Source organism: Parasteatoda tepidariorum, chromosome 4 (assembly GCF_982258835.1).
Source record: "Parasteatoda tepidariorum strain Cologne lab strain chromosome 4, Ptep-v5.0, whole genome shotgun sequence".
Taxonomy (NCBI): domain Eukaryota; kingdom Metazoa; phylum Arthropoda; class Arachnida; order Araneae; family Theridiidae; genus Parasteatoda; species Parasteatoda tepidariorum.
The window spans coordinates 100,568,888-100,699,469 of NC_141758.1; the positions used below are offsets into that span (position 1 = coordinate 100,568,888).

At 31.2% G+C, this 130,582-nt stretch overlaps 1 protein-coding gene across 1 annotated transcript; it reads right to left on the minus strand.

Moving 5' to 3' along the window:
• Positions 1-670: 670 nt before the first annotated feature.
• On the minus strand, positions 671-102,980 carry LOC122271003 (uncharacterized). Its single transcript, XM_071181665.2, has 16 exons — positions 102,733-102,980; positions 41,821-42,061; positions 38,278-38,536; positions 34,694-34,933; positions 33,314-33,388; positions 32,498-32,696; positions 27,310-27,443; positions 24,459-24,622; positions 21,405-21,526; positions 15,649-15,989; positions 13,440-13,723; positions 6,207-12,289; positions 4,882-5,000; positions 3,783-3,817; positions 3,596-3,698; positions 671-1,413 (listed from the first exon to the last, which is right to left on the minus strand). The coding sequence occupies exons 2-16, from the start codon at positions 41,926-41,928 to the stop codon at positions 782-784; spliced, it is 8,898 nt and encodes a 2,965-aa protein (XP_071037766.2). The 5' UTR covers positions 41,929-42,061; positions 102,733-102,980; the 3' UTR covers positions 671-781.
• Positions 102,981-130,582: the final 27,602 nt, after the last annotated feature.

Here is a 130,582-nt window from a genome sequence, read left to right on the forward strand (position 1 = left end):
TTTTTTCTCAAAAAATATAATTTGCCGATTTCCGTTCTCAAATTTGAATTTTTTCTTTTCTCTTTCAGAAAATTTAACTACTATTTGTTCTCCCAAATTTTAGTTTTCTCTCATTTACAGCAAACGTAACTTGCTACTTTATGTTCTCAAATTTTAATTTTTTTCTCTCAGCAAATGTAAAATTTTTTTTGTTCTCAGATTTTTAATCCTTCTTTCACTTACAACGAATTTTAACTTTCTACTGTTTGTTCTCTTAAATTTTTGTTTTAATTCATTTACAGCAAAAGTAACTTGCCACTTTTTTGTTTTCAAAATTAATTTTTTCTCACAGCAAATGTAACATTCCTTTTTGTTGTTTTTAAATTTTAATCTTTTCTCATTGGCAGCAAATTTAACCTACTGTTTGTTCTCTTAAATTTTCGTTTTCATTCATTTACAGCAAATGTAACTTGCCACTTCCTGTTTTCAAATTTTAATTTTTTCTCACATCAAATGTAACATTCCACATTTTAATCTTTTCTCTCTTATAGCAAATTTAACCTTCCACTGTTTCTCTTAAATTTTCATTTTCACTCATTTACTGTGGATGTAACCTGCCACCTTTCGTTCTCAAAGTTTTCATTTTTTTATCACTTATAACAAATTCCATTTTTTTGTTTTCTCCATTGCATTTTGATCTATTTGTGGTTTTTGACCAAACATTTAATCTTTACACGACTTTGAAGTCTTCCCCGCTATGTCGAGTCCTTAAAATCCATGATAGATTGCACAATAGCCACCTTCAACTTTTTGACTTGGCATCTTTATTTTCTTTCTCACTTTTTGATTTCCCTATCGTGAATGTCACCTGCCACTTCTTGTCATCTCTCAGATTTTCAGTAGGCAACTGGAAAGTGTTTCGTTCCCTCTCGTGATCCACGTGAAACGTCACAGCTTGGCGAGATCTTGGCTGCTTTCCACTTCTAAGTCTCTTCAGGGTCTGGGTTCTCAACGCGCGATATCCAGTCCTGTTATTGGAAGATTTCACCTTCGTAGTGCCACTGAAACTGCTGATGCGACCTCCTATCGACTGGAACCTGGCGTCAAATTCCTCCACTTCCTCTTCTGTGAGGAAGTGGACATTGGCCACGCAGTCCACGGCCGATTTCGTCCTGCGTCCATCCCAGTATTTGTACGGCTGGATGTTGCATCGACACTTCATGGGTCGTTGGAGAAGGGGTAGTCTCAGGGAAGTGTTGTCCGCTAAATTCAGGGGAGTACTCATTCGAGGTGATCCCCTGGATTTCGGAAGGGGACTTGTTCTGGTGGGTGTTAGAATACTGGGGAATTTGTTGTCTATGGAATCTTTTGTGAAATTGTCGTCTTCTGGTTCGTATAGACGAATAGATGGTAATCTAAGTTTTTCTGCACTAACTGAAAAAGAGATGAAATTGTTAATATGGTAAATTCGGTTACTGCGCAAAATTATCAACTAATTATCGCTAAAGTGCAATAATCAGTTATTCTGCCGATTAACTAGCAATGTGAAGATTAAATACTAAGATGGTCTATTAAAATGCCGAAAATCTTTTTTTTTTTTCGCAAATTATGTAGGTAATCCAGGGTGCGTAGCGTTTTTAAAAAGTGCTTAAAGGTGCTTATTTTCGTTATTTAAAAAGCCCGTAAAGATGCTTTTTTCATTGGGTGTTTTTAAAAAGTGCTCAATTTTCCCTTTTCCAAAATGAGATTGTTTTCTTTACCCTGTCAATTTTCGCCACGTATTATGCAAAAGCGTGATTTTCTCAATGTTCTATTCAACGTTTTACAATTCATTCAACCACAATCTATTTCGGTGTTGTCTCATTCGGTCCATAGCGTATGAAAGCGCCGATCATTTTACATGTAAGATGAAATACTTGCGAGTCCACTTTTGTTTCCACTGAGCTGAGTTCGGTGAGATTATTGCACTCTCATGCGCAACTCTGCTACATTTTGCAAGATATTCTCAATTTCAGGCTTCATTTCCCACCCTCTGATATCGAATCGAAAAATCTCTTGATCATTTTATAATGACTAATGTAATCAACAAAAGAGTTCTTTGTCAGAAACTAGTAATTTTATCATGTAAAGTCTTAGAAAATTGCATTTTGTTAATGTACGTAGTGCTTAAAAAGTACTTAAAAGGTGCTTATTTTTTGTTGAAAGATTTGGCTACGCACCCTGTAATCTACATAATACCTATTTGACATTCGTTTATCTGTACATTACCCACAAGACTCTCATTAAAGAGAAAATAAGATATTTTCTGGAACAAAACGTTCTTGCGCGCATAAATTAACAAAGTGTTATTTATTTCTAATATCTAAAGAACCAAGTTAATAACAGTAAACACATTAGGTAATAGAATCAATTAATTAAAAAAATTATAAAGAAATCAGACGGTTCAAAATATTACTGCAACTATGGAAGTAAACATCTTCATTTTTCGCTCCAGAAAATTTTTTTTTACCTAACTTTGTTTTACTAAACAGTTGGGAGAAAAAGTTTTGAGACGATGTTTTCTTGTAAGACAATTACAGTAAAATACATAAATAATAAATATAAGTTAAGTAAAAAGAAGTAGACTATAAAAAATTATATTTCAACTAATTCGATGTGTGATACGGTTTTGTATTTAATTAACTTATCGTTAATTAACATCCTAACTTATGTAGAGGAACTTAGCTCAACTTTAATACGCCATTTTGCTGACGTCATATGTCATAAGTGTGGTCATATGTCTTCTTGAAGTGCAAGTACCCGATTGATTATTGTATCATGCAATAATCTCGTTTGCTATAAATTCTTGTAATTTAATGAAATATGTAATCAATACTTTTCAAAACAAAAGAAATGAATTATTAATTTACATTTAATTATGAAAAGAAGCTGATAATAAAACAAATCTTACAGCTTGAACGTTAAAACGCTATCTTGTTTACTAACAGCCAACTGATGCTGAGATTATAGATCAGGTGGTTGTGTATCAGCAGCCTTCTTCGTCTCGAGTTGAGAGTATTCCATTAGCGATGGGAGACTAATACCGAGAATTTCTTTTCAAGTTGAAAAATTAACGTTACGATATGTAAATAAGAAAATAATAATAACGTGATGTTGAACATTTATGTAAATAAGGGTGGCGAAAGTTTGGAAAAATTTAGACAGTGTTGAATCGTAAAAGTTATGAACTTTAATTTCACTTCAATTTTATGATTTTACTTGGTCATTTGCCACACAAATATTTAATTTGCAAATATTACATAATATTTTGATTGATAGTAATTTGTTAAAAAAAATTTTTTTTCCATCGAATTTTTTTCTGGAATGAGGCTACTCTGTAAATGTATTAGCAGTAAAAGAAGGACTATCTACTTATAGCATTTGATTTCCGATTAAATTGTAATTACTGAGTAAAAGGTATTTATAATTTTATTTACTATAGATTTTAGATAATTTTTAAATGACAGAAAATATGCCAATTGTGACATGATAGGTTCTTCATGTGGTATTGTGAATAATGAAGCACAGATATCGGAGATGGAAGAGAAAACAATAACGTGTCGGGTGTGATACTTACTGGGTGAAATTTCAGTGTCACTGTGCCGCAAGTCACTTGGAGATGATCCAGATTCTTTGATGATGGACATTTGGCGATCAGATCTTGGCGTGATATTGTGGTCCTAAGGAATATGAATTATTACTCAAATGCATAATAATTAATACAGTAATTTTGAAAAAAGAAATATATATCTGGTTAAACTTACTGTTTGATTTATAGAGGGTGTACTTAATGATTTATCTGAAAAAGAAAGAATATATACGTTAATGTGTGCAAGGATCTGTAACAAATTGTAAAGACCGTCAAATATTTCGAGAACTATGCATCAAATCAAAACTCTGAAAGCACAAGTGTGAGATATTTTTCTTTTTTCAGTAGTGTTTTGTTAGATTTTGATAAATTTTTTCCTCATCTGAATATTAATTCGAGACTTCTATGACTGCGGTTCCCAGTTTTTTTTTCCGCTATCGAACCCTAAATGATGGAAATTTTGGCGGAACCCCGGCGATATAAAAAAATAAAAAATTTTATTAGCCATTTTCAATATAATAACCAAAAATAAAATTAAAATATTATTTTTAAAAATATTTAATGTGAAAAAGTGTTATAATTATTATGAAAATATTTAACGTGAAAAAGACTACTAATTACGATGAAAATATTTAATATGGAAGAGACTAGTAATTTTTTTTAAAATATTTAATATGAAAAAGACCACTGATTACGTTGAAAATATTTAATATGGAAAAGACTAGTAATTATTTTGAAACTATTTAATCTGAAAAAAAATTACTAAGTATGTTGAAAATATGTAATATGAAAAAGACTACTGATTACGTTAAAAATATTAAAAGACTAGTCATTATTTTGAAAATATTTAATATGAAAAAGAAAAAAAAACAATTATGCTGAAAATATTTAACAGGAAAAAGACTACTGATTACGTTTAAAATAGCAATCTTTGAACAGCCGACTCAATTTTGAGTTTACGACTACCAATATTCAACTCCGTAGCTTTGCAATTTTGAATCATTCTAGAAAACAGGAGGACTCCTGAGAACGTAACTAGATCGTAAACTAGACCGAATCTAGACTTAATCGTAAACTAGACCGAAAACGTTGTGAACGGAGTATGTTTGATCCTAAGCCCTGTTCTCAAAAAAATTTCTATCTTCTTTGGATGAGGAAGCACTTTCAGTTCATTTACGCTGAATCAGGGGCTAATATTACACTTGCGAGATTGATGTAGAGTGATTCATCAATGGACAGTTTTAGTAGAGTTGCATAGACTGAGTGCTACTTACTTCTGCTGGTACCAAGGCGCGGGGAAGGCTTGTACTCGTGCAGATTTCCGTCCGAGTGTGCTCTAAAGATGGGAATACTGGACCTACGGACTCCTCCTCTCTTCCCGTCCGCAGTCTGCCTGAGGATAAAGATAACAACTCTCTATAGTCACTGGAACAACACTTTTTTTTCATTTAAAAATTACACAAATGTAAATCTTAAGCAAAGACTTTTCATCTTGAATTACTGGTATCAATAATAAATCAGCAAGAGTAAAGCGGAAGGAAATAAAAATATACATTTAATTTAGTTCTGATCAAGAAACAAGAAAATTTATTCTGACCTAGTCTTGAAATCAGTTACCATGATAATCAATAGATGGCGCTACTTATTTAAAAACATTCCACAATTTACAAAATAACTACTATTTACAGCAGCAATGGTGATATGAAATAAAAATGACAGACGTTAGTGAAAGAGCCGTTGTGGCTCACGGTATAGAGCGTTCACCTTCCAATGGGGGGTACCTAGTTCGAATCCCAGCGATGGCTGTTCGATACTAATTCAGCACCATGCTTGCACTGACAAAAGTGCTACCGTAAAATATCAGTGGTAGACGGATTATGGGCTGGAACCCCCGTTGCCGTTAGGCTAACCGTGGGAGGTTTTCCTTTCCATGTAACGTAAATGCGGGTTAGTTCCCTCAAAAAGTCCACCACGAAGGCAAATTTCTCCCAATATTTGATCCAGGAGTTCCCTTGTCTTCTGGATTGGGTACAAAATTACAAGGTTATGAAGTTGAACATTAGTGCTGCCGTGCAATTGAAAAAAAAAACGCAAGTGCTTGATTGATTCTGTGAAAAGTGACTTGACAACTTTTATCCTTCTATTGCTCATGCTATGAACGCTAAAATAGAATTTCAAAAATCTGATAAAACAAAACAAAAAATTATAACGTTGATTTTTCAATTACACGGCAAAGTACTCGTAAACCCGAAATTCGGTTGGCTGTTCAACTACGATTATAAGATGTAAGACGCTATAGAAAATATTTCAGTTGAAATGGTCGGAAAGACAGCAGATTTTTTTCCCCAGTAGTTTCCCATTTAGTAGCGCCATCTGATCGATTCAGTAACTAATTTTATAACGTGATAATTATAAATCATTTCTTAACAATAAACTATACATTCCTATCTTTTCCTGAATTGATTTTTAAACTGTCGGTCCTTTTTCGGAAATGTCAATAATTAATTAGTCATCTTCTTCACCATCTAAATGCATTTCTCGTATTATTATAATTAATTATTTAAAGTGTAACATAAAGATGAACAAAATAAAATCCCACCTTTTAAAGTTACTCCCCAACGTTGAAGATGCTTCTCCAGGAACTTGCAAAGCGCTTCGAACAATATTTTCCCTCCTGGGACTTTGGGGGATATTGGGGCACATGCTCAGAGAACCACTTCCATCGGATTTAACAGATAATTCACTGGTGGTTAATGAATCTCTTCTTGGCGTGCGATGGTAGTCTGAGAACACAGAAGAATTCGACTTACGCCTACTTGATTCTAAAATGGGCAGTTTGCTAGTCAACTTCTTCTGCTTGTGTATTGGTTGGTCATCCACGTTTTCATCGGTGTCTAAACTTGGCAGTGAAAGCTTTTGTTCCATCTTCGAGCCTTTCATTCCAGTGTTGATCATTGCTGTTGTGTGTCCGAAATCGATGGTTATGGAACGCCGATGGTTGTGGACTGATTCCGTGGTGCTCATGTAGCCGGAATCTTTTACGTAGGACTGATCGCTTTCTCCTGGGGCTGAACTAGCATCTGTAGTGCAATCTCTTTTGATCTTCTCCTTTTTGCGGTCTTTCATTCTTATCTTTATGCTGTAACCGGGATCTTCCTTACGTTCGATGACGAACTTCACATCGCCTTCATCTAGAGACGATGACTTCGCCGTTTCGGACAATCTGGGTGGTGGTTGTTTTTCATTATCTTTATCATCTTTATCTCTATCATCTTCATCAGCACCATCTTTTGTGACATCTCGAGATCTATCATTATTTACATTCCGTATGTTGCTAGCGATATTTAGTTCTTTATCGTGATTACTTTCTTCTTTATTGTCTCTTTTCCCGGTATTGGACTTTGATGGGCTTTTTGATTGGTGTTTAACAGATTTATCGCGGTGTATCGTTGTGTTTGGTATAGATGATTCGTTTTGCTGTGTCTGATTAGCTTGACTAGGTGTTGGTTCATTTCCTGTTTTATGAAGCTCGTCATTTCTAACTTGAGGTATTTGTTTACTTTTTTCAGGAATATTTTCTCTTCTTGGCGAGTTAATCGCAACCTTCGATCCTACAGGTTTGCTCTGAATAGATTTTATTGGTTTTTGCTTGCTAGGAGATTGATTTTGAGAGCCGGTACTTTTATCTAACTCTTTAGAATCTTTTCTTAAAATAACCCTTTTCCTTGTTTCAACTTTAGCTTTGTCTTTAGAGTTTTGAGGAATCTTTGTGTTCAGAACTTTGGATTTCACTTGAAGCGCCGGGCTGCGTTCCGAGATGGAACCAGTTTTTTCATCATTAGCTTTACCCACATTTGATTTCGTTTCTTTAGTTGCAACATCGGTTTTACCACTAGCTTGTATACGTCTGGGTAGTTTATTAGTTTGCGTTTTGTCCTTTTGTGCTTTATCTTTGGCTTTGTCCTTCTCGGGAGGCTTTTCCTGTTTAAATCGCTGGCTTGAAAAGTTAGGTTTTCGTTTAAGGGTATGTATGGGGCTGCTGCCTGAGCCGAAATGAACCCACAGAAATCCGGGTTTATCTAAGTTTGAGTACTCTCCATGTCGTTGGCAAGGGAGTCTGTTTGGGCTATCTTGATGAGAATTTAGAAAATAATTATTGCCATCAGCGCTGGGATTAATAATAGTACTGTTGAAAACTGTTAATTGTCCATTAGAGTTTAACCTTCTAAATGCAGAATTTGCTATGGCAACAGCTTTCTCTGACTCCAAAGACCTCTCTCGCTCTCTGGATTTAAATCTGGTGTCAGATTGCTGTTTGTGGGATTGTTCATAACGATCTGAAGTTAATCGAGTTGGTCTTGGTTGCATGTTATCTTTAGCTGCTATACCAGGTGTGGTATAGAACAAAGCTCCACGGTTTTGTTTTTTCTTGTCAGCCTCTTTCGTTTGTTTAGTCATGGTAATATTGGTATCAACAGGTTTAGTATTGTAGAAGACAGCACTTGGATTTTGTCTTTCAGGAGATTTCTTTGGTGAAGCTTGGGGCACTGGATCCTCATTACTTTTCGAAATATTATCTTTACTCAAAAAATCTTTGGTAGAAGTTCCTATATCTAACATTTTCTTACTGCTAGTTCCTATGCTTGATGTTTTGGGCACGTTTAAGGCAGTGGGTTCTCTTGAGGCTTCTGTCTGTATGGCTATACTTTGTTGAATGTTATATACGTTCTGTTCTTCTTCGTGTTGATCCTCCAATGAGACTGACCGCCCTGTCTGTACGGAAATTGATCTACTCACTTCAGTCTCTAAATTATTCTGATTTTGTTCATCTTCGTCGCTCGAGACATTTTCGTTCACATTTTCTGCAGATTGTCTGCTTTTATCAACGTCTTTCTCTAATTGGGTTTGACTATTTACTTTCTTAAATTCCTTTATTGACTCGGAAGCCTTCTCCGCCTTTTCCACAGGGGTTTTATGGTGTTCATCAGTTAACTGTTTCCCTCTTTTATTTTTTCCTGAGGAAATAAGCTCCTCATTCCGCTCTGTTGGTGTCAAACCTTGTTTTTTAATGGATGGAGACGTGGATTCAGTTGGCTTTGCTACATTTTTATCGGAATTATTCTGGTGATTTTTTTCCTCGTCCTCAATATGTTTGTTTTTATTGTTATTCTCTGCTTCAGAACCATCCAAAATACTACTCTGGGGTTTTAAAGTGTGTCTTTTTCTAGCATTTTCAGGATTAATTTTATCTTTATGATTAATTGCGCCTGGAGGTTTCGTTGCAACTTGGAGGTTAGTTGCATCTTGTTTATTGGTTGCATCTTGAAGATTAGTTGTATATTGATTATTCGTTGTATCTTGATGAATTGTTGCGTCCGGTTGAATAGTTGTTTCTTGATTATTAGTTGTTTTTGTGTCTAGAGATTTGATAGCATCAAGATTAACTTCTTCTTGAGGAACTAAATTCTGTTCTTTTTCTTCAGAACTGTCCTTTTTATCTGAAAGTTCTTCTGAAAGTAACAGGAGTTCTGGTATATCCGGCTTTGGTTGAATTTCGTCACTCTCGTCAGTAAAAAATTTTGTCTCTGCCTCAGATGATGAGTCAGGGTCAGAGAATTGCTCATTTTGCTTTTCCTCATCAGGAGGTTCAATTTCACTCTCAGATAAGTTGTTTAGATCTTTATCACCTGTTATAAGACCATCGTGTGTTTGAATTTCAGTAGAATGCTCTTCTAAATTAAATTCCTTGTCGTAATTAGATTTTGTGCCTTGATCATCCGATTGCATATTGGGATCAAAATCTTCTGAGAAGTCGTTCGTAGATTTTGGCTTATTTTTTTCTGATTCTGGGGATGTTCTTCGTTTTTCTTGAGATTTTTCTTCCGAATATTCTTTTTCCTCAGGTATATGTTCATTCTGTGTTAAATCCGCATTGTTTTTTTCGTTTTGTGGAGGTGGTTTTGTAACTGTTTCGTCTATTTTCTTTTTCAATTCGATTCGTGGAACAGCTTCTTTTTGGTTTTCCATTTCGTTTTTCAGTTTAACCGCTGCAGATTCAGTTGTCTGATTTAACTCTTCCTTATTATTTGATTTTCGTTCTTTGAGTTGCTGTTCGTTTGATTTATCACTTCTCCGTTCTTCAAGGAGCTTTTCTTTCGTTTGTTCCTCGATTTTCTGTTCTTTCAATCTACCTTTTTCTCGATCTTCGGGTAGCTTTTCTTTCTTTTTGTGTTTTGTTTGCTGTTCCCCCGATTTAACTTTATTTCGCTCTTCGAGTAGCTCTGCCTTCGTTTCTTTAATTCTCTTTTGTTCTTTCAGCTGCTGTTTCTTTTCTTCTGCATCTTTTTTGAGCTTTATATGCTCTTTTTGTGCAGTATCCATCGTATGTTCTTTTAACTGTTGTACCGCTTCAACTGGAATTATTTCCCTTTTCTTCATTTCGGATTTATCATTTGATTCTTGAACAGTTTGTTTTTCAGAATCGTCTGCAATAAAATTCGAACTTAATGTTTCATTACTTTTTATGTGATCTTTCAATTCAGCTGTTTTTTCTTGCCGACTTTCTTCAGATTCTAATTCTTCTGCGTCGGGCTTCTTATTCTGCACTACATGTTCATTACCTGCCTCGGTTGCAGCTTTTTTCTTGAATTCTTCTGTTTCCAATTGTGGATCGTGATCAGACACCTTTTCTTTATCTCTGTCGTAAGCTGTTCCAGAATGTTTTGATGTTTGCTCCGGAGCTTGACTTACCGGTGATATCTCCCGTTTATCTCTTTTGGTATTTTTAGATATTGGTCTTGTTGGTTCAAGAAATTTTGTATCTTTATTTATCTTATCCACTCCTTTCATATCATTTTCTTCGGCATCATCTTCAACTTCAGGTTGCCGTAAAGAAGCTTTTGTATTTGTACCAATTAATGTTTCGTTCGATTCGAGTTTTTCTTCCCCTTCAACTGGAACGATTATTATATCTGGAAGTACTTCATTAGCATCTACAGTTTTGTTTAAATCGACAGCATCTTTTTCTTGTTTCGATTTTACTTTACGAGCATTTTGCATTGGTTTTGTAACTTTTTGACTTTGCTTTACAGCAGGTTTCCTCGTAGAGCGTGATGTGCTTCTACTGGAAACTTGTGCTCCCCCTCTTCTTCTTGGACTTAAATTGCTTGAACGAGAAGTTCTCCGTTTCGAAGTCCCCGCTACTGTTTTAGACGCTTCAATTTCCTCTTTAGCTTCATCACTAACAGGAAGAACTAGCTTGCTTTTGTTATCTTTGATGTCTGAAGTCTGTTCCTGGACAGGAACTGATAGACTTCTTGTTTTTTCAGTGTTTTCTCCTTCCAAATCATCTATTCTTTGATTATCGTCCAATTCTTGATTATCAATAAGTCCTTGTTTACTCGAAACCTCAACATCGTCATCGTCCGCGATGAGTACTCTTTCTGATTTAAGCTCTTCATCGAATATCGTAATCCGTGGAATTTCTTCTGAGTTTCTCCTAGGCAAAACGGACATTTCGCTTTTCGATCTCTGTTCTTCGAGACTTGAATGCAAGTGGTCAGATCTATAAAATCGAGAGTCGTCGTCCGACAAGGGTCGTCTCTCTGATGAGTAATCCATGCTTTCACTACGTCTTCGTAATCGAGATCTTTTTCGATGGAAATGCCTTCTGTTCTTCCGATGTTGGGCAAAATGGTGAAAATCTCCTCGAACACTCAGATCTTTTTCTAGAGGTGGTCGACGGTGATGGTGATGATGATGGTGGTGGTGATGATGATGGTGACGTTTGGATTTATCATCTATCTCTTCAAATGTCTCCTCCCTTTCACTGCTGGCCACATTAGACGTCGTCTGCATTGGAACTTCTAAAAACTGGCTCGAGCTTTTGCGCCTCAGTAGATGTCTTCGTGGTGAATCATCATCTAAGACCATTTCATTGTCGCGTTCTTCATTCTCATTCATTCTGTCGACATGCATAGAATGTTTCCGTCTATGATGTGTTTCTCGCTGCTGGCATTTTTCATCCTGGCATTGAGAAGACCTCCTGTGCCTACACTTGGAATGTTTTTCATGTCTTGAAGACGTTCTAGAATGTCTCCTACCAGACCTATTCCTTTGATCGACGTCTTCACCTTCTTCTAGCAAATGATCTACGTCTATGCTGTTATCAGTGGACTGCCATTCTTCCTTTCCCAATTTTCTCCTGCTTTTATTTGCATGGTGTTGTTCTTCTGGAAAGTTCTTTTCGGGATATTTTTCTTTCATTCTTTGTTTCTTATGGAAAGCATCGTAGTCTTCACGCACAATATGCTTGTACTTATCTGATCGTTGGCGTTGAGGTTCATCTGCGTCAGCGTTACCTTTGTCCTCGTAATCACGCATCTCTGATGCCTTAGCCTGCTTCTGGAAGTAACGCTTTAAATAGGGGTTGGGCTCCCTCTGATTGGGACGGTGACCACTGCTGGTTTCACTCTCTTCGGGTTCTTTCCCCCAACTTCTGGCATCTGATCTTCGTTTTTTGAGTCTGGTGACTTTCACGCCAGTTACAATTCTAGTGACTTCTGTATCGCTGCCAACGCTGTCAGAGAAATAATTCTTCTCTCCATCATCACGGTCAACATCGACGTCACTTACGTAACTGGATTCGTGTTCATCAAAATCTTGAGTGGCAACGGTTTCAGTCTAAAAATAAATACAAATAAATAATTTTAAACATAGAATTATGTCATGGGACATCGGGTCACTGTTTTTCAGCTTGTTTATTTTTACCTTTTCCCTCGTTCTTCCTTTTCTCTTTTTTCCTCTGTGAGTTAACGGCTGGCGGTGTTTTTATTTCACAGTCACTTCTGAGGCATTAATCTCTATCAAGCTTGGTAACGGGTAGGTGTGGTCGGCATCTTTGAATTCCACATGCTTCCTTTCTTTTTTAGGGAAAGATCAATGTTTTGTTCAGTTTAGTTGTTTACTCACTGCTTTAAACAACTAAACTGCACCATACTTTGAGCTTTCCCTAAAAAAAGACACTACGCATGTGGAATTCAAAGGAGCTGACCCTTTGAATTCCACATGCTTAGGGAACCTGCCTAGCCGTCGCCAAACCTCTGGAAGGACTATGACAGAAAAACACCGCTAGCTCTCAGAGGAAAAAGAGAAGAAGGTAGAACGAAGGAAAAAGTAGAAATTAACATATTAAAAAAAGTGACCCGATGTCACAAATTACTTTATCCAAAACATAGAAACTTCATATAAAAAAAAAGAGTTAAAAACTTAAGTCTATACTTTGTTTTAAGATGTAAATCACTACATTCCAATGCTAAACTACATTCAAGAAGGATAAAAACTGATGTTAGTACTATATGTTATATAAATCCCTATAGTCAGGATAGCCTAGTTAGTAGAACGTTGGGATAGTGTTCGTGAGAACGTGAGTTCGAGTCCTACCAGCCGAAGAATCCCCATGTATTAAATGGTGATTGTTGTATGTTAAATCTGTTGGTGTCACAGGGTCCTCCAAGTTCCCCATAACAAATCAATACCCCGTGTCATTTCAATGAAATCAATACAGTAAAACGGGCAGTGACCTGTGTATGGCTGAAGTCGTATTCTTGGCCATAGATGGCGCCCCGGAAAAAACAAAAAGCGCACCCTCTGCCTTAAAAATTCGCTTGATTTCAAGCAGACTTGCTGATATTGACAAGTGGTATAACTAACAACAACAATACATCACCATATTCCAATGCTAAATTGCATTCAAGAAAGATAAAAAAAATCATGTCAATACAATACGTTAACATAAATGTCATTATATTCCAATGTAATTGTTTCTTTTTACCTCGTAGACTTTCTGAAGGGGTTTTTCGGACTTCAGATCCTCTCTTGTTTGTCTTGATGTCTTCTTCGTTTTTTTCTTCGTTCCATCATCATCAGCATTCAACGTCCTTGATCGGCCGCCTTCGTCTTCAGTTACGCTGACAACAATACCCCTTCCATCTCTCGTTTTCTTATTTAGGATAGACTCTCCTGCGATCTCCTTGCTGGAAGTTCTTCTCAGGTAGACATTGGTCAGAATTGGCCTGAGTTGCCGCACTTCAGACGATGGTCTCCTTTTACGTCGACCTTAAAGAAAATAGACCATATTTATGAGAAAGACATTCAGTCGTTTTACCTAAGTATTTATTTTTACTTCATTTTTGACAAGTAATCTAATAATATACAGAATACACTCTCTGGTCAAAAGTATCCAGGCATTCGGTTGTCATGGTAGTGGAAGCATAATGGTGTGGAGATGTTTTTTTTTAATAACCGTCGTCGAGCACCCGACCCAATATTTTGGGTTTACGACTACTGATGTTTAACTCCGTAGCCTTGTAATTTTGAACCCAAACCAGAAGACAAGGGAACTCCTGGATCAAGTATTGGAAGAAATTTGCCTTCGTGGAGGACTTTTTGGTGGAACTAACTCGAGTTTGCGTTACATGGAGAGGAAGACCACGAGAACCTCCCACGGTTAGCCTGACGGCAAGGGTACTCTAACCTATGATCCGTCTACCACTGAGGATATTTCACGTCAGCACTGTGGTCTGTGCAAGCTGGATGCGGAATTCGTATTGAGGATTGATTATTCGTATTGAGGACTGAATTCGCATTGACTGGGAGTCGAACCCGGTTCGCTTCAATGGAAGGCGAACGCTCTATCCCCTGAGCCATCGCGGTTCTGTGGAGATGTTTCTCGGGGCTTGGCCTGGGCCCGTCAGTTCCTGTGGTTTGAAACATAAGCTATGCCACTGAAGCGCCATAATACGCCACTGAAACCAGTTTGTACTTGTTTACGTGCGTGTTATTGGTTAATATTGTAATGCAATACGATAAAAATAAATACAAACAGAAAGTGTATAGAAAATATCCTGCATAAAAATCCCATTACATGCATGTTTAAATATAAAAGCGTTGCCTATAAACTCGTGGAAAACATGCAATTATTCAAACACTACAGTGCGTTTAATGTATTTGGTCTAATTATTATAATATACTAATATAATACTTGATATAATAAATATACTATATAACATACCGCCTAATTCATCCAATCGTCGAATTTATATTATATATCATCTGATTTAACCCATTGATACACGAACGTAAACAAGTGCAAACCGGTTTCAGTCGCGTAATAACAATAATGCTGTAGCTTGCGTCTAATAATTTGGCCAGAGACTGTATGTGGACAATGCTGCAATCCCAACTCTATTCACACATCGAGGCTTGCACAGACAGGGTTTGACGAAATGGGAGTTCAAATAGTGGACTGGTTTTCTCAGAGCCCCGATCTAAAGCCCACAGAACACCTTTGGGACGAATTCGAGAGCAGATTACGTAGCCAGCCGAATCACTGCAAGCAATCACTTCAGCTGTGATGGAAGTCAATTCCTATCACAAACTGGCGGAAAGTCTTCCCAGACGTGTGCAGGCTGTCATCGATGCAAAAAAAAAAAAAAAAAAGGACCAACATCATATTAATATGTGCCCCAGGACACTCTAAGTCCATAGCACTGGGTGTCCGGACACTTTTGGCCGAATAGGGTATTTCATAATCATCGTCCTCAAATTGAGGACAATATAATGTGCAATGTCATAACGTCCTCAAATTGAGGACGATATGATAATCGTATCGTCCTCACGATGAGGACGATGATTATAAAATTCACGTATTTTTTAAATTCTTATCTGCTTTGAAGTAGAGACTGTATGTGGACAATGTCCTTTACACATTGGACACATTATAATGTCTTCAAATTGAGGACAATATAATGTGCAATGTCATAACGTCCTCAAATTGAGGACGATATGATAATCGTATCATCCTCACGATGAGGACGATGATTATAAAATTCATGTATTTTTTAAATTCTTATCTGCTTTGAAGTAAAAAAGGTATGGAGATTTAGAGCTTGAAAGCATTTTTTTACTTCATTTTTCACAAGGACACTGAAAATATGTTTTAAGGGCGGTGATTGCGGAGATTTGTCGAGATAATCGTTTACCTTCTGATGACATTTCTGAGCCAGACATCTCCGAAGTCAATTCTTGCATGAGGGACTCCCAAAGTGACCACAGGTCATCACGCGTGAGGTGTATATGAACAGAAGCGTCTGTCACCTCGCCTGAAGTCACATTCGTGAGGAGGGATTCGTCCGGAACATCGGGTTGCGGTAGAGGTTGTGGCTGTCCGGCTCGAATGGTCCGGGTTTGTGTGTCTCGGGGTATGCTTGACCTGCCGTCTGGCTTGAGTAAAAAAGGATCGAAACTGGCGGCTGAGACGGGCTCCTCGTCTGACCTTTCCTTTTGGTTGAATGCAAAGTTTCCAAGAGAAAATAATAAATTCCTGAAATAATAAATGCATATTTTTTTAAGTTAAGATGAAAGTTAACAATTAATGAATTGTTTTAAGAATTACCATAAATAGTTAACAATTATTAAATAGCTTTACAAGTTAATATGAATAATTAACAATTAGTAAATAGCTTTTAAAAACTTATTGAGACAGTCTTGGCCTGTCATAGGCTGTAGTGCACAAGAAGAAGAAATAGATTTAAAATAAACAATTAATGAATAATTTCAAAAATTAATATAAATAGTTAACAGTTTATGATTGGCTTTAAAAGGTTACACAAATAGTTAATAATTAATGAATTGTTTTAAAAATTAACATAACTAACTAACAATGATTGAATAGTTTTAAAAGTTAAAATGAATAATTAACAATCGATAAATAGTTTTAAAATGAATTGTTTGTCAATAGTTTTAAAAGTCAACATAAATATCAAATACTTAATGAATAGTATTAAAATCTAATATGAATAGTTAACAATTAAGGGGTTGTTTTAAAAAGTAACATAAATAGTTAACAAAGAATAGTTTCATAAGTAACCATTAATAATTAATGAATAATTTCAAAAGTTAATTTGAATAGTCAAAAGTTTATGAATAGCTTTAAAAGTTAATATGGAATGGTTAAGAATTGATGAAATGTTTTAAAAATGAACACGAATAGCTAACAATCAATAAATAGCTTTAAAAGTTAATCGGAATAATGAAAAAAATAATAAATTGCTTAAAAATTAATAATTGATGAAGAGTTTTAAACGTTTACCCGAATCGTTAGCTATTAATGAATAGTTGTATAAGTTAATATGAATAATCAGCAATAATTAATGAGTAATTTCAAAATTGACAACTAATGATTAGTTTTAAAGTTAACATATGGGTTGTTAATAATCAATGAATGGCTTTGAGAGTTAACTTAAATAATTTACAATTAATGAATGGTTTTAGAAGATAACACGAATAATTAACAGCTTAAGTTTTAGGTGATTATATAAGTTCATGCCCCAACTAAATTGCGAAAAAAAAAGCTTTTATACATTCGGTGAAGTAGTAGTAGTTCATTTACGTAGCACAAGCGCTGCACAATGGGCTATTGGCGACGGTCTGGGAAATATCCCTGAGGATGATCCGAAGACATGCCATCACAATGTTGATCCTTTGCAGAGGGGATGGCATCCCCGCTCCGGTCGCCAGACGACCGGTACGCGAAGTCGAGCACTTTACGGTAGAACAGTTTAACGAAGACCAATACCGCACACCCTTGGTCCTTACGCAGACTGATTCAAGTGGTCACCCACCCGCACACTGACCGCAGCCAGTGATGCTTGACTTCAGTGATGGAACCGTAGGATGGGAACCGTGTCTTAACGATCAGTCCACTGCGGGACCTTTGACATTAAGAAATGTGTTCTAGTTGCCTTGGCAACTAAAGAATCAGCGAAACCATGTTTAGGAATTTAACTTATTAGGATTATTTAATGTCGTGAAGAGTGTTGTTTTTACTGCATGTTTGGAATGTTTTATTAAATTCATAATACAATTTCGGTGAAATACATTCGGTGAAATCGCTGAAGAAAGTGATCAGAAAATAACTATAGAAATCCACTGTGAGCAACTCACTTCACTTAAGCAAAACACGCATACTTGTTTGAAAAAAAGAGGCGTTTTTATCTTTATATGTCGCTCAACGAACACTGCAAAAACGTAAGAAGCTGCAATCCTCTGTATTTGCTTGTTCTTGTCGATTTTTGTCTGTTTTAGTGCTGTTCATGGCAAAATAATTTTTAAATAAAGAGGAAAGAATCATTCCATGAAAGAATTAAAAAACGTCTGGCGCTTTTCCCTTTTTTTGCAGGAAAAAAAAACTCAAAATTTTCACACAAAGATGAAATTCAAAAGTATGTCAAAATGTTTAAATCAGAAATAGTTAGAGCCGTGATGGCTCAGGGGATTGAGCGTTTTCCTTCCAATGAGGTGAATCTACTTCGAATCCGAGTAATAGGTCGGTACGAATTCTTCATCCGTCTTGCACCGACCGCAGTGCTGACGTAAAATATCCTCAGTGGTAGACGGATCCGTGAGGGTAACTGCGGGAGGTTTTCGTGGTTTTCCTCTCCATGTAACGCAAATGTGGATTAGTTCCATCAAAAAGTCCTCCACGAAGGCAAAATTTCTCCCAATACTTTATTCAGATGTCCCCTTGTCTTCTGAATTGGGTTTAAAATTACAAAGCTACGGGGTTGAACATTAGTAGTTGTAAACCCAAAATTGGGTCGGCTGTTCAACGACGGTTATAAAATAAAATGTAAGAAATGGTTATGAGGGGATAGTTGAACCCACTTCCTTCACACTATACAGTGTTTGGCGAAATGATAATGCCTCGTGGACACGGTGATTCCCTAATCGTTTTATTTTATGCATTACTAGTATGTCCCGCAGTGGATTGTTCGTTAGGACACGGTTCAGGACAGCAGATCACTGAAGTCAAGCATCAGTGGACGGGTGGGTGACCACTTAGATCAGTTTGCTAAGGGTCCGAGGGTGTGCGGAATCGGTCCTCGTTCGACTTTAACAACGTTCGACCTTAGCAACGTGACCAAACTGTGTTCACCTGGGCTGAACGGTCTTATTGTTTCACCAAGCGCTCTACAGCGTGAAGGTAGCGAATTCGAACCCACCAATACTCTGGATCTATCTGTGTGATCGGCTTCTCAAAATTGTGCTATCTGTTGCTTCACTTGACAAAGGATTACAAGTCCTAGTTTGTAATGAGCACACAAGCCTACATATGTATGTGTAGGTAGGTAGGAACTTTATTTACGTCGTACTAGAGCTGCACAATGGACTATTGGTGGCAGTCTGGGAGGCACAGTTTGCAATGGCATGTCTTCGGATCATCCTTGAGGCGAAGACATGACATCGCAATTTTGATGCTCTTCAATGGAAATGGCTCCCCTGCTTTGGTAGCTAGACAATCTACGCGTTATGGTAGAACAGTTTACCGAGAACCGATCTGGTTAACCCTCGGTCCCTACTCAGACTGATCAAAGTGGTCACTCACCCGCTTACTGACCGCAGCCAGTGATGCTTGACTTTGGTGTTCTACTAGGAACCGTGTATTTGCGATCTGTCCAGGTAGGTAGATACTTTATTTACGTTGCACTAGAGCTCCCCAATGGGCTATTGGCGGTCGGTCTGGGAAACATCTCTGAGGATGATCCGATGACATACCATCGTAATTTTGTTGTTGTTGTTGTTAATTTACGTCGCACTAGAGCTGCACAATGGGCTATTGGCGACGGTCTGGGAAACATCCCGGAGGATGATCCGAAGACATGCCATCACAATTTTGATCCTCTGCGGAGGGGATGGCACCCCCGCTTCGGTAGCCCGACGACCTGCGCGCGAAGTCGAGCACTTTACGGTAGCACAGTTTAACGAGGACCAATACCGCACACCCTCGGTCCCTACGCAGACTGATCCAAGTGGTCACCCACCCGCACACTGACCGCAGCCAGTGATGCTTGACTTCGGTGATCTGCTGGGAACCGTGTCTTAACGATCAGTCCACTGCGGGACATCGTAATTTTGATTCATATGTATGTGTAATAATATACAATTACCTAAACTGATACGGGCTGAAATAGTCATCCGGAAACGTTATTAATAATCTGTATGTATCGTCATCTGTATGTATGTCATCTGTATGTATTCAACAAATGTATCGTAATGTGTTGTTATTTAGGTAAAGGAAGAAAAAAAAACTGTGCTTTAGATGATTTGTGTTTGCTAAGAACTGTTAACTGAGTGTTTTCTTTTATAGTGTTATAATATCGGCATAGTAGAATGGTTTTTTAGTGGTGTGTAGAGGAAGTTATGAGATTATCTGATTCGACATTGAATTCAACTTTTGCTATATGATGAGCGTAAATTTATTATCAAATCAGGGGTAAGTATATTTAATTGTTGCTAATTTTTCTAAACTAAAAAAAGTCCAAACATTTATCATGACAACAGTTTTTGCGCTAGCAAATTATCTTATGAACTTTTATTCTGTTTTCATAGTCTTGTTATACGAAAATAAACAGTAAACCAGTAACTGCCTTTTCCCCAAAAAATATTGTGTAATTTATTTGAGTGTTTACTGTTCAATATTTTAACTAAATTTACTGTGGAATGCCACTGTAAATTTAGGTTTTTATTTACATAGCTTTTCAAATGTTAAACTGGAAATATATTTTGAACAGAATTTTGATTTTGTCTTTATGAATAGATAATTTACCTTTATGTTATATGTTTTTCTTTATAAAGTTTCTACTGCAATAAATTCTACTTTAAATCACTGTCCTTTTGAAGGCTTATTTAAAACGTAAAACAATACTTTACAGATAAGTAAATACTATTTATATTTTATTGTTGTTAATTTTTCTAAACTAAAAAAAAATCCTAAATTTTGTTGTGACAACATTTTTTGCTAAAAGCAAATTAGCTTATCTTATTAACTTTTATTTTATTTTCATAGTGTTATTATACGAAAAAATCCGTAAACCAGTTAAAAACCTGACTTTTTCCCAACAAATATTGTGTTATTTATTTTTTGAGTGGTTTACTGTTCATAGATATATTCCACAATAAATTTAGGTTTTTATTTACATAGCTTTTCAAATGTTAAACTGAAAAAATGAACAATGTGAGTTTTCGTATTATTTTAGATAGAATTTAAATTTTGTTTTTATTTATGAATAATTTACCTTTTTGTTATATCTTTATCTTTTTAAAGTTTCTACTGCAATAAATTATTCCTTTAGTCACTATTCTTTTGAAAGTTTCATTTAAAATGCAAAACAAAGCTTTATAGATAAATCAACGATTTCAAACATAACACATACTTTGTAGCTGACGATTATACGTAAACAAAATATAAAATTGGTATTATACATTAGTTGTAATATCTTCGTAAATCATTAGTTGTTTGTTTTTAAATTATAGCTTTTCGAAAATCTGTTCAACTTGATTTTTTCTATCACAAAAACGTTTTATAAATTAGTAAACGTAATTATGAATGTTATTATAAACAATGTAATTATATTAATGGAAAAAAAGTTATAATTACATTATTTTTTATTATTTTAATTTAATAATAGTATATTAAACAATATAAATAAGTTTAAATGAATTAACTAGATGCTAAACTTTAAACTTCAGATTACAAAAATTTTGATTTTATTCTACGTAAGCATTCATTTTTAATCTTTCAATTAAAATTTCATTTGATTGCTTTTTTTAAATTTATTGGAGATAAACGAGTTTCAAATAAAAAAAAAAATGTGTTTATATATTGATGCGTGAGGTATGAAATTGAAATTAAAATCGTATTAGAAATTGGAAACATTTCGAAAACAAGTAGATTTACCTATTTATTTCATTATTTTCGAGTACTTTTGTGGCAGGTACCGCTCCATGAAGTTGTAAGTACTTGGCACATCTCTGATTCCCTTGGTAGACTGAGACATCTAGAGGGCTCATCAGAAAACCCTATAAAAAGATAATTTTCATGATAGGCTTCAAGGAAAATATTTGGTTTTAAAATGAATAAATAAAATGTTAAAAAAAAAACCTTTACTGTATCAAAACATACAATTAAGTTTTTTTACCCTTCATGGTAGAGTTTTATAAATTAATTTTATTAACTGTCGAATATTTTTTTTAAAAATGTTGTCAAACCAATTGCGAAATCGCACTGATTTACTAAAAATTTCGTGATATCGAAAATTTGGGATATCAAAGCTCGAATATTTTTTGAACATCGAATATTTTTCAGTCTAACAACACGTATTTGTTTAAGAAAAAACACTTATTTCTAACAATGTCACATTGTGATTTACTTTTTCAATTAATTTTACGTTTTACTAAAGCTCCCCAGTTTCGCCATTTTCCTTTTCCAATACATCTTGGAACTTCTTTTAATATTTCTGATTCTTCCCAATCACCACATATTGAAACACTGTCCACAATAAATACCGTCTTGTAATAAATTAATCTTATGCATCAATTAATAGTGAATCCAATTAATTAAAAAAAAGCATCAAATTTTATGAGTGGTTATCTTTATCTATGTATCATTATCTTGCATGTCTATTTCTAAAGAAAGAACTTCTTTTCAAACATCTTTCTTATTAGATAATCTTTGTCTTGTTAAGGATTCAAGAAATCATAAAATTATTCAAGAAAACTGTTCAAGTATTTTATTCATATTCATGAATTGGAATTTAAATTCCTCATAAATTAACATTTTTCATTAATTATTTTTTGGCGACTAAAGCTATTTATTATTTTTTAATTATTCATGTTTCTTTTTAAAATATAGAGTTACGTAAAATAAAGGTTTTAATCCATTCGCAACATGGGGCTGGCTTTTAGCTTAGGGGACATTTAGGTTTTATCGAAGTTCATGAAATCGATATTCGGAATTATTGAATATGTATATGAATATTGAATATTAATATGTTCAACGAGAAAAATGGTATTTTTCAAACAATTTAACCATTTTCAGATTTCTGATCAAGGTTGACAGCGCAAATAGCTAATATCTGGCATTTTTTATTCATTTATTTATTTTTTGCACGTGTAATTGCTAGGAATTCATGTGATGTTTTTACTAGGGAGGTTAGGAAAAACTATAATTTAAAAATATTATTTCCGTTATTCACTCTAACAACAAGAATATTTGTATCTGAAACAGACATAAAATTAATTTCTAAGTGTAGAATTTAAACGAAGACCAGTGAGTAATTCGATGGATAATAAAATCAATTAATTAGCAATCAATTAATTAGTATACAATTAATCAATTAGTAATCAATTAATTAGTATACAATTAATCAATTAGAAATCAATTAATTGGTATACAATTAATCAATTAGTAATCAATTAATTAGTATGCAATTAATCAATTAGCAATCAATTAATTAGTATACAATTAATCAATTAGTAATCAATTAATTAGTATACAATTAATCAATTAGAAATCAATTAATTGGTATACAATTAATCAATTAGTAATCAATTAATTAGTATGCAATTAATCAATTAGAAATCAATTACTTAGTATACAATTAATCAATTAGTAATCAATTAATTAGTATACAATTTATCAATTAGTAACTCAATGAATTAGCGAATTAATAAAGGAATAAATCAATAATTTAGCGAATTTACGGACCAGTTAAACTGTCGACTAATTTCTAAGATTCTAGATTTAAAAATAAATGAGTTGATACATCATCGTATCAATAAGTCACAAAAAAATCAATGAATCCGCCAATTCATAAACCAGCTAATTAAAAAATCAATGAACCAACTAACTAAATAAGTTATTATTTAACGTATAAATGAATAGATAAATTGATAAGTAAGCAAATCAATGCATGAATGTGTTAAAGAATCTATTAATTGGCAAATTGATAATGGTAGAATCAATAAGAGAATTATTAGGCAGACTATTAAATAAAATAGCAAATGAAGCAACGAATGAATGAAACAGCAAATTAAGGAATGAGTAAATCAGTTAGTTGAAGAATTCCCGAATTCGTTGAATTGTTTCAGTAATTCATTCAAACACTGATTTATTACCGATTACTGATTTATTACTGAGCACTGATTCACTCATTTAGCTCATTTGTTTGCTGACCTGTTGATGTGCTCATTCGCTGATAGGCTCATTTATTTATACGCTGATTCATCGATTCGCTTATCCTTTGATTTGATAATTAATTGATTTATACAAAATTTTTAAATCAAATAAAAAAAAATTTGTGCAGCATTGCTCTATTTTTTCAAATAAAACAAGAAATTTCCATAATGTTGTACAACTATTTCAAATAAAACAAGAAATTGCGGTAATATTATACAACTATTTCAAAGGAAACAAGAAATTGCCATAAAATTATACAATTATTTTAAATAAAATAAGAAATTGTCATAGTATTATGAAATTTTCCTATTATACAACTTTTTGATATTAAACAAGAAATTCCCATAATATTATACAATTATTTCAAATAAACAAGACATTTTCATATTATGCAATTATTTTAAATTTAATTCGAAATTGTCCTAAAATTTGAAACTTTTTCAGGAAATTTTCCTATTATACAACTTTTTCAAATTAAATAAGAAATCGTCATAATGTAGTTCTCTTTTCAAAATAAAACAAGAAATTGTCAAAATATTACACAAGTATTTCAAATAAAACAGGACATTGTCATAATAACAAACAATTATTTAAAATAAAACAAGAAATCGTCATAATTTTTTTTCAACTTTTTCAAATAAAATGAATTGGGAAGAATTTTTTAAATAAAACAAATTGTCTTACAGGATTTTTTAAGTAATGTTCCAGTTAATTTAATATTTGTGAGCGAAATATTCTTCTTTAAAAAAATTGTGACTTGTTTTGATGTCTTACCTTTGCGTTGACCATCAATGGATTTATGTGTGCACCATAGTCAATTAGGACTTCACACATTTCTACGTTATTCTTTTGGGAAGCTAAGTGAAGGGGAGTCCGACCGTTGATGTTTGTTGCATTCACAGCTTTCGGACACTGTTGAAGGAGCCACTGGACGAGATCTGAAAAAGAAACTTTGAATTACTCTCATTTTTAATCAACTTAGATTCATAGTTCTGTACATATTAGCTATACTATACATATTAACCACTATTTTCTAACCATGGATATTAGAATATTCAATACTTCATACTCCACGTTTTCAACTTTATACTGAAACGAGCGTCGTGGAGTAGTAAAAAAAAAGATTTGCTGACCCATGAATAGATTGTAATATTTTACAAACCACAGAATGCGGGAAATAATGATAAGCTACATTTTCAAACTGCTCAGATAAGCGTATTTTAAGAGCTTCTTCGTGAAACACTCTATTTGCATAGATGTTTCTATGCATCTTATAGTTGTACAGGGAAAATTTCAGTTAGAAAATTTATAAAATACATATTTGGCAACAATACTTAGGAACAGTTGGAATTAAAAATGCCATCTGTGGAAAAAGTTTGGCTTATCACTATATTGCTATAAGCCCTTCAACTATATAGATATAAATGAGTATTATCCCATGCAATATTATTCCATATAGATGAGTATTATCTCATGCAACATTATTCCATATAAATTAGTATTATTCCTTACAGTTTCATTCGAACATATAGATAGGTATCATTCCGTACAATCTTTCGAATAGATGGATTTTATTCGATACAGATGAGTATTATTCTAGTCAATATTAATCAGATCAGTGTTATTTTATTTGGGGGTCTGACTATAAATTTAAATACAAGTCATTTAAATACAAGTTTTGGGAAAGATAATCTTGAGACTTTTTTTATTGTCAGTTTATAAAACTATTCGATTTCGTCGCCTTACGCACATACAGCCTGAAATAATTATATATTTGCCTTGTTAAAACTACCTCCTCTTTTTTTACATTTATAAGAATCAGTTCGGACTTGAGTCTTTGTCTTGTCGACGTTTAAGTTAAAAACATTTAAATTAGGGTTGCACAACCTTTTTAAACGACGGTTCACTTGCACAGGTTGAATAACAAATGATCGCATGCATATTTAGACATGTTGACGGCAAATATCATAATTTTTGTAACAACGTTAGTGTTCTAAGGACTAATTTTTTTTAATCAGTAGCATTTGCTGAAAATTAAATACTTCTAATTCTTAAAATTCATTCAAAAATGAAAAAACCGATACATTTTTTAATAAAAAAAATTTCCTATTTTATTCTCAAAAATTTATTGTATTTAAAAAAAAAAAAAAAACACAAATATTGGATAAGAGAAGTGGTTTTTTTTTGTTATATCACTTAGTACAAAAAATAATTTTAAAATAAATTACTGTAAGAAACATTTAAAAAAAACTAATTTTAAAAAGATGAAAGTATAAAAAAATTAATTAATAAATACATATTCGGATGATTAATATGAATTCAAATTAAATATTTTGATGAAAGAAAATTTATAGGGGTTAAACAGAAACCAAGGATTAAAACATAACCATTATAGTACCAAAAAAAAGTTTAATATTTCTTTTGTATTGTACTTCAGATATTATTTACATCTTTTGAATTATTAGATGTTTAATGAAATCAATAGAAAACATTTTCTTTTCTGTTTTTTTTCTTTAAAAATCACTTAAGCTACAAAAAATTTAAAGCAAAATTACAAACAGAGAGCAGGTTAAAAACACACGTTTTTCTCTTTCCGTATTCCTCTTGTTGAAATTATATTGTATTAAAATATCGGAATTCTATATACCCCGTGGAAATGCATAGCGCTAACTGTGAAAAATAATTTGGATTGATGACGGCACTTTGTTTATTAAAAAGTGATTATTTAAATGCGCGATTAAAAACTCTCATAATGGAATAACATCGTAATTAAAAAGAGGGATCATTATAATTTGCATAAAATATTTATTTGTTTACTTTAATAGAAACCATAGCGAATACATTCCGTTCCGCAATTCGAATTTTACGAGTCACAGAACTTTCTAGAAAAAACTTCAAAAAATTTAAATTGTATAAAGGATTAAGAAAATGTGGTTTTTAAAGCTGTGTTTTTGAACGGATGAAGAGAGAAAATTTTTCAATCGAGAGGAAGGAATCATTTTTCACAAGTTTAATGAGTTAAAAAATAAAATTTTGTGAAGAAAACGTAAAATTTATGAAAAAAGAGTAAAAATCAATTTTAAAACGTAGAAAACGGTAAAAATTGATATATTGAAAATAAATTTGACATAGGAACGGACTATTTTTTGCAATTAACTTGATGGAGTAGTTCCGTCTATCAAGAATTTTCATTTAAAATTGGGGTAAAATTGGGATTGTTCATTTTCATTTCTACAACAACGTTTTTTTTTCTTCCATGGCCCTTATTTTTTTAGCAGAGAAGAAAACATACATTACTATGTATATTTATCACAATATGCTACCTTAAAGCAACATTATCATAGGTATGGATCCTGATTGGCTATAGAAACGTGGCATTTGTTTTTGTTAACAATTATTCTTTCCATTTTATTTCGAGTAAGCGTAGCCCGTCAAATGTGAATTCGATATGCGACTTAGTAATTGATTATCGTGTCGCGTGTTAATCTCGTAACTAACAAATTCTCATAACTAAAAATTTAAATTAATAAAATATGTAATTAATAATTAGAAAAACAAATGAAATGAGCTCTTCATTTTTCTTCATTAATGAAAAGAAGCTTTGTTGTCTCATTAAATTTTTTACCTTTTCTTCCTGATTGGACAGCTTCATGAAGCGGTAGATTCCCCCTACTGTTTCTTATCCAGAGATCGGCCCCGTTACTGTCCAGAATCTTCATGATTTCCAACTGACCCTTGGCCGCGGCACAATGCGCTGGTCTGGAAAAAGATACTTATTTTAATACTACAGCATCAGCTAGGTAAAATACTGTCCGCTCACCTTAGAAAATAAAAAAGTTCCCAAGTAACAATTCTTGATGGCCCCCTCCAAAAATTTCGATGGTTTATGTTGGTTTCTGTGCGATTTATGATGGTCCAACACTTGATGGTCAACATCATCCAACATTTTCCATTGCGTAATCATGGTTTTTGATATGCCAACAAACTTTCATCATTCCATGATGGGAAATGCTACTTTAATACTATGATGGTTAACCATCAAGAGAAGTTTTACTCTCATGGACCAACAATCCATAGTGATCCGTGATGGTTCATGATGGTTCCGACCATACATTTCCACGATGGTTTAATAAGTACAGTGAAACCTGTTTTTGTGCGGTCCTTTTTTATGCGATTTATTTTTGTGCGATTGGTTTCGTGCGATTTTATTTTTGTGCGATTTTTTTTGTGCGATTTATTTTTATGCGGTATATGAATCTTAGCGGTGTAAGCACCAGTTTAATGTTTCCTATCAATGTGCATATACATGTTGTGGACGATCTCTGATTACGTGGTCTCCTTGACAACGATGTATCTGAACTGCGCGATGCTCTGTTTATTTACTATCATTAGTTCATTTATTATTGTCCACTCCATTTTCTCATCTGTTTAAAATTTATTCTGCGCTAAACAAGTTGAATTAAATCAGTAAAAAATCGTCTGCTCTGTTAAAATACTTAGTATTTTAAAATGAAACCGTTATTTTTATTTTGTAAATTCTCGTCTGCGCGTATCTCAAATACTATACGCTTCGTATTCAGAGTTTTATACACGATTCATGTGATTAAGGATTCATTTTATAGTGAGATTAAAGGTATATAAATTAATTACTTTTGTTTCTATTTATATGTAGTTTTTATGATTTTTATTTTATTTTATCTGATCACTGACTTTATGGTACCAAAAAACAAATCAATTGAAATCCTATCTTCAAGCGACGAAAGCGATTTTTAACCAATTCATTCCAAGAAAATGCGCGTTTTGGATTACGACGAGTAGCAGCAAACCATTTAATGTATAATTCGAAAACTTCTCCATGTATATGTATGTACAATGGAGAATTAAATATTTTTACAATTTCTTTAGGTCTTATTTAATTTAATTGAAAGCATTCTCATATCTATTTCATGAATCATTGATGTATTTTCTGAGTCCGACTTTTTTTATGCGGTCCCTATCCACCGCATAAAAAAAGTTTTAGGTTGTATATCGTACAAAGTTGTTATTATATGTAAGAATTTATAAAATTTTCGAATATTTTTTTTTGTACGATTTCTTTTATGCGGTCCCTATCCACCGCACAAAAACAGGTTTTACTGTATTCTTATTGGTTCTCAGGAATATACCACCAAAACAATTTGGGATTCATATTATGTTGGAATATCATAAATCAGTCCGAATTCCTACATCGAGGTAATGGTTACTTGCGTTAGTTACTATCAAAAAATATAATGATTCATGATGGTTACCATCAAGATTTTGTTGGTCCATCAATGTAAAACCATCAAAAAATTTACTTGTAAAAATTTGACTTGTGTAAAAATTGATTGCCACATTAAGATATGAGTGCATAAGTTTAGGGGTTATATAAAAAATAAAATAAGATGAAAGAAACTAATGAATCAAAAAAGTTCGTATCTCCAATTACAATTTTGTAATTTATTATAAAATATATTTTTTAAAAATTAGTTAGATTAGTTACATTTATTTTATTTATTATAAATTTTCTGCCGAATATAGGCAATTTTCCGCGTTTTTTCCTGACGAAGAATTTTATAAGGATAAAAAAAAAAAAAAAAAAAAAAAAAGGGCTTGGAAAATTATTTCATTGTAAAAATTTTATTATTGTTAAGAATCGAATCATTAAAGACGTTACCTTACATAGTTATTGCTTTATCTATGGTAACAACATGCTGAAATAACTTATAATTTTTGTTCTTTAGAAATGAGTTTCCAATTATTCTTAAGCTATTAACTGTTAGTTTTCTTTCTTTACAACAGTATTTTACATTTTCTTAATTCCATGATTAAATTTTAAAATCCTGACGAAGAATTTTATAAGGATATATAAAAAAAAGGGCTTGGAAAATTATTTCATTGTAAAAATTTTATTATTGTTAAGAATCGAATCATTAAAGACGTTACCTTACATAGTTATTGCTTTATCTATGGTAACAACATGCTGAAATAACTTATAATTTTTGTTCTTTAGAAATGAGTTTCCAATTATTCTTAAGCTATTAACTGTTAGTTTTCTTTCTTTACAATAGTATTTTACATTTTCTTAATTCCATGATTAAATTTTAAAATCCTGACGAAGAATTTTATAAGGATATATAAAAAAAAGGGCTTGGAAAATTATTTCATTGTAAAAATTTTATTATTGTTAAGAATCGAATCATTAAAGACGTTACCTTACATAGTTATTGCTTTATCTATGGTAACAACATGCTGAAATAACTTATAATTTTTGTTCTTTAGAAATGAGTTTCCAATTATTCTTAAGCTATTAACTGTTAGTTTTCTTTCTTTACAATAGTATTTTACATTTTCTTAATTCCATGATTAAATTTTAAAATCCTGACGAAGAATTTTATAAGGATATATAAAAAAAAGGGCTTGGAAAATTATTTCATTGTAAAAATTTTATTATTGTTAAGAATCGAATCATTAAAGACGTTACCTTACATAGTTATTGCTTTATCTATGGTAACAACATGCTGAAATAACTTATAATTTTTGTTCTTTAGAAATGAGTTTCCAATTATTCTTAAGCTATTAACTGTTAGTTTTCTTTCTTTACAATAGTATTTTACATTTTCTTAATTCCATGATTAAATTTTAAAATCCTGACGAAGAATTTTATAAGGATATATAAAAAAAAGGGCTTGGAAAATTATTTCATTGTAAAAATTTTATTATTGTTAAGAATCGAATCATTAAAGACGTTACCTTACATAGTTATTGCTTTATCTATGGTAACAACATGCTGAAATAACTTATAATTTTTGTTCTTTAGAAATGAGTTTCCAATTATTCTTAAGCTATTAACTGTTAGTTTTCTTTCTTTACAATAGTATTTTACATTTTCTTAATTCCATGATTAAATTTTTAACGAGATAAATTTAAGGCCATTTCAGTATATTAACTTTTATTTCTTCTACTGCTATTTGAGTAAAAAGAAACATACGTAAAATAATTATCATTTTGGATTTGTTTACATTTTAAGTGTTAGTAATAAATAAATAAAAATTTAATGAATTCTTGAATATATAATTATTAAGTAAATTTAAAATCATTATACAATCGGAAATTATTTTTTATTAAGAAGTCAGCTTATGAAGAGGTCTCAAATTAAATTTGTAGTGCTGCCATCTATTAACAGTTTGCTCATATAAACTTTTATTTATATAGAGAACAAAATTAGTTTCAAAATATTTCATAATAATGAGTTTTTATTTTATTTATCCATTTTTTTGCAGCAATAGAGACAAGCCCTAATGTAGCTCGAAATTTTATGATGTTTATAATCATATTTAATATAAATTTGAACAAATTGATAAATTAAATGGAACATAAAATCTGAATCTCATTGGATGTAATTGGCTTGACTAGTTTTATAAAAAAATGTTCCTTGTATATTTTTGCATGGAAAATATTTCAGTTATTAACTTTAATTAAATGAATGACTTTAAACTGTTATATTTATTAAGTAGCAATAAACTAAAATCTCAAGTTTTGATTGCAGGTTAACTTAAGATGTGAGTCTATAGAGCTTGTATTTGAATTATTTTTGGTACTTAACACACCAGGTGTTGGCGAGTATTTTACTGAGTAAGTTGTCGCCAGCACAAATATTGGTCCCGATAATCAATAATTGACAATTTTAATATCACGATGTATTGTCAAAATTATCAATATTCAGCAATATACCGTGATGTTTTTCCAATTAAACTAACTTTATTATTAGATTATTTTTATTAGTCAATGTTTTCGTTATCCAAATAAAATGTATCAATACTATAATATCATATTCAATAATTATGTATAATAGTCTCACTATTTCCTGATATTTTATCAATATTGACTGCAATGTTATCGTATTTGATAATTCTAGATATTAATACTGATCACAGTATTTTTGAAATCGATATGTATGTTTGTCATTAATAGTGGCGATGTTGCCTTATTATGTATGTTAATGGTTTCTTTGGTAAACTAGAATCTAGCATTGTTTCTACATGTTCCTGATTTGGCTTCATGATACCTATAACCGGTTAAAATATATTTATTTTACCATATTTTACCGTACTTTTTAAATACTGCGATTCAACTTTTGAAATGAAAATATTTTTTTTAAATTTGTTCATCACTAAATGGTGTATTTTACATTATTAGTAATTTGAAATTATTTCAAACAATCGAAATTTTACTTTAAAATTAGACTTACTTGTATTTCAAATTGAATAATATTATTATACTGTGCAACTTTTACAGTTTAACAAAATATGCATAATTTTTGCCATCTCTTGTAATGTGCCCGAAGATAATAAATAATGAAGAATATAATTTTCACCATTTTTTGTGCCAGGACTCTCTCCTCTTTTTTAGTGCCTAATGGCCAAGTAGTCTCGATTTATGAAATAAAATTTTGCAAATTAAATAACGGGAAGAAATTAAAAAAAAAATTTTAGGTTAAACTTATGAAGGAAAATAATAAAAAGAAAAATAGAACAAAATAAAGAAAAAGTTAATAAGAAACAGTTAGATGAAAATGATCAAAAAAAAGATTAAAGAAAGGAAAATTTACGAAGGAAAATTATTTAGAAAAAAAAAAAATTACGAAGAAAAATGATCAAAAGAAACGACATTAAAAAAAGGAAAATTTATGAAGGAAAATGATTAAAAAAAAAAATTACGAAGGAAAATGATCGAACGAAATACGAACAAAGTAAGAAAACCTTACGAAGGAAAAGAAAGGAAGGAAAACTTACGTTCTTCCTTTATTGTCCTGCAGATTTGGATCGGCTGAATACTTAAGGAGTACCTGCATACTGTCAGCGTGACCTTGAGCGGCTGCGTAAAACAACGGAGAACATCCGATTGTGTCACCAGCATTGACTCGAGCGCCACATAGTGTCACCAGTGTTTCAACGCAGGACGTGTGACCTCTGCTAGCAGCACAATGTAACGCTAGAAAAATAAGTTGCTTTTTAAATGAGTTGCTACGCCTTAAAAGAAATTTTTATAATGCTTCAAAACTTCTTGAGAAGGCCAAGGCCACCCTGGGCTGTGAAGCCATTGATGATGATTATTGAAATTAATTTCTAAAATGACAAAATTTTAACGGAAAATAAATATTTTAGCAAGCGAGAAGATAAGATTACAATTTACCAAGCAATTGCATATTAAAAATTTAGGTAATTGTATAAGTTATGTTGTTATGCACTATTTAAATCGAGTATTATGATTTATCAACGCTCAAAGCGTGATCAACTTTGAAAATTCCCCAAAATGATAATTGGAGCATTTTCAGAAATTTCATTAACTAAGACCTATATATTTAAATTTTATAAAAGAGTATTTAGTTTTATGATATTTTAAATAGGCATCGGTTTTTAAATATACGTTTTCGATTCCACAAAAATAAATTAATTCTTTCAAATATGAAACAAACAAAAGAGAAATTTTCTTTTCTTCACGTTGTTTTCCTTTTGTTGTGAGGAAAAAAAAAAACTGAATGAAGATTTGGAATAAATAATTCAAGAAAAAAATAATTATATATTGCGAAAATTTTTCTCTGTTCATACCAGTTAGTCCATCTTTATCAGTTGTTTCAATATTGGCACCAGCAGTAAATAATATGAGTACAGCTTCGTTGCTTCCTGCAAACAAAATTACAAATTTTTGAGAAGAACATTTCTAACTCGTTTTTATTCAAAAAGGTGTTCTATAACGGCCACTCTTAAAAATATATTTTTAAAGTCTACAGAGTGGAAAGGGTGGACGCATAACAAGGAACATTTATAAAATTTTATTAATACAGAAAAATCAAGGAAACATCAGGGGGCTTTACACTAAACACCTAAAAAATCGTAGCACCTAAACCTCGATAAAATCAGTCTGGAGAAGTCAGATAATTTTTTGCATGCGGTGGCCACTCTAGTCACATAGTTTGTCTACTGTAAGAACTCCCCCCGCCACGAAGTCTGAGGCCGTCTGCTACTATGGAATAAAGAATAGGATAGGGAGGATAACTTCTCTTCACTCTAGGGCTAAGAAAATTGGCCGAAGAAAAAGATTCTATTTCACTACCCCGATCCAAAATCTGTCCTAAACATTGACACCACATCCCTAATTGAAATAGTTATACCTCGATTCCATAGTCACCGCCATGGGTCCATACAAATGGCTAGAGGAGTTCTTACTTTAGACAAATTATAAACAAAAATACATGCTCATTGCGTGCATAAAAACTAGTATTTAAGTTAAACACAAAAACGGTGTCATAATATGACAAATCATTATTGAGGAAGGTGGATGCACAAGACATCAAACCTGCTTGATTGCTGGATGAAACTTAAAAGTGTTTCTGATAATCGTCTTTCAACTCCTTTCTGTTTCCTCCAGCAATCGAATAAGGTCTGATGTTTTTTACATTCAGCATCCACAATTATACAGACTTCATAAATATATATTAAGGATGATCATTACGGAACACCATGCATAATTAGTTTAAGTTTAGAAAAGTTTTTATTTGATAATTAGCTTTGATTTTTACAAAAACATCACTAATTCGCGTTTATGTTTCTCTTGAAAAATTTCACAAATTAGGTTTTAAAACCAAGTCAATTTGGTTTTGAAACAAAACGCTCAGTTTATTATGATTATGCTCTTAGTAAATAGAATAAGGATCCCAAGGCTATACGATTTACCCACTCTCTTCACTTTTGCTCTCTCCGTTACCACGGTTACGACACGTCTTGCTTTTCCCCCCACGGTAATGCGTTTCAGTCAGAAGTTGGAATATACTGCTGTAGGAAAGAAGAGAGGTTCGCCGAAACCATGGTAACGGAGAGAATAAAAATGTAGAGAGTGGGTTAATTGAGCAATCTCGAGACGTTTATTCTATATACAAAGAGTATACAGCAATTGAATTCAGTTTTTTTTTAACAAGTATGATTTTTCACCTGAGCTGGCAGTCCACAGTAATGGTTCTCTTCCATCCCTGTCCCTGCACTGTACCGATGCCCCCCTCTGTACCAGTTTCTTGAGCGTGTTGATGCCTGTCTCGGGATCTTTACCATTGAGACTGTGTGTTCCACACATTTGTGCAGCATAGTGGATAGGATAGGCACCCAGGATGTCCGGTAAAGAGGGATTCGCACCATTGTTCAGCAGCAACTCTAAGCTCTCAATATCTCCACACACTAAGAATTGAAAAAAAAAGTGGATTAATTACAATACTTAAAATGTTAAAACTTTGGACAAAAGAAATATCATTTTTTGCCAACTCTTAAGATGAGTTTTTCGAAGATACTAACTTTATTGAACCGGTTTTCAAAAACCGGTAAACTTTAATAAACCGGGTTTCTAGAAGATGTTAAGTTCTATCACAGGCCCAACTAAAAATAGATGTAGTTTTCCCGAGAAGCTTCTTAATTGATTTTGTTTTCGTTGAAATGCTTTACTGTGCTAGAAGATTATAAATTAGATGTTCTATTTCAAATAAAGGCAAAAATTGATGTAGTTTTTTTTCTTTTTTTTTTGAGAAGTTACTGAATTGATTTTTAAAAATATTTATTTTTTAAATGCTTTACTGTGATAGAGGAAATTCCAATGTTCAGTTCTCAGCAAAGCTGAAAAGAAATCTAGTTTTTTTTTCTGAAAAAACTACAAAATAGATTTAAATTTTTCTCGTTTCTTGTTTCAGTTTCCAACTTTTTTAGAATATTCTAATTTCTATCTCAGATAAAGCTAAAGGACAGGAGTTATTTTCCCCAGAAACTGCTAAATTGATTTAAATTTTCTCTTCATTTAAATATTTACTAATAATACTACTTCATTTAAATACTGTGGTAGAAGATTATAAGTGAGATGTTCTATCACAGGCAAAGGCAAAAACATATGTAGTTTTTGAGAAACTACTAAATCGATTTTCTAAAACGTTTTTTTTTTATATTTATTATTTTTTTTCTGTATTAAAAAAATTCTTTACCGTCCTAGAATATTTAAATTCAGATGTTCTATCACAGGCACAGGCAAAAACGGATGCAGTTTTTTTTTGAAAAACTACTGAATCGAGATAAATAAAAAAGTGTTTCTATCTGCTATAAGATTTTAACTCAGATGTTCTATCATAAGCAGAAGTAAAAAAAGAAAGCAGTTGTCTATGTGAAAGTGCTGAATTGATTTTAAAAATGTCATTATGTTTAAATCCGTTTGTTATGCTGTAAATTTGAAAGTTTTTCTATAAATTTCTTTTTTTAACTCTTAGTCATTTTATTTAATTTTGCTGAAAATTAACTATTTTAAACATTCTTAATTTTTAAATTTGAATTGTCTAATTTTTCCACTACAATTTCTTGTTAAAGTAAGCACTTTTTGCAATGCTGCTTTTAGACCAATTTAGAATGCTTTCCTCTAATTAAACTAATGAATATTTCTAAATTTTTGCAACTTTTATGGATGCAAGCTGTTTAGTAATGACTGCAACTTTTCAAATATTAAAAAGATTAGATCATTAATGCTTTTTATTTAATCTTTTTAGAATATACAAAGTTAATAAGTTAAATATACTTAGATATGTAATTAAAAATAAATTTTTAACTTTAATAATATAATTTAAGAATAAATTTTTAATTTTTGTAATTAAAAATTAATTAGCATTTTTTAATCATGAAATAACTGTTTTAATTTTAAAATTCGTTACTCAAAAATATTTGTTATATTATCGGAATTATATTTGTACTAAAATATAAATTCCAAAAAAAAAAGTAGTTTGAAAAAAAAAGATTTTTTTCATTCATATTCAAAAATTTATCGATAATTGATTTTGCAAATTAAAGAAATTTCTACGATGAGTAACTGTTTCTCTTCAATCTAAATACAGCTACAAATAAGTTAAATTATAGTTTGGTAGGGAACCGTTTTTGAAAGACTTTACCTATAACGCAGAAAATACTAGTGTTTTATGCAGTGTTTCATAACTATAAATTATTAAAATGCTAAATATTATATTTTCCACTTATTTTGACCTAAATTGTTACAAAATTAAAAAAAAATATGTTTAATACAAATTCTGAGACAAAGGGTTAATTATGCAGTCAAACTCCGCTATAGTGAACACGGTTTATAGTGAACTCCCGGATATAGTGAACGAAATGTTCGCTCCCTTGCCTTGCTACACACGTATAATGTTATTTTTTGTGGATATAGTGAACCAAAAAAAGATAAAAAAAATTGGATATAATGGACTTTTTTCTGTCTACGACTAATTTTCTTCATTTTTTCAACTCAACTGCAAAATAAATACATATATCGATTTTTAAAACCATGGAATGTAGCAACAAGCATTTTTCTTGTTTGCTTCATTACTGAATTGGTTCAGCATTCAAAGAAGCCACAATCTTCCAGTATCTGGACAAATGCTTCAAGTTAAAGCTGATGAATTTCCTAAGCGATTTGGTGAGCCTACTTTTATGTGCTCGACTGGCTGGCGAGATAAAAAGCGGATGAATTCTGGAAAAATTATTGGAGAGTCTGGAAGTGTTTCCTTATCTGATGCGGAGGATTTCTCATCTGCTAAAGATTACTAATATTTTTTTGAAGTTATACTTCTTATGCGACTTCCAACAAGGTTGCGTTAAACGTTTAACGCTACATTTTTATTGGCCGGGAAATCACGTGGTAGGATCCAGTCTTCCCTCATTCATTTCCATATTGTTTTGGTTCTCACTAGCATAAAAATAATAAAAGTATTGTTTTTCTATAAATATCTTTTTAGCTTGTTTTGATACACATATAATTTAATAGGATAGTATTTTTTTTTCAAATTTAGTGGATAACAATTGTGAAAAATGAATGAAAACAATCCCACGGACAATGCGACGGATTTAAGGTTATGTCAAGGTACGTCTCTTGTGAATATCAATTGATTGTTTCTCTTCTGAAATTACATTATGACGCATTCACATACTACATTATACAAATACATTTTCCATGTCGAGACGATGAGGCAACCACAAGCACTTCCACTGGCCCACGAGGGAAAAATGCACGATATTACAGTGATTACAGAACACGGAAGCGAGCGGAGCAGGAAAAAGAGTCGTTGAATAGAACTAGTGATCCTTCTACGACTGCTGATTCTTCTACAATTAACGCCGCAGGTTACGAAGTTTAACTTCTTCCGCGCAGAGGGACTCCACGCACTATTTTTTTCTCTCTTGTACGCAAGACGAAGAGTAATAAAAAATAAAAGATAACACATTTTTTGTTACTACGCATTATTTCTATTATTTTTGTATTTCATTTTATTGGTCATTTATTTAAATAATGTGTAATAAAAGGGGGGAGTTTGGAACCTTTAATTAAAATTGTTTGCGGAACGGATATAGTGAAGTCTCGGGTATAGCGAACCAAAATTTCGTTCCCTTGAAGGTTCACTATAGGACTGTAGTTTAAAAATGATAAACATTATTATTTTATAAAAAGAAACAGCCTTAAGCATAAATGTGAGTGTTGTGAGGAATAAGAAGGAAATTGTGCTGACCGGAAGCCCAGTGTACTGTGGAATGTCTTTCTTTGTCCACACGGTCCGGGTCCGCTCCGTACTTGAGGAAGAGTTTGGCCACGGATCTGTTTCCGGCAATGATGGAGAGATGGAGGGGCGTGAATCCGTCGTTGTCTTGGACGTGGAGGAGGTTAGGGTCAGCTGCCACCACCAGTTGTGCACACGGAAGACTGCCGGACTCGGCACAGTAGTGCAGAGCCGTCTTGCCATTGCGATCACGGCTCGCAACGGCAAGAGGCTGGAAAAGAATAAGACCTCGTAAATTCCAACCTCTTATGCATGAAGTGCTCTGTGTGAGGTATATAATGCATAGAACAGTATCAAGAGATTAATAAACTGAAGGTGGTAAGTAAAGAGATAAATAACAATAATAAAAAATAATGTGAGAAAAGTTTCGAATCGGCAAGTTGCAAATTAAGACATTTTAATTATGATAACATATGGGGTGGCATGTTCGGAAAAGTAAGCACCGCTCCGTTTTACTATCACCGAAAAGCAAGTGTTGCAGTTTCACGCATGCGCAACGTTTCTTGCTAATTTTGTTTCATTTTATAACCGTCGTTGAACAGCAAGCTCAATTTGAGGTTTACTGCCACTAATATTCAACTCCGTGACTTGGTAATTTTGAACCCAATCCAGAAGACAAGGGAACTCCTGGATCAAGTATTGGGAGAAATGTGCTTTCGTGGAGAACTTTTTGATGGAACTAACCCTCATTTGTGTAGCATGGAGAGGGAAACCACGAAAACCTCCCACGTTTAGCCTGACGGTAAGGGGATTCTAACCCGTCTACCACTGAGGATATTTTATGTCAGCACTGTGGTCGGTCCAAGCGGGGTGCGGAATTCGTATCAACCAGCCATTGCTGGGATTCGAACCCAGCTCACTTCACTAGAAGACGAACACTCTGTTCCCTGAGCCACCCATCCCTAGCTCAATGTACGTTGACGGTATTACAGTCGGTTTAGATAGCGTTTTAATGCGTTAGTGAGTGCTCAAAATATTTAAGACGATTGCCGATTCCGCCGACAGTGAAGTGCTTTCTTTAATAAGGTTTCGTGATAATGTGAAACAATGCGAAAACTGCAGTTTGCGATTTAAAACAAAATGCTTAAAAGCTCTTTCAAGGCATTGTGTTGTATGCCGTTTTATGCCACATGGTATCATTCAACAGTTGTGTAGAAAGTATTTCCACAACCACCATATAGCACCGACCTCGCGCACTATGACCCCCAGTTATATTATATAATAATTAGGATAATATATAGCTGAACAAAATAAATGAATGATGGAGGCATGTAACAAAACAAAAAAAAGACTACTAAAAAGATTGACTAAAATACCTCAGTCTGCGGCATTTTGGTATTTAAGAGATGATGCACAAATAATACATTCCACAGTGAAATATTACAATAAAAATACATGCACGTATAAATTTAAAAGAAAAAAAAACCGAAGCCGTGGTGGCTCATGGGATAAAGCGTTCGTCTTCTAATGATTTGAACCGAGTTCGAATCCCAGCCATGGCTGGTCGATACGAATTCGGCACTCGGCTAGCACCGACCATAGTGCTGATGTAAAATATCCTCAGTGGTCGACGGATCATGAGCTAGAGTCCCCTTGCCGTCAGGCTAACCGTCAAAGGTTTTCCTCTCCATGTAACGCTTAGCTTCATCCAAAAAAGTCCTCCACGAAGGCAAATTTCTCTCAATACTCCATCCAGGAGTTCTCGTCTTCTAGATTGCGTTCAAAATTACAAAGTCACGGAGTTGAACATTAGCAGTCGTAAACCCAAAATTGGGGCGGCTGTTCAACGACAATTTTTAAATTAAAAAAAAAAAAAAAAAAAAAAAAAAAAAAACGAGATGCACTATTATTTTATATTTTATTTTATAATCAGCGTTGAACAGCCGACCCGATTCTGTTGTCGTTGTTTAATACCCTTGATTTTTGAGCCTAATCCAGAAGACAAGGAGATGGCGAAAATACTAGTTTTATTAATGAATTAATCCACATTTGCGTTACATGGAGTTGAAAACCACAAATACTATTAAAGGAAAGTAAAACTTAATCTTTTTTTTTCTCTGCTACTTTTTTGTAAGCATTTTCATAACTGAAATTAAAGACTATGACAATTTGATTCTTAGCAATCTATGGATGACAAAAGATTTATTAAATTATTAAAATATTCAATACGTCAGATTTAACATAACTAAAATCATTTTACTTTAGCAGTAATTCAAGCAAAGATCTTTTTATCACTCAAATAAATTGAATTTGGCTTATTATGGTTATCGTATGGCTGAATGCAGATATTTAAGTTTAAAAAAAAACAGAATTTGTGTAGCAATAAAAAGAAATACAAAAAAACAAGACAAAACAACAACATTAATTTTCAACAGATGTAATATTTAATTGATTTCCGAACGTTTTAAGTTCCGATAGAACCCATAAGTTAAAACTAAAATGTTCTTTTAGGATAAATTGTATTATGATTGATTATTTTTCTTTATTTTCTTTATTTAGAAGTGAAATAAATGCGTTTAATTTTTAATATTTAAATTCACTACACATATTTTGTACTTTTATTTATATGCTTTCAATAAATATAATTTCTGAAAAAAAAATTTAATGCCTTTTTTGCATACCTTTTAAATACGTATTTAATTGCGGCTAAAGAAAAATTTAAAATTTTGAAAAATGGCTCGACTATCAAGAAGCTCGGCCACCCCTGGTATATGCGATGGTTGCTGGATTTGAGAAAAAAAGAGTAACAAAAATGGCGTATCATTTCAATGGCGTTTGGAAAGAGTCACTTTGTGTTGTTTTAAAAACTATCACACAAAGACTAATATTTAACTTTTTTAATTTGCCCAAGATAACTTGGGATAGTAAACTGATGGTAAACTAAATGTTTTTTACACATTAAAAAAATTACAATTTCAATTTAAAACTTCTGTATCATGTTTTGTTTTAGTTCCTTGTATTTATTAATGAAATAAAAATAATATGTTGATTCTTTGCATTTTTTCCTTAAAAAAAAATTGGTAAAGAAAGCGGTTAAAAATACATGCGTTGCTGGAAAAAGGTATTAGTTGGTAGCACATAAAACAGAGGGCGGAATAACGTATAAGGAATGTGAACAGGATGACGCCAGAGGGGATCATTTTTTTTTTCTTTCCAAAATCAATCATCATCTTGTTTACATAGATTTAGATGAAGCATTTTACCAGGTGTTCTCAAAAAAACCTCACGATTAGATAAATCTGTTAAAGAAAAACGGCAACAGTTGGAAATGAGAAAGCTATTTGTGTTTGGAAAAAGTAAATTTAATCTCATCAAGTTTTAAAATTTGTTACAAAGTTCGTTAGCAGATGGCGCCACTAACGGAGAAAAACAATGTTTTCAATGTAACCAGCATTTTTAATATTCCTTTGCATTTTCTTTGATTTTTTTTTTAATCGTTGATCTTATTCTGTCACTTTTTAACAACATTAAAAGTTGGGAGATGTCATAACTTACCTTTTTCTGGAGGATGATCTTGACTTCGAGTGTTCTACCTTGCTCGCAGGCCACCATGAGACTGGTCTTGCCGGTGGGGCGGTGCCGGTTTTCCTCCCCTCCAGTCATGAGTGGCGGCAAGCGTAGAACGGAGCCCCTGCCCTTCCTCCGATCCACCTCTTCCTTTTTAACTGTTTCCTTTTTTTTGGCACTTACATCTTCATTTCTACCTTCATCACTGGCACCCACTCACGGGTCACATCTGTTCAAAACAAAGCTACGAGTTACATATTTATACTAAAATTTTCATTAAACACTCATTCATAAATATAGAATACAGTAATGAGCGATATACATAAAGAATACACTGCTGAGTGAGTGACTGTCATTTCATCTAGAATAGTGTGCCGAGGAACACACATCAATTCATAAAGAATACTGTAATGAGCAACATATATCAGTTCATAAAAAAGTCTGTAATGAGCGAACCAAATCAGTTGATAAAGATTACAATACTGAGCCACACAAGTCAATAAAGAGTACGGTACCGAGTGACACATATCAATTCATAAAGAATTCAATAATGAGCGACCCACATCAGTTCATAAAGAATTGATGAAGATTACAGTACTGAGCAACACAAATCAATTCATAAAGAGTACGGTACCGAGTGGCACAGATCAATTTAAAAAGAATTCAGTAATAAGCGACCCACATCAGTTCATAAAGAATTGATAAAGATTACAGTACTGCGCTATACAAATCAATTCATGAATAATGCAGCACCGAGTGACACATATCAATTCATAAAGAATTCTATAATGAGCGACCCACATCAGTTCATAAAGAATTGATGAAGATTACAGTACTGAGCAACACAAATCAATTCATAAAGAGTACGGTACCGAGTGGCACAGATCAATTTAAAAAGAATTCAGTAATAAGCGACCCACATCAGTTCATAAAGAATTGATAAAGATTACAGTACTACGCTACACAAATCAATTCATGAATAATGCAGCACCGAGTGACACATATCAATTCATAAAGAATTCAATAATGAGCGACCCACATCAGTTCATAAAGAATTGATGAAGATTACAGTACTGAGCAACACAAATCAATTCATAAAGAGTACGGTACCGAGTGGCACAGATCAATTTAAAAAGAATTCAGTAATAAGCGACCCACATCAGTTCATAAAGAATTGATAAAGATTACAGTACTGCGCTATACAAATCAATTCATGAATAATGCAGCACCGAGTGACACATATCAATTCATAAAGAATTCTATAATGAGCGACCCACATCAGTTCATAAAGAATTGATGAAGATTACAGTACTGAGCAACACAAATCAATTCATAAAGAGTACGGTACCGAGTGGCACAGATCAATTTAAAAAGAATTCAGTAATAAGCGACCCACATCAGTTCATAAAGAATTGATAAAGATTACAGTACTACGCTACACAAATCAATTCATGAATAATGCAGCACCGAGTGACACATATCAATTCATAAAGAATTCAATAATGAGCGAACCACATCAGTTCATAAAGAATTAATGAAGATTACAGTACTGAGCAACACAAATCAATTCATAAAGAGTACGGTACCGAGTGGCACAGATCAATTTAAAAAGAATTCAGTAATAAGCGACCCACATCAGTTCATAAAGAATTGATAAAGATTACAGTACTGCGCTACACAAATCAATTCATGAATAATGCAGCACCGAGTGACACATATCAATTCATAAAGAATTCAGTAATGAACGACCCACATCAGTTCATAAAGAATTGATGAAGATTACAGTACTGAGCAACACAAATCAATTCACAAAGAGTACGGTACCGAGTGGCACAGATCAATTTAAAAAGAATTCAGTAATAAGCGACCCACATCAGTTCATAAAGAATTGATAAAGATTACAGTACTACGCTACACAAATCAATTCATGAATAATGCAGCACCGAGTGACACATATCAATTCATAAAGAATTCAGTAATGAACGACCCACATCAGTTCATAAGGAATTGATGAAGATTACAGTACTGAGCAACACAAATCAATTCACAAAGAGTACGGTACCGAGTGGCACAGATCAATTTAAAAAGAATTCAGTAATAAGCGACCCACATCAGTTCATAAAGAATTCAGTAATGAGCGAACCATATCAGTTCATATTGATGAAGATTACAGTACTGAGCTACACAAATCAATTCATGAAGAATACAGTACCGAGTGACACATATCAAATTCATAAAGAATTCAGTAATAAGCGACCCACATCTGTTCATAAAGAACTGATAAAGATTACAGTGCTGAGCTACACAAATCAATTCATGAAGAATTCAGTAATGAGAGATCTGCATAAATTCATAAAGAATACAGTAATGACAGGCATACAGTAATGACAGGCATACAGTAATGCCAGGCATACAGTAATGACAGATACAATAAATTAATAAAGAATGCAGTGCTAAGTGACACAGATAAATTCAAAAAGAATATGGTAATGAGTGACGCGTAATAATTCACAAAGAGTACTGTAATGAACGACATACATAAATTTATAAAAAACACTGAAATGAGCGGCGCATGTCACTTTATGTGTTATTTGATACAGCAAAAAAATGTTTGCATCTTCTAATCGTGGGGGTTCTGAATTCAAAGCTTCCTTTGGCTAAAATTAACTATTCATTCTATCTCATTTATTCTTACATCATTTAATTATTCAAAGAAATTTAAAAATGAAATGCCAGATTTAATTTCGTTCCAATAAAATAATTAATCAATGCATCTGTAGTAAAATATTTGCCAATTTAGTTATAAAGCAAATTACATTAATTATGTCGGCTTCGTACGAATAAAGTTATCCATTATGTTATGATTTATAAAAAAAATTAGTTTAAGAATATAAAAATGAGAAAAAATTAAAAAACAATCCAATAAAAACAAAGCTCTTTAGAACACAATTGAATGTTGATGCCACGTACATGTTGAAACTGAAGATTCATGGTAAACTTGTTCTTTCGCTTTAACTCTTGGAAACCAGAGTCAATTTTTACCAGAGCACCCGTCCAGGAGGTGCACTCAGCATTCGGTGTAACCGCAAGGATCAAACTAGTACTGCCCTAAGTGCCACAACATGCAGGCTTCTCCCCAACATATCCTTGACTGTCTTGGACTGGACAAGAGGGACATTCTAGAAAAACCACTTTTGGTGGCCGCCTTCCTCCGGGTCATGAATTTCATGGACATTGTTTAGCCCTGCTAATTTTGGGGATTAGGAAGAAGAAGTGTCAATTTTATTGGGCAATATATGGTGCAATTTATTGCTTTAAAAAATAATATTTTATGGTTCTTAAATGTTTATCTGTATTCATGAAGCCCTGCCTGTGTAAAAATATAAATAGATTTAATCTCTTCGGTCAGGGTTATAAGGTACTATGAAAAATTATAAGAAAGTAAGAAATTTGATTCAAGTCAAGTACTCATTTGTACAGATATATGGTAAATAAATATCTTAATATTTGAGCCTAGTGGATTTGTTACATGATCAAAATGCGAATATACTATAAAAAATCCCTACAATATACAATAAAAGTTTTATGTAAAGATTAAAAATGTTTTCGGTAATTAGAAAATAATAGTTAGGTTTTATTTAGTTAAAAAAATCTTAAATCATATTTTTAATTTACGAGTTTACTTTCTTCTAACTGTAAGCTTCATATGTTATGGAAATCTTATGGAAATTTCGTAGCAGTTTGAGTAATAGTACTTAACACGTTTATAGCACAATTATTTGTGCTAAACTAGGAAAACTCTGTATACCTATTTTCTATAAATGTTAAAGAATCGCAGTACTTTTAAATCAGGAAGAAAACATTGAAAATAACTTATTTTTTTAATAAAATAGATTTCTTATTTTGATATACAGTGAATTCGCGATAACTCGAATCTGATAGGACTGACGAAAAACTTCGACATATCGGAAGTTCGACTTACTGTTAGTTTCGGTTTTGGACTTTCAAAATATTGTCGGATTATTCAATTAATGCTTATTTATTAATTACAAATCTTCTAAATGCTTACAATATTTAAGATCATTTTTCTGACAAGCCATTTACGATAAGACTGTTTGAAGCACTTTATGATACCCTGGTCCATCGGCTGCAACTTTGCTGTTGTGTTTGGCGGGAGAAACTGCAAGTTTACTGCTTTCAAATTTGGTAGATCACTATGCGCTGTGCATTTATCCATAAAGAGTATCACTTTTCTTTTTTTAGCGAAGAATTTCCGATCCAATTTTCTTACATAGTCATCAAATAAAACTGATGTCATCCAAAACTTTTTGTTAGACTTGTAATCCAAAGGATACGTTTTTACATTCTTGAAACATCGGGGATTTCGGTATTTTCCGATAACAACTAAGGGCAATTTCTCTGTCCCAGACGCATTTCCTCCAACTAGGACAGTCAAACGTTCCTTGCTCATTTTACCCCCTGTGCAGTTTTCATCCTTAAACATCCTAGTCTTATTTGGAACACATTTAAAAAATAAACCCATTTCATCAATATTGAAAACATCATTTTTAATTGTATCCTTTAAGTAAATTTGGTAACGTTTCATCTAACCATTGTTCACATACTTCAAGAGGGACAGCTTTAGCTTCTCCATGCGAAAGACATGGTGTGTGCGTTGCAAAGGAAGGGGCAAGATATCAGCTCCTAGGTTGTTGTTTTTCTGCTTTAAAAGATCCAAATAAAATCGAGTTAAAGGGAGTAAAATTCGAGTACTCGAGAATAATTAACATGAAATTGAAGATAAAAGGGTCGGGACTTCATAAAAAAAATCGAGTTATAGTAATATTCGAGTTATCGTACTTCGAGTTATAGCGAATTGACTGTAATATGAACAGAGTTTCGAAGCTATAGAAAGGAAGCAAATTCGTCCCTCTTACTTCTGGGCTCCTGATGCTAGAAGAAAGAGAGGGTAATTAAGAATGTTTTGGCAGTGCCGACGGATTTTAGGAGAGTAAAAGTTTAAAGGGAATACAGGGGAGAAGCTGTGTGGCTCAGGGGATAGAGCACTCGCCTCCCAATGTGGTGACCCAGGTTTGAATCCCAGCTTTGGTTGGTCGATATGAATTCCGTTCCGGCTAGCAACCAACCATTGTGCTGACATAAAATACCAACAGTGGTAGAGGAATCCCCTTTCGGTCAGGCTAACCGCGTGTGACTTTCATGGTTTTCCTCTCCATGTAACGCAAATGCTCGCTAGTTCCATCAAAACGTTATCCCCGTAAGCAGGTTTTTCCCAAGGTTTGATCCAGAGTTATGTATATATAAGAACAAAATAAAATGATAATAATAAATAAATAAATAAGGATACAAATATACATTTGTAATATATTCTTACAAATGTAATTATAGCGGCCTTTTAGGGACTTTTACTGTCTTATTACGTAATTTTACGAGGATAAATTTATTCAAAAGCCCCTCCACAGAAATGAATCCCTCCACGAATCCTTCTGAAACAATTAATTGGCTTTCTCACAAGAAAAAAAATACTAATTCATAAAAAATAATCTTTTTTATTCAGAAATAGTAAAAAATTGAAACAAAGTTTTTTTTTTATAGAAAAATAGTTAATACTAGGAGGCTTCGCCCCCTGCTCGCTAACGCTCGCCAACCCCCGGAACTGCTTTCGCAGTTCATTTCGGATTGCTTCACAATCCAATGCTCGCCTTGCTCGCTCATTGGATATGCTCTGAACGTCTAGCTTTTGTATACCTTTTTGAATACTGAAGTTCCGAAAACTTTTCACTGTAGAAAATTCTAAACCTGTACATTTCAATATTAATTTGAAATTGCAAACAGTTCACATATTTTTCTTAATCGCACTATTCTAAATTTCAGTTGTTGAGAAAAGTAACTGTTGTAAGTTTTGTTTTAAAGTCTTTCCCACCAGAGGGCTAAAGCCATGTGTTGTAAAACAATATGAAATAGTAGTCTGCCACTGAACACCGGATGTAAAGCATCGGCTTCGATGAAGATAATTTTGGATTTTTAATTCTCTGAAGGGCGCCAACCTAATAATATGGAATTTGTAAAATAAATGTATATATTTTTGATTGTTAATGAAGCCCATCATTTTGTGTTTTCATCAGTGTTCAGAAGCAGAACAACTAAAAGTTTTTTATTTTATCACAGAAATATAAAATGTATAAAAAACAAAGAAAAGAGTAAGAAAATGAGTATTGTCATAGAAAAAGTTTAAATTATAATATAGTATTTGTCAGTTAAAATAAAACTTTTTGTTTAAGTCATTTCTAACAATTCAAATTTCTCCGAGGCAATTCTAAAGTATGAATTAAGGTAGTATTGTTAAGTTGAAGCGCAATATTTTTAGTTTTGATGTCAACAATGCAATTCAATTTTTCACAAAAACGATTGTTTCCATTGTTCAAAGTTTTCTGAGGCAACTCTTAACCTCTAAATATTATTTTTTTTCGTACACATTTCTAAATGTCAGTATTCAACCACAAAACAACTTAAAGTTCTCAAATTTAGCATGAAGTTGTAAAATGTAATGAAAGAGGGTCATAGCAATAATGAAAGTAGAAGTAAAGTTAGTACTGTAAAATTAAAACAATATTTTTAATCAATGAGCCAAGTTCTTTAAGAAGCAGATGTAGAAGTAGGTTGTTTATTTAAAACTTTTTATAGAATTTCTTCAAAAACGCAATTGTTAATTTGGGCATTTGGCGATACAACACTTATATAATTGAAGGATTTGTTATGTCAAGAGCTCAGGTATCATAATTTTGATCTAGTTGCGCTTCTATGTCATTTTGATTTATTAAGTTAACTTTCAAAAAATTCTATGACTGGCAACAGCATTTTTATTTTTTAAGTTGTTTATTTTTATTTCTGTTAGAATTCGTTATATTTTTAGGGAAATGTTTTTTAACCTAACAGAATTCTTTGCCGACTGATATATGAAGAAAATAAAGTAAATATTTAAGTGTTGTGAGAAGAATTTTATTCAGTTGTACAAAGTACTTCAGCCAAAATTTTGGAGCCACGTAAGAGAATTATATATATTAAATCAGAAACACATCATTAAAAGGCAGAATGCTTTGATGTTTTCAAAACGTAAACAAAGCAAAGCAAACGTTACCACCGGCGGAAAAGAAATACAGCCAAAATTTGGGAGCCACGTAAGAGAATTATATATAATAGATAATACAAATTCGTTAATTTTTTGTTGTACAAATTCATAAAAAAATGTATAAGCAAACTCCAAATAGGCAACATCTTCAACTAGTTTAGGCAGGGAAATGCTAGTGCAACTCCCGTTTGCTCCCTTCTCTTGTCTTCTGAGTTGGGTCTAAAATTACTGGGTAGCAGAGAAGAAAGCTTATTCTCTCATACCTACTATGTAGAGGTTTTCTCACCGACGCGGCGCATAAAAAAGAACATAAAATACTAATTTAAGATACGATTAATAGGAACGCCATGACTAATGAATGCGGAAAGGCTTCATTGGTATTCAATGGGTCATGGAATATTCTCACGAACATTCCATTCTGTTCTGCACCCTGAACAAGTCTACAAAAAAACTCTTCAAAATGCTAATGAGCAACAACAGTGCCCTTTCCGTTTCTTCTTACTTCCCAGTTACGTCAGAGAGGGCAACGGACAACTCGGGCATTTAATAACATCGTCTGCTGTTTTTATTCAACAACTAAGAAACCACTCGAAATCGTTTGTTTTTCTGAGGTACTTGATGTGCGTTTGCCATGACAACCTGTCGTTTTGTCAGATGATGTAAGATTCTGAAACATTTAGTATTGACTAAGACAGGTTCTTTTAGTCGTTTGGTCTGAAAGTATAAACAAACTAATGAAGATATTTTTTCAGAAATTTATTTTAGAATACTTGCGAAGTATTTGTTGAAACCTGTTCCCAATCCGCTAATCTTTTCACCTTACATTTACGTGTTTTATTTTTGGTAACACGTTATCCATTATAATTTTCCATTCTAATTGTGATTTATTTATGGATAATATATGCATAAATATTTGTTTATTTATTGATGATAAATTGTGAGAGTAACAAAATATTGGTTAAAAAAACGGACTATTATTAGTTCTGGAAATTTTCTGATCATGATTAAAGTTAATTAAAAAAAAGCAATTGCAATTTCGCAACAGTCGTTAGATTGTAAGAGTAACATTACAAAAATTAATGTTTGGTTGTTCCATATAGAATAGGCTTTGAATTTATGTTTATCTACTATACCTTCCGAAGAACATGTCAAATAATTTAGATGTTTATCTGCTTAAAGCTTCCTATGAATATATGAAATAGATACCCTTTATAAATTAAAATGGCGAATTCTAAATTTTCTTCGTCATATCAAGCATTATTTCGAAACTATAATCGAAGATTTATCGTTATTCCGAAGATATCATCGTCGAATCTAGCATTATTCCGAAACTGACATCACATATATTTCATTATTCTGGAATTCTCTTCATCCATATACAGCATTATTCCGAAACTGCCATAGCAGATTTATCGTTATTCTGAAACTGTCATCGTCATATATAGCATTGTTCCGAAACTGCCATAGCAGATTTATCGTTATTCTGAAATTGTCATCGTCATATATAGCATCATTCCGAAACAGCCATCGCAGATTTTTTGTCAGATTGAAATTGCCTTTGTCAAATCTAGTATTATTCGAAATTGTTCACGCGGATCTAACATTATTGTGAAATTGTCAGATGTTTAAGATTTTCGTAATATAATTAGTAATTTTAATGCTTAATTCTAATTAATGGTTAAATGTCATAAATTCTAATAGATAATTAGTATAAATCGAATCTAATTAACGTTTAGCAGCGATAAACTCAAATTAATGCTTAATTGCTAACGTTAATTGATTATTAATTATTATTTAATTTTACTATTAGTTAACTCTATTTTGAATCCATTTTATAATTCCACTGGGAATTAATTCTTATTAATAATTATTAGAATTGATTATTCATTAACTATAAGCGACTAATCTCTAAATATTTATTATTTTGTTATAACCATAATTCATGAGTATTACTCATTAACCCTAATTATGGATTACTATTTATTACTGATGATTATCTCTAACGGTTGCAACCTTTAACTATTTGTTGTTGTGTTGTCGTATGCCATTAAGGCAAGTGATGCGAATGTTCTTGTTTTCCAGTGGCGCCATCTATGGCCAAGAATTAAACTTCTGCCACACCCATACGTCACACCCGTTTATAGAATGGACCCCTTCAAATAGCCATTCATTCATTCATCCACAGATCGTAATTTTGACCTCAACCAGCGAAAAATCAATCTCTAATTCAGTACCCCCAAAGGCATAATTTGTTATGGGAAGGTGGAGGACTTTGTGACCCGACATATTTAACATGCACCAGTCACCATTTACTGTACTGGGAGTCTTCCGCCGTCTGGATTCGAACTCCCGTTTTCGCGAGCGTGAGTCCGGCGCCCTGCCAACCAGGCTATCCCGGCCAACATCTAATTAGCAATAAATAGTAATTAACTTTTATTTATTGATTATTAACTCTCATCAAGGAATAGTAAATATTTAAACTTATAAACAATTGAAAGAGACAACTGTTTAGTAGCGAATTATTGTGATTAGTTAATGCTGACCTAATCGAATTTATCATAATTTCAAAGAGTCTACTTTATTATCTCATCAATTTGATACAAAACTCTTTCTTAGAAAATAACAAAGCACGCCTTTTGGCTTGAAAGAGACATTGACCCATGAGATGACAATTCCGAAATGAATACAAATCCAAAAGAAACATTTGTAACCCTGGCTTGGCGGTTTGCCATCGACTGCAATTTGTGTTACCTTTATATGTGATCATTAATAGATTCCTTACATATGTTTTGATACATTATAAGATTTATGAGGGTCTATTAATATAATCTGAAAACACTAAAAATGAAACATTTTTTGAATGGACAGAGAAAACAAAAATGTATTTATTATTTATAGATATTAATAAATCTGAGTTGATTCATAAAATTATGAAAAATATTTTTTTATTTTGATTTTGCAATTAAGTATATTTGGAGTATTTTTTCAATATGCGATACACTACATGTAATTGCAGAAAAAATTAAGTAAAGTGTCTTTCATATTTGTTGAATTCGTTTTAAAAGTTGTATTTTAGTTTTTCTAATTAGTTTTTATTCCTAATCGCAAGCTTACGAGTTGAAAATTTAGTCATAAAATAATTGAATAAATAAACAAAATTTGTTTGGAATATGCTCTAAGTTATGTAAGCATTTTCTTCAAAATAAAAAAAAAACGACGTAGGTTCCGGAAAAATGCAAAATTGTTTTGAGAGAATAACATAGAAAAAAAAAACTAAACATGACATAAAACATTCTATAAATATGTTTTGTATCATAAAATTATAAACTTTTTTTTAAAAGCTTTAAAAACTTCCGGAAATATATATATATATATATATATGTTAAAAATATAGACGCCCGGTGGCTGAGCGGTAGCGCTTCGCGCTGTCGTGCCACAGGTCCCTGGTTCGATCCTCGGGCCGGGCAAGGTTCACTCAGCCTTTCATCCCTTCAGTGGGTCGATAAATGAGTACCAAGCATGCTTAGGAACTAAACACTGGGGGTTCCACGTTCGGCTGACCACCTGACCGGAACATCTGCTCCTGCACCCCAGAGCCCAAGGTCAAGAAAACAGAGATGGGCACAGTAGGCCTTGGCCCTCTATGGGCTGTCGCGCCACTGAGTTTAGTTTATGTTAAAAATATAGGGAAAACATTATAAAGATTAATAAAAAGAGAAGGAGAAAAATTATTAATATAGAATATTTTTAAAAACATTAAGGAAAATAAATAACAAAATAATTAAAATGTATAATCTCTTCGTCAGCTAACACGATTATATCCGCTAAAAGGAGTGCTTTCTAATACTGATTCAATATAACCAAAGCAAAATATATCAATACAATAGTGTGAGAAGTGTGATATATATATATATATATATATAATATTTGCGAAATAATTCACATTCAACATTGTATGGGGAAAAAAAAGTATTATCTTTTCGATATTGCTAACACTTGAAATTCTAGCAGTCAGCGATAAGTTAATCCGTGTAGGACAGGTTTTGTTCGCAGACTTGCAGATGAAACCACTAAAAACTTCGATGATTGTGAACATATTTAGAAACATCGTTCGCATTTATATTAATTTTACGTACGTTCAAACTGGAAGTTTAGCAAGATTTTCTTGTACTGTAAGTCCAAGTGTTTTATTCTGTGCAAAGTAAAAAAAAGGGAAAATTAAAATAACTTTTAGTTCTGTTTTCGTATTATCATTTACTTTCGTAACTTTGTATTATCCACTCCAATTTTAAGGTTAGGGTTAGTGTTGAATAAACTGTTTTTCTTGGGCAGACGATATTTTAAGTTACGAAATCAGACTCAAAAACGCTATAATTCCTCTTAATACTATACAATTTACTATATATTATACAATTTACAATATACTATTCAATTTACTTAATTATATAATTTACATTCGTAACTTTATTGTTCACTCCAATTTTAAAGTTAAGGTTAGTGTTGAATAAACTGTTTTTCTTGGGCAGACGATATTTTAAGTTTCGAAATCAGACTCAAAAGCGTTATAATTCCTCTTAATAAACATATCTTTTTTTCTACGGATTTAAATATCCAACCTTTAAAATACGATGCCGTAATCTGGAAAATATGGCTCTAATATTTAAGTAGGAGGGTGATCGACATAGTTAGGGCTCTTTAATGTTTTTGCTGAATCTCTAACTTTCAAGCGAAAAGAAAGCTTTTTACTCACAATTATATAAGTCATTTATAAAACATTTTAGTGCAATATTTTTTACTAAATTTTTATTTTATTTTATTTTCAAGAGCATTATTTGAATTACCTTTAGTTCAAATGTCATCTTATTAATTCAAATCGAAGTGTGAAACTCATTTCTAGCCAATTTTGTATATGCGATGTCACGTTATAACAGAACAATAGTCGTTGGTTTGTCGGTTAAGCCATGCTGCGTTGAGGGTTAAAGCCCACAAGTCTTATAAACATTTTAACAGGTGTCAGACTTTATGCGAATGATTTTTAGAGCTTTTTATTATTTTCAATAAATTACTTTTCAACCTTTCGAAGAGAAATTCTAAGTGCTTACTTGGCGAATATGAATGTCGTTGAAATTACAATTTTTTTTAAAATTCATATTTTATGTGAATTAGAAAATCTTTAGAATATTAATTGAAAATATTTAGAAGAATTTGTAACTGTAAAATATTTAGAATGCAACTAGTAACTATTTAGTATATAAAATATTTTTTTTTATATATAAATGGGAAATATTTATTATATTATTTGAAAATTTTTATAAGTGGAAAACATTTAATAGAGATTATAACAAGAAAATATTAAATGCGTAACTAAAAATATTTAGTATTTAATTTCGAAAATATTTAGTATATATCAAGAAAATAATAAGCATATAAATAGAAAATATTTAATCTGTAAATATAGATGGAGATTAGAGATATATAATTAAAAATATAGAGATTATAACTAGAAAGTATTTAATACATTGCTAGAAAATATTTATTATATCATTTCTAAAATATTTAGTATATATTTAGAAAATAATAAGCATATAAATAAAAAATATTTAATTTGTAAATATAGATAGAGATTAGAGATATATAGTTAAAAATATAGAGATTATACCTGAAAAGTATTTAATACATTGCTAGAAAATATTAAACCTATTATTTCTAAAATATTTAGTATATAAATAGAAAACATTTAATAAAAATTATAACAAGAAAATATTTAGTATATAAATAGAAAATATTTAGCATTCATCCAGAAAATATTTAGTATATAAATAAAAAAACATTTAATTGAAATTATAACCAGAAAATATAAAATTTATTGATAGAAAATATTTAATGTAATATTGCAAGAAAATATAAAATATATTACTATGAATTATTTAGTATATAACTAGAGAATATTTAGCAGTTATATATAACTGGAAAATATTCAGTAATCTAGAAAATATTTGATATATAAATAAAAAATATTTAGTACATAAATCGAAAATATTTTATAAAATTTTTTAAATAGGAAATATAGAGTAAACTAGAAAATATTTAGTGTATAAATCAAAAATATTTAGTGAAATTTATAGCTAGAAAATCTATAGTAAACTAGAAAATATTTAGTAGAAGTTATGACTAGAAAATATCTAATATAATATGTCTAAAAAATATTTAGTATATTAACTAGAAAATATTTAGTATGTATTTACTGTATTTCTTGTAAAAAAATTTTTTAAAAATAATTGTTTAAATATTTTTTTTAAACTTAAAATAAATATTTTTGTTAAAGGATTTTACCCTTGACGCTATTCTATCTCATTATTTTCATATGAAAAATTTTGTAAATAATATTCATATACTTCACCAATTTATTTAAAAAAAAATGATTATAAATGAGTAATTCAATGTACGATTAGCATTAACAAAGACTCGATTCGTTGGATTAATGTCTTAAATTAAAAACAGATCATGACCTCGATGTATTAAGCTCTTAACATGGGGATTCGATGGGATCTGCTGACATCAACGATCACATAGGAAATATATGGAGGAAATTCCACTAATCAACTATAAAAGGGTCTGACAACTATCCCGCTTGACCATCCGATACCCTGGTGACCTGATTTTTTTACTCCCACTCGCCGGATCACCGGGATTGCGTGACCACTTTCAAGACAGTCCCTGAATTTGAATTGCTCTCGTCAGACTCCCGGGGCGTGGTCGATCCCAAAACCACTTTCTGCTTTCTCATAAAATATAGAGTGGTCAAGATTTCCTAAGCTCTGTTTTGTGTCCGACTTTTCTTAAGAAAATCGATACTCGTGGCCCGTTTTAATTTTTTTTTCTTTCTTCTTCCTGATTTCTTAAGGAGAAGGCTGTACCGATCTCCTCCTTTTTTTCTGCCCTTTTGCATTTACGAGTCTTAAATAGAAAGGAATTAAAGTGAAATATTAATATCATTTAAATCCATTAACTTGCTGAAAGAGAGATTTGTTTGAAACAATTAATTATATTTGAGTTCCTTATGTGAAAAAGAAATTTAAAAAAATGAAGTAGCAAGGATTGGTAGCGTAATAAAAAGTAAAAGAATATATTGACAATAGAAGAATAAGTATTAGTATCATAAAAAAGTGCATAGGAATATATTGACAACTGTAAAATAAGTATTCGTATCATAATTAAGTGTAAAAGAATATATTGCCAATAGTAGAATAAGTATTAGTTTCATAATAAATTGTTAAGGAATATATTGACAATAGATGAATAATTATTAGTATCATATATTGTTAAGGAATATAGTGACTATAGTAGAATAAGTATTAGTATCATAAAAAAGTGCATAGGAATATATTGACAATAGTAAAATAAATATTAGTATTATAATAAAGTTTAAAGGAATATATTGACAATAGTAAACTAAATATTAGTATTATAATAAAGTGTAAAGGAATATATGGACAATAGTGAAATAAATATTAATATTATAATAAAGTTTAGAGGAATATATTGACAATAGAGTAATAAGTATTAGTATCATAATGAAGTGTAAAAAAATATATTGACAATAGTGGAATAAGAATTAGTTTCATAATAAATTGTTAAGGAATATATTGACAATAGAAGAATAATTATTAGTATCATAATAAAGTGTAAACGAATATAGTGACCATAGTAGAATAAGTATTAGTATCATAAAAAAGTGCATAGGAATATATTGACAATAATAAAATAAGTATTAGTATCATAATAAAGTGTAGAGAGATGTATTTACTATGGTAGAATAAGTATTAGTATTATAAAGTTGAAAGAGTAAGCCTAGAAAATAATAAATTTCATACGGTTTATTTATAGTATTAGTAAACTAAAAAATGAATATCTCCCAGAATGACTTTTGTTCTAATTTTTACTAAGTGCCAATTCTAATTGTTTAGTGGTTTGACCTTTAACTAACTACTGAGATAATTATTAATTGCCTAATGATTTCAAGGACGTACGCTCTCTGAATAAAAAAAAACCTTTTTTTTCCCAATAGATTGGAGTTCTTGATCCTTAACCCTTTGATATTGATGGCTCACAGGTGTCCCTTAATATATTTTTACTCTATTTTATATATTTACTATATTTTTTATACTATACATTTATATATTTTACGTTAACTATATTTTCTGACTCTCTAATTACCAGCAAAAAATGTATTTTGGTATTTTTAATTTTAAAAAGCAGTCTAATAATTATTAAAATAAATCTGTTTGATTATCGGAATTATATTTGTTTCAAAATATGAAATTTAAAAAATAAATAAAAAAAATAGTTCGACATTTTTTTCTTTCATTTATATTTAAAAATGTATCAATAATTGATTTTGTAAATAAAAGATAAATTTTTTGATGAATAACTGTTTCCTTTAGATCTAAATAATTGCAAATAATTTCAAATTTGAAAAATTATTGTTTTGAAGTATGCCGTATTTGGAAGATTTTACATTTAACGCAGAAAAAGACATCGGTGTTTCATGCTGTTTTTCATAACCGTAAATTATTAAAATGATAAATAAAATATTTTTCTTTTATTTTGGCTTACACTAATACAAAATAATGAAAAAGGCATGAAAAATATGTTTAATTAAAATTCTGGAAATATGGCCCAATTACTTTAGCCTAAAGAGAGAGAGTTCAAAAGTTACTCATTTTCAGGGCGTTTTGCCATGTTTCAGAAACTTTGTAAGCAAATCAAACAATTTTCAAACAAAATTATAAGACTTGTTTAGCTAAAGATACATCCATGTAAAAAAATTAGTAATCAATAATTATTTCATAACTAAGTTATTTAACCCCTTCCATCTCGCTCCCGTGAAAATGACGGGTGAGTTTTCGCTTGCTATTTCTCGCTCCCGTGATATTGACGGGCTGGAGTGTTCAGTAGTAATGCGCCAATAAGAATAAAACTAATTCATTTCTTTTGCCAGGAAAACATTTTATTTCTCATTTTACACACCATATAGCAGTACCAGGATAATTTTAAGGTAATTGTAAATAGTTAGTTTATTTTAAACTAGATACTAGCACTAATCAAATACGCAAAATAGACATTTGGCAAAATAAACACTTTTATGATCGTTTTCTTGAAAATTAACCGATCGTTAAGGACTTAATAATAGTATAAAGATGCTAAAACTTTCAGGTATCGAAATTTTTACATAATTTAAAACTGCATAATTATAAGTGACGAAATACAAAATTTGAAGCGAATCGGTTGAATTATTCTTAAGAAATGAAACTTTAAAAATACGACTTTTTTAAAATTAAAAAAAAAATCAGACACTATACGATAGATTTCGTGCAAACTTGCACAGTATTAAGATATTGCTTTGAAACTTTACCACAGAATATATAGTGCACAAGATGTTATTTAATGTCACCTTTAATAACGTTTTTTTTAAAAAATCTTCCTAAAGTTAAATTCAATTTCCTTCTATCTATGTGCCCTAACGAGTGATGCCTTAAATAGCGTTTTTTTTTGTACAAACCACAATGCTAGAAGAACTCGTAATTATTGAATCAAAGACGGAAGAATTGAGAAGGGATTGTCGTAAGGGAAATTTGTGAGGAAACTTCCTCTATAATCTCTAGTCACCAATATTTTATAATTTTGCGAATTAAAAAAAAAATATTTTAATATTAATTTTTCTGTTTGTAGGCCTTTATATGGAATTTTTAACCTCGTTGCTCGGCCTTTTTTAAATATCTGAACAATTTGAAACAAAAGAAGAAATTTGCATATGCCACTTTTTAGACAGTTTTATGGCGTGACAGTCTTATTATTTGAGCCTAGTGGATTGTGTTTCATGACCTAAATTTGAAGAAAATAATTATAAAAATATCCTACAATGTGTAAAATGCTAAAGACTAGAATGTGTCATTTTTTACATAATGATTAAAAATGAATTAAAATGAATGAAAGAGTGATAAAAATGAATGAAAGAGTGATAAAAATGAATGAATGATTAAATGAATAAAAAATTGTGGAAGTAGCTTCGCGAATGGATGATGCTGCCATCTATCCAGGAGGTTTTGAACAAGGACATACTTTCACCCTTTCGGTGCTCGCTTGTAAACGAAAGTCGCACCTTCCTGACTTAATACGCAAAGGTCAACGGCTGGCGGTCTTTGCTTGTCCAAGTGTTGCAAGAAACAACAACAACACGAATAAAAAATAGTTAAGCTTAATTAATTGAAACTTTATCAAATTTTTTTTTTAAATCTCTTTCATGAGTTCACTTTTTTTAAATTTACAAAAAAAAATTGAAATTTCGGCTATAATTTAAAGCTTGCGTTACAAAAAATAAAAGTATTCCTCAAAGACCGCTTTGTTTTTGCGTCAATATTTGTTTAATTTGAAATCAAAATCAAAAAAATAAATCCCCCGAGGCAAAACGAGCGTTGATGCGTCATAGGTACATAAAATGGAATAAACTTTACTTTCGAATAAAATTTCTCTTTCACAATTAAAAACAAAGGTGTCTGAGAAACACTCATGGGGTTGGGGAGCAAAGCGAGGAGGGTTTGGTGTCTCATAGTTGTTTAAATTGCCACAACTTAAAAACATTTTAAGCGTATAATGGAAATAATTTTGCGTTAGAAAGCTAAGGAAATAAATATCAAGGATTGATCATACTGTAGTGTATCAAGCTATATTAAGAAACAGTTCTTCGGTTTTATTAGAAAAACATTTATTTCACTCCACAACAAATAAAGTAACAAATATAAAGTACCCGTAACGGGATAGTTATATCTTATAAAACAAACTAGAAAAATAGCCCGTAACGGGATATATTAAAACTCAAATTCCACAACAACTCTCTGTTGTTCTAAAAAGGTCTTCTAATTTTATCGTCTGCTTTTATTTTATTGTTTATCTCTTTATCTGTTAAGTTTATTTTATTTATGCTTTTGCTAGCCCGTTATATTTTAATATTTTTTATTTTTATTCATGCTTTTGCTAGCCAATTATTTTTTTAATATTTCTAAACTTTATAATACTAAAATCTGGGAAATTTGGTTAAAAATCGCATTTTAAAGGTATACAGCCATCTAAAAAAGAATACCAATTAAAATAAGTAAATAAGTGCACCACCATGTAGTCAATCAGATGTTTTTGTGTATTCTACTGATATCTAGTGGAAATTCCCGAAACTTGTAATTATCTATTTGTTGAAAACAATACAAAGAAATGGATTGATTGTACCTTCATCTAAACAGATGCTTATTACTATATTTTTATAAGATCATAATACGTATTTGTCTAAGTATTTGTCTAAAATCGTTAAGCAATAAGAGATTAGACTACACAAACTCTTTATCGTTGATCATCAATATTGTTGCTTTCGGTTGAAAAGGAATATGGGTGACTCATTTATCACAAGATGAAGAAAAAAAATTGGAAACTAATAACTAATTATGTAGTTTTAAAAGGTTGACTGCATCTGGTGTGAATCACTAAATCAGTTACTTTGTCAGTTGCACCGTTCTTCTTACAGCCGATTTCTCACCACACGCCAAGAGAATTAAAAAAAAAACCCAAAAGATTCCACGGAATTTATATGCCCGCCACTAAACGCCGTATCTCATTTTGCAGGGGCGTTACACTGGTTTCATCTACCATAAACTGCCCGTAAGACTAATGGATTTCCCAAAGGCATGCTTGGGGCGGTCGGTATGACAACAAAGTCCGTTCCGCCAAGAATCAAAGCCCCGTGAAGGAAAAGTCATCATTGACCACAAGATTACGGTACACGTATGTTGCAAACTGACCACTGGGCATTCCGCAATTGACCTCTGTTTCCTAGGAAATTTGTTCGGAGCTTACCTCCCATTACAACTATTACATTAATTGCAGCGATTTTTGTATTCCAAGCGCGCCAAACGATCGCTTTAAATGAGCAAACGATTTTTTTGGAATGGTCAGTAAACGCGGAAATGTTTTATGAATAGTTTAAATTTGTTTATGCATTCGTGCCATCAAACAGGTTGATTGGAATTAGGCGCGAAAAAGGATTAAAAAGGATTAATTATTAACGAATCTTAATGCTGGCAATTATTTTTCAAATATTGAGATTTATGATGATGATGATGATTGAATATATACGAAAGGTGGCAACATGATTGCTTGAGACAATAAAAATGATATTCCATCGTCTGATATGGAGTAAAACGTTTCGTAACTGTTTGTTCTTAGTTTGGCAACAGTAAAGTAGGAATATTTCATGAACATAATTTACATAAAATATGCTTTGAATTGATTGTATTTTTTTAAACAGCATTTTAGCACTGGTGAATTAAGCTGGCTATAGTAGAAAACTGAAGAATATTAAATGATAGTATTTTGAGTTTTGTTCGCCTGTTTGTATCTAGAATATGTTTGGTTTTGTTTTCAACATTTATCGCTACGTTAAATGTAGACATTAAAGAAAAGTTAAAGCAATTTGATTTCAAGGTTCCTTTTAAATCAAAATCTTTGGCTGAAAAGATTTTGATTTTGATAAAATAGAATTAAAACCTTTTTTTTTCTAGCTATTGATTGCCCTTTGACATTTTGAAATGCGTTTTCAAAATTTACGGATTTTATTTTTGTTTGTTTATTTATTTTTTAAATGGAACTGAGATTTTTGAGTGAAAATTATTATAAGTAATTTTCCAGTTGACTTCACTATGTTCAATGTTTACATACAAAATAATATGAAGAAAAAAAATGTGACTTTGGCATTGATGAATTGAGAAAAAAATCTCGCAATTGACATTTTAATGAATTTGATGAAATATCCAATCGCAGAATGTATAGTCTAGAACATAAAGAAGCTCATTACAAAATATATTTTTCTTTAATTCTCCTTAGGCTCTTCCAGCCGGTATCCAGCCTATTTCTCCAAGACCCAGATCTTCGGCTTTCTCTAATCCTTTAAATTTTTCTCTTTTAAAATCCGCTTTCGTTTGTCACTGCCAAATTATTCTTGGTCTTTCCCTTTTTCTCTTACCATCAGGGGCCTAAGAAAGAGAAACACACAGTACTTTTCTTTTTAGTATTCTCAACATGTGCCCCGAGAATTTTCATATTCTTTTAAAGACTTCTTCTATTGTATTTGGGTTTGATGCTTTCTCTAATATTGCTCCGTTTCTAACTTTAACAGGAAAAATGATTTTGAAACTTTTTCTGAATCAGTTATTTCGAAAAAACCTCATGTTTTTAGATGTCTGACTTGCTAAGACACCATGTTTCATATTTTATTTCATAACCATCGTTGAACAGCCGATCCAATTTTACGGGTTTACGACTACTAATGTTCAACTCCGTAGCCTTTTGAATCCAATCCAGAAGACAAAGGAACTCCTGGATCGAGTATTGAGCCAAATTTGCCTTCATGGAGGACTTTTTGGTGGAGCTAACCCGCATTTGCGTTACATGGAGAGAAAGACCAAGAGAACCTCCCACAGTTAGCCTGACTGCAACGGGACATACTGATACCTGTCGATCTAAGGGCTTCAAGCCACCCCTGGGGATCGAACCAATGTTCTTCACAACAGTTTAGTGCTACTCAATGACCTAGAATTGATTTTAAATAGATATTACTTTGAATTTATTGAAATTGGTGGAAATTGATTAAATTTGGCTTAATTAGGTTTGATTTGATTGCATTTGATTTGATTTTACAACCACCGTTGAACAGTTGACCCTATTTTAGGTCTACGACTACGAATGTTCAACTTCGTAAGCCTTGTAATTTTGAACCCAATCCAGTAGACAAGGGAACTCCTGGTTCAAGTATTGGAGGAAATTTGCCTTCGTTGAGGACTTTTTGATGGAACTAAACCTCAATTGCGCTACATGGGGTGGAAAACCTCTAACGGTTAGCCTGACGGGAAGAGGAATCTAGCCCATGATCCGTCTACCACTGAGAATATTTCACGGCAGCTCTGTGGTCGGCGCAAGTCGGATGCGGAATTCGTATCGACTGGGATTCATCATTTGTTTTCATTTGTATATTTTAAAAATTTTCTTTTCAATATTTGAAACTTCATGGCTTTAATTTAGGTTTGTCTGAACTCTCTTTTTCTACACTTTAAATTTTGAATTAGTAATGAAGGAGAAACACAATTTGAGACGAAAATTTTCATCCACGTTATATAACGTTCTCTTAAGTCAAATTCAAAAGCCAATGACAGCAAAGAGCATGGGCGGCCTTAGCAATCAACAGTACGTGAAAGATCAATTCATTAAGATTAGCATCTTGCCTTTACACTTTCGTTACCTACATGGTGGGAAAAGTTAGTTCACATAAACAACATCCAACATTTGTTTCCCATCTCAGTCAACGAAGAATACATTTGAAAAATTAAGCGTTCGTATTGTTTCTCATTTGTATTCCGGATAGAAAAAAAGTTTAAACCAACAGTTCCATCATGATCCATCACATTCGCAAACACAAATCCATCTTCATGTGACAAATCTGCATTTGTTTCAACACATTTGGGTGTTCTTTGTGGTTATCTTTACTTTAGATAGAGGCTGAGAGACGACTTTTTGGAGAAATTTAGTCTTCCGGGTCACAGATTTGTGATTGTGATTGTTTTTATCAATCGAAACAAAGTAGAACAAAGTTAAAAACTATGAATTTGAATGTCAAACTTAAAATTACGCGTACAATTAAACTATTGCCCCCTAAAATTGAATTTAAGGGAAACTCCGAATTCCTATATTACTATACGAGATCGTCGTGAAAATTGTCTTCCTATTTCGTTTAATTTATACACTTGTTTGTCAATACGAAAACTTGAAACAATATTGTCTTTGTTTGACTTATTTAATTAAGAAATAAAACTTTAAAATGAGAAAAATTACTCAATTTTTCTCTCGCTCTATGGCGTCCTTTTAAAGTTGTTATTGCATAAATGACTCTGCGTTTAATATCTGTTTCTTCACCCTCATTGCTGTAAGGAACAGAACCGAGATAGGTGAATTCTACTGCATTTCCAGTTTCGTCTTTATCAATTTTTAGTTTCCTTTGAGGTCATGCATTCATTATCATAGTTAGGGTATTCTTTTTCATTTGTAAACAGCCCCACATTATTTGCGTATTTATTAAATAATTGTGTCGTATTATCAGAGTCAGAATGTCGGGATGATATTAGCACGATGTCGTCTGAAATATCCAGGTCTTCTTGGAACAAAGGATATTTCCTTGCCCATAGGAAATCCCTAAAAGTTTCCCAAAGGGAAGAATATTCCCTTTGGAACATTGATTCATTGAAAGTTCATTCTTATTATCAGAGTCAGAATATCGTGATGATATTAGCACGATGTCTTCTGAAATATCCAGGTTTTCTAGGAACAAAGGATATTTACTTGCCCATAGGAAATCCCTAAAAGTTTCCCAAAGGGAAGAATATTCCCTTTGGAACATTTATTCATTGAAAGTTTATTCTTATTATCAGAGTCAGAATATCGTGATATTAGCACGATGTCGTCTGAAATATCCAGGTCTTCTTGGAACAAAGGATATTTCCTTGCCCATAGGAAATCCCTAAAAGTTTCCCAAAGGGAAGAATATTCCCTTTGGAACATTTATTCATTGAAAGTTTATTCTTATTATCAGAGTCAGAACATCGTGATGATACTAGCACGATGTCGTCTGAAATATCCAGGTCTTCTTAGAACAAAGGATATTTCCCTGACCATGGGAAATTCCTAAAAGGCTCCTAAAAGGAAGAATAATCCCTTTGGAACGTTTATTCATTGAAAGTTTATTCATTGTTTTTTTTTTAAATTATAAAGCTTTAATATATGAAAATAAAACTTGGGTCAAAGTAACTTAATCTAATCGCTAATTTTATCAAAGAATAAAATTTTTCCACACATTATTAAATGCGAAAAATTTGCAATAATTGTTCGAAACAAAAAGCATGATTATTTAAGAAAAAGAAAATCTACACATTAGAACCTGCACAGTTTTATGTCAATTTTAAAAAAAGAAATACCTCCGAAATTTAGAAAAAGTGTATTCAACTAACCAGGGTTTACTATACTTAACCTACAAATTCATTTTATTATACCACGGGTAAAATGCATGTTTAATTTTTTTAATTAACCCAAGGAACAGCTTAAGAACAACTTAAAAATCAGATCAGGTTCACTCGCTTTGAACATTATCCGGATTAAATTTAATTTACCTACAAAATCCTTTTATTTCAAACCTAAATCTAATGATAATTAAACCCAATAATAATAATTATTTTTTATGTACTATTAAATTTTTAAAAAAATGCAGTAATTGTTATGACTGCTCTAGATTAAGAAAATTTAGGCATCGGGACTAGCATAGTTTTACACAATTTTTTTTTATATAAAAAATTACATCCCAATTCTAGAAAAAGTGGGTTCAACTAACCCAGATTTACTATAATTAACCAGCAGAATCATTTTATTATATGAACTGGGGTGAAATGCATGTTAAATCTTTGCATGAACCAAAAGAACGGCTTAAGAACAACTTAAAAATCAGACCAGGTTCATTCGTTTTAAACATAATCCGGATTCAGGTTAACTTATCCCCCAAATCATTTTACTCCTAACCTAAAACCAAATAATAATTTAAATCCAATAACAATATTTATATACTATTAAATACAAACATTTTGCGATATTTGTTTGTAAACTAAAAGCACGATTGCTACAAATTAAGAAAAATTAGACTTCATGTCGAGCATAGTTTCATATCAATTTTTTTAAAAAAAAGCACTTCCCAATTCTAGAAAAAGTGGGTTCAACTAACCCGAATTTACGATAATTAACCTACAAAATCATTTTACTATATACACTAAGGTAAAATGTATGTTTAATCTTTTAATTAACCCTAAGAACAGCTTAAGAACAACTCAGAAATCAGAGTAGGTTCATTTGTTTCTAAGATATCGTGCTAGGGATAAAAATCATTGTCTATTTGAAGACAGGGATGGACACTTATGTGGCGTGTGGCTATAAATATAAAAAGTTTATATATATATATATGTTTTTCATTACTGTAGGTCAAGGTTTAAAGATCAATAAAATGTTCTAGACAGCCAAAAAAGCACTGTTTCTAAAGAATAGCCTGCCACACCTTTTTTGGAAAAAAAATTATCTATGAGAATTTTCGTGTTCGGATTTCATTATCTTTGAGAAATCCTCAAAATTTATAATTAATAGTTTTCTTTTTCTTAACAGGGTATATCTTGACATTGTCATTTGTGTTTCTGCTTTTTTTCTTTCTCTTTTATATGTTAATGAATATGGTTAACTGGAATTTAATTCAAAACTGCTTGGTTCTAGTCATGTTAAGATTATAATAATTTATCTTAAAAAGTACTTTTCGTGCTTTGAGATGAATAGTTATCATCGTTTTCTGAGTAATTACCACTGCAAAAATAATTTAAATGTACGGCTTTTTTCTTAAAAATTTGGTAAGTCAGAAACTATTCAATCGATTACATTCAAGTTTTGTATTTCCCAATATAAAATTACAATCTTTAAAATGTTGTAAAATTTTTTATATCTTTTCAATTTAAAATGTTTTAAACTATTATTAATCCCTTAACTTAAAAGAACGAGATAACATCGTTTTCTTAGTAATTACAACTGCGAAAATAATTTAAATGTAATGCTTTTAATAAAATTTGGTAAGTTAGAAACTATTCAATCGATTAAGTAGCTCAAGTTTTGTATTCTGCAACATGAAACTACTATCTTTAATATTTAAAAAATTTTATATTTTTTCAATTCAAAATGTTTTCAACTATTATTAACTAATTAACTTAAAAGGTCGAGATATCGTTTTCTGAGTAATTACCTCCGCCAAAATAATTTAAATTTACGGCTTTTTTAAAAAAAAAATTTGGAAAGTCAGAAACTATTCAATCGATTACGTTCAAGTTTTGTGTTTCCCAACGTAAAATTACAATCTTTAAAATGTTGTAAAAATCTGTATAGCTTTTCAATTCTAAATGTTTTCAACTATTATTAATCCCTTAACTTAAAAGATCGAGATAACATCGTTTTCTTAGTAATTACAACTGTTAAAATAATTTAAATATAATGCTTTTTATAAAATTTGGTAAGTTAGAAGCTATTCAATCAATTAAGTTCAAGTCTTGTATTTTGCAACCTAAAACTACTACCTTTAATATTTAAAAAATTGTATATTTTTTCAACTCAAAATGTTTTCAACTATTATTAACTAATTAAATTAGAAGATCGAGATAGCATCGCTTTCTGAGTAATTACCTCCGCCAAAATAATTTAAATTTACGGCTTTTTTTTAAAAAAAAATTGGTAAGTCAGAAACTATTCAATCGATTACGTTCAAGTTTTGTATTTTGCAACATTGCAATGTAAAATTACTATCTTTCAAATATTGTAAAAATTTGTATATCTTTTCAATTTAAATTGTTTTCAACTATTATTATAATCCCTTAACTTAAAAGATCGAGATAACATCGTTTTCTAAAATAATTTAAATGTAATGCTTTTCATAAAATTTGAACTTTCATAAAGTTAGAAACTATTCAATCGATTACGTTCAAGTTTAAAATGTTGTAAAAATTTGTATATCTTTTCAGTTCAAAATGTTTTCAACTATCGAGATAACTTGTGTCGAAATAACTCAGCCCCAGATAATTGTTAAGTTAAAGGGGTTATACCGAATAATGAAAACAATAATTTATAAATAATTATTAAACCATTAAAAATGCTTTGTACATGGCATTATCGTTCGATAAAAAACATTTCATAATTGTGTGGTTTTCTTAAAGAGATCTAGAAATAAGGGAAATACGTAAAAAGTGAAATTAATTTTAAGGGGTCTATTCTTCTGGGGACTATATTTCTCAGATTGTGGCTATCGCCCATCAAGTTTTGCGAGTGAGGAATTCAAATATCTTGAAAAAAAATGTTTATATAGAAAAAGTACATTTTTGTGCTTGGTTTTGTAACTTATAATATTGTTTGAGCAAATTGATTTGCATATTTAAGGCGAGGGAGGCTCTCGAATATTAAGATTGAATCTTAGTCTATGCAAATCGGATCATTAGATCAAAAGTTTTTCAGGGTGTTCCCGTTCTTTTTTTATGCACTGTACGCCGCAATTAAAATCGGAAGATCTAGAGCAGGGGTTTCCTACTTACATGAGGCCGGGGGCCACAATTAAAAATACGCATCAAATGGCGGGCCGCAACTTCATCAAAATTTTATGTAGGACTCTTTTATGTTTGAAGGAACATTAAATATTACTGTCAGATTTTTACCAAGTTGTACAAAAAAAAAGTATTGAATTACAAATTAAAATAAGAAGTAGATTATTAAAAATATTTAATTGAATATTAAAAAATTCGGTTACAATAACTTTAATGTGCACCCATGTATTAAACAATTAATTTGCAACAGATATCTAATTGTCAGAATATGAAACTTTAAAAAGGTTGGTATTAAAACTTACATAGTAGCACACAAAATGTTCAATGAGAAAATTGAGGTTTGTCTGCTGCAACCGCCAGAGAAAAGATATTTACATTTTAAATTTAAAACTGACAAATGTGTGTGTAAATATTTTCGTCCAAAATGAGTGGTTTCAAAAAAGTTAAATCGGAGAATTTCTTCGAGAAAATTTCTGATACGCACATTCTAAATTATATTCACAAAATACAAAAAATGAAATAAAAAAGAGCAACATACACGATTATTTTTGTATTTAGGTTTCATTAAGGAAAAAAGTATTTTATACCCATTCAGATTTTTCAAGAAAATTGTCCGCAAAAAAATGGCGACTAATATATTTTAGTTCGCGGGCCATAACAAAAAGCTTCGCTGGCCGGATGTGGCCCCCGGGCCGCCAGTTGGAAACCACTGGTCTAGAGCAAGGGTTTCCAACTTACATGAGGCCGGGGGCCGCAAATTAAAAACATCAGTCAAGTGTCGAGCCGCAACTTTATCAAAATTTTACATAGGACTCTTTTTATGTTTAAAGAAACATTAAATATTACTGTCAGATTTTTATCAAGCTGTACAAAACAAAAGTATTGAATTTCAAACTAAAATAAGATGTAGGTTTTTAACTGAGAAATAAACTTTTTTGCCCCGTTGGTGTGTTAAATTTCACAGAAACGAAGAAATTAAGTTTTTTTTTAAACGAAGAAAAGTACTTTTAACCTATATAGATTTTTTACGAAAATTATCTGCAAAAATATGACTACTAATATATTTTAGTTCGCGGGATACAAAAAAAGGCTTCGAGGGCTGGCCGTCAGTTGGTAACCACTGGTCCAGAGATTTTCAAGGTCACTTAAAATAAACCAGATCACCTCTCCCAATCCATCGTATTGCTCTATCGACATTTTTCTTGTTGCTGTTGTCGTAAGTCATAATGGAAAGTGGTACGGTTGTTCTTTTTTTCCTGTGGCGCCATCTATGACCAAGAATTTGACTTCTGCCACGCCCATACATCACACCCGTTTATTGAGAGGAACCATTCATACATCCATCCACAGATCGTAATTTTGACCTGAACCAGAGAACGATCACTCTCCAATTCAGTATCCCAAGAGGTATAATTTGTTATGAGAAAGTGGAGGACTTTGTGACCCGACTGATTTAACGTGCACCAGTCACTATTTAAGACACGAGGAGTCTTCGGCCGGCAGGATTCGAACTCCTGTTTTCACGAAAGTGAGTCTAGAGTCTTGCCAATCAGGCTGTCCCGGCCAACAAAAACACTATGAAGATACATTTGGGTATTTATAATCATTCATTTTATTTTAATTTATATTAATTTATACCTTTTAATTTGTATATACTTTAATTCAAACATTTTTAATTAATAAGGAATTAATAATTGCGCTGGAAAAGGTGGAATTTAGAAAAGTTCTGAATTAGAACATTGTCACTTAACGCATTTAAATGAAATTCATCTAAATAACACGAGAAAATAACTTACTATCTTGCAATAAGTATACACTCTATAACAAAAAAATCGACGCACCAAGAAGGAGTTGTCCGATTGAAACGAAAATTGGTGGCTAGGGAGACAATGTACAGAATAGTAAATGATTAAAATTTCAAAACAAATGAATAATTTATTGCAGAGTTACAGTAGCAAGTTCAATAAGGTGTTGACCAGCCTGTAGCCTGGATCAGAGTTGGCCGTTGATTACAGTAATCGATTACAACTGTAATTGATTACAGATAATTACAGTTATGTAATCAATTACTTGTAATCACGATTACAAGTAATCAATTACTTGTAATCGTGATTACAACTTTCAAAAAATTTTGATTACAGCTGTAATCATGATTACAATTTTGATTACAGTAATCAATTACTTGTAATCACGATTACAAGTAATCAATTACTTGTAATCGTGATTACAACTTTCAAAAAATTTTGATTACAGCTGTAATCATGATTACAATTTTGATTACAGTAATCAATTACTTGTAATCATGATTACAAGTAATTGTGATTACAAGTAATCACAACAAAAACGATTACAAGTAATTATGATTACAAGTAATCAAAATATATGATTACATGTAATCATGATTACATGTAATTTGATTACATGTAATTGTGATTACTTGTAATCAAACTATACGATTACAAGTTATTACGATTGTATACTATAGTCAAATGTTTTATGTAAGTATTCATGTGTTTACATATTTTTATGTACATAGAATGTACGCACGCATGAACGTACAATTTGCGATTCCTATACGTACAGTGTATGCACAAACGTTGTTTGTACGTACAATATTCATAATTATATTTTAATATACTTAATGCAATGCGCATATGCTTAGTACATATAATTATGTATTTATGATACATATACGCATGTATGTTAGTTTGTACAAAAAGGCAATGTTTTGCATCTTTGTATACATAGACAATGTATGTATGAACGTATATGAAAATAATGTTTATGCGTTTGCATGCTTTTATGTACTTAAGTGCATATATTGTATAAATTTACGATAATAGCACGTATATATACAATGTACGCTTGTATATAAAATTGTACGTATTTGCGTACAATATGTAAAAATGTTATTTAAAGGTACAATATATGCACATAGTTGCGTAAATAAAATGCGTACATGTATACATGCATATTTATATGTACATCGATATATGTGCACGCAAAGTATGTACTTATGTACAACTTACGTATGTACTTGTATAACTACTTACTTTGTTAATACTTATGCGCATGTAATGCATGGATGTACAAAAAAATAGTTATATGCATAATGTATGCATGTGCATACAACATATACATGTACATAATTACAAGTAATGTACAAATACGTGCGTACATTTAAATATATGTAATTACAATATACACATACATTGTGCATACATTAAAAAAATTTATATGAGTAAAGTTATTAAACTTTGTTTTAAAATTATTCTAAGGTATATGAAACTCGAGCTCATATTTTTTAGAAAGCAAACGATAATTTTATTTGGAATTTCTAAATATTAATTCCACACATAAAATTTACCGTTTTTCTTACCATTTAAAAAATTTCTATGAATCATGCATTATGTTATAAAAAAAATAAATCTGTATTGTCAAACATTTCATGAAAATACTTGAAAATAATTTTTTATTCAGAGAATTTCAAAATGATATAGAACAATTAAAGCTGAAAACTAAATTTAAATATCGTTTGATTTTGTCATTTAACTTGCTTGAGTCATTAAAAGTTAACTTACATGCATTTTATTTATTGCATTGTACACATATTTAGACATAAATGTAATGTACATATGTATACGTGTAATGTATGTACGCATGTACAGTGTATGTACATACATTCATGTATTGTATGCGCATATATAGTACATATGGATATGCATACATGGAACATACGTGTATTGTACATGTGTGGATACATTCATTGTACATATATACATTGCACCATATGCATAGATAGGGATAGCATGCATGTACACATGTAAAATTTGTACGAAAGAATTATGCCCAATATATTTATGCACATACGTACTGTATATGTACACACATATGTACATTATATGAACATTATATGTTCATTTCATCATATGTACATTATATGAATATACATCTGTACGCTATATGTATATACATCTGTACGCTATATGTATATACATCTGTACAATATATGCATCTCAAATGTGTGTATGTACGTACGTTATGCATGTCGAATACATGTATGAATATATGTGAAATATAAATACGCCCAATGTACGTACAATAGTTCACAAATGTATTATGCATATTTGGATACTTACGTTGAGCATGAACATATTATGTACATGTACATAAATACACTGGACATGCATATCATGTACGTGTATACATACATATATTGTACATCCTACAGATATACCTATATTGTACATGCATACATATATTCTACTGTTCATAAATAAATTGCACATACATGCATGGGACATACATTGTACAGACAATGTATGTATGTTCGTACAAACACAAGTACTTGTATATACATGCGTACATGAACATAGATATACATTTTACATACACAAATAGTTGCATAAAATGCATATATTCATTGTGTATAAATGTACATGCCTACATTGTTTGCACATACATACGTAATTATTATCTATATACATACGTACATATATTTTATACCTACAATATAAGTGTATGTACATGTGTGTGATACTAAAATGTCTGAACATATGCACTAGATAAAATCATATGTACATACATTTCAGTTACATTCATTTGTACGTATACAAATACGTACAAAATGCAGTACATGTTAATACGTGCAAAATGTATCATTATAAAATACATTCTACTATCTACTGTAAAATATAATCATTTATAAGAATACAATAGTCTTGTAATCGTGTAATTAGATTACATGTAATCATAATTACATGTAATCAAATTACATGTAATCATATATTTTGATTACTTGTAATCATAATTACTTGTAATCGTTTTTGTTGTGATTACTTGTAATCGCAATTACTTGGAATCATGATTACAAGTAATTGATTACTGTAATCAAAATTGTAATCATGATTACAGCTGTAATCAAAATTTTTTGAAAATTGTAATCATGATTACAAGTAATTGATTACTGTAATCGACTATGTAATCATGATTACAGCTGTAATCAAACTTTGTAATCACGATTACAAGTAATTGATTACTGTAATCAATATTGTAATCATGATTACAGCTGTAATCAAAATTTTTGAAAATTGTAATCATGATTACAAGTAATTGATTACTGTAATCAAAAAATGTAATCGATTACATTTTTGGCCAACTCTGGCCTGGATACAAGCTGCCACACGGCGGGGCATAGACCGATAAAGCTCCCGGATGGTCTCTTGCGGTATTTCCTACCAAATTCGACCCAATTGTCGAACGAGGTCATCAACATTCCGTGCCAGATGCAATCGCCTTCCCATCACATCCCAGACATGCTCGATGGCAGAGAGATCTGGTGATCTGGCAGGGCAAGGAAGAGTTTGACAAGCTTGCAGACAGTTCATAGCAACACGTGCCGTATGTGGTCTGGCATATTGTCCTGCTGAAAAACTAGCCCAGGGAGCTTCAAAAGGAACGGTAGCAAAACAGGTATTAGGATGTCGTCGACGTACCGCTGTGCAGCAAGTGTACCTCTAATGACGACCGAAGGGGTCCGGCTGTCAAAGGAGATGGCACCCCAGACCATAATGCCTTGTTAAGTGCCGGTGTGGCGTGCAATAGTGAAGGCAGGATCCCTCTCTGCCCTGTGCGTCTTCAAACAGGTCTTCGATGATCGTCAGGACACAGTTGGAAGCGAGATTCGTCGCTAAAGACTATACGTCCCCAGTCGGCATCATTCCAGCCATATCTGTTCAAAACATTCATGCATACGAAATTTCAAAGATTGCTTCTTGGTGCGTCGATTTTTTTGTTATAGAGTGTATTCAAAATTCAGTTAAGGGTTATTATTATTTGTAAAGTGAATTTTTGTATTTTATTTTACAACTGTCACTGAAGAGCAGACCCAATTTTTCTTTTGAGAGGGGGGGGGGTTACGACTACTAATGTTCAATTCCGTAGTTTTTTTAATTTTGATCCCAATCCAGAAGACAAGGGAACTCTTGGAACAAGTATTAGGAGAAATTTGCCTTCGTGAAGGACTTTTTGATGGATCTAACCCGCATTTGCGTTACATGGAAAGTCCAACCCATGATCTGTTTACTACTGAGAATATTTTACGTCAGGACTGTGGTGGGTGCAAGTCGGATGTGGAATTCGTATCGACCAGCCATTGTTGGGATTCGAACCCGGTTCGCGTCATTGGAAAGCAAACGCTCTATCCCCTGAACCAAATATCTTATAAAAGAAAAAAAATTATCGTGATTCAAATAGTTGAGGTAACTATCCTTTCTTGAATGAAGGACAGCATGCCCAAGTATCTAGACATGTTAACGGCAATTAGTATAATTTCATAAATATCAGTGTTTCAGACATAATTCTTTACAACAGTCAATTCTTTACATCAATCAATTCTTTACATCAATCAATTCTTAATATCAGTTAATTCTTTATATCAGTTAATTAAATTCCTTTAAATAATTGTAATTCTTTTTTGAAGTTATACTTCTTATGCGACTTCCAACAAGGTTGCGTTAAACGTTTAACGCTACATTTTTATTGGTCGGGAAATCACGTGGTAGGATCCAGTTTAGGTTTGTTATTCTCTCCCTTAACACAAAAGTTTATTTTAAAATAAATTAACTCTAATGTTCTTGCATGAAAATAAAAAATAAGAAATAGATATATATTTCATAGAGAAACGTAAAAGCAAATTAAATATTTTAATTAAAAAAAATTGTCTAAGATCTAAAATGATTTAAAATAAAACAACGCATTATAGCTCTAAATAAGATTCAACATTCAGTTTGGATTTAGATAAGTGTATTTTTAGCTTCAGAACATTTATATTTAGCGAATTATAAGAGATTTTATGAATGTGTCAAATCTTTAAATCGTATTTTAAGCACTTCAAATTACAAAAAAAAATTAGAAAGAGTTAACAAAACAGTAAACATTTTAAGAAATCCACGTTTCGAATTTCGCGTGTTATAATAATATGGATTCAAACCTTAATAACGAGTTAAACTTACGTAAAGATACTTAGAGAAACGAGTAAAAGTCAAACTTTAATAATGAGTTACAAGTTAGATAAAGATACTTAGACAGACGAGTAAAAGTCAAATCTTAATAATGAGTTAAACTTAGATAAAGATACTTAGAGAGACTACTAAAAAACATCAAACCTTAATAACATGTTAAACTTAGATAAGCATACTTAGAGAGAGAAATAGTAACTAGAAAGTGAGTACTAAAAAAATAGTATGATAATATTGGCACAAATGAAGAAGATTAAAAAAGACTAGGAGGCTTCGCCCCCTGCTCGCTGGTGCTCGCCAACCCCCGGAACTGCTTTCGCAGTTCATTTCGGATGGCTTCGCAATCCGATGCTCACTTTACTCGCTCATTGGATACGTTCTTAACGTCTAGCTTTTGTATACTTTTTTGAACACTGAAGTTCCGAAAACTTTTCACTGTAGAAAATTCTAAACCTGTACATTTCAATATTAATTTGAAATTGCAAACAGTTCACATATTTTTCTTAATCACACTATTCTAAATTTCAGTTGTTGAGAAAAGTAACTGTTGTAAGTTTTGTTTTAAAGTCTTTCCCACAAAAGGGCTAAAGCCATGTGTTGTAAAACAATATGAAATAGTAGTCTGCCACTGAACGCCGGATGTAAAGCATCGGCTTTGCTAAAGATAATTTTGTATTTTTAATTCTCTGAATGGCGCCACCCTAATATGGAATTTGTAAAATAAATGTATATATTTTTGATTGTTGATGAAGCCCATCATTTTGCGTTTTCATCAGTGTTCAGAAGCAGAACAACTATAAGTTCTTTATTTTATCACAAAAATATAAAATGTATAAAAAACAAAGAGTAAGAAAATGAGTATAGTCATAGAAAAAGTTAAAATTATAATATAGTATTTATCAGTTAAAATAAAACTTTTTGTTTAAGTCATTGTTAACAATTCAAATTTCTCCGAAGCAATTCTAAACCTTAATTTTGCTCACTACGTGCTCTTGCGCGCCGAAGCCTATCAATTAAAACGTATTAGCGTTTTATATAGCATGGATTAGCCATATGATGCTCACTACGTGCTCTTGCGCGCCGAATCCAATCAATTAAAAATGAAAACTGTTGCCAGCGCGAGAAAAGAAATATCATCGGTTTTATTGATACATACATACATACGTACGTATTAGCGTTTTATATAATATAGATTACTATTTGCAAAATTACTCGAAAGTCATTATTATGTATGCATCAAAAAGATTGGAATTTCAGGTAGTTACGATACCATATAGTAAGCGTAAAAGTAATTTTTAAAATTTAAAAAAAAAAAAAAATTAAAACACAAACGATTTTTATTTTTAGAAAACAGTGGATTTTCTTCCTTACTGACATTTTGTGTTTTTTTTTAATGATCAAAATAGAATGGTAAAACTTAACAGTCATAAATAACAACTGGTACTTACACAGAATGATTATTAAAATATCACGTTATTCGCCAAAATGAGTTATTTGAGTCGATATGACTCAAGGGATAGAGTGCTAGCGTCCTAATAAAGTGACCAAGATTTGAGTTCCAGCCAAGTCCTCCAGTGTTAAAAAATTCGAAATAAATACTATGGAATTTTATAAAACGAAAACGCATTAATTACGATATTTACAATAATTTTGGAAGCCTAATGAAAATTCGAATTGCAACATATCTAATCAAAATATACAACAATTGCAGAGTTGAGTTGTAGGCTGCTGATACTTCAACAACCTCCCACCTTGCAATTCAGGTGATTGCAACATTTTATAAGTTTCGTCTATTGGGAATTTTAACACGTCGATCAATTCTAGTGACGAAATCCGTTACTAATTTGGTTGGAAATTCATCATCTTCACTAGAATCGGGGTCATCTACAGCTTCAGGTTGCAGAGGTCTAGATATTTCTTCTCTTTTCTGAGCAACGAACGGTAGCCATTCAGAACTACTAATTTCCAAGGAATATCATTTCTGAAATGGTCTCAATTTCTCTCCTTCGGGCTGTTCTTAATTTGGCGACCCATCTGCACCAGGGAGAACTTCAACTATGATTCCTAAAGGCCAGACTATGCGTTTAGAATTTATATCAAGAAGAACCACATCTCCAATATTCAAAACTTCTTCTCGACTGTGACCTTTTTGTACCAACATGGCAAAATATTCATTGCGAAATCTCATTCTTAGATCCTGCCGTAGTTTTTGTACAAAACGTAATCTTTCATTTAGGCTTCCAAAATTATTGTAAACATCGTAATTAAAACGTTTTCCTTTCATAAAATTCCATAGTATTTATTTCGAATCTCTTAGCATCCAGGAAGGCTAGTTTGTCTCTATGCTTGATCTATCTCCTTATCTTCTGGGTCGAGATCAAAATTACAAGGCTTCGGAATTCAACATTGATAGTCGTAAACCCAAAAATGAGTAATCTGTTCAACGTTGGTTATAAAATAAAATAAAATAGCTATTTATTATGAGGACACAGCATTCGCTAAATATTTTTTTACACACAATTTTAGAGATCCAGGCTACTTTAAATATTTAAACAATAGTAATGATAATCAATTATCTATTGCATTACACCAATTGGGTTAATAAAGCAAACCACAGACTCTCATAATTTCTGAAAAGCATGTCTGGCTTCTATGAGGAATCAAAGATACGATAAATAATCATTTGGAGGCATTTAACTTGACACTAAATCTCATTACCAAAAGGCGAATGCAGGAAGCATGAAAGTTTTTATTTTAATTTGGACAAAAATCCCTAAATCAGTTAGTTATACGAATACGTGCATATACTTAACAATGCAAATGAGATATGGCTGCATTAAATGCCCCTTTGCAAAAACTAATTTGAGGCTGTTAATTATGGATGAGGTGGATTATTGGACAGAAATCGGGCGCAATCATCTCTCCGTTTCAGTTGACCTATTTCCAGGAAAGCACTAAAGGATAGCTATTCTAGAGAAATGTTATGTTTGATAGTTTGTTTAAAAGATTGATATTTAGTATTTATAACAGATTCATTTTTTTTAACTTCGGAATCTTTGTTGCTATGTAAAATGTCACTTTTAAAAAAAAATAATATACTAGTTTAATAAGTGCTGTAAAAACAGTTCTCAAAAGGTTGGAGCATAACAATAAATCGATAAAAAAAAAGTGTTATATCGAGAATTTTTTTATAATTATTTGCCATTGCAAATATCATTTGAAACTTGTTTTATTTTTAAAAAAATGCGCCTCAATTTGCTAAAGAATTTTCATGGATGTCGAAGAAATATTTTTGGAAAATTTTTGAACATAAACCTGTTTAGTCATATGCTCAGAAAATATATCGCTAACGAAAGGGAGGAGTCTTTATATATATATATATATATATATATATATATATATATATATATATATATATATATATCATTATTAAAACGTCCTTTTATCAGAAAAATCGCAATATATCTCAAGAAATATTTGCAGGTTTTTTTTTCTTCAAAAAAAGATTATTGAGTTCAAAATATGACGTTCAGGACATATAACAAACATAAAGAAAGACACATATTGAATTTTTTATGAATTCTTCCAATGCCTTAACCATTTAATACTTATTTCATATTTAAAGTAAGCGTCAGTTTGGTAAAAAGAATATTTATTTGACAGAAAATTTATTTAGAAAAGCTTGTTATTTTGAAACATGCTGAATTTAGAGAATATGTCGTTACTTTGAAGGAGAAAGCTTTCTGAATTTATTTATTTATATATTTTTTTAATAAATGCTGAAACCATTTTAAATTTGTACCATGTTAAAGATTGGAAGCTACTTGAAGGGATTTATTTATAGACTATGTCAACCTTCAGCTATCAAAATGAAACTCAAGATAAAACCGAGTTAACATGTATTATATACTAGTGATTTGGTACCGATTGCACCGATGGTGTTCTCACCTTATCGTGGTGGTGTGGTTTGTGTGTGTTGTCGATCCCGAGAGCTATGCCGGCGGTAGCTTAGCTACTGGTAGGGTCACCCAAGCCGGACAGGTCGGAGGGGAGACACCAGACCAAGAGGAACACCCTGGTCCTCCAGGTTGGGGGTTGGGCATGGGGCTAACAACCCCATCCTATAAAAACAAATTGTTACGAAGTCTAAAGAAGAGAATCCACGGCTGATCTTACGGGGACGACTTGGAAAACGCCTTTTGGAAATGAAATTTGGGACATGGAACGTTTTATCTTTATATAGAACTAAAGCATTACAAATGCTTTTGCAACAATTGGATGAATACAAGATTGATCTAACTGCAATTCAAGAGATTAGATGGACTGGAAATGGAGTGATTAATAAGAGAAACCACACGGTCTTTTTTAGCTGTCACCCTGATCATCACAAGGAAGGAACAGGGTTCATTGTTAATAAACGTATTAAGCATCTGGTTATGAACTTCATTGCTGTTTCTCCTAGACTCTGTGCGATTAGGATCAGAGGACAGTTTTTCCACTATAGTATAATTTGTGCTCATGCACCTACTGAAGACAAGTCAGATGATGAAAAAGAAACCTTTTATGAGGAACTAGACAAGATTTTTAATGACTGTCCACGGCATGATAGAAAACTAATTATTGGAGATCTTAATGCTAAGGTGGGAAAGGAATCTGAATTTCATTCAGTTATAGGTCGACACAGTCTGCATGATATTACGAATGATAATGGCTTAAAGTTAATTGATTTTGCCGCCTCCCATAATTTGATCATTGGGAGTACTTGCTTTCCCCATAAAGAGATTCATAAAGCTACTTGGAGAGCACCAGATGGATCATTTGCTAATCAGATAGATCATGTACTTATTGAAGCTAGACATTATTCTAATTTATTAGATGTTCGGACTTACAGAGGTGCCAATGTTGATTCAGATCATTTTTTGGTAATTGCAAAAGTGCGAGAAAGAATATCCGTGGTTAAAAATAAAAAAGGTACAGTTCTGAAGGAGTTCAACTGTGATAAACTTAAAGTAAATGATATAAAAACGAAATATATCAATGATGTTGAAGCTGCTCTCACTAACATGCGCTGGGAGAATGATTCTGTTGAGTCAAAATGGCTACAGTTGAAGGAAAAAATTTGTAATGCTGCTGACAACATTATTGGTAAGAAGGAAAAGAATTCAAATAAAGATTGGTTTGATGATGAGTGTGCTGCAGCATCCAATACTAAAAACATTGCTTATAAGAAAATGATTCAAAAGAATACAAGATTTAATGCTGATGAATATAGACGATTAAGGAGAGAGGAAAAGCGAATCCATAAGAGCAAGAAAAAAGCTTTTGAAGAGGAAAACCTAAGAGGTATTGAGTCCCTGAAGACAATAAATGAAAGCCGAGCTTTCTACAGACGAATTAATAGAAGTCGAATGGACTTTAAACAAACATCTAACCTCTGCAAAAGTAAAGATGGTTTGATTTTGACAGACAAACAGGCTGTACTCAGCAGATGGAGTGAACATTTCCAAGAAATGTTCAGTAAACATGATCAATCCTATTGCTCTGGGAGCGTTTTTGAAAATCAGAATAATGAAGATATACCTCCACCTGAACTGGGCGAGATTTATATTGCTATTAAAAAGTTAAAAAACAGCAAAGCAACTGGGCACGACAGGATAGCAGCTGAGCTGTTAAAATGTCATGGTCCAGTATTTCTAAAACTAATTTATAATCTTATTACTGATATTTGGAATGCTGAAATTTTACCTTCTGACTGGAACACTGCCATTATGTGCCCAATATATAAAAAAGGTGATACCATGGTTTGTTCTAACTACAGAGGTATAAGTTTGCTTTCTACTACCTACAAAATCTTGTCAAACATTTTATTTGAGAGACTTATACAATATATAGACCCTCAAATTGGAAACTACCAATGTGGTTTTCGCAAGGGAAAATCTACTAAAGATCAAATATTTGCACTTAGACAAATTTTAGAGAAGACCAGGGAATTTGGTATTACCACACATCATCTCTTTATTGATTTCAAAGAAGCCTTTGACAGTATTAATAGAAATCGCTTGTATGAAGCCCTGGTTGAATTTCAAGTACCACCAAAACTAATTAGACTTGTAGAAGCAAGCATGTCAAACACCGTATGCAGAGTCAAACTTTTGGGATCTTTATCTGAAGAAATTAAAGTAAACAATGGAGTCAGACAGGGAGACTCCTTATCCTGTCTTCTTTTTAATGTTGCTCTAGAAAAAGTTATAAGAGATGCTGAAATCAATATCAGAGGCAACATATTTTCAAAATCTATTCAAATATTGGCGTATGCGGATGATTTAGACATCATTGCACGAACTGTTCCTGCATTAAAAGAAGCTTTCCTTTCTTTGGAGCTTGCTGCTAGGGATATGGGACTAATCATCAATACCGATAAGACCAAATACATGCCTGTACTTGCTAAATTAAATTCTAGTGAATCCTATCTGGAGATTGGTTCCCACAGGTTCCAGACTGTTCAGAATTTTACTTACCTTGGTTCAATTGTTACTGCCGACAATAACATAGACAATGAGATTCGGAGTCGTCTAATTTGTTCAAATAAGGCTTTCTATGGTTTAAAACGTTTTTTCAAATCATCTCTTTTATCAAAAAATACAAAACTTTTACTCTATAAAACATTAATTAGGCCAATACTTACCTATGGCTCTGAGACCTGGAACCTAACTCTAGCTGGTGAAAATAAAATTGCCATTTTTGAGAGAAAAGTTTTGAGGGCCATCCTTGGTGGGATAAAAATAAATAATTCCTGGAGAAGACGATATAATACTGAACTGTATAAAATCTACAGAGAGCCAGATATTGTGAAATTCATTAAAATAAATCGAATGAACTGGGCAGCTCACATTTTCAGAAGGAATGATGACTCAAATTTAAAGAAAATCCTATTACACAAACCCCTAACGAACAGGAAAAGAGGTAGACCCAGGCTGAGATGGCTAGATTTAGTTGAGACTGATTTCCTTACTCTAAAGGAGAAAAACTGGCGAACAAGTGTCAAAAGTAGAGAGAAGTGGATTCGAATTCAAAGGAAGGCACTGGCCCACCCTGGGCTGTCTAGCCAAATATGATGATGATGATGATGATTTGGTATTTAATATTTGTAGTGGTAGTTACGCCACATACTTTATTAGAAAATACTCATGTAAGTTAAAGAATATTTACAGACATTATTAAACATAAGTTATTTACTCCGTTTGTTAAGTTGAGAGAATATTTCTATAACAGGGAAGGACGATTGGCGAATTTTTAAAATTTTTGCAATGTGGAAAAAAATTTTAAACTTGTTTTATACAATAAATTGAGCTCCAATTTGTTAGAAAATCGCCATATCTATTAAGAAATATTCGTTGAAAATTTTAAATATTAGCTTATTAGCTTATTTAGCTTATTTAGCTTATTAACTTATTTAGTCTAGACCGAAACAGGTTCAGTTCAGGTAATGTATGTATCGCTATCATTAAGGACTTCTGCGAAAACTTTTTTGAAATGCGTTAATCATTTAAAACTTATTTTATATTAAAAAGTAAGCTCTAATTTCTTAGAATATACTCATATAAGTCTGAAAGGTTATTTTTTTTAAAAAGAAATTGTTGTGTCCATGACATGCTAATTTCAGAGTATATATCACTAACGTAATAAAGGACACTTAGAGATTTTGTTTAGAAGTTTTGGAAAAAAAGCTAATAATTTTATATTTATTTCATATTAAAGAATGAGCATCGTTTTTAAGAAATACTCTTATATATCAAGGAATATTTACAAAAAATATTAAAGAAAATATTTGGTTGTTGAAAAAGTTCTGCAATACCCCCTTGCAGCATGCCTTGCTGAAAGATCTCGTTTACAGCAATAACGAATCAAAACCTGAAGATCAGTTTTATCCAAAGTCATTGCGAGCTCATTGATGAAAGTTCAAACTAAGAACAACAAAACAAAATGAAAATTCATAAAAGATGAGATTTAACAACCTAAACATAAAGATTAACTTGCTTCGTTCGATACATGCTAAGTTCGGGGGATATATTTGTCTTCTTTAAGGAGGGACATTTTGCGATTTATTTAATAATTTCTTGTAATGTGTTAATCATTTAAAATCTGTTTATCATATTAAAAACTTCAATTTGTTAGAAAACAGCCATAAATATCTAGAAATACTAATAGACATGTTATTTAAAAAAAACTTGTTTAATTCACAACATCCTAATTGCAGGAAGTTTATAGCTATTGGCCAAAAGTCAAAAATTAAATTTTCAACTAAAATATGTTTAGGCAGTTCTAATATAGCCCAAATTAAGTATTCATAATCATTCCAAACATTATAATTTACTTTTTGGACCGACTAGAGTACAATGCAATGAAAAATATGTGGAAAAAAAATTTTTTTTTTGAAAGTAACTTTTAAATTTTTATTTCAGAAATATATGTAGCAATTTCACCTTACTGTTACATTTTTATCAGAGTAATTAGTCTGAAATTACAGTAAAATTTTTCAATATGTTGGATTAGTTAATACTCATGACCAACTTATAGTTTCTTATCATTTGACATTTTACAATGTTTGAATGACTTTCGAAACTTAGTTCCAAAAAGTTCCACGAGGTAATTAGTTAAACTTTTTTTGTTGTCTTCTTTGATGTTTCTTCCTTCGAAAAAACCTGCCCCATTTTGCCCGTATTGCAAAGGTGGACTAAATATACCGAAAAACAAAAGTTATGTTTTTTTTTCATGTTTTCGCGTTATTTTGTAATTAATCCGCGTTAATTTGTAATATTACTTCGGAAATATAATTTGTTTTTCATTTTTAATATAAAATTACGAAAAGTATTACATTTTCATTGCTATATTTAATTATTTAAACGTACTATATTATTTTTTTTAATTTTGCTCGCCCTATTTCGCCACCATTTTTTTTGTGTGGTTATTTTTAGTGTATTTCAATATTTTAACTATGAATTCAATTTTCCTGCACGTAAAAACTCCTAAAAAAACCCCCCCAAATTTTGAAACAAATTTGACCGAAATACTAGTTTTGGCCACGAAACCTTGGATGCTAGCCCACTGTGCCATCGTAAGGGAAGACATTTGGCTTTTTTTTTTTTTTAAATTTTCAAATTAAAAATTATTTGAAATTTATTTTAAATTAAAAATTGAGCTTCAATTTTGGTAAAAATTACCTATGTATGTCCAGAAAGATGAATAGAAAAATATAAGCTTGTTTTGTCTAGTTTGGGAAACAATATCCATGAGCGGAATCTTAATCGCTAACAGTTTAAATAGTTAGCGTTAGATTAGTTTTTAGCGTTTTAAATAGTTTTAGTGATTAAGTAAATGCAAAAAAAAAGAAAGAAAAACAGAAATTCGAATACTAAAACTAGCGACAAATTGACTGTTGGGGTCATATTTTCTAAATAGCAACTGTCCCTCTCATTTTTTACAATCAGGAGATATATTCCTTTGGAAAAAAAGAAGTTTATATTCAGTCGATTTTATTTATAACTTTCGATGAATAGCTGACCCAATTTTGGGTTTACGACTACCAATGTTCAACTCCGTAGTCTTGTAATTTTGAACCCCAATCCGGAAGACAAGGGAACTCTTGGATAAAGTATTAGGAGAAATTTGTCTTCGTGGAGGACTTTTTGATGGAATTAACCCTCATTTTCGTTATATGGAGAAGAAAATCACAAAAATCTCCCACGGTAGGCCTGCCGGCAAGGGAACTCTAATCCATGATCCGTCAACCACTGAGGAAATTTTATATCAGCACTGTGGTCAGTGCGAGCCGGGTGCTGAATTCGTATCGATTAACCATATCTGGGATTCGAACCCAGTTCACGTCATTGGAAGGTGAACCCTAAGCCACAAATTTAGAGAAAGTATATTTTTGCGTCTTAATTTGAAACTTAAAGTTTATTCAGTCAAAAATTTGAAGATACTAAAGGCCTCCTCCTTTGCTCACTTCGCCCGTATATTGGATAATTATGTATTCCAGTTTAGCTTATTGTTGCGAGTTTATGAAATATATATTCATCCAATGAAATCTTTAAGTTATAAACACTTATTTCTTTCAATTATTGTGATTTACGATTTGTACATTTCAATTGTACTTGGAAATTTATTTGGTACAAATAATTCATAGAATTTTCCCATAAACACAATTATAAATTTCCGTGTTTGAATGAAGCAACAGTTTTAAGTTCGGATAATGTATGAAAGCCAACGAAAATCGTTCACAAATGAAGAAAATAAAAGCATAATAACATGACATGAAAGCAGATCTAAGTTTAAAAAAAAAAAAACAAAAAAAAAAACGAATCAATGCGAAGTTTGTGACAGTTTCGTTTGATTAAGCACATTTCTCTTCAGTGTTAATTATTAAACATTATAACTAAAATTGAATTTTAAATTATATTGTTCCTGCGTAAAATAAGCATAATTAAAACAAAAATATAGAAGAGCTTGTTTATGTGAAATGTTCGCTTTCAAACTCTTATTTCAGATCAACTTATAGCTCAGTTTGTTATGGCGTTTCATTGCCATTGCGAGAAAAGAAATTTAATCTGTTTTGAGACACTATTCGAATTAATGTTTTTCAACGATACATACTAAAATTATTTTAAACTATAAAAAAAGTTTTCGGGAAAAGAAAATTTAAAGGTATTCATTTTCATTTTTTATTTTATATCATGAATTTATTTTCGTAAACTAATAGGAATTAATTCACATTTTTTATTTTAAATCATGAAAAAAAATTTTATGAGAATTTGAGAGAATTTTTTTCATGTTAAATAATGAAAAATTTTCTCACGAGCATTTAAGAGAATTCATTTTTTGAATAATGAAAAATTTTTTCAAATAAATTTAAAGAAATTTTCTTAAGTTATTTCTTTCAAATTAGGAAAAAGTTTTTCTTGAAATTTTAAAGGAATTAATTTTATAATTTTACACATTATACAATAAAAAAATATTATAATCTTTTTAAATTGCGAAAAAAATTGTATCCTTCATGTTCTCACGAGTTAGAGTCGACTCAGCATTTTTTACCTCTTTTTTTATTACTTTTTTTATTTTTTATATCCCACAACTAGTTAAGAACAATTTTTGATCCCTATAGTAGATTAATAATTAAAGAGAGGTAACCAACTCAGGGTCTTATAAATTTAATAAAAAATAAAATATTTGAATAAAAAATAAATTTAATAAAAAATCAATTCAATAAAAAGCTAATTTAATAAAAAACTAATTTAATAAAAAATTAATTTAATAAAAAATCAATTCAATAAAAAGCTAATTTAATAAAAAACTAATTTAATAAAAAATTAATTTAATAAGAAATTAATTTAATAAAAAATTAATGTAATAAAAAATCATATAGTTAAACTTAGGATCTTTAGAATAAGTAATATTAATTTTAAATAAAACAGTGTAATTTAATGTCGTTCTGACTAAGAACGTTTTCAACGAAATTCTTTTTACAAGTTAAGCCTAATTTAAATAATTACACTAACCACCGATCATTGACTCATTATTTTAATAAAAAAACTAATTAAAAATTAATTTAATTAAAAATGAATTTCATAAAAAATTATATAGTTAAACTTAAGATGTTTAGAATAAGTAATATTAATTTTAAATGAAACAGTGTAATCTAACGTCGTTCTTACAAAGAACGATTTCTACGAAATTCTTTTTACAAGTTAAGCCTAATTTAAACAATTACACTAACCACCGATCATTGACTCATTAATTTAATAAAAAAACTAATTAAAAATTAATTTAATTAAAAATGAATTTCATAAAAAATTATATAGTTAAACTTGAGATGTTTAGAATAAGTAATATTAATTTTAAATGAAACAGTGTAATCTAACGTCGTTCTTACAAAGAACGATTTCTACGAAATTCTTTTTACAAGTTAAGCCTAATTTAAACAATTACACTAACCACCGATCATTGACTCATTAATTTAATAAAAAAACTAATTAAAAATTAATTTAATTAAAAATGAATTTCATAAAAAATTATATAGTTAAACTTGAGATGTTTAGAATAAGTAATATTAATTTTAAATGAAACAGTGTAATCTAACGTCGTTCTTACAAAGAACGATTTCTACGAAATTCTTTTTACAAGTTAAGCCTAATTTAAATAATTACATTTACCACCGATCATTGACTCATTAAATGCTTAAATAACTGGACAATGCCGTTTAAGGTGAAGCACCATATTTAATGTGACCTTTTACCATTTGCATAAAATATTTTCGACGATGATTCTTCTCGAAATAAAAAAGACAATTCCAAAAACTCGAATTCGAAGCAACACTTGCAGAGATAATAAAGAAACGTAACTGACCATCACGTCTATCATGGTGTTCGATTCAGAAAAAGATCTAATTTACATGGACAAGTGGGCATTAAACTTTAGGATGGAAAACTCATGGTCATTCGAGGTCTCAAGCGTCCCGCCCAAGCGACCTTGATGGGTAAATTCAGCTTCTGTTCGTTCGCGAATCCATCTGATGATCGGTTCGCTATCGATCCGTTTTTATTTCGGTTGGCGGTGCGAATCAACGTCCGAATAAGTGGCATTCGTTTATTAAATGGTTGTGTTGTTCGAATAAAATGTTCCATCGTTGGGCTACCTAATGAAATGGGGACGCAAACCCATTATCGCTTCGGTCACGGATATTCCGAATTCCATGGTAATGGGTTTTGGGTTGCGAATGGGGTTTTACGATTAAACATGATTTAACTTTTCAAAGTTTGTAGTGCAGTAAATTAGTGTAATTGTACGAATATGTGTAATTAGGGTTAATACCATAAAGGGTATGGTTACTAAAATTAACTAGAATCAATTTTGGAAACGATGTTATTTTTAAGTAATTTTAAACAATCGCTTTGTTTTCATTGAAGTGTTTAGTTTTATTTTATAACCGGTGTTAAACAGCCGACCTATTTTTTTTCGGTTTGAGACAATCAATGTTAAACTTAGTAACCTTGTACGTTTGAACCTAACCCAAAAGGCAAAGAAACTCCTAAATCGAGAATATAGGGACAAACCAGCCTTTGTGGATGACTTTTCGGATGCAGTGAAACAGCAGCGTTTCATGGAAAGGAAAACCATGAAAATCTTTCACGGTTAGACCGATAGCAAAGATATTCTAACCCAGAATTTTTCAGCCACTGAAAATATTTTTACGTTAGCAATGTGATCGCTTTAAGCTGAGAGCAGAATTCGTATCCACTAGCCATTGTTGAGATTCGAATTTGGGTCACCGCTATGGAAGGTTAGCAGTCAATCCCCCGAGCCACCGCGACTCTTATTGAAGTATACGAAGAATTTCGTTATCATCGTTCTAAATATATATTATAAATGTCTTGTTTTGTTGCCAGAATTAAAAGTGAACTAGCATAACATATTAAATATTTTTCAAATGAATATGTTTAAAATGTCTACGTTTTAATAAGATGATCTTAGCCCTATTTGAAGTCTTAGTTTCTTTATTTTTTTATTATTTTAAATATTCTATACATTATAGGAAAATTTTGCGACAGTACAAAATAAATTTTTTACATTTATTATTCAGAATTTGAATATAAATTCTTAAAGAAATATTTATTAGTTTTCGAACAAATCAGAACTCGTCTATTTTGTTAGTGAGAAATCACCCATCTACTAATTATTGACTGTTTTATCCATGCCTTAATTTCTAAGTATCTAAAAAAACTGATGATATTTTAACTATATCTAACTGTATTTAACCATTTGAATCGCATAAAAAACCGACAAAGAAATTTCAAAGAGTTTAGAAAGAAAAAAAAAAGCATATTGTGAAAGACGAAATGAGAAAGTTTTAACTTATATAAACAAAGCATTATTTTCCTTGACTGGAATAAAATCAAATTATATAATTTCAGAGAGAGAAAAAATAAGAATTAAAAAAAGAAAAAAAGTAAATATTTTAGTTATCTATAAGAATATGAAAATATTAACCAATAAAAAGTCACTTTTAAGAATAGGAACTCAGTATTTCTACATTCAAAGTTGTATTCACAAGAGAGTTACAATTAACAAGATGGCGACATGTCACTACTTGGTGACATTGTCATCAAATTCATAACCAATAAATTATTGAAAGAAGTAATATACATTACTAGGTGGCTATGCCCCCTGCTCGCTATTAGTTGGGTTTTTAGCATTAGCATTTATTTACAATTAAATTTAACTATCGAGCTTTGATATCATGGATACATAATTTTAATACAACTTAAATAATGTTTTACAGATCTTCGTCTTAAAATCAAATTTTCTTTAAGTATTTTTGTTTTTTGTAGTGAAATTTATTCCTTGGTAAGTTTTTATGTTTATTTCACTTATATTTATGATCAATCAAAAATTAATTTATTTAAAGTATAATCTATAACTAAAAAACGATATTTTTAAAAAATTAGATGTAATTTAAAAGGCCATTGAAACAGGAAATCACTTTTTTATATTAGAGATTTTTTAATCACTGGGTTATAATTTACATAAGGCATGTCATGGATATTCCAAATACTTGAAATCATAAATGTTTTATTGTTTTTATTATTTGCTTTCAACTACAGAATCTCTACTGCCATTATTTAATTGAATTGAGGTACTGTCGAAGCAAATACAAACTTTTTTTCGATGTTCGGTTAGAAATTTACACACACAAATAATCTGGAACGGTATTTTTATGGTTAGTTAAGATTGAGTCCTAGAACGCGAAAATCCGATGATTAGATCAAAAGTTATTCAAGGTGGTCCGTTTTCTGTTTGCGCACTGTTCATGCCAGAGATTGAACTATGTCATTTGAGTGGAATAAATAAATTAATTGTCATAATTTTGTGGTTGTGAATGGCAACTTGTTGCTCGCACTATTCATATTGGACGATTCGTATTCCCATCCGAATAGAAACGTACTCCTATTGGCTGCTGGTGACTAATTATTACATTCCAGAAGACAGGTAACGGAAGTGACTTCCAAACGGATTTAGCGCCACGCTATGGCCGAAAGCTGAACTACTAGATCCATTGATGAATATATCGTTTTCTTTTATTAGCAGTAATTGAATTTATGAAGATACTTATAATCGTTTGATTTTAGTTCTATGAAATGGTTAGATTTAAATTTATTAAGGATGCCGCTTGTCAATGAAGATAAAACTATGTTTCGTTAGTTCGTTACGAAGCGTTATTAATGTAGATCTTATGTCTTTTTAGTAGAACTTATATGAAAGACTGAAATAAACAATAGTAAATAAAAATATGACAGAAACAGTTTTTACAAATACTGGAACTAAAATCTAAAATAAAAGACAAGGAAATTAATTAGAAAATGTTATGTTCTTAACTAGTGAGCCACGTGAAAAAGTTTCAAAACACTAACATTAAAATCCACGTTATCCAATTTGAATTCAACAATTTTTATTGAAATGTAGCTTTAAAACAATAAATCACTTTCATCCTTCAGACTACGGAATCGTATAGAATTAAGCTAAAATACTAAGACGAAAAAGCTAAATTTATAAGTCGTTGAATGGACTATCAACTATTTTAATCTATTAAATCAACTAACAGTTTTTTCTTCTTTTTGCTAAAGGGCACAGGGGACAGTTGGGCTAGCAGAAAATGTTAGAAGAGGGTCGTGATAACTTTTGAGCTGATTGTCCTTAATTATTGTAGTTCATCGGAGTAAGAAGGCTATCAAGCTTTTACCACAAAATTGGACTTTGTTCCCCTTAATTCCAATTTAGGAGTGTGAAGATCCGATGGGGGACACTTAAGTAACGGATCAATAAAAAAAATTAATTTTTCTTTTTTGATTTCACGAAAATGTTCAAAGACTGTTATTGCTTTCGTAATTCTGTGATCTGATTTACATAATTTAGCAAAAAATATTAACTATTCTTTAACAAGCATTATTAAAACACTTTCTTTTTAAATTAACTTAGCAATTGTCATATTCTAAAAAAACTCTGAATACATTGTAATGCACGGTAGAATTACTTTTGTTAAACTATATTATTATTTTTCTGCAATCTCACGAAAATGTTAAAAGACTGTTATTGCTTTCGTAATTCTATGACCAGATTTACATAATTTAGGAAAAAAAAATATTTATTCTTTAACAAGTATTCTTTAAAAACTTTCCTTTTTAAATTAACTTAGCAAATGTCCTATTCTAAAAAACTCTGAATACATTGTAATGCACAGTAGAATTACTTTTGCTAAACTATATTATTATTTTTCTGCAATTTCACGAATATGTTAAAAGACTGGCATTGCTTTCGTAATTCTGTGACCAGATTTACATAATTTAGGAAATTTTTTTTTAATTCTTTAACAAGGATTCTTTAAGCGCTTTCTTTTTTAATTAACTTAGCAATTGACATATTCTAAAAAACTCTGAATACATTGTAATGCACAGTAGAATTACTTTTGTTAAACTATATTATTATTTTTCTGCCATTTCACGAAAATGTTAAAAGACTGGTATTGCTTTCGTATTACTGTGACCAGATTTACTTAATTTAGCAAAAAATATTATTTATTCTTTAAGAAGAATTCTTCAAACGCTTTCTTTTTAAATTAGCCTAGCAAATGTTCTATTCTAAAAAACTCTTAATACATTGTAATGCACAATAGAATTACTTTTCTTAAACAATATTATTATTTTTCTGTAATTTCATGAATATTTAAAAGACTATTTATTGCTTTCGAAATTCTGTGACCAGATTTACATAATTTAGGAATTTTTTTTTTAATTCTTTAACAAGGATTCCTTAAACGCTTTCTTTTATAATTAACTTAGCAATTGACATATTCTAAAAAACTCTGAATACATTGTAATGCGCAGTAGAATTACTCTTGTTAAACTATATTATTATTTTTCTGCAATTTCACGAAAATGTTAAAAGACTGGTATTGCTTTCGTAATTCTGTGACCAGATTTACATTATTTAATAAAAATATTAATTATTTTTTAACAATCATTCTTAAGACACTTTCTTTTTAAATTAACTTAGCAATTGTCATATTCAAAAAAACACTGAATACATTGTAATGCACAGTAGATTTACTTTTGCTAAACTATATAATTTTTTTACTGCAATTTCACGAAAATGTTAAAATACTGTTATTGCTTTCGTAATTCTGTGACCAGATTTACATAATTTAGGAAAAAAATTATTCATTCTTTAACAAGTATTCTTTAAACGCTTTCTTTTTAAATTTATTTAGCAATTGTCATATTCTAAAAAACTGAATACATTGTAATGAACAGTAGAATTTGCGAAACTGTACTATTGTTATCAATGAACACCACAACAGCCGACAAGCTTATACTAAAATCAGATATTTTAAAATCCTCAGGGGGGGGGGCATTATTTTGAGGTAAATATACGTTCCATGACAGAGGCCAAATAATCTTTCCCTCCTTTAATTTTTGTGTAATATTTAGTTTATATCACCACCAGATTTCGCTCTAATGAACACGCATATGGCGTTCCATAAATGACAGAGGATACAAAAAATTTATTTATGAGAATCGGTAGGTGATAGCTTGCCGGGTTCTAGGCTATTTTTCGAAGTCAATGTAGTCGCATGAAATGATAATTTTTTGCGAATAATATGCTATTGTCACAACTCTAGTGAGTTTGCAACAGCAGGGGTCTGTCCAGACATTTTGTGAAAGGTCCTGTTTCTGTAAAATTGTGAAAAAACTACTCATAATTTGTGAATATAAAATAAGCGTTAAGTCACATTCTTTCCACCAGGTCCTGCTTTTGCGAATTTGAGCAAATAGGTTTCTGTTATAGCAAAAATTGCTAAAAACCTTTTCAAGAAGTTTTTAAATTGTAAATAGATACAAGATTATGCTCAACAATTGCTGCTACTAAATTAGAGATGCAACATAAAATTATTTTGTATTTAGCCTATGATGTGCTCAACGCAGAATATTCATTTCGAACGAATAGTGGAAACAAAATCACTCATATTTTTAATAATTTCAATTGACGTACTTTAAATAACACAACTTAGTTATGTATCACTTTTAATGTTTTACGCATTAAGTGAACTTAAACAATTCTTAAATTTATAATATTTTATTTAAAAAAATTGCCTGAAATTAATTTTTATTTACATAATATTCCATTAATTAATTTTATGAATAAAGATAAATTGGCTAATTATTTATTTACAAACAAAAAACAAATTATCATTTAACATCAATAAGAATGTGTGCACGATGTTTGTAAAAGTAGAAATATTTTCTTAGAATACTGCATTTGGAAGAAAACTTAGTTCGTTTCGAACCGTCTTTCTTTTTTTTTCCTGAGAAGGGTTTATCCGATTAGCAAAACAATAATGAGGATAAACAAATTTGCGAAGGGTCCGATTAAAAGGTAAATTATTTTGTGAAGGACCTAATTTCTTCTAAGCAGACCCCTGAACTGATGACTGTTAGGTTAAGTTTAGTCTATCTTTAGCCAGCGTTCCCCATGTTTATTCTGAAAATGTCGCAAAAAGTGTCAGTGGACTAATTTTTAAATGTTTAAAAACTTTTTCTACAGCTGCGTTTTCTGGTCCCATAAAAATTTTCAAAAAAAAAAATGGAAATAAGGCATTGATTGTGATAATTTTCGTCTGGGTGGGAAAATGTCGCTAAATTAGTGATTTATTTATGTAAAAAAAAGTTTAATTACATTTAAAATATTTTAGTTATTTATCCGTTCTAAAGCCCAGATAATTCTTCACGGCAAGATGGCATACACACTATACTTTTGCTTTAAGTGTAAGGCACTTAAACTGTGGCTTTTTTATTTTCTTCGTAAAACAGCTTCGAAAAACCACGTTAACAAGAATTTTTTCTCGGCAAGATTAAAAATTGTTAACAAAATTCGTCAACAGATAGCGCTGCTGAATCGACAAACCGTAAAACAATATCGTCTGCTGTATGTCAGATTATCATGACTAAACTATTTTCAGATTATCTAGATTAAACTATTTTAGTCTTAATTATGTTTTCAAATTGTGCCGCGTAGTTGCAAATGATAATTATTTTGAGAACTTTGTTTTATAAATTTACTTAATTTGCAGCACTTTGGCGAAATTAGATGACCGAAAATTTCCATAGTTTTCCGTTTTTTTTTAAAAAATAGTTTTGCAAATCGTCTGTCATATTTGAAACATATGGTATCGAATCATTCCAAAATTTTACCTATTATTAATCTGTTAGCACGTTCTTCGATTTACTTTCCAGTTTTTATCCTTTTTTCCTCTAACCGTAATTCCTCCCTTTGTTTCCTTTTCAGGGATCAACACGATCGCAAAAGTATAACTTTCGTTCTTCTATTAAACTCTATATTCAACCAGAAAGTTTCCAAGTCAATTCTAAGGATATATGTAAAACAAATTGTGAACTCCACAATCAAATTTGAATTGTTTTCTGGTCCAACTTTCGATTTTATTTAATTGAGATTCTATCTATAGGGCAGGGTTTCTTAACCTGTGCTTCATGAACCCCTAAGGGGTCCATGAGTTATATTTTGGGGGTCCACTGACTACTCCTAATTTTTAAAACGCTTAGAAGCTTACCCATTGCTTGTAAATCGAACTATGGCAGCTATAATTCCGTTTGCTACAGTGTATCTTTGCGAAGCGGAATTTTCCACACTTGTGACAATAAAAATATAACATCGAAATCGATTGAATGTTGAACATGATGTACACGTTGCTTTGTCGAAAACCATCCCCCAATTAAATTTATTAATTAAGGAAAAGCAGCAGCAACCTTCACATTGAAAATTTTAATCTTAAAAATTTTGTATACTATTAAAATAATAAAATTAAATGTTTTCTAATAATTGTTGTTTTTTGCAATTATTTTTTTTCACAGGGGTTGGTCCGTGTCTTCTTAAAAAATTTTAAAAGGGGTCCATTATTTTAAAAAGGTTAAGAAACACTGCTATAGGGGATTAAAAAATCTACTAATCTTAGATATCTTATCTTAGATATCTTAGATATCTTATCTAAGATACTAATCATATATTTTTTAGAATGATATCTATAACATTTTTTCAGAAATCATTTTTACTTGTTGAAATATAGTAGTAGCAAGGCAATGAGTTTAGTTCAAAATGTAATTGAACAAAGGGTAGTCTCAAATGTAATAGAAGCAATGAGTTTAGTTTACAATTTATTAGGGCCTTGTGTTTAGTTAAAAAATCTAATACAGTTCAAAACGTAGTAGAGCTCCAAAAAAGCTAGAGACTAGTTTACAATATGCAGTCCCGCAGTGGACTGATCGTTAAGACACGGTTTCCAGCAGATCACCGAAGTCAAGCATCACTGGGTGCGATCAGTGTGCGGGTGGGTGACCACTTGGATCAGTCTGCGTAGGGACCGAGTGTGTGCTGTATGGGTCCTCGTTAAACTGTTCTACTGTAAAGTGCTCGATTTGGCGTGCAGGTCGTCGGGCTACCGAAGCGGGGGTGCCATCCCCTCTGCGGAGGATCAAAATTGCGATGGCATGTTTTCGGATCATCCTCAGGGATGCTTCCCAGACCGTCGCCAATAGCCCATTGTGCAGCTCTAGTGCGACGTAATTGAACTACAACGACAACTTAAAATATATAAGGGTAAGGAGATTCTTTGATTGCTTGCTCCCCTCAATAAATGTTTTCACCATTTAGGTTTTTTTTCGATGTTTTTTAACGTGTGAATTTTTGCATGAAGGAAAAATAAACTAACAGCGATAGAATAGTGATAGCATTTATAGATAAAAAAAATATGTACTACAAAGGTTTCTTAAACAAAAAAACTTTCTCAAAAAAAAATTTTTTTTTTGTAAAATTGGAGCGTAAACCCTTTTTGGTTTTACTTAAAAAAAATAGGCTGCAATTTTGTTGACAAAATAATCCTTTTAATTATTTTTTTCAACGTAGAAATCGATTTTTGTTTTAAAAAAATAGCATTACGAAGATAGTAGGGGAGAGTGGGGTCAATTGTAACATTTTTACTCAACTATTTTACCTAGCAAAAAATCCAATATATTATTAGTATTAATTGGCAGACGAGTAAAGTAGACTATTCTCTACCAGAAAAAAAATACCTTATTTTAAATGTTGTTATATTAGTTATTAACAATTTTTGACAGTCGTGCACTTGTTACAATTGTCCCCACTTACGGGGTCAATTTTAACAGTTCATAAATTCAACTAAAACATAGTTAATTATACATATTATCATAATTGTGATATATTATTCTATTGATCAAAATAGTAGTGATATTTTAGGAGCAAAAATAATAATGAGCAAAGACCTGGTTAAACTTTTAACTTTAAGGGGTTAAAAATTTTAATTTATGCTGTGAAAGGTGACAAATAAAATAATGCACATGCAACATAATATAAATGATGTAGGAAACTATTGGTGGTTCTTAAAGAGTTAAGTAATGGTTTGTAAACATAAGATTATTTATTTTCAGCTGTTACAATCATCACTTTACTTATTGTTACAATCGTCCCCAAGACGCCATTTCAGCTTCATTTGTTAAAAACAATGCTAGTTAATTAACGAAATTAATCTTTTTTTTTTTGAAATGTTAACTAAGGTGTCCACTTACATATTCGGATAATAATTTTTATTTGTTTAAACAAAATTCATTTGTTACAATATAATATTCTAATACCAAAAAAAGTACTTACGTAGCGTAAAAATATCTTTTGTGATGTAACTCTTTCAAAAGTACATAAAAATGGTTGCCAGCAGGGGTGTACTTGTAGATTTATTAAATACGCCTTGTGCGCCACCTAGGAACCGAATATAGAACCCGACACTCGAAATTTTTGCTCTGTTATAATCGTACCCTGTTACAATTGACCCCACACCCCCCTACATATATAACCCGAAGACAAACATAATAGCCATAATACTTCAAGGTGTTTGGCTAGTCAGGAGTTAATGTTATTGCGAATTTTAGTGTGGGATAACATTGTTATTTAATGGTGAAGTTTTTTTTAAATTTATTTATTATTATTATAATTTTTTTTAAGAAAACTTTTTTAAGGATGAATTTTTCTAATATTAAAGTATAATCACGTTTTAGATTTACTTTTATTTCATTTAATTCTTTTTTTCTTAAAAGCTACATTTTTATTTACCGTTTTTTTTCTTGTAAAAAAGTTGATTTTAGTCTACACGAGCCAGGTGAGGCAGTGAATTATTTAATTTATTATTATTTCGAAAAAGTAGAAGTAAAATCAAAACGGAACTAGTTTTAATACACAATTACAGTCATGAATAAATAATCTCAACAATGTTTATATGAACTAATGTTAAATCCTCATTACCATAAAACTATTGACAATAAAACTATATATTTAAATTATGTAAAAAAAAAACTGTTTCCAAATAAGTTACTTCACCATAAGGTTATTTTTATTACTAATTCAGTAGAAAAAAACTATTATTTTACAAAGTCGAATCTTATTTTTACTTTAATAAGTAGTTTGAAAAATCAATATCAATTGTCCTCTCATATAAAGAAGCATTTTTTAGAATTTCGGGAGAACAAATTTTTTTTCCTATCAAAAATAGCAAAATTCCATATGTTATCAATACTTTGATTCAGAATTAAAATACGCATTAGTTTTCCTAAATTTTAAACCGTACAATATTAATCAACTTTAATAAATAGAATATAAAAATTGTGAATAAGTTAAATTTTTAATTAATATAATACGTAACGTAATTTTGTTGATAAACAAACAGGAGACGTTGTTAATTAACTTACTTTACCGTCAAAGAAAAATTAACAATGGTACTTTCAACAGTAGTTTCACGTGTCCGCCGCTAGGTGTCCGATTTAGCCTAGTAGAGTCATTAATTTGTTAAGACTCATTATCAGTAAATTGAAAACCGATTGAAAATTTTCAACCGTACAATATTAATTAAATTTAATAAATAGAAAATAGAAATTGAGAATAAGTTAAATTTTTAATTAATATAATACGAAAGTAATATAATTTTGTTGATAAACAAACAGGAGACGTTAGTAATTAACATACTTTACTGTCATAGAAAAATTAACAGTGGCAATCCATAGAAGTTTTCCCCCGCTAGGTGTCCGATTTAGCCTAGTAGAGTCATTAATTTGTTAAGACTCATTATCGGTAAATTGAAAAAGAAAGACAAATAAAAAAATAGCTTTTGAAATATGTAATAAGCGTATTTATTCATAACATAACTTCTGATTATTAAAATGAAAATAGCCTAAAGTGGCAACAAAAACAAATAAAAAAATTTTTTTGTCCTCGGAAATCTTTTAATTTACTACTTAATTCACTTTTTCCAGACTGTGTTTCATGTTCTCCACGGTAGGGGGCGCAGTATTTGAAGAGGTTGTTTCAACATCCGGTTGAATAATTTCTACTGGTGTAAACTAAATTGCGTAAATCAGCATCTCAACAATCACGTGATTGCATATCAATATAGGATAATTTCCCAACGTACTTTTTTTCATACTTTCATCTGATATTTTAAAATATGAACACATTCTTTCTCAAAAACTCGACACGAAAATTAAATTTAGAACAACTGAGTATATACAAATTAAAACCTAAGAATATACAAACTAAGCCTCTAATTTAGGGGTTCTAATACAAACAAACCCGGAAAGTAAAAAAAAAAAAAAAAAGAAATAGTCAAGCCAATGCTATGACGTCAAAAGAGGATCTCAAGGACTTCCGGTTGGATTTTTTTTAGGATACATGGTGAATAATCATGTGCAACAGCAAATAAATTTTTTTCCCAATCTGCCATCAGTTACAGAGAAATTTTGAGTGACCAACGAATTACGTCAGCTGTCCACGTTAGATGCCCACATTTTATTCAAATATTAAAATATTGAAGAAACAACCAAATTAAAAACCCGTAGAAAGCTTTTGTTTGAGTATGTTTTAATTTTTTTAAAGTGTATAACTTACCAAATCTAACCTGATACCTGATATATTGCGATTTATATGATATAGTAGTTACAAATATATCATTTCTTTCCGAAATATAGTAGAATTTTGCCACCACTTTTTATTTATCGGAAATGAATGCATGGCAAATCTTACTAGCCAAGTCGCTAGACGTTATTTAGTTATGACAATAATTTATTTATATTATATAAAAATATGAAGTATTACTTTAATAAAAATATTTTAGAAAAATCAATATTTAATTGATTTAGTTCAAACTATATCATTGCTTTCTTCATAAAAAAAATTTACACACAACTAAAATGCATTCGCGATCGCAACGAACTATAGGGGGCGTTGTTGTATGAGACGCTTACCTGCGATTTCTATATGAACCGTCATTCAGTTACTCTGGAGACGTCGTTAATGTAGCGTGTAGCATTGCAACGTTCCTTCTTTAATGTGGCTTATTAAATTTAAAAAAGAAAAATGCTTGATCTTCTTTCTTATACAACCGAAAACAAAATGGTATCTCTTTTTATTAGAGAAGGAACATCCAAAACACATCGGAAAAATATTTGTACATTAACAGAAAAAAATATGTATATTCTTATAAGAGTTAAAACCTAATGCCCGAGAAATAGTATTACTAAATTTAATGATATAACATGAAAGGCCCATTTAAACTTTACATTCTATAGTTTTAAGAATCATATTAGTTCAAAAATTAAAATGAACAAAAAGTATACATAAGCCTCATAATTTTATGAAATTTAATTTTGTAAACAACGTTTTTTGACAACAATTTTTATCAAAAAATTTCAAGTTTCAATAAAAATCATTATTTAGAAACTAAGAAACGTAAAATAAAGAATGCTGACGAAACAAAAACAAAAAAAAAAACAATTCTTTTTTGTCGCCATTTTTAGTGCTACGAATATTCGTCTTTGGGATTTGCCAAAAACAAAACAAGATGCAATTTTATTTTTTCAGGAGGGAAAAATTTTACCGAAAAAACAAAAATGTACCAATTCCCACAACATAAAACTTTATCTTGGTAAACGGTAAACGTACGTTTTGGAAATGTTATTTCATTTGGAATCTTATTCATCAGAGTTCATATGGCGATATGATTGTTTTGAATCTATGCTAAACTCTATATCGGCTCATTTTCCACCGAAATCCGATTAACTATTTTGATTTTAAATAAAGTGTTTTATTTTATGAATTGTCGCAAAAATTTTAAGTGTAGATTAGCGGCTCTTAAAAACCGCCAAATCTGTAGCGGCGGTGGCGTTAATACGTTAGTACCGAATTTTTATTCCATACTTTTCTGAATCATATTACTTCAAACATTGGAATATACAAGAAGTATACATAAACACATAATGTTATACCATTTAATTTTTCAAAAAAAGTATTTTGAGAACAATTTTTATCAAAAAATTATAAACTAAAAAACGGAAAATAAAGAATTCTTAGGATAAAAAAACGATTTTAAGAATTCTTTACATTGAAATAAAGACTTTCATATTGCTTCTTTTTTATTATTCTTATAGTTCTTAATCAGACGTAAAAACCCATTCTGTAGTGTAGAGAACCATCATCAAATGAAAAAAAAATATTTACAAGCAAATTTTTTATTGTAAAAATCATTGCACTTACCTGATTTATGATTCCCGGAGAATTCCAAAATGATAAGTTCCTTGTTTGAAAACTTTATTCTCAAATAATAGATACATAGTTTATACCTTCATTACTTTTAGATAACATACTACACAGCAAAATGTTATAATTGATATGAATTTGAATATGTAGCTAAAAACAGAATAGCTGAATTCTAGTTGAACTTATTCTTTCAAAATTAAAAAAAACTTACCAAGAAAACGATTTAAATTAATTAAGAATCAGCAGAAATGGCACTATTTCAAGTAACTTGGATAATTTTTTATTGTTGTTTTCCGAATTATATGGATACAGAAATATATACTATTCTATAACGAAGAAGAATATGCTATAACTATTACAATTCTGTATGTTCTGAATTCATATTTATTCACTGGTATGACGACAGCAATGTTGACTTCACTTTAATTCGTAATGAATTGAAGACAGAAGAAATGCATTTTACCTTAATACACACATCTGTAACAGTATCCGAAATAGGAAGTCATCAGTTGCAAGTTTGTTGATAATAGAAATTAAAAATTATTGAAGAATTTTTCTTCAAATGTTTGGCGTGTTCTGTTCCTGAAAGATTTACTAATATTCTGGAGATTTTTTTCAAGTTCTTCGGCCTTTTCCTTAGGGAAATTTTGTTTCCTATTTGCTGCTAAAAAATGGCGTCTGATTCAGTCAATGACTTTGATGGAACTAAATGAAAACGTGATAAATTAATGTCCGATATTTACAGGCTCCCGCTAGACGGCGTACTCGAGCGTTGCGATCGCGAATTGTTTAACGAAGATGTAAATTTTATACATATTCTTACGCTGCGACAAAGAAACTCCACATTTCTATTTCGCGTTGGCAATAAAGAATTGGAAGATCAAATGTGTGAGCTGTCATAAGTATGAAAGCGTAAACGTACATGTTTACAAATTTCTGAATGAAAATCCTATTCTCGCGTGGATAACGAAAATCTGATACAAACTGAGCTATAAGTTGTGGCGAATTCAAAGGTAAGAAGCGAATAGTTCATATCAACAAGCAAAGTGTTCTATATTATGTTTTAATTGCACTCATGCAGATTCAAGGAGAATAATTTTATTCATTGTTTTTGTCATTCATTGAAAAATGAGTATTAGTCATATGTTGTCATACGCTATTTAAGTAAAATAAAAAAAAGAAAGAAGAAAACGTTGATAACAGTTATAAAAGACGTAACATTGAAAGAATGATTAGGACGTCATTTATTGGGCGCAAAATTTATCACGTCCGGGTCACCATTGTGGGGATTTATTTATAGACCATGTCATCTATCAGAAGGTACCTCCAAATAGAATCAAGTTAACATGTCTTATATACTAGTGATTCGGTATTTAATATTTATAGTGGTAGTTATACACCACACATTCATGTTGTTTAAAAACATAATTATAATTATTTTTTCTACAAGCTTTTCTATTGCATTCCATTTACCTCAATTTAAAATTTTTTTATTTCGATAACTTATTATTGACAGAAATTTTTACATTTTTTAAAGAGGAATTACTTGTAAGAATTTTTATAATTGATTTAAATTCTTATTATTTTAAGCTAGAACACATTTTAAATGGGTTTAACTTAGAGAGCTAAGCGAGCATGATTTACAAAGCAAACTATTTGGAATTTCATAGCAATCTTAGGGAAACGTCAACAAACTATTTGAAACTACTAGTTTAAAAAAAATGTATATACCTAAATTATTAAAATAAATTGAAACAGAACTTACCCATAATGTTAAAATCATTTTACCATGATAAATTCTTCAATGACACAAATATGCAATAACAAAACACACAAGTTTTTTTTACCCTGCAATAGAATAAAAACACTTCCCGCCAAATAGCCAAAGACGATCTACTTTGTTAACACACCGGTGTTTCGGCCGCCATGAGAAACAATGAGCTCACTTCTCAACTCATCTCACAATGCATTGAGATTTTTGGCGACCATCGCGTTGTCATGGCGATCAAGAATATTCTAATAACTCGAGTTGAGTTGCGAGCTCTGGGATTGAAGTTCATTAAGCTATTGATTAAAGATCTGATTCCAGGAGATTTCATTATATGTGTAGATTAAGGAGTTAATGAATTTCTGGAAAAACTTGTATTTGGCCTATTGAATGTATTATTTATCTAATAGTTATCAGAAGTTGATTAAATGTTTGACGGAGAAGAAAATATGTTGCATATAAATGTTTTTCCGTTTTTTGAAGTTAAATGTTTTTTTTCCCCAAAATTTTATTTTATTGTTTTGGAGTTGGATTATGAGAAAAAATGTTTATGAAAGATGGATATACTTTTCAAAATTTTACTGGGGGGGGGGGATACATTTGTTGAATTTTAACGTGCTTATAAAGTATACATAAGTTACAGTTAAAGCTTAAAAGCCGCTAATCTGCGCACTACCCATCTAGTCTGCAGAATTACTACGGTAATTCATTAAAGCGCGGAATCAAGAGTTTTCCACACTTTTTCCTGGCGTGCGCATAAACCGTTTCCATATCGTAAAAGTTCAAACGTTTGTTTCTCTCATTCTATTAACTAATTTGCTGATTGCTTGGCTGTATTTATTGACTTAATTCCTTAAATATTGAAAAGTAGATAAATGATATTGTGTTACTTTTCTTAATCATAATAACATTTTAAACCGTTGGATTCTTAGTATTTTATTTTATTTCATGACCGTCGTTGAACAGCCGACTAAATTTAGGGTTTACGACTACTAAAGTTCAACTCCGTAGCCTGGTAGTTTTGAACGCAATTCAAAAGACAAGGGAACTTCCGGATCAAGTATTGGGAGAAATTTTGCCTTCGTGGCGGACTTTTGGATGGAACTAATCCGCATTTGCGTTACATGAAGAGGAAAACCACGAAAACGTACCACGGTCAGTCTGACGGCAAGGGGACTCTAACCCATGATACATCTACCACTGAGAATATTTTACTCCAGCACTGTATTCTGTGCCAGCCGGATGCGGAATTCGCATTGAACAGCCATAGCTGGGATTCGAACCCGGTTCCCCTCAATGGAAGGTGAATGCTCTATCCCCATAGCCATCACTGCTCTACATTTTATTATTTGTAGGGGGGAGTGGGGTCAATTGTAACATTTTTTATTTAACTATTTTTAACTAACAAAAAATCCAATATATTATTAGTATTAATTGACAGACGAGTAAAGTAGACTATCCTCTACTAGAAAAAAAATACCTTATTTTAAATGTTCTTATTTTAAATATTAGTTATTAACAATTTTTGACAGTCGTGCACTTGTTACAATTGTCCCCACTTACGGGATCAATTGTAATAGTTCATAAATTCAACTAAAACATAGTTAATTATATATATTTTCATAGTTGTGATATATTTTTTCATTGATCAAAATAGTAGTGATATTTTAGGAGTAAAAATAATAATGAACAGAGACCTAAAGGGTTAAACTTTTAACTTTAAGGGGTTAAAAATTTTAATTTATGCTGTGAAAGGTGACAAATAAAATAATGCACATGCAACATAATATAAATGATGTAGGAAACTATTGGTGGTTCTAAAAGAGTTAAGTAATGGTTTGTAAACATATTTTCAGCTGTTGCAATCGTCCCTTTACTTATTGTTACAAACGTCCCCAAGACGCCATTTCAGCTTCATTTGTTAAAAGCAATGCTAGTTAATTAACAAAACTAATTTTTTTTTATTGAAATGTTAATTAAGGTGTCCACTTACATATTCAGTTAATAATTTTTATTTGTTTCAACAAAATTACTTTGTTACAATATAATATTCTAATACCAAAAAAAGTACTTACTTAGCGTGAAAATATCTTTTGTGATGTAACTCTTTCAAAAGTACATAAAAATGGTTGCCAACTGGAGTGTACATGTAGATTTATTAAATACACCTTGTGCGCCACCTAGGAACCAAATATAGAACCCGACACTCGAAATTTTTGCTCTGTAACAATCGTACCCTGTTACAATTCACCACCAAGTATCCTTACGCATTGTCTTAATTTTTTACATTAGTTTGGTGCAGCTTAGTCGCAAATGTCTCATGCGTCTTTATATCTTACATTAATACAATTACTAGACAAGCATTTCTTTTGCCTCCTTGAACTTAATTGAATTAAATTTGAATCCTTGAATAAAATGTGAGTCTTGGTTTCTGCGTCTAAACACGCATACCGGTATATATATTATTTCAAATTAAAAAAATTCAAAACAGGAATTTAAGAACTATGAAGTCAATGGTATGATATTACTTGATTTAGAACTTCATTGGCTTTAGAAATTTATCAATTGGAAACAACAGTTGACATGTTTTAAGCGCTTTAAATAGGCTCCCATTTTCAAGACTTGATAGACGTGAATGAAAGTGATTTGGAATATAAAACGTTGCCAACGAAAAATGGAAAAATGAAGCTGAGAAATCAAACTAAGCAAATCACGGTAGTCGAGAGAGAAAAAAAATTATAAAAAAAAAGAAAAACTTTCCAAGAGAGACCACATTGGCCGAGTGGGGCGAAATTACATTTTAACTTAATTTGGCAGTGTAGTTTTTCCAATTTTGGTTCTTCATTTATTTTTATCATTTTTGTTTCTTCTCATTCACGTCTGGCGAATCTTGAAAATGTGTGCCTATTTCTGAGCGCTTGAAACATGACTGTTATTTGTATATAATTTGTCTATTTTTCAAGCGAAGAAAATTTTTATCTATCAATATCTTACCGCTAATTCTATTAATATCTTACCGCTTCAATTTCTTGCAATTATTTATTCAATAAATTAATTATTCAATTCAACTCAATATTTCAAGTCGAGCCTTGGTGGCTCAGGAAACAAAGCGTTCGCCTTCCAATGAGGTGAATCGGGTTCAAATCCCAGCGATGGCTAGTCTATTCAAATTCCGCACCCGGCTCGCACCGACCACAGTGCTAACGTAAAATATCCTCAGTGGTAGACGGATCAAGCCCCTTGCCGTTAGGCTGACCGTGGGAGGTTTTCGTGGTTATCTTCTCCGTGTAATGCAAACGCGAGTTAGTTCCAACAAAAAGTCCTCCACGAAGGCAAATTTTTCCCAATACTTGATCCAGGAGTTCCCTTGTCTTTAATAATGGGTTCAAAATTACAAGGCTATGGAGTTGAACATTAGTACTCGTAAATCCAAAATTGGGTCGACTGTTCAACGACGGTTGTAAAATAAAATAAAATATTTTAAATCGAAAATATGTGTGTTTATTTCATACAACCTAGTTTCCAACAGCCTTTGCTTTCTAAGTTTTATAATTCATCGCAAATCTTTATAATAGTCTACAATTTACTAAATAATAACGGGGCAGATTTTAGAAATAAATCTTCCACAGGTTTATTATAGAGTGTATCGTTTCCAGGTACAAAAACAAAAATCGTTTTCTGCTCTATGATTGTTAAAACATTTCATTAGGATCTGATGGAAAAGTGACTTTAAGGCGTGAAAAACTTCAGCCAAAATGAGGTAAACACGTGATTCATGAATTAGAAAACGTCACTAATTGCGGAAGTAAAATGTGAATTGTTCGCGGTGCATTTGATTTTGGGTAATTATGAAGCAATTTTTTTTATCGCTTTAACCGTAGCTTCGATTGAGTGATATTACATTTAAGGCGAATTAAATATTTTTTAGTTATTAATATTTTTGAATTGGCTAAGCATATTATATACTCTCAATTCTACCAATACTTTTCAATTATTATTATTTTTTCGGCATTCTGAAAGTTTCGGTTTAATGACGAATATGATTCGACATTGCTAAAAAATTAGTTACCATCCTAAATCTTTCCATTTTCTTAATTTTTTAGCTCTATATTAAATTCAAGCTTTTCTGTATTCGCAATTCTACCAGTATTTTTCAAATATTATTTAGTCTGAAAGTTTTTAAACACTTTTCGGTCTAATGACGAATCTGACTCGACATTGCTAAAAAATTAGTTACCATCCTAAATCTTTCCATTTTCTTAATTTTTTAGCTCTATATTAAATTCAAGCCTTTCTGTATTCGTAATTCTACCAATATTTTTCAAATATTATTTAGTCTGAAAGTTTTTAAACATTTTTCGGTCTAATGACGAATCTGACTCGACATTGCTAAAAAATTAGTTACCATCCTAAATCTTTCCATTTTCAATTTAAAAGATGTAGAAGGCTTAATTTCTCAAAACTTTTAAGCACTATTTTAAATTTAAGTAACTCGTGCTTTTATAACTTTAATACCTTGGGTTACTACAGTATAATTTGAGTTGCTTGCGAAGTATTTTTTCCATTGTAAGTGAACTAAAGCATAAATTTTGAAAAGAAATAGAAATTTTACAAAACTTATAAGAATTTAAGAAATGACCAGTTGACTAATTAATCTTTTATGTATCTGTTTAAATTATTAATATGTAGTGATGGACCAACTTATTTGAATTCTAATTTATTACAATATTATTGCATTACTTTTGCTACCCATGTTGAAAATATTTTCGGTGCCTTTCGAAATTCAGTAGTAATTGGAGGATATGCAATGGTTTATTAGGGTTTTAAAACTGCGTAAACCACAAAGGTTTGATATTTTTATTGGTCTTAAACATTTAGTTCCTGAATAATGATGATAACTTATCTACCTATTTATAATCCTAAAACTATGTTATGGATTATAACATAGTTTTAAAAACAACTAAAAATATGTTTTTTTCTTCCAAATATTGTGATAACGATATTTTTAAAACTACTTTCACCATAAGCATTGAATATTATATTTTACAATAAATTTACAATTTTACAATGATGGTAACTTATCTACCTATTTATAATCCTAAAAATATGTTGTTTTTTTTCAAATATTGTGATAACGATATTTTTAAAACTACTTTCACCATATGCATTGAATATCATATTTTACAATAAATATCGAATATACGACAACTATCGGCAACTGTAATAACAGGATTATATTTAAAACGATAAACGTCGAGTACAATAATGACGCAAGTAACGATAAATGTTAAAACAATTAAAAATTCCAATTATTTTTCATTTACGATTATCCCTTGAATTTTCCTGGTTTCTTGCGTTTTTATATTAAGCATGCGCATCTTTCAACTATTATTGAAATTCTTCTCATAAAAAAAATTATTAATAGTTATCAGTGTAATTGGCATAATAATATTGCTCTCGATCAACTCGTGATGTCATCATTTACTACATACAAAGTTATTTTTTCCGGTACTTACTCGAGAGAGCATAAAGACCTATTACCATATTACTTATACACTATCAGGCTAAAAGTATCCGGACACCAGGTTGTTATGGTGGCGGAAGCATAGTGATGTGGGGGTGTTTCTCATGGTTCGGCCTGTGTCCGTTAGTTCCCGTGGTTGAAAACATTAAATCTGGGATTTATGTGGACATTCTGGACAAATGCTGCACTCCCAACTCTATGGCAATATTTCTCTTCCATCAGGGAAACTCTGCTCCATTTACACATCGAGACTTGCACAGACGTGATTTGACGAAATAGGTGCTCAAAAACTGAACTGGCCCTCTCAGAGTCCCGATCTAAATCCCATAGAACGCCTTTGGGATATAATTAGAGAGCAGATTACGTAGTCAGTCGAATCACTGCAAGCACTCACTTCAGCTGTGATGGAAGTCGATTCCTATGGCCACCTATTTGTAAATGGTTGAAAGTCATCCCAGACGTGTGCAGGTTGTCACGGATGCAAAAAGGGGGATCAACATCATATTAATATGTGCTTCAGGTTGGGTGTCCAGATACTTTTGGCCGGATAGTGTATTAAATACCCATACAGTGGAATCTAGATTTGTAAATAAAAGTAAATAAATGGAGCTATTTCGCTTCAAAAAGCAAAACTGAAATTCTTGCTTGCTAATGATGAAGGATTGTTACAGTCTGAGTAAAACGCCTTAAACTTCGCATTTGATGTTTTTATGCACAAGTTTATGAAGATGCTGAATCTCGTGTGGTCGTGTGTTGTTGATTGAAAAAATGGTTAAGGAAACTGAAGAAGTGCTAATGAGTTCAATGAAGACGGAGAAACGAAAATTTGCAAAAAAAGAAAGAACAGCAATCTGTTACAATATCAAAAAATCATTATTATTATTATTATTTTGCGTTGAAAAGAGAAGAGTCGTGTTTAAACTAAAACTTCTATACATTTATTTTACATAAATAAATCTGTTTATTCATCTTTCTTTTATATCATCAATATTTTTGTAGTAAGCACATTATTTCTTCAAGTAAAATTTGCTATAAAAGTTAAGCATTCCCGCGACAGACTGTTGTAGGCCAGAGAGAATGCTTTATTTACTTCCTTTTAATCTCCAATGCGCTTACGTTATTTTCAATTTTGACACTGGCCACATTTCGTGTCATGGTTTTCCTCCACATGTAACGCAAATGTGTGTTAGTTCTATCAAAAAGTCTTCCACGAAGGCTAGTTTGTCCCTATGCTTGATACAAGAGTTCCCTTGTCTTCTGAATTGGGCTACGGAGTTGGCTTTTGGAGAAGCTATGACCTTGAACAATGATAGTTGTAGACTTAGAATCGGATCTTCCGTTCAACGCTGGCATTAAAATAAAATGAATATTTTATAAATTATAAAATTTATTAACTAATTTACATTATCGGTTTAGGCCATTAGGTGTTAATTTTCTTCTGTATTATACTACTTTTATGCATTGAATATATTTTATATATTGTTTGAAATATTTATTTTGAATATATTTTATATACTGTTTGAAACATTTGAATTTTATGTATACACCCTTGTGCAAATTAATTGAAACAAACTCAATAAATTCAGAAAACTAAGAGAAAATGCTATTTTATTTAAATTTATACAAACTCAAAATTTTTTAGTACATAATATGATCTTCACGATATTTTATTAACATTTGGACACGATTCGGCATGGATTCCACTAATTTTTTACAGTCATTTATAATATTTGTGTCCTTGTACCACTCATGAATTAACGCCGTGATTAGCTTCTCCGTAGTTGTAAAGTCCATATTTAATAGGCGATTCTTGCATATGGCCCACAGATTCTCAATTGGGTTGATATCCGGAGAGTTCCCTTTCCATTCCAATGTCTCAATTTGATTCTCAGGCATGAATTTCTTGACAATTTTGGACGTATGGCAAGGAGCTAAATCCTGTTGAAAAATCCCTGTTCCATCAGGGTTTCTTCAACTCTGGAACAACTTTTTTACCCAGAATAGTAATGTACTGCTCAGAACGCATCATACCGTCAATGGGCTGCAAAGGTCCAACCCCATGGTAACCGAAACAACCCCAAAACATCTCCTTTAAAAAACACGAAAAAAAATATATTGTTTCAATTAATTTGCACAAGGGTGTATTTTTTGAAATATTTTTAAAGCTCTCCAAACTAATCATAAAATTAATTAATTATAAATTATTATAATATTAACTAATTATAACGCTAACTTAATTATAAAATTTATTAACTAATTTACTTTAACTTAATTTTAATATTTTTAAAGGTCTCTTAACTAATTATGAAACTAATTAGTTATAAAATTAACTAATTATAGAGCTAACTTAATAATAAAATTCATGATTTAATTTACATTATCGGTTTAGGCCATTAGGTGTTAATTTTTTTCTGGATTACATTACCTTATATATTGAATATATTTTATATATTGCTTGAAATATTTGAATTTTATATATATTTTTTGAAATATTTTTAAAGCTCTCTTAATTATGAGATTAATTAACTGTAAATTATTATAAAATTAACTAATTATATCGCTAACTTAATTATAAAATTTATTAACTAATTTACTTTAATTCAATTTTAATATTTTTAAAGGTCTCTTAACTAATTATGAAACTAATTAATTATAAAATGAACTAATTACAGAGGCTAACTTAATAAAAATTATGAAGTAATTTAAATTATCGGTTTAGACCATAAGGCGTTAATTTTATTATTAATTTTATTTAGACCATAAGGCGTTAATTCTTATATCATGAGAACTTAATCTTTATCTGCTTCTAACTCAGCAAGCGTCAGATGATAATGCTTGCCCTCATACAATATGATGTAAAAAAAAAAGACCTTTTTCTTTGACAAAGCAAAATTTTATTTATGGATATCGTTTCAAGTTTTCAAGTGTTTTAATGATAAAAAAAAAGATAAAAAAAGAATAAGGTAATTTTTAGAAAAGAGTTTTAATCCCACTTCTTCTTTAGTGTTAGCAAGATTGTTTCTCTTGAATTTTAGTTAGAAAAAAAGATAATAAATAAAAGATCGGAAGACGAAAACATAAGTCATTTAAAAGTGATAAAATGTGTAAAATTCAATGAACATTACAGAAGAATAGATTTCTTGTTCTTAATAATTTAATAAAGCTTTACATCTTTTTAAACAGCATATGAAAGATTGAACTTGAGTGTGATCAATACTTTTCCATCATAAGAAGCTTGCATTTATTGTGGGGTTAGATTTTAGTTTTGAATTGTTTTCTTAGATGCCGCCACTATAGTAATTTAATAAAGATTATAAACCTAAAAGGTTTATGACAAACAAAATGCTATGATTTCTAGACGCTTGGAATCTTTTTAGAAATCTTGCGAATTTAAAAAAATTACTTTGTATTTAAATATGAATATTTTTTTTAAATTTTAAATAATCATAATTTATTATATTATGATCATGATGTACCATATTGACATTAAGTGAAAAAGTGAGCGAAAAAGTTGCGATTTTAAATGTATTTTCACCAAATTATGGGCATTTTTGAAGAAAAAAAATGAATAAAATAAGAAATGGGTAAATATAAAAAGAAAAAAAAAAAAAACTAAATTATTAAAAATATTAAATTGATAAATAAACAAATGAAAAATATAAGTTAATAAAATTATGGAGCTCTCTTTTTTTTCTGGTTACAATTAAATTTAATTTAATGTAACATAATGTACGGGCTATTTTGAAATAACTTAATATTTTGGCACTTAAACCAGAAACTATTGGTTCTGTGACACTAAATAAATTAATAAAATGTTTTGCAAAAGTTTTCGATGGGCAAATTTTCTTACAAACTACAAAAAATTAAATAAATAAAGTATTAAAATTAAAAAATAATGGAACATAATTTAACGAGTAAATTTTCTTCTTCCTCTACCCTGAAAAAATAGTCCCCCAGTGGATTGATCTTAAAGAAACGGTTCCCAGTAGAACACCGAAGTCAAGCATCACTGGCAGCAGTCAGTAAGCGGGTGGGTGACTACTTTGATCAGCATGCGTAGGGATCGAGGGTGTACGGTATCGACCCTCGTTAAATAGTTCTACCGTAAAATGCTCGACTTCGCGTTCTGGTCGTCGGGGGTACCAAAGCGGGAGAGCCATCTCCTCTGCAGAGGATTAAAATTGTGGTCACATGTCTTTGCATCATCCTCAAGGATGTTTCCCAGACCGTCGCCAATAGCCCATTGAGCAGTTCTAGTGCGACGTAAATGAAAGTACCTAACTAGCTGGAAAAAAAGTATCCGAAAAACTCTTAATCCACTACCAAAATGTGAAAAGCGTATTTTAATCTAATGCTTCATCAGAGGCGAGATGTCTAAAATCAAAAAAAGTAATCGTGAATAAATAAAAGAATCTAAGTATGGTCAGAAATAATTCATTAAAACATAATTATAATAAATTATGTAACAATATACAATATTTTTGCTCATTTTAAGATTTTCATTTATTTCAAGATAAAATATTTATATTTGTAATTTAATTAATACAACAAATTGCAGTTTAAAAATTGACACGAGTTTTGATTTTTTTTATGAAGTCCCGACCCTTTTATCTTCAATTTCATGTTAATTATTCTCGATTACTCGAATTTTACTCCCTTTAACTCGATTTTTTTTGGATATTTTAAAGCAAAAAGAAAAACCTAGGAGCTGATATCTTGCCCCTTCCTTTGCAACACACACACAATGTCTTTCGCACTCTTCATGGAGAAGCTAAGGCTGTCCCTCTTGAAGTATGTGAACAGTGGTTAAATGAAACGTTACCAAATTTACTTCAAGGATACAGTTAAAATGATGTTTTCAATATTGATGAAATGGGTTTATTTTTCTTCCAAATAAGACTATGTTTAAGGATGAAAACTGCTCGGGGGGTGAAATGAGCAAGGATCGTCCTAGTTGGAGGAAACCTAGTTGGTTGACTGTCCTAGTTGGAGGAAAATACTGAAATCCCCGATGTTTCAAGAATGTAAAAACGTATTCTTTGGATTAGAAGTCTAACAAAAAGTTTTGGATGACATCAGTTTATTTGAAGACTATGTAAGAAAATTGGATCGGAAATTCTTCGCTAAAAAAAGAAAAGTGATACTTTTTATGGATAAATGCACAACGCATAGTTATCTACCTAATTTGTAAGCAGTAAACTAGTCCCGCCAAACACAACAGCAAAGTTGCAGCCGATGGACCAGGGTATCATAAAGTGCTTCAAACAGTCTTATCGTAAAAGGCTTGTCAGAAAAATGATCTTAAATATTGTAAGCATTTAGAAGATTTGTAATTAATAAGCATTAATTAAATAATCCCACAATATTTTGAAAGACCAAAACCGAAACTAACGGTAAGTCGAACTTCCGATATGTCGAAGTTTTTCGTCAGTCCTATCAGATTCGAGTTATCGCGAATTCACTGTATATAACATAAATGAAACCAAAAGACTCGTTATTTAATTTTTCCGTTCCTACGGTTTACCGGAAATTTTGGGTTTAAAAATCACAGCTCTCATTACCGCTCATTTAGTAAAAAAAAAATGCAAAGCTAAAAAGTATATTTAACAGCATAAATGGCTTTTAGGCCATGGTTCTAAGGTATTATGATAAAGTTACCGAAGTTTACTAAATTGATCAAATTTTATCACATATTATAAAACGATATTTTGTTGTTAAATTTAACAGGTAAATTTTACCACATTCTAGAAGTTTTGACTATACTTGTTTTTGATAGTGTGTTAGATATTGATATGTTGATCTCTTCCTGTGATTGTTTTAGCACAATATCAATATTTCGAATCAATATATTTTTTTAAAATTTATTTTTTTAAAATTTATTTTTTTAAATTTATTACTTCAACTGTAAAGCTACTATATAAATTTTAGTATTAAATTAAGTGTCATTAACTTGAATCGTACATAAAAAATAGAGATGTATAAATTGAATTTTTTTTAAATTATTTAGTATTACATTCCTGAAATTCTGTGGATATTTTGAGTATAAGTTGAAGATGAAAGGACGTTTCAATAAATTATTCCATAGCTTTACTCAAAAAATAGTTCTCAATAATTAATTAATATATTTATTATTTAAACCGTGAGGTATGCAAACTTGTGCATCTTTTCAAACAATATTTAATAATGCAAGAGACAAATATCGAACGAAACCCGCTAACTAATTGGAGAACAAGAAAATTCTAACACTGCTGTTTAATCTTTACACATTTTAGCATAATTTGACTTTTTACACAATTATTATTTACGCAAAATTTGATTTTAAGGAAAAATACTTTCATGCAAAAAAAAAAGCGCTCAATTATTATATTTATTATTTAAGCGGTGAGGTATGAAAATTTGTGCATCTTTTTAAACAGTATTTATTAATGCAAGATGACGCCAATTTTTATTAATGGGCACATTATCGCCTGTTATATCTTGACGTGGCTCATCAAACTTAAGTTATTTATGCGTTTGCCCGGAGAAAGGGGTCCCGCAGTGGACTGATCGTAAAGACACGGTTCCCAGCAGATCACCGAAGTCAAGCATCACTGGCTACGGTCAGTGAGCGGGTGGTTGACCACTTGGATCAGTCTGCGTAGGGACCGAGGGTGTGCGGTATTGGTCCTCGTTAAACTGTGCTACCTTAAAGTGCTCGACTTCGCTCACAGGTCGTCGGGCTACCGAAGCGGGGGTGCCATCCCTTCCGCAGAGGATCAAAATTGTGATGGCATGTCTTCGGATCATCCTCCGGGATGTTTCCCAGACCGTCGCCAATAGCCCATTGTGCAGCTCTAGTGCGACGTAAAGTAACAACAACAACCCGGAGAAAGGGAGCGTTGCGTGTTCTAAACATAGCTGACTTCCTTTAGAATTCTTAAAAATATATGAGATGTTTTGTTAATTATATTAATACACAAGTATTTCTTGATTTATTTTATTTAAATATTATTTTTGTTTATTTTACTTCATATTTTTTTATTTATTAATACTTAGTAAAGGCTGCAACGGCTTAAAACATTAAAAAAAAGGCTAGCATTTTCATAAACGTTTAAAAAACATCTCTTCAAATAGTTTATATCATTAAAATTAGCCTTTTTAAGATTTTGGGTATATTTTTGCCAAAGAACTAGCGCATTCAAAAGAATAGCTTGCATTAAAAATAAGTAAGTTTTTTTTACACATTTGATTTTAAGTTTAAGACTAAAATCTTTAATTCATTCAAATATTAATAAAACAAAAAGTTTAAATTTGATGTAGATTGGGTTAAAAAACATAGTGTATTTGATCATTAAATTGGGGATTACTTCACTTTAACCGTAACCCGGAAACAAACTGTTGCCATCGCCTGCGGACTTATTTTTGAAGACCTTTAGGGTCACGTGTCTACAGCGTCACTTGAATGGAGAGAGTAGTAGAAATAAAACAAAACAAAAAAACATATTTTTTTTCTTTATCAATTTCATGTTTTCGCATGTAATTTAGTAATGTTCAACAACAGAAGAAATTAAAGTTCGAAAGGTTATAGTTAGAATGTATATGAATGTCTTTAATCGCTGGTCATCTAGGGTTTTTCCCAGTTTTTTTTTTTTTTTTTTTACATTTACCCTGGAGCTATTGAGAGTGCGCTTTATGCAAATTAAGCATTAGAACATTTTGACGTAGTTTTAATTTCGATTTTTATTGTAGAAATCATTATACTGAATGATTATGAACTAATTAAGTCATTGTTTTGTGACGAAATAAAATGAGAGCAGTTACTAATATTTTTTTTATAATTTATAATGACGTTTTAATCCTAGGAATTTTTATTACATAGGAAATATAATTTAATTAAGATCACAACTAAATGCATATTTTAAAAAAATTTCTCTAATTAAGCTATTGTCTAAAAATTAAGCCATAGTTTAAAAGCTATAGCTTAATTGTAAATTGTTCGCATTGCATGTAATTTGCGTGTAATATTTTGAACAAAGAAGTCAATTTAAAAGTTAAACAAACATTTAATCAAATTGATAAATGCATAATTTCAGTTTTTTTTAAGGAAATGAGATATTATAATTTTAATAAAGTTAATAACTTTATCTAAATTTGATCAAAATAAAATTGTTATTAATTTTTAATTTAATTAAGAACATTTCGTTAAAATAAATACCTAGTACATTGAATTTTAATCTTAATAAAAATAAATTTTAGAAACGCTAATGAAAAAGTTAAGCACTAACAATGAATTTAACTATTCAAAATAAATCTAAAAATGTTTATTTTAAAGCAGAATATTTCCAGTTTAAAAAATTCTTTAAGATTGAGATTTTATTTTGAAATTTTATTTAAAAATAAATTTTCAGTTAACCAAGAGGTGTAAATATTTTTTGAATAGTTAATAAAGGGTGAAACGGCTTAAAAAATTCAAGAGAATGTCCTTATTTTTATTAAAATGTGTCTCCAAGTAATTTTTATTATTGAAATTATTTCTCAGCCATTTTTAAGGTTTCAAGCATATTTTAAGTGGTAAGTATTTGTCGTTAAATAAAAGATTCATCAATTAAAAACAAAATCGTCTGCATTTAAATTCAATCAATATTCTTAGTAATCAATATCATGCTCTCCCACAATGGACTGATTGTTCTACTGGAAACCGAACACCGAAGTCAAGCACCACTGATCGCGGTCAGTAAGCAGGTGGGTGTCCACTTTGATCAGCCTGCGTAGGGATCGAGAGCGCTCGGTATCGGTCCGCGTTAATCAGTTCTACCGTAAAATGCTCTACATCGTGAGCCGGTCGTCGGGCTACCAAAGCAGGAGAGTCATCAGAGGATCAAAATTGCGATGGCATGTCTTCAGATCATTCTCATGGATGTATCCCAGACCGTCGCCAAAAGCCCATTGTGCAGATCTAGTGCAACATAAATAAAGTACCGACCTACAATATCCTGCAACTATTATTTTTTAACAAAAATTTTTTTTTTTCATTTGAGCTGCAGAAATGGGCCTACGCAACCGTCAAGTGGAGTTACTTTACCCTGTTTCCACCTCTCAGTAAAATAAAAATTTAAAAAAACCGTGTATTACGCAACCGTTAAGTGAGGTTACTTTACCCTGTTTCCACCTCCCAGTAAAATAAAAATTTAAAAAAACTGTGTATTACGCAACCGTTAAGTGAGGTTACTTTACCCTGTTTCCACCTCCCAGTAAAATAAAAATTTAAAAAAACCGTGTATTACGCAACCGTTAAGTGAGGTTACTTTACCCTGTTTCCACCTCCCAGTAAAATAAAAATTTAAAAAAACCGTGTATTACGCAACCGTTAAGTGAGGTTACTTTACCCTGTTTCCACCTCCCAGTAAAATAAAAATTTAAAAAAACCGTGTATTACGCAACCGTTAAGTGAGGTTACTTTACCCTGTTTCCACCTCCCAGTAAAATAAAAATTTGAAAAAACCGTGTATTACGCAACCGTTAAGTGAGGTTACTTTACCCTGTTTCCACCTCCCAGTAAAATAAAAATTTGAAAAAACCGTGTATTACGCAACCGTTAAGTGAGGTTACTTTACCCTGTTTCCACCTCCCAGTAAAATAAAAATTTGAAAAAACCGTGTATTACGCAACCGTTAAGTGAGATTACTTTACCCTGTTTCCACCTCCCAGTAAAATAAAAATTTGAAAAAACCGTGTATTACGCAACCGTTAAGTGAGGTTACTTTACCCTGTTTCCACCTCCCAGTAAAATAAAAATTTAAAAAAACCGTGTATTACGCAACCGTTAAGTGAGGTTACTTTACCCTGTTTCCACCTCCCAGTAAAATAAAAATTTAAAAAAACCGTGTATTACGCAACCGTTAAGTGAGGTTACTTTACCCTGTTTCCACCTCCCAGTAAAATAAAAATTTGAAAAAACCGTGTATTACGCAACCGTTAAGTGAGGTTACTTTACCCTGTTTCCACCTCCCAGTAAAATAAAAATTTGAAAAAACCGTGTATTACGCAACCGTTAAGTGAGGTTACTTTACCCTGTTTCCACCTCCCAGTAAAATAAAAATTTGAAAAAACCGTGTATTACGCAACCGTTAAGTGAGGTTACTTTACCCTGTTTCCACCTCCCAGTAAAATAAAAATTTAAAAAAACCGTGTATTACGCAACCGTTAAGTGAGGTTACTTTACCCTGTTTCCACCTCCCAGTAAAATAAAAATTTAAAAAAACCGTGTATTACACAACCGTTAAGTGAGGTTACTTTACCCTGTTTCCACCTCCCAGTAAAATAAAAATTTGAAAAAACCGTGTATTACGCAACCGTTAAGTGAGGTTACTTTACCCTGTTTCCACCTCCCAGTAAAATAAAAATTTGAAAAAACCGTGTATTACGCAACCGTTAAGTGAGGTTACTTTACCCTGTTTCCACCTCCCAGTAAAATAAAAATTTAAAAACACCGTGTATTACGCAACCGTTAAGTGAGGTTACTTTACCCTGTTTCCACCTCCCAGTAAAATAAAAATTTGAAAAAACCGTGTATTACGCAACCGTTAAGTGAGGTTACTTTACCCTGTTTCCACCTCCCAGTAAAATAAAAATTTAAAAACACCGTGTATTACGCAACCGTTAAGTGAGGTTACTTTACCCTGTTTCCACCTCCCAGTAAAATAAAAATTTAAAAACACCGTGTATTACGCAACCGTTAAGTGAGGTTACTTTACCCTGTTTCCACCTCCCAGTAAAATAAAAATTTGAAAAAACCGTGTATTACGCAACCGTTAAGTGAGGTTACTTTACCCTGTTTCCACCTCCCAGTAAAATAAAAATTTGAAAAAACCGTGTATTACGCAACCGTTAAGTGAGGTTACTTTACCCTGTTTCCACCTCCCAGTAAAATAAAAATTTAAAAAAACCGTGTATTACGCAACCGTTAAGTGAGGTTACTTTACCCTGTTTCCACCTCCCAGTAAAATAAAAATTTAAAAAAACCGTGTATTACGCAACCGTTAAGTGAGGTTACTTTACCCTGTTTCCACCTCCCAGTAAAATAAAAATTTAAAAAAACCGTGTATTACGCAACCGTTAAGTGAGGTTACTTTACCCTGTTTCCACCTCCCAGTAAAATAAAAATTTGAAAAAACCGTGTATTACGCAACCGTTAAGTGAGGTTACTTTACCCTGTTTCCACCTCCCAGTAAAATAAAAATTTGAAAAAACCGTGTATTACGCAACCGTTAAGTGAGGTTACTTTACCCTGTTTCCACCTCCCAGTAAAATAAAAATTTGAAAAAACCGTGTATTACGCAACCGTTAAGTGAGGTTACTTTACCCTGTTTCCACCTCCCAGTAAAATAAAAATTTAAAAAAACTGTGTATTACGCAACCGTTAAGTGAGGTTACTTTACCCTGTTTCCACCTCCCAGTAAAATAAAAATTTAAAAAAACCGTGTATTACGCAACCGTTAAGTGAGGTTACTTTACCCTGTTTCCACCTCCCAGTAAAATAAAAATTTGAAAAAACCGTGTATTACGCAACCGTTAAGTGAGGTTACTTTACCCTGTTTCCACCTCCCAGTAAAATAAAAATTTAAAAAAACTGTGTATTACGCAACCGTTAAGTGAGGTTACTTTACCCTGTTTCCACCTCCCAGTAAAATAAAAATTTAAAAAAACCGTGTATTACGCAACCGTTAAGTGAGGTTACTTTACCCTGTTTCCACCTCCCAGTAAAATAAAAATTTAAAAAAACTGTGTATTACGCAACCGTTAAGTGAGGTTACTTTACCCTGTTTCCACCTCCCAGTAAAATAAAAATTTAAAAAAACCGTGTATTACGCAACCGTTAAGTGAGGTTACTTTACCCTGTTTCCACCTCCCAGTAAAATAAAAATTTGAAAAAACCGTGTATTACGCAACCGTTAAGTGAGGTTACTTTACCCTGTTTCCACCTCCCAGTAAAATAAAAATTTAAAAAAACTGTGTATTACGCAACCGTTAAGTGAGGTTACTTTACCCTGTTTCCACCTCCCAGTAAAATAAAAATTTAAAAAAACCGTGTATTACGCAACCGTTAAGTGAGGTTACTTTACCCTGTTTCCACCTCCCAGTAAAATAAAAATTTGAAAAAACCGTGTATTACGCAACCGTTAAGTGAGGTTACTTTACCCTGTTTCCACCTCCCAGTAAAATAAAAATTTAAAAAAACTGTGTATTACGCAACCGTTAAGTGAGGTTACTTTACCCTGTTTCCACCTCCCAGTAAAATAAAAATTTAAAAAAACCGTGTATTACGCAACCGTTAAGTGAGGTTACTTTACCCTGTTTCCACCTCCCAGTAAAATAAAAATTTGAAAAAACCGTGTATTACGCAACCGTTAAGTGAGGTTACTTTACCCTGTTTCCACCTCCCAGTAAAATAAAAATTTGAAAAAACCGTGTATTACGCAACCGTTAAGTGAGGTTACTTTACCCTGTTTCCACCTCCCAGTAAAATAAAAATTTAAAAAAACTGTGTATTACGCAACCGTTAAGTGAGGTTACTTTACCCTGTTTCCACCTCCCAGTAAAATAAAAATTTAAAAAAACCGTGTATTACGCAACCGTTAAGTGAGGTTACTTTACCCTGTTTCCACCTCCCAGTAAAATAAAAATTTGAAAAAACCGTGTATTACGCAACCGTTAAGTGAGGTTACTTTACCCTGTTTCCACCTCCCAGTAAAATAAAAATTTGAAAAAACCGTGTATTACGCAACCGTTAAGTGAGGTTACTTTACCCTGTTTCCACCTCCCAGTAAAATAAAAATTTGAAAAAACCGTGTATTACGCAACCGTTAAGTGAGGTTACTTTACCCTGTTTCCACCTCCCAGTAAAATAAAAATTTGAAAAAACCGTGTATTACGCAACCGTTAAGTGAGGTTACTTTACCCTGTTTCCACCTCCCAGTAAAATAAAAATTTGAAAAAACCGTGTATTACGCAACCGTTAAGTGAGGTTACTTTACCCTGTTTCCACCTCCCAGTAAAATAAAAATTTGAAAAAACCGTGTATTACGCAACCGTTAAGTGAGGTTACTTTACCCTGTTTCCACCTCCCAGTAAAATAAAAATTTGAAAAAACCGTGTATTACGCAACCGTTAAGTGAGGTTACTTTACCCTGTTTCCACCTCCCAGTAAAATAAAAATTTAAAAAAACCGTGTATTACGCAACCGTTAAGTGAGGTTACTTTACCCTGTTTCCACCTCCCAGTAAAATAAAAATTTAAAAAAACTGTGTATTACGCAACCGTTAAGTGAGGTTACTTTACCCTGTTTCCACCTCCCAATAAAATTAAAATAAAAAAAATTTAAAAAAAAAAAAGAAAAACGTGTATTTTTCTGTCAGAAACGAAAAAAAATATTTTCTAGTCTTGGTTATGAACTAAACGATTTAATTTATGGAATTTAAAAAAAATTTTTTTTTTTTGCTTTCTTTCATATTAAAATTAATAAAAATAGTAACCTATACGTTTGGGGTAACTTTTTCCAGTAGATATTTGCAACTGAAAACTACTTCTAACTTTATTTTCTGCGAAGTGATGCCTTTACGGATGGCAAAGCAGCAAAAATATATTTGAGAGCATTTGTAAAAAATACTAATGACTTTTCGAATACTTTTAAAACATGCGAATACTTTTAAAACATGTGTTAAATGACATTAAATTATATCCATCAAATTCTGTTTATGGAGGTCAACTTCAAGTATTACTAAGGCAGCCCCATTTTTTGTTGCAGATTAGGATTTTCACTCAAAAAGTGCTCCAATGTTACTTTCAGGTTGATTATTTCAGTTTACAGAGGGCGCTGTAATAAAAAATGACTTCTATTCTTACCTCTGCACCAGCTTTTGAGGTTATGGTGATTTCCGGATAAATTATATATATTCCGCATAGTGAGCATGACTCAGATACATGATGTTTTTAAGAGTTAGAAAACATCTATAAAATATTAGTAATTCGATTACACTGTAAAAAATTACTGATCAAATTACGGCAAGAATTACCGGGACTCAGAGCGTCAGTGCTTTTTACTGTAAAATCCATTTTTATCGAGACATGTTACGAAACAAAAAATTTGATGTATCGTATTTTTACAGTAATAATTACCGTAAAATTACTGAATCACTCAAATTAAATAAATGTTATTGTAAAAATTACTTTAAATATTTTTCTGTAAAAATTGATTTTGCGGTAAAATGGATGTTATGGATGATGTGTCGGTATTTTATTCTGTAATTTCATGTAGATTTTTTGCAGTAAGAAGTGAACATTTTCTGTTGGGAAATTTTCAAACTACGCTTAGTTTGTTATTTATTATTTTATTCTAAACGTTTATTAACAAATTCGTCCTTTTAAAAATGTAGGTATAATTATTCCATTTGAGATTAATCATATGCTTTTAAGATAGATTAAAATCGCAAATTATTCCATAAGATGAAATTTTCATAAAAACTAGCTTTCATCTATCATCTAAATCAGGGGTTTTCAACTTACATGAGGCCGGGGGCCACAATTAAAAACACAAATCAAATGGCGGGCCGCAGCTTTATCAAAATTTTATGTAGGACTCTTTTATGTTTGAAGGAACTTTAAATATTACTGTCAGATTTTTACCAAAATGTACAAAACAAAAGAATTGAAATACAAATTAAAATGAGAAGCAGATTTTTAATTGCTATTAATAGTATTTTTAAAAATATTAAATAAATAATAAAAATTTGGGTTTCAATAACTTTAATGTGCACCTATGTATTAAACAATTAATGTGCAACATATATCTAATTGTTAAGAGATAAAACTTTGAAAAGGTTGGTAATTAAAACTTACATAGTAGCACACAAAATATTCAATGAGAAAATTGAGGTTTGTCTGCTGCAACCACCAGAGAATAGACATTTACATTTTAAATTTACAAATGTGTGTGTAAATATTTCTGTCCAAAATGAGTGGTTTCAAAAATTTAAATCGGAGAATTTCTTCGATAAAATTTCTGATACACACATTCTAAATTATATTCACAAAATACAAGAAAGTTAAATTAAAAAGAACAACATACACGATTATTTTTGTATTTAAATAAATATTATCTTGGATGTAAAACTTGAGAAATAATTGTCTTTGTACCGTTGGTATGTTAAATTTCACAGAAATGAAGAAATTAGTTTTTAATTAACGAGAAAAGTATTCTAAACCCATACAGATTTTTTACGAAAATTGTGCGCAAAAAAATAACTAATATACTTCAGTTCGTGGGCCACAAAAAAGGCCTCGCTGACCTGATGCGGCCCCCGGGCATCCAGTTGGAAACCCCTGATCTAAATGGTTTATCAATCGATTTGGTCAATGGTGCATATACGCACATATTTATTTCTTAAACAAAGATTTACTTTTCATGTTCGAAACTTTGAGTCTTAATGAATATAATTCAAACATATTTCAACGAAAAATAATACGTTTATATGAAATTTCGATGCTTGGCCTAAATTGTTTGAACTCCATTTTTCTTCAATTGATATTTCAAGTAATTGGTCATTTTCTGAACACCTTGCATCTTTAACTGGTTGAGTTATATTTGTTTAAATTGTTATCAAAGCATCCGAAAAATAAAACCCTTCCAGTCTTTTAGAAAATCTTATCTTTGTTAAAATCTTCTAAATTAAATATTTAAACTTGTTCAAAGAGCAAGATTTAATGATTACACAAAGACAAATTGGTGTCACGCTATTCGAAGTCATTACTTTCCTCTTCGTGAAAGAGTTCGGAAAAATAAATCCAAAATAAATTTTTCTATTCCGTTTCTGAATATCTTAATGAAAAGATACCGGTGAATGGCTGTAATTATGCCATCATTTTAAGAACGATGAACGGACTAATTGGCGTGATGACTGTGTAAACGTCTAAATAAACCTAACAATTACGTGGTTACCGTGTCATTTCTTTCGAAGGACAAAAGTTGAATAATTTTCCTTCACTTATTTGTGTGTCTCAAAAATAACAGAGAAATAAATTGTTGAATACTTTAATGATTATCCATCAATTGTTAGATTATGTGATGTAAAAAAGATAACATAAGATATGAAAATTAAAAAAACTCCATGTAAAAATTTTGTTAATTAGTAGTCATAGCAAAAATACCTTTTTTTTTTAAAGTTTTAAGATGTTAAGTCAACTAGCACAGTTTGGGACTTTTTTCACCAACATTAATATTACATTTTTAATATTATTTTATCATATTAATATGCCTTTTTATGCAAAAAATTAACAAATTAATAAATAATTCTTTCCAAGACCTACCAAGGGGTTGAAGTCGATTAATTTTTGGCAAGAGTTGCAAGCTTGTTTTACATTAGAAAAAATAACCGAAGGAGAAAAATTGTTCGGAAGAAAAAGGCTTTTTCGAACCTAAGTAAAAGAAATAAAAAAACACTCTTTTTAAGAAAGAAACATCCAATATTAAAAAAAAATTTTAACACCTTATAATTGCGATTTAAATAATAGTATTAATTCAAACGCTATTTAATACATTGTTTAAAAAAGCTATTTAGTACATTGTTTAATAAAAATAAATAAAAAGTTTCTTTCAAGGTGTATAGTGCAAGCTAATTAATTCAAAAGCTATTTAGTAAATTTTTTAAGATAAATAAAAAGTTTCTTTCAATTTGTTGTATGAAGGTGTATACAGCCTAATTAATTAAAAGGCTATTTAATACATTTTTTTTAAATAAATAAATAAACAAATTCTTTCAATTTATTGTATGAAGGTGTGTATAACCTATTTAATACATTATTCTAAATAAATAAATACAAAGTTTCTTTCAATTTGTTGTATGAAGGTGAACACAAACTAATTAATTAAAAGGCTATTTAATACATATTTTTAAATAAATAAGTAAAGAGTTTCCTTCAATTTGTTGTATGAAGGTGTATAGTGCAACCTAATTAATTCAAAAACTATTTAATACATTATTTTAAATAAATAAATAAAAAGTTTCTTTCAATTTGCTGTATGAAGGTATATAGTACAACCTAATTAATTTAAGAGCTATTGAATACATTATTCTTAATAAATAAATAAAAAGTTTCTTTCAATTTGTTGTACGAAGGAGTACAATTGCAACATATTTTTAAAATTGTATAAAGTATTGTCAAAACGTTCTAATCAAATACTCCCCACAAATCAAAAATTGAATTCACAATTATAATTGGAAATAGTAGAAATAATTTTCGGATTAAATACTCTAAAGCAGCGTTTTCCAAACTGGGAGGCGCGCCTCCTTAGGGAGGCGCGGGCTAGTCTAAAGGGAGCCGCGAAAATTAGTCACAGTGAACAATTTTCCAAATTACTGCTAAAGTTTTCTATGTAAAAAATGAGAGGATAAATGAAAAAATACCTTCGTGCTTTATCGCGCATAGTTCAACTAAACATTTCGTAACTTAGCACCCATATACCTAGACGTCCTAGACCCCGGCAAATCTTTTGAACCAAGGCCGTCGTTAATTTAGCTACACTCGACCGACACAACTTAACAAAAGCCAGATGCTCGCGCACTAATTCCATTGGATGCCACATATCTAGAAATGATCGACGCACGTTTAGCTCACCAATTTGTTTCGTGTCATTTAATCGGTTCAGCAGTGTTAGGTTGTGTTTCTATTGTTATTGACGTGATTGCCCACTGGTTATAACAGTAAGTAATTTAATAGTTTTATCTTTTTAGAATAATATAATATTATTCCTAATATTTCCAGACAAATGGATAAGTTTTTGATAGGATATAAGCGAAAATCCACTAATAATGAAGATTCTAATGTTGACACAAGTAGTGGGAATACAAGCCACAAGGAACAGGAAGGAAGAACTCCCAAGACAAGGAAATACGGCTTATCCTATTTATCGTTCGGATTTACTATTATTATTAAAGATAATTTGGAAATACCAATGTGTTTGTTGTGTTCAAAAGTTTTGACTGCTGATAGTATGAGGCCCGGCAAATTGAAACGGCACCTTGAAACTATTAATTCTGAATACGTTGGTAAGCCCCAAGAATTTTTTCCAAGAAAATTGGATGAGTTATCTAAAAACAAGCAATATTTCAATTTTTTTTCATATTCCATCAAATGCATTACTAGCACCATACCTAGTGTCGTACAGAATCGCGCAATGTAAAAAATCCCACACAATAGCAGAAGCCTTAGTTTTGCCAGCAGCTATTGATATGGTCAAAACAATGTTTGGTCAATCTTATGCGAATCAGCTGCGACAAATACTGCTTGCTGATAATACAATTGGCAGAAGAATTGATGATATAGCTGATGATCTTTGTGACCAATTAGTTTCTCGAATGCGTACTTCAAAATTCGCCATACAAGTAGATGAAGCTACTGATGTAGCTAAAGACGCACATTTAATTGCATATGTTCGATATGTTGACGATACTAATATAATTGAGGATATCTTATTTTGCAAACCAATTCCTGTCAGAGCCACATCCAATGAAATTTTCAAAATAATAGACAGATTTTTTAATGAGAACGACATAATGTGGAATAATTGCATTGGGCTCTGTACTGACGGTGCACAATCAATAGAGGAACACAAAACTGGTCTTTAAACACTAGTTAAAATGAAAACATCTGAGGTTCTCTGGACGCACTGCATGCTCCACAGAGCAGCTCTCATATCAAAAACAATAAACGAGGAACTTAACAATGTTTTCGCAAAAGTAACGAAAGTTATAAATTACATAAAAAACAGTCCATTAAAAGTAAGGTTGTTCGTAAAACTGTGTGAAGATATGCGAGCTAATTACACGTCACTTCTGTACTATTTTGAAGTGCGCTGGCTATCTCGTGCAGAAGTGATTCTAAGGGTACTTGAACTCAAAGAAGAAATTGCTATGTTTTTCGAGGAAAATCATAATGAAGACGGCAATATGTTTAGGGATGATAATTTTATCTTTAAACTTACATATTTGGTTGACATTTTTGAAAAATTGAGTGTTCTTAATAAATCAATGCAAGTACCGCAAATGCATTTGCTTATACAAAAAGACAAAGTGAAAGCATCTATTAAAAAAGTGGAGCTATGGAAATCAAATTGGCAGAAAAATAAGATTGACATGTTTCCACGTTTAAATTTATGCGCCCGAAATAACATAGAAGCAAACAAAAATCTCTTTGTGGAACACTTGAAAGGTTTGTTGCTTCAATTTTCGAATTATTTTGGTGGTCTTGATTTTACAAAGTTTGCTTGGATACAGAATCCATTTATCGACGAAGAAGATGTGGAATTTGGATTGACAAGTATTGAAAAAGAAAAATTGATTGAATTATCTTGTGATACTACATTAAAACATAAATTTCAGACTGTATCTCTGGTTCAATTCTGGTTGAATCTTCATACAGAATATAACACTTTGTCAAACAAAGTTTTAAAAGTACTACTGCCGTTCGCCTCATCATATTTATGCGAAACGGGATTTTATGCCTTGGCTGCAATGAAATCCAAATAGCTTGCTTAATTGTAGAAAAAGAGCTACGAGTAGCTATATCGTCACAGATTTGATAAACAGGTCCAAATATTTGATCAACTTTGTGCTAATAGACAAGCACATCCATCTCATTAAAAACAATAATAAAATATCGTTTTCCATTAGTTTGTATGAATAAATTTTATAAGAGTAAAAATGTTTGTGTTTTTATTTCATGAAATCTTCAGGGATGGGCGCCAAATGATTAAATATTTTTGAGGGAGGCGCAGTAACATCAAGTTTGGAAACCACTGCTCTAAAGTAACAACTATCAAAACGACTATAAGATAATATGATAGATATGAGATAATATGATTTATTATGCATAAAACTAAAACCAATGATGGGAAAATAGTTATTATTTTTAAAAAAAGGTAGATGTTAAAAACTTATAACTTTCTGGCACTTAAGTAAATTTTACTTCCTTTTAAATTTGACTTATTCTTAGAATACTTATCGCTAAATAATTGTTTTGGTCATTTTTATTATTTCCCTCTTCAATCCAGATTTTTCCTGTGTCCTGAAGAAATCGGTCTCTTCCTTCAGAAATCGAACCCCATCAAAAAATTTTGAATTGTAAGGTATGCAACTTTTTACGTCATTTTTAACGTATGTAATTTTACATGGCAAAATTCGAGCGAAATCGGTTGAACTGCTTTTTAAAAATCGATTTTCAAATTTGCGAATTCTTTAAAATTCTATTTTTCAGGAAAAATTCAACAGATTTCGCTCAAATTTTGTATTTTCCGACGTAAAATTACATACTTTAAAATGATGTAAAATATTTTATACCTTAAAATTCAAAATTTTTTGGATTATTATTTAATAAAATAATGAAAAATCATAAATATTTTCTAAAATGTATTTTTTGCATCGAATTATCTTTCGATAGACGAATTTTATAATTGTATGCAAAAAATTTTCAATTCGTTAAAAAGTTCTCGAGATATGACGAAATTTGCAAAAGGTAACATTAACATCAAGGGGCCTTCAATAAGAAACAACTTCCATGTTTAAATATGTGAGACATAAAGAAAGCTTATTATGTTATTACTATGTTATCAAATTTTGACCTACTCTCCTGATCAAACTAAGGGAACAATGTTTTCCAAGTTATGGTACTCCTTATATTTTTGGGATCAGAAATCGGAATTCATTAAAAAAAAGGCATGTTAATTCAGAGTAAGTATGTTTTTGTGTTTGATTTTGTGACTTAAAATATCATCTGCACTAATTAGTTAGCATATTTGAGGGCACCCTTTCGATCAATTAAGCTTGAATACAGAAACCTGAAGATCCGATCATTAGATCAAAAGTTATTCAGAGTGGTCTGTTTTTTTGGAGCATTGTATGTTTTTTTTCTGTTAAAGACCCATGTAAATCTCTAACGTGAAACAAATAAGTAAAAGAAATCTCTTAAAATTTATTGCGTGGTATGTATATCAAAAACTAATAAGGAATTAGTTTCGTTTAATAATTAACGAAACCGACAGGATCATCTCGCTCCTGAAATAGGACAATTTTTTAAAAACTTTTTTAAAGAGATTTAAATGAGTTATTCAGTTATTATATTATTAAATAAATTTAATTGTAATACTTGTAAATTTCCAATTATTTAAATTTTGGTAAACAGTATAAAAACAATATCCCGACCATGACAAAGAGGTTGTGGAGTTTAAGTCTCTTCCATTTCGAAGTTGCGGTAGCAACATAGTCAGTATTGTGCACCGACCGTCTTTATTTCATTTAAAAGCTGGTACCCATCAATCTATATCTGGCTAATCCTCTAGCTGTCGGGGATCGAACCTCGTTATTTTACAATGAAAGCTCAGCGCCTTAACCACTCAGTCATCGTGGCTAAATAATTTTAAAGTTTAATAAAGTGGGGCTAAAATAATGAAATTATTTTTTGAAATTTTATTTTGAAAAAGGGAACATCATAATGTCAGTCAGAGGACCAATCCCTTTTATTAATTATTTTTAAATATTATAGCAATAGAAGGACGTAGAGCCATCAGCACGGAGTTTAGTTTTTTATTTATCATTCTATATTATTTATACCAAATGCAAAAATGTAGATAATGTAATAATATGGAACCACTGGACTGTAAATTAATAATAATAATAATAAATTATTATTATTATTATTAATATTAATAATAATAAAACCTTTTAGAATTTAATGTTACACTCATAAATATATTTTTATAAAGATGCCTCATCTGTGCCAACTCAACTCGTATGTGGCGTAAGTATGCGAAAATAAATCGTGAATTATTGTTACTGAAGAATAATATTAAAACAAGTAATGAAGTATAAACATAAAAAGTAGGGGAAAAAAAACTATAAAGAATGGATGAGACTGTGATGGCTCAGGTGATAGAGCGTTCGCCTTCCAATGAGGTGACCTGGGTTCGATCCCAACGATAGCTGATCGAAAAGAATTCCGCACCCGACTCGCACTGACCACAGATGTTGACGTAAAATATTCTCAGTGGTAGACGGATCATGGGTTAGAGTTCCCTTGCCGTTAGGCAAACCGAGGGAGATTGGTTTTCGTGGTTTTCTTTTCCGTGTAAGGTAAATGTGGTTCTATGAAAAATTTCCCCACGAAGGAAAATGTTTCTCAATGCTTGATCCAGGAGTTTCTTTGTCTGCTGGTTTAGGTTCAAAACTAAAAAATAACAAGGCTGCGGAGTTGAACTTGGTAGATGGAACCCGAAAAATTGGTTCGGCTGTCGAACGA

What these genes read in the sequence shown, in the direction of transcription:
- LOC122271003 (XM_071181665.2), bottom strand. Translation starts at nt 41,928, where the DNA reads ATGACTGGAGGGGAGGAAAACCGGCACCGCCCCACCGGCAAGACCAGT. An exon ending in CACAGTACACTGGGCTTCCG is followed by an intron (nt 34,934 to 38,277) that starts GTCAGCACAATT and finishes TTCAATTCTTAG; the next exon opens with TGTGTGGAGATATTGAGAGC. An exon ending in GCGCCTTGGTACCAGCAGAA is followed by an intron (nt 3,818 to 4,881) that starts GTAAGTAGCACT and finishes TTTCTTTTTCAG; the next exon opens with ATAAATCATTAAGTACACCC.